General features: G+C 39.9%; 9 protein-coding genes and 2 pseudogenes across 10 annotated transcripts; 3 read left to right on the forward strand and 8 right to left on the reverse strand.

Annotated features, from left to right (window-relative positions):
- The first annotated feature begins 24613 nt into the window (after positions 1 to 24613).
- Positions 24614 to 28348, forward strand: LOC115674220 (protein MODIFIER OF SNC1 11-like). Its single transcript, XM_056316462.1, has 5 exons — positions 24614 to 25127; positions 26343 to 26423; positions 26509 to 26637; positions 26794 to 26924; positions 27050 to 28348. Exons 1-4 carry the CDS (start codon positions 24787 to 24789, stop codon positions 26873 to 26875), a joined length of 633 nt encoding a protein of 210 aa, XP_056172437.1. The 5' UTR covers positions 24614 to 24786; the 3' UTR covers positions 26876 to 26924; positions 27050 to 28348.
- LOC115674121 (probable protein phosphatase 2C 38) lies at positions 27680 to 32540 on the reverse strand. Its single transcript, XM_030596454.2, has 5 exons — positions 31687 to 32540; positions 30961 to 31328; positions 30516 to 30752; positions 29359 to 30337; positions 27680 to 28533 (listed from the first exon to the last, which is right to left on the reverse strand). The coding sequence occupies exons 1-4, from the start codon at positions 31985 to 31987 to the stop codon at positions 30104 to 30106; spliced, it is 1140 nt and encodes a 379-aa protein (XP_030452314.1). The 5' UTR covers positions 31988 to 32540; the 3' UTR covers positions 27680 to 28533; positions 29359 to 30103.
- Positions 32541 to 37839: 5299 nt separating this feature from the next.
- LOC115674120 (uncharacterized) lies at positions 37840 to 39474 on the reverse strand. The gene is made up of 4 exons (XM_030596453.2): positions 39229 to 39474; positions 39021 to 39144; positions 38495 to 38880; positions 37840 to 38349 (listed from the first exon to the last, which is right to left on the reverse strand). Exons 1-4 carry the CDS (start codon positions 39264 to 39266, stop codon positions 38070 to 38072), a joined length of 828 nt encoding a protein of 275 aa, XP_030452313.1. The 5' UTR covers positions 39267 to 39474; the 3' UTR covers positions 37840 to 38069.
- A 5970-nt stretch (positions 39475 to 45444) lies between these two features.
- On the reverse strand, positions 45445 to 49427 carry LOC115674186 (probable alpha,alpha-trehalose-phosphate synthase [UDP-forming] 11). The gene is made up of 3 exons (XM_030596528.2): positions 47141 to 49427; positions 46775 to 47048; positions 45445 to 45934 (listed from the first exon to the last, which is right to left on the reverse strand). Exons 1-3 carry the CDS (start codon positions 49120 to 49122, stop codon positions 45608 to 45610), a joined length of 2583 nt encoding a protein of 860 aa, XP_030452388.1. The 5' UTR covers positions 49123 to 49427; the 3' UTR covers positions 45445 to 45607.
- A 10455-nt stretch (positions 49428 to 59882) lies between these two features.
- On the reverse strand, positions 59883 to 65201 carry LOC115674130 (disease resistance protein L6-like; annotated as a pseudogene).
- A 3670-nt stretch (positions 65202 to 68871) lies between these two features.
- LOC115674115 (E3 ubiquitin-protein ligase SGR9, amyloplastic) lies at positions 68872 to 70409 on the reverse strand. Its single transcript, XM_030596447.2, has one exon. It carries the CDS (start codon positions 70311 to 70313, stop codon positions 69417 to 69419), a length of 897 nt encoding a protein of 298 aa, XP_030452307.1. The 5' UTR covers positions 70314 to 70409; the 3' UTR covers positions 68872 to 69416.
- A 5178-nt stretch (positions 70410 to 75587) lies between these two features.
- On the reverse strand, positions 75588 to 78597 carry LOC115674119 (pentatricopeptide repeat-containing protein At2g37310). The gene has a single exon (XM_030596451.2). The coding sequence runs from the start codon at positions 78372 to 78374 to the stop codon at positions 76368 to 76370; it is 2007 nt and encodes a 668-aa protein (XP_030452311.1). The 5' UTR covers positions 78375 to 78597; the 3' UTR covers positions 75588 to 76367.
- A 5759-nt stretch (positions 78598 to 84356) lies between these two features.
- Positions 84357 to 85604, reverse strand: LOC115666470 (uncharacterized). The gene has a single exon (XM_030588188.1). It carries the CDS (start codon positions 85602 to 85604, stop codon positions 84357 to 84359), a length of 1248 nt encoding a protein of 415 aa, XP_030444048.1.
- Positions 85605 to 106182: 20578 nt separating this feature from the next.
- Positions 106183 to 107583, forward strand: LOC115674185 (xyloglucan endotransglucosylase protein 7-like). Its single transcript, XM_030596527.2, has 3 exons — positions 106183 to 106562; positions 106669 to 106862; positions 106958 to 107583. The coding sequence occupies exons 1-3, from the start codon at positions 106293 to 106295 to the stop codon at positions 107352 to 107354; spliced, it is 861 nt and encodes a 286-aa protein (XP_030452387.1). The 5' UTR covers positions 106183 to 106292; the 3' UTR covers positions 107355 to 107583.
- Positions 107584 to 109527: 1944 nt separating this feature from the next.
- LOC115674211 (uncharacterized) lies at positions 109528 to 113620 on the reverse strand. Of its 2 annotated transcripts, none has more exons than XM_030596558.2 (5): positions 113404 to 113620; positions 113145 to 113223; positions 112534 to 112606; positions 110897 to 110962; positions 109528 to 110101 (listed from the first exon to the last, which is right to left on the reverse strand). In XM_030596558.2, exons 2-5 carry the CDS (start codon positions 113174 to 113176, stop codon positions 110009 to 110011), a joined length of 264 nt encoding a protein of 87 aa, XP_030452418.2. In that variant the 5' UTR covers positions 113177 to 113223; positions 113404 to 113620; the 3' UTR covers positions 109528 to 110008. The 2 variants fall into 2 exon arrangements, with proteins under 2 accessions (XP_030452418.2, XP_056172788.1); XM_056316813.1 differs by having other exon boundaries at positions 113419 to 113617.
- Positions 113621 to 117653: 4033 nt separating this feature from the next.
- On the forward strand, positions 117654 to 119271 carry LOC115674168 (UPF0014 membrane protein STAR2-like; annotated as a pseudogene).
- The last annotated feature ends 21010 nt before the right edge of the window (positions 119272 to 140281 follow it).

Raw genomic sequence — 140281 nt, forward strand, 5'->3', positions numbered from 1 at the left:
CAAAGGAATCCCAAGATATCTCCTATTTTATCAATAATTGGTACTCTTAGCTCCCTCGCCATATTCTCTTACAAGTTTTAAGGGTAGTCTCTACTAAAGAGAGTCCCAGATTTTTTCAAATTGATGGCTTGTCTAGAGGCTACGCAATATTGGTTCAGAATTGATGCTAAATTTTGACATTCCATAAGTTTTGCCATTGAGAAAAATATGGAGTCATCTGTGAAAAGTAAATGAGAAAAGTTATGGCACCACTTGTTTAGTTTTATTCCCCTAATGTTACCATTATCAATTGCCGTCCGCATGAGTGAGGATAAAACGTTGGCTACCAAAATGAATAGGTAGGGGTATAGAGGGTCCCATTGCCTAATTCCTCGGGAAGGCTTAAAATATTTGAGAGGCTCTCCATTAAATTTAACACTAAACAACGGTAGTGACACAATGCATTATCCAACCTACCCATTTTTCATCAAAGCCACTTTTAATCAAACATGCCTCCAAGAAGTCCCAATCTACATGATCGTATGTTTTCTTCATATCTAACTTCAAGAGTAGTTGAGACTTCTTTCTTCTTTTTCTAATTCTAATTTGATGTAACACCTCCCAAACAACAAAGATGTTATCCTGAATTTGCTTTCCTCCAACAAACGCACTTTGTTCCGTAGCTATAAGCTCTGGCAACAAAGGTTTGAATCTGTTTGCCAAAACTTTACAAATGATTTTATAGTCAAAACTGCACAAATTAATAGGGCGATATTAATCTAACCTCACAGCGTTTGGGACCTTTGGGATTAGAGAAATAAGGGTTTTGTTTAATTCTGGCTGCAAAGACCCAGCTCTGAAAAATTCATTCACCTCCTTTAAAACATCTATGTTAACCTCTTCCTAATTCTATTGATAGAAAGGCCCACTAAGGCCTTGGTGTTTTTGAAATGCCAAGATGGAAGGCTGCATTGTTCACTTCATCCAAAGTCACATGCATTGTTCACTTCATCCAAAGTCACATCAATCAGCAATAAAAGATTCATGTCACATCAATCAACAATAAAAGATTCATCACCATTATTACCCTAGGACATTATTGAATAGGGAAAGCACTTAGGAACCAATAGAATGGTACAACTCTCGAAAAAAATTATACTGTGGTTTCTTTAAGCTGGCTTCGTTCTTCAATTCAAACATCTTCTGAAACTTTCAACATAGAAATTATATTCCTTTGCCTTTGCTGAATAATCGTCACATGAAAGAATTTTGTATTTTTATCACCCCATTCCAGCCAGTTTATCCTCGATGGTAACCTCTAATACAATTCTCCCTACCTTCACATTGCTTCAATCTCCCCTCGTAGATTTTTTACCGTCTCTTTGTCAAAAGGTCCCATAGAAATATTCATGTACTGTTGAAGTTCTTATTTCAACATGTAAATCCTCTTGTGCCCATTCTCAAAAGTTTTCTCACTCCATTTGGACAAAGCGATAGACATAGCGTATAGTTTCCCAACTAAGTTCTTTTCAACCTGAATGGAAGATCCCCACACTTCCTTAGTAATGTTTTTACATTCATCATTCTTGAGCTAAAATGCTTTGAACATAATCTTTTTTTCCCTTTACCTAGTCTCCTTCAAAAGACAAAAGGATAGGGCTATGATGAAACCATACGAAATGGCCATTCCCAAAAGTTTTCTCACTTTCATCCTCTTGCCACTAGTCATTTCTTCACATTTTACATTCACATAAACCTCGAATTGCATATCAATTTTGAGGCCATCTTAACTTCCCACAAAATGGCCAAACCTTCAACAGTTCCCATAGGATTAACAATTATATAATTTTGAAACTGTAGAATCACCTCTTGATTTTTAGTCTCGATTAAGAAAATCACAGTGGCCACATAACGAGCCATTAAGGCTTAAGGGTGTGTCCAACCATAGACAGTTCCAATATTGAAATTTCATTTTTCATTTGGTGGCTTATTAGGGTTAGTCACCAATACCCATCCAATAAATTCTTCAGTTATACGGACCACTGTTTCAAGAAATTTAGTCTCATTCAACCAAGCGGGAGCCGAGGAATTGGATTTGTAAGGACTGTACCTCCTTTATTTTTTAGTAAGGGGGTTTTGGTTTCCTTGCAACCCTTAATTTTGTTTCCCTTCAGAGCTCAGCACGGCAGGCTGATCATGGATGCACTATCCTTGGGTAGGTCCCGCAAGCTATTGGGGCTAACAATAAAACCTAGAATGGGGGTTGAATAGGTTGTGTAGTGATATAATAAAACTTTCGCGGAATATCGAAAAATCACCCCTCATGATAAGCACAAATATGAGATAGCATGTGTGATATTAATAAGTAAATGAGTGAATTACGAGGATTACACAACGAATTATAGTGGTTTAGCTTTATACCCAAGCCAACGTCCACTCTCAAACTAGCAGCCTTAACAGCAGCTAGATTCCACTAGTAATTAGTAGTGCGAGTCACAACTGGCTAGTGATGTTCCTTTCACTCAATAGATTACACTATTAGGACACACTCACTACACTTACACTTATATACTTGATTATCACCTATGACAGTGCTAAACCAATATACATAGAAACACAAAACAAGATCAGATACGTTTTCTAACTTAGGTCGGACGGGCAATATTTGATGTGTCTAACCCTCTATGCAGCTTCGTTGCTCCTTATATACAGAAGTCTTCAATATATTCGTTGGAGACCTTCAAGGACACTTAGCTGGCTATTTGAGAGTTGATGGAGACCTTTTAATAGCATTGGAACTACTTCTACAATCTCTTCCTCTGACTGTCGCAGGTTTTTCCTCAAATGAAGTCTGCTGCACTATCCTTAGTAGAAAAACTGTCGGCTACTTTTCTGATTACTTTCTCGATTTTTCAGCGATGAAGTCTAGTCTTGTAACGGCTATTTTGTGTACAATCAACAGTCTCATTTCAATGCATATCTCACCATCATCAAAGTTATTGTATCACTACCATAATCCAATGCACACCATCACCGGTGCTGATTATGAGTGATCTTGCTGACGATCTTTAGTAACAACATCGCCATTTGACCGTGACGACAGGATCAATGATCTTCCTATCTTCATCAGTACCAAGAATCTCCAAGAACACTAGCTCGACTGGTGCTTCCAAGTTATCATGAGATTCCACTCACGTGGTACTTGTTCTCCTAAATGTCAGAGCCTAATTTCTCATTCTGGTTGACATAAGAGGAACATTGATAACACTTTCCCAAACTAAACCATCTGCATATGTCATAGTAAACATTAGTACCAAAGATAGTTTTGGAATCATCAATATTCCATATGGATGTTTCCCAACAATTTCCCTTTTATTATGACGACAAAACTCTCCTGCAGATGTGAGATACATAGATAATGATAAGTCTTAGTAAAAGTGAAGGATTTATGTTTGATAGTATATTAATCAATTTCAGCATAACATGCGAGTCTCTAGTATTTTCATTGAGCATAGTGAGACTAAGGAGATGAGAATTCTTTTGATGTTAGACAAGCATTGAGAGATAATATATCATCAAAGAATTTTAATTATATATGAGCGAATTAGAGTGAGAGTTGTAATCGCGCAAGTAAAAATAACCCATTAGTGTAGTGCATATTTCATATCTATCACTCAGTCTATCTTCTCTCAAGATTGTCATCAAATAAAACTCACAATCATCACACTGCATAATATCATATCTCATAATTCTCCCAATTTTTGTCATAATCAAAATGAAAAAATAGAAAGATATAACAAAGAGCATGAAATTCATTCATTACAGCAGTTGAGAGTCCGAGACATCCAAAAAACAAAATGAAATGAGCATTAAGGATGTCAATTCCTATAAGGTCTAGGAACGACACAATCTTTTCTTGGTTGAGGGAGGAGTTCTTGCACTAGCTGAGTATTCTAAAAATGAGCGAACAAGATTATAGCATTGAAGGCTGAGAATAGAATGCTCCTAACAAACAAGGTATTTGCTAAGCAAGTTGACTTTGTTATGAACACTTGTGATAGCCTCAAGGAACTCAAAGTTGGATGGCTCATCCTTCTGGGTTGGTGTAGATATAGGCTCCCCCTGAGATGAAGATCTCTTTGGTTGAGGGCGAGGAGCTGAAGGTCTTGATGGTGCCATTGGTGCTATAGCTTTTCCGCGTATTGCACTTTCCACACCTTTTTTTAATTCTTTCTTTTAAGACTTCAGTGACCTTCTCATTATCGCCATGGCCGATATGATCTATCTTATTTCTTGAGCTTACCCATCCTTCAGGTGTCAAACACAGCATCATCTTTTTCAAAGTTTCTTTGCCAATTTCCACATTAACCAGCATGTTAGCTTTGAAATCATCTTTGATATGGATGCCTCGAGAACGTAGAATGAGAGAGATGAGAGCTCAATAGGGTAACTTGCTTGACTTTCTCTTGGTGGATTGCTCTATGTGCAGTATGATTAGATGAGTGAGGGAGAAGTTGAAGCCATTCATTATAGCCCACAAGAGTCGTGATTCATAGCGAGAGACATCATTGGTCAATTGGACTTGGGATGGAGGCACAGAATGATGATCTTGTAGATCAGATTTACATTAAGAGGGAGCACACTCAGTGAGATCTTATCGCGATAGATAGGCTCAGTGCTCTCCATTATGAATGAGTAAGTTTCGTGGAGCTAACGGGAATGCGTTTAAACTGGGTGACAAGATGATGTAGGAGCTCAGCAAGAGATTCAGCAGTGGCAGTGAAATCATGTTTCTCATAGGTAAAAGTGAAACTGTCTTGAGTAAGGGCGCGTTTGGCAACTAGTCAAACAGCAACTATTTCTATTCTTTTGTTCCCATAATCAGTTTTGGAACAGAAATCCGTTTGGTAAATTTTTTGTTCCCGAGTACAGATTTGCAAAAATTTATTCTTAAAATCAGTTTTGGAATGGAATCAACAAACAAGGGAACAAGAATCAGAAATGGAAAAGAAAATTTTTTTTCCTTCTTTTTCTTCTTCCAGGCCTGTGGCTGGGTGCCGGTGCCGGCGGTTGGCCACAAGCCAGGGCTAGCGAGGGCGATGGCGAGGGCAGCTCATGGCCTGGACGAGGACCACCCTTGCCTAGGCCGCCTAAGGCGGCCTTCGCCCAGGGCACTAGCCGCCCTCGCCAGATCCAGTGAGGGCGGCACTCGCCCAAACCGCGAGCCGCCCTCGTCGACCTTGGCATGTGATCGGTCGCCGGCGCTAGCGACCTGGCCATGGCCAAGGAAGGGAAAGAAGAAGAAAAAGAAAAGAAAAAAAAGAAAGAAATATTAAAAAAATCAAAATATTATTAATAAAAAGAAATTTTGTGCAGTTACCAAACACATTTTTGTTCTTTTTCTACTCCAAGAATAGAAATTTTGGGCAGTTACCAAACACCTTCAAATGCTTATAAATTATTTCCGAGCACGAAATCAAAAAGAATCATTTCCGAATATAAATTGTTTCCGGGAACATAATACTTGCCAAACGCACCTTAGGAAAGTAAAGGTTGGAGTAGAAATTTGCAACAACATACGAATAAACTTCTTCTTGAAGGGTGCAGAAGAAATTTATGGATAGATGAGCTTTTCCATAAAATTGAAATCAACACAACGATTGGCAATTTATTCAGGAGAGAGAATAGACGGAAAATGATTCGAGTGAGCATCAAAGAGAAATATCATCAAAATTCAAAAGGATGTTTTCCCATAAAGGCACGGTAGCTTTTTTTTTTTTTTTTGGTCGAGAGGCACGGTAGCTTGCATCTGTTGAAATTTGGCCGGAATCCTTGTCGACGACGGCTTTGCAAGATCTGTCCCGTCATCCTCAGCTACACAAACGGAGTTCAAAGCTTTTATTCAACTTAGGTTCCTTCTTTCGAGAAAGTACGAAGTATTGTTTTAGAGTCAGATAGTTTAGTTCAACTTAAAGCTTTAGAGTGCTCAAATCACTTAGCATTGGAAGCACGCGCTCTTATCTCAGATGGTCTTGAGCTATTGTCTCAGTTCTCTTCCTTGCGCATAGCCCATTGTTAATGTGAGGCAAATTACGTAGCTGACTAGGTAGCAAGCCCGGTAATAAAAGACCCTCTCACGACTAGGTCTTTTCCCCTTCCCAAGCACTTATGGACTTACTTTGTAATGAAGCACTTTTAATGGTCCCCGACGTATCTCTTAAAAATAAATAAACTCAGTTTTTGACCCCCAAAAAAATCAAAGCAATGCAAAAGCATCAAATTCCATTAGAGACATAATCGAACTTAGCTTTTACAACAAAGTTAGTCATCTTAGAACAAAACTCGTGTCCATCAATCTCAAGGGATTTTGGTCGAATGGTAAAATAACTTGGGACTTTCCATCTTGAGATGCATGAGTTCAGATTCAATTTCTACTCGATGAGACTACTTGAGGCCATTGTCGTTAAGAAGTAATTCGCTGTTAGATCTTTAATCCCGACATTAAAGGTTTGCCTTTAATCGGACCGAAGAGGTGGATGTAGTCTAGTATGCGAAAACTTACCAAGGAAATCGCCGAACCACTATACCACAAAAAAGAAAAGTCACTTCCTTCACTCGACATTGTGTTGGAAAATATGTTAGAGATATAAAGATTAATTCATATGTGGTTTACTACTTGTATTAGATGCTTGCATTTGCCTTTTTCTTTTTCTTTTTTTCACCCACACTATGTTTGTCAGGAAGGTTAAGGAAGAAAGAGAAAGAATACTAAAAACACGCTCATATTTGGATGGAGAGAAAGAGACGGAGAGAAATGATCACATTTAATTAGGAGAAATTATAATAGATAGTTCTATTCGATTTTATGTACATTCAATATCTCCAAATATTCTGATCAACAAAAAGAAATATCTCCAAATAAGGAGGACTTTAGAGAGATTTGAGGGGGTAAGTACAGCGCAAGTGCCATAACTTTTGTACGGAGGACACTTAAGCACAATAACTTTTTTTTGGCTCATTGAGTGCCATAACTTCCAAAAAAAAGATCACTTAAGTGCCACTTACAAGCTGGTCGTGAGGGCCTAAAACCGCGGCTTTTCCGGCCGAACGGTGACCTTCTCGGCGAGGCGAGCACCACCAGCTTGAAGAGGGGGTGTCGGTGAATCATTCCATAGCTTCCGTTCGTCTCGAAATTTCAGTTTTAGCCTCCGTTGACGAAGGTAAAAATGCTTCGTAGTCACACATTTATCGAGCCGATTTGTGCGACTACGAAGCATTTTTACCTTCGTCAACGGAGGCTAAAACGGAAATTTCGAGACGAACGAAGGCCATGGAATGATTCACCGACACCCCCTCTTCAAGCTGGTGGTGCTCGCCTCGCCGGGAAGATCACCGTTCGGCCAGAAAAGCCGCGGTTTCAGGCCCTCACGACTAGCTTGTCAGAGGGGTTGGTCGTGAGGGCCCGAAATTGCGGCTTTTCCAACCAAACAGTGACCTTCCCGGTGAGGCGAGTACTACCAACTTGAAGAGGGGGTGTCGGTGAATCATTCCATGGCCTCCGTTCGTCTCGAAATTTCCGTTTTAGCCTTCGTTGACGAAGGTAAAAATGCTTCATAGTCACACAAATCGGCTCGATAAATGTGTGACTACGAAGCATTTTTACCTTCGTCAACGGAGGCTAAAACGGAAATTTCGAGATAAACGGAGGCTATGGAATGATTCACCAACACCCCATCTTCAAGCTGGTGGTGCTCGCCTCGCCGGGAAGGTCACCGTTCGGCCAGAAAAGCCGCGGTTTCAGGCCCTCACGACTAGCTTGTCGAGTGGGGTTGGTCGTGAGGGCCCGAAACCGCGGGTTTTCCAGCCAAACGGTGACCTTCCCGGCGAGGCGAGCACTACCAACTTGAAGAGGGGGTGTCGGTGAATCATTCCATGGCCTCCGTTCATCTCGAAATTTCCGTTTTAGCCTCCGTTGACGAAGGTAAAAATGCTTCATAGTCACACAAATCGGCTCGATAAATGTGTGACTACGAAGCATTTTTACCTTCGTCAACGGAGGCTAAAACGGAAATTTCGAGACGAACGGAGGCCATGCAATGATTCACCGACACCCCCTCTTCAAGCTGGTGGTGCTCGCCTCACCGGGAAGGTCATTGTTCTGCCGAAAAAGCCGCGGTTTCGGGCCCTCACGACCAGCTCATAAGTGGCACTTAAGTGATCTTTTTTTTGAAAGTTATGGTATTCAAGTGAGCCAAAAAAAAGTTATTGCACTTAAGTGCCCTCCGTACAAAAGTTATGACACTTGCGTTGTACTTACCCAGAGATTTGAGTATTATCTTTCTTGCTTAAACCCTTATTTATAGGGGTTAATATCACGAAAAATCATAAACTGGTACACATATGAAAAACTTTCCAAAAACTAATTTTTTGACCGCTAAAAACTTTAGACTGGTACACTTGTGACAAATTTACCCTAAAATAATTTTTTGACCATAAAACACCTCAAATTGATATATTTGTGATAAATTTACTCTCCGTTAGTTTCCGTTAAATTAGATAAATACCATAAAAAATCACAAACCGGTACACATGTGACAAACAGAGGTAAAACCCCAAACTGGTACATCCGTCAACTATTACGTGTCATCTAACTCGGTAATTTGACGATAAAATTTAATGAAAACCAACGATGATAAATTTATCACAAGTGTACTAGTTTAGGATTTTTGGGTAAATTTATCACGGATATACTAGTTTGGAGTTTCTCGTGATATTAACTCTATTTATAAATAGATAAAAAGGTATTCATATAATAAAATATTTTTTTCCTTTCTTTACTCTCGCTAGTATCCAAACAAAATTAAAAATCAATTCTCCTTTCTCTTTTTCTTATCATTATTGTCTATGTCTATTTTTTTTTAATCACTCTATGCAAACTTAGTGTTAAAGATAATTATCATATTTGGTCGACCAATCATATAAATCAGTCTATGAACGTTTATCTTTCCCTTTGATTTCCTAATCGGTTTTGTTCTCCTTTTTTCTTTTGCATACTATCACATCCACACATCACATCTTCTCTCAGATCAAGATACACCTAATCTAGGCCATTTTGTCATCTTCTGCTTCCAAAATCTTTGCCTAGTCAAGGTTTCTGAGTCCATCCATACATTAGGCCAATAATGGCTTGCCCCTTTGCACAGGACATTTCCTTCAATAGGAAAACTTGAAAAAAAAAATGCAATGTTAAGGTGATAAATGATGAAATGAAACCACTCCATAAAGGTTTTAGAAAAATCATAATATGATTAGTCGCTTGTGGCTTCAATTGTCCTAATAGCCTGACATTGTCAAACTTTTTGGCTCCATTATCAATGGTCGTGGGTTTGATTTTTACCCTCAAAATTTAGATATAAGTAAGAGTTCACAATGGTGGGTTATCATAACAAATTTCATGTTATAATTTCCCTAAAATGGGTTTAAAGTTTAAACAAGGGATAATTAGTGAAGGGGAACTTTATTTGATGTTAGCTCTAAGGTGTGCAAATCTTTTTCTAAAAGCTTGCTCTCAAGATACAACGAGTACTTTAAAAAGTTCTCAAAGGAAAATATTTTTCTCAAGGAACCTTGCTAAACACTCTTAGACATATTAGTGATCCAATCATACTTGGACCGACAATTTATGTATATGTATTGTAATCAAGTCATGTCAAATTAAGTATAACTTGGATATGGAGCATTTAGTAATCTTGTCGTAATTTTGAAACCAAAGCACAGACTTATTTCTTGTAAGTTACCCAATTTGACAAACTTAGCACGTCTAAGAAAAGAACTCCAGCGTATAAATGCGTTAAACTATTTGTGTGTGTGTGTGTTTTTTTTTTTTAAAGAAAGATGCAATTCATATATTAGAATAATGCTCGAAAGGTACATAGAAAGCTTTCAAATCTAACAAATCCCAAATAACTGCAGAACAAAGTAAAAGTCAAAAAGCAAATATCAAATCATAGTTTGCAGCTAGAAGCACACTCTCATCCCTCAAGAACAGATTTATCATCGTAAACAATCGGCGGTCGATCACTGGGTTCAGTGATGAGCACACGTCGAAATCTCTCACTCCATTTGTAGTGGCTTGGGTGCACATCTAGGTCCAATGTCCTCATCACCATCACCATACAGAGACACCGACATCAAAATATATCATCAAAGAATTTTAACTATATATGAGCGAATCAAAGTGAGAGTTGTAACCGCGCAAGTAAAAATAACCCATTAGTGTAGCGTATATTTCATATCTATCACTCAGTCTATCTTCTCTCAAGATTGTCATTAAATAAAACTCACAATCATCACACTGCATAATATCATATCTCATAATTCTCCCGATTTTTGTCATAATCAAAATGAAAAAACAGTAAGATATAACAAAGAGCATGAAATTCATTCATTATAGCAGTTGAGAGTCCGAGACATCCAAAAAACAAAATGAAATGAGCATTGAGGATGTCAATTCCTATAGGGTCTAGGAACGACACGATCTTTTCTTGGTTGAGGGAGGAGTTCTTGCAGTAGGAGCTGAGTATTCTAAAAATGAGCAAACAAGATTATAGCATTGAAGGCTGAGAATAGAATGCTCCCAACAAATGAGGTATTTGCTAAGCAAGTTGACTTTGTTATGAACACTTGTGATAGTCTCGAGGAACTCGAAGTTGGATGGCTCATCCTTCTGGGTTGGTATAGATATAGGCACCCCCGGGGATGAAGATCTCTTTGGTCGAGGGCGAGGAGCTTAAGGTCGATTGGCAATTGATTCGTGAGAGAGAATAGACGGGAAATGATTCGAGTGAGCATCAGAGAGAAATATCATCAAAATTCAAAATGATGTTTTCCCAAAAACGTGCGGTAGCTTTTTTTTTTTTTGGGTCGAAAGGCACGGTAGCTTGCATCTTTTGAAATTTAGCTGGAATCCTTGGCGACGACGGCTTTGCAAGATCTATCCCGTCATACTCAGCTAAACAAACGGAGTTCAAAGCTTTTACTAAACTTAGGTTCCTTCTTTCGAGAAAGTACGAAGTATTTGTCTAAGAGTCAGATAGTTTAGTTCAACTTAAAGCTTTAGAGTGCTCAAATCACTTAGGATCGGAAGCACGCGCTCTTATCTCAGATGGTCTTGAGCTATTGTCTCAGTTCTCTTCCATGCGCGTAGCCCGTTGTTAATGTGAAGAAAATTATGTAGCTGACTAGACAGCAAACCCATCAATAAAAGACCCTCTCTTACAACAAGGTCTTTTCCCCTTCCCAAGCGCTTGTGGACTTACTTTGTAATGAAGCACTTTCAATGGTCCCCGACGTATCTCTTAGAAATAAATAAATTCAGTTTTTGACCCCCAAAAATATGCAAAGCGATGCAAAAGTATCAAATTCCATTAGAGACATAATCGAACTCAGCTTTTGCAACAAAGTTAGCCATCTCAAAACAGAACTCGCGTCCAACAATCTCAAGTGATTTTGGTTGAATGGTAAAATATATAATTTGGGACTTTCCATCTCGAGATGTATGAGTTCAGATTCAATTTCTACTCGACGAGACTACTTGAGGCCATTGTCGTTAAGAAGTAATTTGCTGTTAGATCTTTAATCCCGACATTAAAGGTTTGCCTTTAATCAGACCGAAGAGGTGGATGTAGTCTAGTATGTGAAAATTTACCAAGGAAATCGCCGAACCACTATACCACAAAAAAGAAAAGTCACTTCCTTCAGTCGACATTGTGTTGGAAAATATGTTAGAGATATAAAGATTAATTCATATGTGGTTTACTACTTGTATTAGATGCTTGCATTTGTCTTTTTCTTTTACTTTTTTTCACCCACACTATGTTTGTCAGGAAGGTTAAGGAAGAAAGAGAAAGAATACTAAAAACACGCCCATATTTGGATGGAGAGAAATGATCACATTTAGTTAGGAGAAATTATAATAGATAGTTCTATTCAATTATTTGTACATTCAATATCTAAAAATATTCTGACCAACAGAAAGAATATCTCCAAATAAGGAGGACTTTAGAGAGATTTGAGGATTATCTTTCTTGCTTAAACCCTTATTTATAGGGGTTAATACCACGAAAAATCATAAACTGGTACACATATGACAAACTTTCCAAAAACTAATTTTTTGACCGCTAAAAACTTTAAACTGGTACACTTGTGACAAATTTACCCTAAAATAATTTTTTGACCATAAAAAACCTCAAATTGATATATTTGTGACAAATTTACTCTCCGTTAGTTTCTATTAAATTAGATAAATACCATGAAAAATCACAAACCGGTACACATGTGACAAACAGAGGTAAAACCCCAAACTGGTACATCCGTCAACTATCACGTGTCATCTAACTCAGTAATTTGACAATAAAATTTAATGAAAACCAATGAATGGTAAATTTATCACAAGTGTACTAGTTTAGGATTTTTGGGTAAATTTGTCACGGATATACTAGTTTGGAGTTTCTCGTGATATTAACTCTATTTATAAATAGATAAAAGGGTATTCATATAATAAAATATTTTTTTCCTTTCTTTACTCTTGCTAGTATCCAAACAAAATTAAAAATCAATTCTCCTTTCTCTTTTTCTTATCATTATTGTCTATGTCTGTTTTTTTTTAATCACTCTATGCAAACTTAGTGTTAAAGATAATTATCATATTTGGTCGACCAATCATATAAATCAGTCTATGAACGTTTATCTTTCCCCTTGATTTCCTAATCGGTTTTGTTCTCCTTTTTTTCTTTGCATACTATCACATCCACACATCACATCTTCTCTCAGGTCAAGATACACATAATCTAGGCCATTTTGTCATCTTCTGCTTCCAAAATCTTTGCCTAGTCAAGGTTTTGAGTCCATCCATACACAAGTGACAAACTTTCCAAAAACCAATTTTTTGACCGCTAAAAACTTTAAACTGGTACACTTGTGACAAATTTACCCTAAAATAATTTTTTGACCATAAAAAACCTCAAATTGATATATTTGTGATAAATTTACTCTCCGTTAGTTTCCGTTAAATTAGATAAATACCATGAAAAATCACAAACCGGTACACATGTGACAAACAGAGGTAAAACCCCAAACTGGTACATCCGTCAACTATCACGTATTATCTAACTCAGTAATTTGACAATAAAATTTAATGAAAATCAACGAATGGTAAATTTATCACAAGTGTACTAGTTTATGATTTTTAGATAAATTTGTCATGGATATACTAGTTTGGAGTTTCTCGTGATATTAACTCTATTTATAAATAGATAAAAGGGTGTTCATATAATAAAATATTTTTTTCCTTTCTTTACTCTCGCTAGTATCCAAACAAAATTAAAAATCAATTCTCCTTTCTCTTTTTCTTATCATTATTGTCTATGTCTGTTTTTTTTTAATCACTCTATGCAAACTTAGTGTTAAAGATAATTATCATATTTGGTCGACCAATCATATAAATCAGTCTATGAACGTTTATCTTTCCCTTTGATTTCCTAATCGGTTTTGTTCTCCTTTTTTCTTTTGCATACTATCACATCCACACATCACATCTTCTCTCAGATCAAGATACACCTAATCTAGGCCATTTTGTCATCTTCTGCTTCCAAAATCTTTGCCTAGTCAAGGTTTCTGAGTCCATCCATACATTAGGCCAATAATGGCTTGCCCCTTTGCACAGGACATTTCCTTCAATAGGAAAACTTGAAAAAAAAAATGCAATGTTAAGGTGATAAATGATGAAATGAAACCACTCCATAAAGGTTTTAGAAAAATCATAATATGATTAGTCGCTTGTGGCTTCAATTGTCCTAATAGCCTGACATTGTCAAACTTTTTGGCTCCATTATCAATGGTCGTGGGTTTGATTTTTACCCTCAAAATTTAGATATAAGTAAGAGTTCACAATGGTGGGTTATCATAACAAATTTCATGTTATAATTTCCCTAAAATGGGTTTAAAGTTTAAACAAGGGATAATTAGTGAAGGGGAACTTTATTTGATGTTAGCTCTAAGGTGTGCAATTCTTTTTCTAAAAGCTTGCTCTCAAGATACAACGAGTGCCTTACAAAGTTCTCAAAGGAAAATATTTTTCTCAAGGAAACTTGCTAAACACTCTTAGACATATTAATGATCCAATCATACTTGGACCGACAATTTATGTATATGTAGTAATCAAGTCATGTCAAATTAAGTCTAACTTGGATAGGGAGCATTTAGTAATCTTGTCGTAATTTTGAAACCAAAGCACAGACTTATTTCCTATAAGTTACCCAATTTGACATACTTAGCACGTCTAAGAAAAGAACTCCAACGTATAAATGCGTTAAAAGTGTATTTTTTTTGGGTCAAAAGAAAGATGCAATTCATATATTAGAATAATGCTCGAGAGGTACATAAAAAGCTTTCACGTCTAACAAATCCCAAATAACTGCGGAAAAAAGTAAAAGTCAGAAAGTAAATAACAAATCATAGTTTGCAACTAGAAGCAGACTCTCATCCCTCAAAAACAGATCTATCATCGTAAACAATCGGCGATCGATCACCAAATTCAGTGATGAGCATACGTCGAGATTTCTCACTCCATTTGTAGTGGCTTGGGTGTGCGTCTAGGTTCAATGTCCTCATCATTATCACCATGCAAAGACATCGACATCAAAATGTTGAAAGAACATGGATCAAATACCTACAAGGAGCTCCCAAATCTATATATAGATCTAGTTCGAAAGAGTAAAACCCCCCAAAACTTGACATAAATCTAAATTGGGATAATAGAGCGGCCTAATCTCAGAGAGGTTATGGAGTCATGTTATGACATCCTCTTTGGTGGTTATCGACTGGACGAATGGTTGAACTGGTATTCACGCTCACCCAAGATCAGCTGCATAAATGTATTCACACATACAAACCTCCAGAATAGATCCAGATAAAAGAAAGACAGAGAGCTTCAAAAGAGAGAAGATGGAGAGAGAGAGAGAGAGAGAGAGAGAGAGAGAGAGAGAGAGAGAGAGAGGTCCTTCTCTCCCCCTAAGGGACGGCACTGCAGAGAGGCGGCGGCTTCAAGGGAAAGGAGAGAAAACCCCAACCTAGGGAAAGAAAGGAGATGCGTTACAGCGTGTTTAAAAAAACTGAACCTTAATCTCTTCACCATATTTAACTGGTCGGCGGAATCGCAATGTGAAGATAGTGAGGGAATTTCCGGAAATTCGAAAGTTTAACGAGGCAGAGTTGAAAAAATAATCGAATCAACATTTCGGAAATGGTCAAAACTCAAAAACTGGGTAGGATTTGTATTGGGCTATGCAATCGCATCTCCGCAGGGTAGACATCACTTGCATTTTGTGTAATATTCGGGTATTTGAAAAAAAAAAAAATTCAAAAAGTCAAAATGTCAAAAGTTGCTACAGTAACACTCTGATTTTCTCATTTAAGCCGAGAGCTGGCTCGGCCGAGACAGAGAGAAAGGAGAAGAAAGAAAAAGAGAGAAAGGGAAAGGAAAGGAAGAAGAAGAAAAAGGAAAGGCTCACGTCATCGGAGCCTCGCCAGCTCGAATCAACTTCGTATTTCAACGTTCGGTAAGCACTCGCGCCCCTCGTTCGTTTGATCGGAGAAGTTTTCCGATTTAGGGTTTAAATTCGGAATTTTGGGAAATTCAAGCGGCGAAGTCTGATTTTTGAGTCGTTCAGCTGCGTATTTTTATAGAATTGGTAGTTTACAGTATTGCGGAGCCGTGGGATTTTACGGAACCTGATTTGGACTTACGGTTTGCTGGATATGAATTTTTGAAGTTGAGTGCGCGCAGTGAACAGTGCGCGAACAGTGGTTTTTAGGCCGATTTTCGTCGGTTTTCGGCTCGATTTTTGGGCTGCCAAGTTGGGGTTCCTGTAGTGCTCTGAATAAGCTTTCTCTTGACTATAAGTTCGCTTAGAACGGAGTTTAGTGGAGAAAGTTATGGCGCAATTAAGTTTCACGCTCAAATTCCGCATCGTGGACGAATTTGGATAATCGCTTTGGACGAATGATTTGGGGGCATCTTTTAGTCGTTATATTAGCGTCTAAGCTTAGTTGAGCCGAATCGTAGTTGAAGTATCATTTTACTCGGTTTTGATACCGTTTTTCGGCTTATTGTTAGGTATTCGAGTGCGTCGACTCGAGAAACCGCTGTAGGTTAGTTTTCAGCTTTTCAAGGTGAGTGGTACTATCTCTTCTTTGGTTTTATAAAAATCATATCTCAAAAGAATTATGATTCGATATAAATATATATGTTGAACTTAAAAGAACATTTCGCTGCATAAATTGGGATAGAGCATTTACTACTTTTTAGTATTTGAGAATGATTTGGGAATCGTTTTTGGAAATGTATTATGAAAGGATACATCTGTATATTGTGTTATGAACTAGTTTATGAAATGAGTTCGGAAATTATTCAAGAAATGCTCTACGAAATGTATTTCTGGCGGATGAGCCGTATTGTGAGAAAGTTATTTGTTTGATTTGTGAAATGTATTATGGATTGGAATTCTGATATTGGATGATGATTGTTTAATGCTCAATATGACTGTGAACCCATTGAAGGGTTTTGGGGTATGCATACCGGGTTTAGGATATCCTTCTGGGCCGAGCCACCGGCTTTGTAGGTGGAGACCTTGCCAATGGGGGAATCTTGGTAGTCTTGTCACAAGGCTTTGTGTCGTGACCATAGTTAGATATTGAGCAATAGATTGGTCGATGGAATAGACCATCGACGTTTGATATAATATGAGATTCATCAATGGAATAGACCATTGATGTGTGATTTGAGATTAGTCAATGGAATGGACCATTGACGTGGTTTGTATAGAGATTGATCAATGGACTTGACCATTGATAGTTTGAATTGTGATGGTGGATTTAAATGTGTATTTGTGACTTGTACAAAGTTTTGATGAAATGAAATAACTCTTATGTGATTCTATATGTATTTTAAACCTTGGGTTTGACTTCTAAAGTTCTGGTATTGCTTTGTACACATGCATAGTGATTGCTCGATCTATTTAGAAGAGATGTACTATTCACTGAGCTGTGGTTGCTCATCCCTCTCTTTCCCAATCTTTTCAGGTTCCTCGGCTAGCGGCCGTTAGTACGAGAGCGCTATCGCGGGGACGTTTGGGAGTTAGATTTTTGGGTATGATTTTTGGAGTTGTTTGTAAGGTTGTTGATAGTTCGTCGGGTTGGCTGAGTTCTTGATGTACATGTTCTTTTGGTGGATTATAGAAACTCTGATGATGTAACCAACCCGTTGGTTTATCTGATATATATGTGGTTTGAGATATATATGTTGATAACAGGTTGTTGGTTATTGTCGTGGCTGCGTCCTTCGTGTGGAAGGATGGCCGTGTCATCCCCCTTTTCTAGTTGTTTTTGGGGTGTGACATCTTTTGATATCAGAGCTTAAGTTGTGATCTATTTGGGTGTAGATTTTTTTTTGGGACGTTGTGAGATTGTGTGATAGTTTTAGCGTGTTATCTTCTAGGTGCTAAGGTTTTGTTACGCTTTGGATTCAGGTTATCATGCGTTCCGACTCAGAGACACTTGCCTCGCTTCGTAAGAACAGTAAAGGCAAGCGAGTCGCTACCCCCTATACCAGAGATATGCCTCAAGGTTCTCGAGGCCCGGCTTCAAAAAGGAGATTAGAGGATCGATTTGAAAGAAGCCCCGACTCACAATATGCAAGTGATGATCTTCCTGAGCCTACCATCCAAGGCAATTTATCTGAGGCTTGTCAAGTAGTGCTTAACTTTCATCGTCAATTGAAAGATATAGGTGGGAGTGGAACCGCTATGACTGAAGGTAAGAGAGAATATACAGTTGCCCAGTTCAGAAAAGCCAAACCACCTACTTATGATGGGACATCGGATCCTCTATTGGCCGAACGTTGGATTAGAAGAATGGAGGGGATCTTTAGAACCGATAGAGTTCCCAATGATCGGAAGGTTGACTTTGCCACCCAATGTTTGGAGGGCGAAGCAGAGTATTGGTGGGAAGGGACTAGACTCGCCCTGGGAGGCGAAGATACGACAATTTCTTGGGAAGATTTTACAAAAGCCTTCAATACTCAATTCTTCCCGAGGTCATTCCAAGCGAAGATGAGGGATGACTTCATACACATATCTCAGGGTGACTCTACAGTGATGGACTATGCAGGCCGCTTCAACCAGTTAAGTAGGTTTGCGAAACATTATGTGGATGATGAAGCTGAACATTTCCAAAGAGGCCTTCGGCTTAATATACGTTCTAAGCTTGCACCTCTTGAACTGACCACATACAAGGATGTCTTGGAACGAGCGATCAAGGTGGAACGGTACAAATTAGAGCGTGACACACAGGGTGTTCATCAACAAAAGAGGCCCAAGTTTACTGAGTTTCAAGGAAGTCGTGTAAGTGGCAGTATTAATCGAAGAAGCAATAACCTACCAGGGAAGTTTAGAGCCCAGAATACTCGCAGCCCGTGTACTACATGTGGAGGGTATCATGGCGGTGAGTGTCGCTGGAAAATAGGAGTGTGCTTCTTATGCGGGAAAGCGGGACACATACGGCGTGATTGTCCTACACAGAGGAATTCTACACCTGATAATAGAACATGTCATCTATGTGGACAACGAGGACACCTAGCACATCGTTGTTTCATGCGAAGGAATGCTCCTTCAGTTGATAAGCCCCAAGAGAACCCGCAAAGACAGAGGACAAATGGGAAAGTTTTTGCGATGACAAAGGAGGATGCGGCGGCATCTAACGCAGTTGTTGCAGGTAATATTTCTATTGCCTCGCAATGTGCTTATGCGTTGTTTGATTCCGGTGCTACGCATTCCTTTGTTTCTACTGAATTTGCAAAGAAGCTTGATGTGTTGCCTGAGCCTCTTGAATATGAATTGCGTGTCGATACTCCTACTGGTGATTTCTTGGTTGCTGATCATGTGTTCAAGGGATGTGCGCTCCAAATTAATAATGTTGAAATGCCTGTGGATCTAGTGGAGTTAAATGTTCGAGATTTCGATATTATTATAGGGATGGATTGGTTATCCACATACCGTGCTACTGTTGATTGTTTTTCAAAGAAAGTGATCTTTAGACTTCCGTGTCAACCCGAATTCTCTTTTTCGGGAAGTTGTAAAGACAATTTTCCAAGGTTGATATCGGCTTTGCAAGCAAAGAAACTTTTGAGAAAGGGTTGTAGTGGTTATTTGGCTTGTGTAAAAGACACAAGCAAGGTTGGAGCGAAGTTGGAAGATGTTCCAGTTGTCAGAGAATTTCCCAATGTATTTCCCGAGGATTTACCAGGTTTGCCTCTTGATAGAGAAATTGAGTTCTGTATTGAATTGATGCCCGGTACGGCACCTATCTCTAAGGCACCATATCGAATGGCACCTACCGAGTTGAAAGAATTGAAAACGCAATTGCAAGAGCTTTTGGATAAAGGTTTCATCAGACCTAGTGTCTCACCTTGGGGAGCTCCAGTTTTATTTGTGAAAAAGAAGGATGGTAGTATGAGGCTTTGTATAGACTACCGAGAACTTAATAAGGTGACGATCAAAAACAAATATCCTTTACCCCGGATTGATGATTTATTTGATCAACTTCGGGAGCTCAAGTCTTTTCTAAGATCGATCTTCGTTCGGGTATCATCGATTGAAGATAAAAGTGGATGATGTGCCTAAAGCGCTTTGGAACAAGGTATGGCCATTATGAATTTCTCGTCATGCCTTTTGGTCTAACAAATGCGCTTGCTGCTTTCATGGACTTGATGAACAGGGTGTTCAGAGAGTATCTAGATAAATTTATTGTGGTGTTCATCGATGACATTCTAGTGTTTTCGAAGAGTTTGGAGGATCATGAACAACACTTGAGGTTTGTCTTACAGACTTTGCATGAGAAGAAGTTGTATGCTAAATTTAGTAAGTGCGACTTTTGGCTTGATCATATAGAATTCTTGGGTCATGTAATCTCGAAAGATGGCATATTAGTAGATCCAAAGAAAGTTGAAGCAGTTGTTCAGTGGAATCGCCCTACTAATGTTACAGAAGTGAGAAGTTTTCTTGGGCTAGCTGGCTATTACAGGCGATTTGTAGAGGGATTCTCAAAGATCGCTGGTCCACTTACTCGCCTAACTCAGAAGAGAGTTAAATTTGTATGGTCGGATCAATGTGAGAGCAGTTTTCAAGAGTTAAAGAGGCGGCTAGTGTCAGCCCCTATATTGACTTTACCTTCAGGAACTACTGGCTTCATAATTTACTGTGATGCGTCTAAAGAAGGTTTGGGTTGTGTTCTTATGCAAGATGATAAAGTTGTTGCCTATGCTTCTAGACAATTGAAACCACATGAGAAGAACTACCCCACTCATGATATCGAATTAGCAGCGGTTGTGTTTGCCTTAAAAATATGGCGGCATTATTTGTATGGTGAAAGATGTGAAGTTTTTACCGATCACAAGAGTCTGAAGTATATTTTTACCCAGAAAGAGCTAAACATGAGGCAGAGAAGATGGCTAGAACTTTTAAAGGATTATGACTTGTCTATTAATTATCATCCAGGAAAGGCTAACGTGGTAGCGGATGCCTTGAGTCGTAAGTCCTTTGGAAATATGGCAACTTTACTTACTTCTCAAAAGCCTATTCTTGAAGACATGAGGAAGTTGGACTTGGAGGTATTAGTACATCAGCTTGGTGCTCGTTTAGCTAATCTTCAAGTGCAACCAACATTGATTGATAGAATTAAGACCAAACAGAATGAAGATCCTCAGTTGCAGAAATTCAAAGAAGGCGTGGAAGCTGGAGGACAAGCAGACTTCAGTATACACGTAGATGGGTCCTTGAAGTTTCGTGGTCGTCTATGTGTTCCTGATGATTTAGAATTGAAAAAGGAGATATTGCAGGAAGCTCACAGCACTAGATTCTCAATTCATCCTGGAAGCACTAAAATGTATAGGAACTTGAGAGAGAACTTCTGGTGGGTCAATATGAAGAAGGATGTTGTAAAATTCGTCGACCAATGCCTAGTTTGCCAGCAAGTGAAAATTGAGCACCAGAAACCAGGTGGACAGTTACGCCCTCTAGAGATACCTAAATGGAAGTGGGAGCGTATCACCATGGACTTTATAGTTGGTCTACTGAGAACGCCAAATGGTAAGAATGCTATATGGGTGATTGTTGACCGATTGACTAAGTCCGCACACTTTTTGTCATACCGATTCGGCCTTTCAATGGAAGACATGGCAAAACGATATGTTAATGAGATAGTGAAGCTGCATGGAGTTCCAGTAAGCATTGTTTCCGACAGGGATCCCAGATTTGTATCTAACTTTTGGAGGAGTGTACAAGGAGCATTGGGTACTAAACTCAACTTGAGTACAGCTTTTCACCCGCAAACAGATGGGCAGTCAGAGAGAACGATCCAGACATTAGAGGATATGTTGAGATCTTGCATCATTGACTTTGAAGGTTCTTGGGATGAACATCTACACTTAGCAGAATTTTCTTATAACAACAGCTATCATTCCAGCATTAAGATGGCACCTTTTGAAGCTTTGTATGGCCGAAAATGCAGAAGCCCTATTTGTTGGGATGATGTTGGTGAGAAAAGACTAACTGGTCCCGAGTTCATTCAGCAGTCAGAAGAGAAAGTTAGGTTGGTTCGGGAACGTCTCAAAACGGCTCAAAGTCGTCAGAAAAGTTATGCAGATCTTAAAAGGCGCAAGGTGGAGTTTAGTGTGGGGGATCATGTATTCCTAAAAGTTTCTCCTACGAAGGGTGTTATGAGATTTGACACGCGCGGGAAGTTGAGTCCAAGATACGTGGGACCATTCTTGATCTTAGAGAAGATTGGTGAAGTCGCTTATAAACTTGCTTTGCCACCGGCACTGTCAGGTGTTCATAACGTGTTCCACGTCTCTTTTGTTACGTAAATATGTGCCAAATCCTGAGCATGTATTGGACTTTACACCATTGAGGTTAAGGGAGAACTTGACGTATGAAGAGCAGCCTATTCGCATCGTCGATAGGAAGGATCAGGTGTTGCGACGGCGGACCATTCCTTATGTAAAAATACAATGGCTGAACCACACTGAGAGAGAAGCCACTTGGGAACTTGAGGAGGAGGCAAAATGCAAGTACCCTCACTTGTTTGAAAGTTGAGGTAAGTACAAATTTCGAGGACGAAATTTCTTTTAAGGAGGGATGGATGTAATATTCGGGTATTTGAAAAAAAAAAAATTTTCAAAAAGTCAAAAAGTCAAAAGTTGCTACAGTAACACTCTGATTTTCTCATTTAAGCCGAGAGCTGCCTCGGCCGAGACAGAGAGAAAGGAGAAGAAAGAAAAAGAGAGAAAGGGAAAGGAAAGGAAGAAGAAGAAAAAGGAAAGGCTCACGTCATCGGAGCCTCGCCAGCTCGAATCAACTTCGTATTTCAACGTTCGGTAAGCACTCGCGCCCCTCGTTCGTTTGATCGGAGAAGTTTTCCGATTTAGGGTTTAAATTCGGAATTTTGGGAAATTCAAGCGGCGAAGTTTGATTTTTGAGTCGTTCAGCTGCGTATTTTTATAGAATTGGTAGTTTACAGTATTGCGGAGCCGTGGGATTTTACGGAACCTGATTTGGACTTACGGTTTGCTGGATATGAATTTTTGAAGTTGAGTGCGCGCAGTGAACAGTGCGCGAACAGTGGTTTTTAGGCCGATTTTCGTCGGTTTTCGGCTCGATTTTTGGGCTGCCAAGTTGGGGTTCCTGTAGTGCTCTGAATAAGCTTTCTCTTGACTATAAGTTCGCTTAGAACGGAGTTTAGTGGAGAAAGTTATGGCGCAATTAAGTTTCACGCTCAAATTCCGCATCGTGGACGAATTTGGATAATCGCTTTGGACGAATGATTTGGGGGCATCTTTTAGTCGTTATATTAGCGTCTAAGCTTAGTTGAGCCGAATCGTAGTTGAAGTATCATTTTACTCGATTTTGATACCGTTTTTCGGCTTATTGTTAGGTATTCGAGTGCGTCAGCTCGAGAAACCGCTGTAGGTTAGTTTTCAGCTTTTCAAGGTGAGTGGTACTATCTCTTATTTGGTTTTATAAAAATCATATCTCGAAAGAATTATGATTCGATATAAATATATATGTTGAATTTAAAAGAACATTTTGCTGCATAAATTGGGATCGAGCATTTACTACTTTTTAGTATTTGAGAATGATTTGGGAATCGTTTTTGGAAATGTATTATGAAAGGATACATCTGTATATTGTGTTATGAACTAGTTTATAAAATGAGTTCGGAAATTATTCAAGAAATGCTCTACGAAATGTATTTCTGGCGGATGAGCCGTATTATGAGAAAGTTATTTGTTTGATTTGTGAAATGTATTATGGATTGGAATTCTGATATTGGATGATGATTGTTTAATGCTCAATATGACTGTGAACCCATTGAAGGGTTTTGGGGTATGCATACCGGGTTTAGGATATCCTTCTGGACCGAGCCACCGGCTTTGTAGGTGGAGACCTTGCCAATGGGGGAATCTTGGTAGCCTTGTCACAAGGCTTTGTGTCGTGACCATAGTTAGATATTGAGCAATAGATTGGTCGATGGAATAGACCATCGACATTTGATATAATATGAGATTCATCAATGGAATAGACCATTGATGTGTGATTTGAGATTAGTCAATGGAATGGACCATTGACGTGGTTTGTATAGAGATTGATCAATGGACTTGACCATTGATAGTTTGAATTGTGATGGTGGATTTAAATGTGTATTTGTGACTTGTACAAAGTTTTGATGAAATGAAATAACTCTTATGTGATTCTATATGTATTTTAAACCTTGGGTTTGACTTCTAAAGTTCTGGTATTGCTTTGTACACATGCATAGTGATTGCTCGATCTACTTAGAAGAGATGTACTATTCATCTGTGGTTGCTCATCCCTCTCTTTCCCAATCTTTTCAGTTCCTCGGCTAGCGGCCGTTAGTACGAGAGCGCTATCGCGGGGACGTTTGGGAGTTAGATTTTTGGGTATGATTTTTGGAGTTGTTTGTAAGGTTGTTGATAGTTCGTCGGGTTGGCTGAGTTCTTGATGTACATGTTCTTTTGGTGGATTATAGAAACTCTGATGATATAACCAACCCGTTGGTTTATCTGATATATATGTGGTTTGAGATGTATATATTGATAACAGGTTGTTGGTTATTGTCGTGGCTGCGTCCTTCGTGTGGAAGGATGACCGTGTCATCCCCCTTTTCTAGTTGTTTTTGGGGTGTGACATTTTGTCCGAGAGTCTGTTTAGAGCCCCCGAAGCCCATATGCAAATTGTTTCCAAACCACCAGAAAAAGAAAGAAGAAAAAAAAGTTAGCAAAAAAACGAGTAAACCAGACAAGTTAATCGGATCATATCTCAATGGGCTTCGCATCGATCCTTTTTGTACATCGGGGGGGCCCATGGGCCAGGCCCATTGACCGAAGAAGCCCTCGGTCCTCCCCCAAATTACGCTTTCGCCACGCAACGTCCCCCCGAAACCCCCGAGAAAATATCTCCATATCAACAGCACCAATACCAAAAAAAAAGAAAAAGAAAAAAAAAAGTGGAAAAATCGCACCGCCTTCTTCAACCTCCCGAAGCTTTGCCCTCGCCTTCTCTCTCCATCTCCGTCTCGCGGCGCAAAGCACCAGACGCTCCCTTCTCTCTCTCTCTCTCTCTCTCTCTCTCTCTCTCTCTCTCTGCTTCCTTCGTCCCCACGCTCTTCGCGGCAATGGCGAGCAAGGCGGTCATCAACCTGAACGAGAAGATCCCACAGGAAGAGGAGACCGACAACCCCGTCGAAACCCTAGATCCCGCCGACCCCTCGCCCGCCGACGGTTCCGATCCCGGCCCCGGCGCCGCCGCGGACGGGCCCGCCAAGGAGGAGGAGGGCGAGCTGAAAGAGGAGGCCGCGGAGGCCGCCGCCGATGCCGATCCCGCGGACGCGCGGGCGGGGAAGGGCGGCGAGGAGCCGGCGGCCGACGACGTCCAGAAGAAGATCCGGCGGGCGGAGAGGTTCGGTGTGCCGGTGCAGCTCTCCGAGAAGGAGAAGCGCAACTCTCGCGCTGAAAGGTTTGCGAGTTCGATCGCGTGTTGACGTTCTCTTTTTTGCTTGGTTGTATGCGGTACGAAGCTTTTAGGGATTGTTAGGGTTTTTTTTTTTTTTTTTTTTTTTTTTTGTAAATATATGTGCATGTCGTTGTTGTTGCTGTGATATTGGTGGACAGCAGGAGTAGAAAAAGCTTAACCTCGAAGCATTGGGCTGTTAGTTTTAGAGAACTCTCTTCAGCAATCCCTTTTCGTTTGGCATTGTAGTCTACTTGAGCTCTCTGGGTTATGGTGCTTGGCTGGTGGGATATGGTCGATGGTTCCAAAATCTGGGCATCTCTGACTCTTTTAATCGGGTGTTTCTAGCGCGTCGATTGCACATTTTATGGATGTTTTTCTTTTAATCTACTCATTGAGCTAATGCTAATAACTGCTGGAGTGTGACTTGTTGGCGTCCTCATGCATTAATTGAATTTGTTGCCAGAACCTCATGTTTGGCACTGAGTAACATAATTGTGGAGTTCTTTGGGTTCGGGGGGGTGGCCTTTGGAAAATTCTGGGCCAATCTGTGGACTTTCTTGGAAGGTGTTGCAATAATAAGGTGCAGGAACCATTGCATATGCCACATCTCCATTAAGCACTTCTCAGACAAACTTTGTTTGGGAAATCCTAGTGAAGGACCAACAATCGTCTTACCTATACTGGAAAACTGTTTTCTGCTGAACATCATGATGGCATTTGAGATTGTCTTACATCTGCCTCTCCTTCCCTTTATCCCCCCTTACTCCCCTCCGTCTCTGAGGTAAACTTATGGTTTGCTATTAGGTGGTGTATCTGGTTTAATGTAGTAGTAGTTGATCTAATCAATGTTGTTTGTTTTATATTTTTGCCGAGCCAAGGAGGGAAAGCTTTGGGGCATTAGATGAACCTATAGGTGCTTGATTTTTTAGTAATGTGACCAAATGTATTTCAACTTTCAGAGTCTATGATAGTTGAAAAATTTAGTCTCTATTGAATCCCATGCCCATGCCCATTATACATTATGGTACTGGCATAGTGGACTTGATTTGTGAGGCCAATGGAAAGGGAAAAGCAACACGGTTAGAATTATTTACATTATTTTATCGATGCTGCTGACTTTGTTTTCAATAGAACTTTTAACGGGCTTGCAATTTCTTCCCCTTTTCTGCCCTTTATCATTATTTGATTGTTGCAATGGCTGGATTCTCTTTATTGTAGGTTTGGCACTATATCTGGTCCAAACAAATCTGAAGAACTGACTAAGTCGGAGGAGTTGAAGAGAAAGGCTAGGGCAGAGAGGTATGTTATTAGGTTTTCGTTAACCGGTTACTCTTCACCTCAAAAATTTTATATCTTGTGCTCATTTTTTTTCGTTGTTTCTCAGGTTTGGTGTCCTTGCAGCACCTGCTGATGCTGATGAGGTGGCAAAAAAGAAAGCTCGGCTTGCCAGGTTCACATCGGGCAAGAAAGTTGATCCCGAGGAGGAAGAAAAGAGGAAAGCAAGGGCAATCAGGTTCTTATCCATGCTAGTTTTCTCCCATGTTCATCCTTATCTTTGTTCTTCTTCAATTTGTGCCCCATAAGAGCATTTTAGCCCAAAAGCTAGGTCAATGGAAAGTTGTTTATTATACTTTCAATGTTATAATCTGACAGGTATTTGTCTTGCCAGGTTTTCAAATCCTCCGTTGGGGTCCCTGTCACAGGTGAATGGCAAGGAAGCAATCGCTGGCAAGGCCGGCGAGGGGTCTTGAGGAGCACACTTCTATACATTTTCTTTCTTTTTATTTTTTCCTTTGCATAGTAAGTTCTGTGTTTTAATTTGCTGTAGTTGTTGTTACTTTTTCTGCTAGCGCCTCCTAAATCATTGGTTTGCCCATTGATTAATCGATGTAATGATACTTATACTTGGTTTTTTTATTTTGCAGGTAGAATGGTCTAACTTAGTTTTATCTACCAGCAATCTATGAAGCCGTGCTTGTTGTTGATGCATGAATATTCAGATCCAAATTGATGCTTAGTTGAGTAGCTGCAACAGGACATTGAACAGGATTTTAGAGCAGGAGAATCTTCGTCTGCATTGGTCTTAAATTCACCTTGTGGGGCCTCGATGATGAAACCTCCCTCCACGTGTTAACCAATCTTAGTCTTATCAAAATTATCAGAAATTCCTATACAGCCTCAGTAATCAGCATTCTGTGTTGGGATGTGTGTTTGGTGTGGACATGATTTATTTTCTTTTGATTAAATTGAATGATTTTCATCATAGATATTTTGGATAGAGTATTCCTTAGTGGGGTATCTCGTGGCATCTGTTGACGTGGTAGATTGATATGTTATTTGCTGATGAAGTAGATTGACAGACTAGAAGAAACCTGTGCTCAGAAATGCCATCACTTTTTTATTATTAGTCTTGCGGTGAAGGGGTTGATGGCAATGGCTTTTAGCTGTCAATGTGTGCTTCATTGCTTGTTGCCACATTTTTATTTCTCCTTGACTTGGCTGTTAAAGTATCTGGAAATGCTGTAGTTATTAAGATGTGACATGTGTGCATTGTATTTGAAATTTGTAATTTTGAAACAAACTCTCAGTCTAGTCCGGACTAAAATTCCCCGCATGAGGTAGAGCATGTTTTTGAGTGGGTTTTGAGTTCTGTATTCCATGTTAGTACGTTATGGGGGTGTTTTGCTGCTTCATATCATGCAGTTCATGAAATGAATGGTCATGAGATCTGATAGATTTTACCAGTGGCAAATAATCTAGGCTGCATCATGAAAAGGTATAAAGCATTTCTTGTTTGTTGAGAGTCATCATCAGTCTCTCTTGATAGTGAGACGTATTGCAGATTGTGTTGGAATGAATTGAAGGTACATTTTTTTTTTTGGCAAAACTCAAGTAGGGACATCTCAAATATGGAAAGTTCGGCTTCTATGATACAAAGAAATGAAATCTGTCAATCATGGCTGTGAAATTGGAATTTCTGATATACTTATCCGTTTCTTCGAGAAAAGCTAGCACGTGGAGGAGGTTTCTTGATTTCTGCGGGTCTTCACTTGGTGGATTGCAGTCAGTGAGGTAGGATTGTCCATTTGACTGGGGATAGTTTGGCATGTAATGATGTTTTGAGTTATGAAACTTCTCTTAAGTAGTGAACTAAGGTTATAGTTATTGTAATTTTACTGTGATATTCGTTTTGTATTGGAGTAAATTGTTGGATATTGTTTTCATCGTCTCTTCCATATGGTTGCTATCCTAGCTGTCTCCTCTTATGACAGGCATTGCGCCCTGAGACATCATAGACCCCATTCTGTAGACACCTGTAGACACATGTAGACGACAGTCATCTGTATTGGCTGTTGAATTGAAACGACAGCTGATGACTGCCTTGTGTGTTGTTTATAAGGGGTCTGAACTGAGAAAATATTGGGTACTCAAGTGATACCAGGTCAGCAAAATACAAGTTCATTTTTCGTGCGCCACGTGTCCATCGCGGGCCCACCTGCCAAAAAAAAACTCTCTTTCTTCTGCACTTGCTCTTTCTCCTCGCCTCTCTCCTCTCTTCTCTCTCTTCACTGCGGTTTCTTCTCGGCTATGGCCGTTAGCTCAAGTTCGACCTCTCGTCCATGGCCGTTGCAAGTTTTCAAATCAAGTGTCCGTGGCCACGAGACTCTGGGTCTAACTCCCATAGCTGCAAGCTCGAAGCTCCATCTACACGGCTTCTGTGAGCTTGAGCATCCATGGCCGCGAGTCGTCGCAACTCGGGCTGCCATGGCCGCTAGCTCAACAGATGGCAGCCATGGTTGAACGGTTGTGCTCGAGCTCGTGCTCTAGGCTCGAACTCAAGTTCTGCGGCTATGGTGACGGCGAGACTCCGGATTAAGTATCCTTGGCCATAAGTCTCTAGATCTAGCGGCTATCAACGGGATTCAGAACTCGAGTGACCATGACCAGCCATGGCCGCGAGCTTGAAGCTCGAACATGCTTGCAACCGTGAGCTCGAGCTATGTGGCAATGGAGGCCGAGATGTTGGGCTCAAGCTCAAGCTCCATGGCCATGGTGGCGGCAAAAAAGAGATGAAAAAGCAAGTGCAGAATAGAGAAGCGAGGAGAAAGAGAAAGTGCAGAAGAGAGTTTTTTCTGGCAGGTGGGCCCGCGAGGGACACGTGGCGCACGAAGAATGAACTTGTTTTTTGCTGACCTGGTATTACTTGGGGTACCTAATATTTTCTCGTCTGAACTCGGAATTCTGTTTCGGGCAGTCCTTGTGGTCCAACTTCTAACAGTTGATTTGCTGATTTAGAAACCATTTGGAAAGCTCTGGAAACGAAAGTAGGTATCTTTAGCTGAATGAAAATAAAAAGAACAAATCGTCCTCGAAAGTATGTTTTGAAAGTTCCATCCCTCATGACCGGTGAATTTTCTTTTTCCTCTGAAGTGATCTTCCAGCATCGACCGAATGCTGGGCAAGAGAGTCCTAGTAGTCTCGAGGTAAGCTTCTAGGTAATGACATTGCTTTAACATAGGGCTGAAGAGGCTAGTGAACCGAAAAGCTATATGCATTAGTTTATGGCCTCCTTGGCATTGCCCTTTTTTTTTTTTTTTGTATGAAATCAACTTGAAGTTAACTTTTGCATCAAATCAAGTGATGGAGCTAATCTTCAAATTTCAATCTTGGAGCTTAATTTATCAAGTAATCAGAACTTACTGAGGAAAGCGGAGACGACCTTTATTTACATTTGCCAATAGATCCCTACGAACTTTCAATTAACAGATCTAGAGTCGTTTGTCAACAATCGTCCGGGGAATTTCTTTCCAATTATACTGATTTGCATAACAAGTTCTTAGCTCTGGGAATTGGTCCCTGAGGGCTCCTCTTAATGATCCTCAAGGAATTCCGATGCAGCTTCTACAAGAACCCGTCATTAAGTAAGTTGAATGGTGAGACTGGTTGGCGAGGGATAGACCCTGGCCGTTTGCCTATACCTAGGAGTCAGCAGCAGGAGCAGAGGCCATTCCTGCTCCTTTTATCGACACAGATCGTTGTAATGAGCTCTTACTACTGGCTAACCGCGGATCAAGAAACAGAACGACGACGCTTATGTCGTCGTGGAAGTGCCTCCTCACTCCGCACTTGATCCTTTTCATGTCCGAGTACCTCATTTCCCTCTTCTTCGCTGCTTCTTTCAGCGCCGCTTTGATCAGCCTCCTTGCAATTCCCTGATTCAACCAATAAAACATGTAAACTGAGTCCCAACGTGCTGTGGAATAAAGAATAGTCCTACAATGAGCAAGCAAAATTACTAACACATTTGTGCTTCAAATAGATGCCCTTGCGAAAACATACTTCTGGATTCAATGAAGTTCTAAGAATAGGATGGGAGCGCATGGATCGCACCTTGCGAGGGTAGTTCTTGACAATGTCAACAGCATCTTGATTGCTCAAATGCTCCCAAAGACCATCAGATGCGAAAATGAGGAAGTGGTCTTCACGCTGGAGTTGGTGTATCGATACTGATGGCTCTGAACTCAAGATTGGCTTGATAAATGGCTCAGGCAGTCTGAACTTGTGAGGCAAAGGCTCTCTATTGAACTCTGTCCTTTTCAGGTATGCATCTCCAATAGATCTTGAGACCTGAAGAGCAAAAGCAGATCATAACCATCCCATTTTATGTGGAAAAATTCTTCCCTAGAACTAGAATTCATTGGGCAGGGTTAAAAAACATCAGATGTACTACCAAATACCAACTAGGGATACACGTAGTATGCATCTTTGGTCAAGTTAAGCGCACTTGTTCATTTGAAAGAACAGGTAAAGAATGAAGTAAATCAAAGAGTATTACCTGTATGAGTCCCTTAACACGCCAAACTTTATGTTTGAGCATCACGATCTGTTGATCGTGGGGATGTAGGGACCGGACTTCCTCTCTCACAGATTCGAAATTCACATTGTGCTCTTCTGATAATTGGATGGGTGTTATTCTTTTGGAGTTCTTCACTGCTCTCCCTAGTACCGCCCGGGAATCCCCAGCATTTCCGACAATTAGAGTCCCGTTGCTTATGACGCCAACCAGACAACACGATCCGGCGGACGCAATCTGTGGTTTGTTATGCCAATGTTTCTTTACCATAGAGAGAAAATCCTCTTCGGTTGCTGAGAAAGCCTTCTTAATGACATTTGCACTGACCTCTTTATGCTCGGACACCAATTCTGCATTGGAAATTAGCTTTTTCTATCAGTAGTAGCCGTGATAAGGACCAAAAAATTAGATATGCGTGACAAGAACTTGATTCAAGCACACGATTAAAATGCAATGATGAACACCGCCTACAAGCAAGCAACAATTTTAGCTCTGATTTCAAGCGATCACAAAAGAAGTGAACATTTCTTGCCCAAACCAGTGTGCATAAGTTCTAAACAACTATTCTATTTGTGGTGATATGTGTATCGTCTTATGAAGTAGGACCGAAGTCTAATTGTCCAGTCGAGATTGTGCATGATTTTAGACCAGGAAATTCGTTAGTGAATCTACAAGGGTCAGAAAGTTCTCAAGCAAGGTGAGACATACTCTTGATGTTGCAGAACAGATTGTTGCGGACAAACCGTGAAGCCTCAGACCCACCATGGCCATCATAGATGCCAACAAGCGCCCCGAAGGGCCCGGAATCAGTGAAACTCAGCTGTCCCGATTCGAGCTGGCTTTGGTCCTCCAACAAATTGTTGGCCTGAATAACCGCCATGGAGAATTCTCCGTAAGCATGATTCCCTAAGCTTTTGCTCCACATCAACCCATCGGATCTCCCTCCAACTTCGTCGTGCTTGCGGCTTTCTTGTCCTTCGAAAGACGGTCTCCAACACGAGCTGACCATTTCCTTGGATAAAACTGTTCAATACAAGTTAATAATAGCGTATGTGATTCGTTATTCACAAGCAAGTTTCAATTCTGTTCTGATGCTTCAAGCCATGAAACACCGGGTGACTCCCGAACTTATATAGCCCATCAACCTGATACCTGCTTATACGAGCAGGATTTCGAGTAAGACCAAAAGGGTATGGGTTAAACAAACTGAAGAATTGTCTCCCTCAGACAAGAAGGCAATAGTTTTTATTTTGGTTCAGAGCAGAAGTATGTTGCTGGTGCTCTGTACCTTGAATCTGGGTTGGGTTTGTTTCAGCCTCTGTATTTTGCCATCTTTCAAGAAGACACTTATCTGTCCAAGCACATAAGATCAAGAAGTTGGCAGAGTTTGCTGGTCCAGGGTCAGAGATCAAAACAAAATGGAGCACTTGGATACGGGGTTTTTCCATTTCTTGGTCTGGTGCTCCTCGGCAGAAAATCTTTCAGATCACTGTCAGGCGAGAGATCTGATAAAGTTCTATAATCTGATATAGAAAAATTATATCTTAAGGATTATATTACAAAGTCTGACATTGTTGTTCTCTCTTGTTTTATGCATTTTAGTGTGTCCTTTTGATGTAAATGGTGGTGCCCAAGGCGCTTGGAATACCTTTAACAGGAGGGACTGAGATTTTGAGTTTCATGTCTTTGAAAAGCAAATAAAACCCAAACATCATGGGCAATTCTTGGTTATTTGATCTCTCTCTCTCTCTCTCTCTCTCTCTCTCTCTCTCTCTCTCTTTTAATGAGACAGAGATGTTGTCAATCCAAAGGAAATGGGAAGACTATCTTTTTCGCACACACAAGACTCGTACACAAAATTCTTCTTCTTGCCCTTTTTTTTTTCCTAAACAGTTATTTTCCAATTGAACTTCCTCATTGCCAAATGACTCTTTTGTTTATCTCCATTTCAGAGAATAGACCTGTTTTAGAAATTAACAACTTTCTTATTTATTGAGTCTCATAAGTGGTGGTCGAGACGACGTGGTAGCATCTCCCTCACACTTCATCTGAGATCAATGGTCTATAATTTGCCCGCCAATCACTACTTTATTTTCTCTACTTTCAGTTTGCAGTTTCTTCAATGCTCTCTCTGAGTCTGAGAGTGTTCTTTAGATGAAGGTAGGTGATAGGAAGTTATATTAGGTGTTGGAGAGGGTTCCTAAGAAATTGAATAATGCTCTCATAATGTGATCTGTAATTAATACAAATTGGTTGAATGGGATGACCATGTAATAAATTTTTAGCCTAATTCTATCAGCAACATTTATACAAATCTGTGAAGAACAGAGACTCCAATGCTCCTTTTGAATTCAAAATATGTCTATAAACATTCTATATAGGCCAGATTTCCCCTTTGTACAGACAAACTTCTTGTTTCAATTTAGAGAAACTCTTGCTTCACGTTGGCTCTCTCTGGCATTGAACCGGAGATTCATTCACATCAGCCACAACAAGAGACAACCGAAACAAGAAGTTCTAAATCAACGAGAATATTCCGTTTTTCAGAAACACTTCAGCCATAAACTGCTCAGACTTCAGCACATTTCCCATTCCTGAACGGCCGAATATGATTCTCCCATTATCTAGACAGTCTCTTTTGCTAATCAAATTTTAACAAATTAAGCTTCCATAAACACAAGATTGATTAGACTCTCCGAATAATTTTGCCTAACCGCTAGTGAACTTGTTTATCATAAACTCATCTGACTGTGATCCTGTCATTTAGTTCTCGGACTGTCAAAACAAAAGTGCAGGTCCATCTAACAAGGCGGATTTTCCCGCTAAAGGGTGCAAAGTGTATAATTTATGAAGGTTTACTTATCAAAAGGTTTCTCAATGTGGACTCTTAACATCAGATCCTTCTAGAACTATTAAGCTCAGACTTGTCAATTAATTCATCAGATAATAAAAAAGCAATCATGAACTGATTTCTTGGTTTTTGATGCTCTGAAAGTAGTGCTGTGTTTATCCTATCTTGCAAGGAAACATGGGATGGGCTGCATTTAACTCCTTCTAGACAGACAGATATAACAACACAGAGTCTTTGGGAATATGCCATTGATTCATCACATTATTTGTCATTGATGAAGAGACTAGTGAAGTCGTGTCTGTAAGAGGAGGTCTGCATCAAGACTTAGCTGATGCAGGTGGATAAGGACTGCTGTGAGAACTTTTATGCAGAAGCAGTTTACCAGACAAACTTGTAATGTGACGACTGTTCTTATAGACATACTGAGAAGAGATTACTTCGGAATAGAAAGCTAGACCTATCTTGGTCATGGATGAAAATTGAAATGATGATTATGTTTGTAAAATTTTTTGAGAGTTGCATGTACAATAAATCAAACTAAGTGCGATCAAGGTGATTCCTTCCACGAAGGTAAATTTTACCTTCACATATCATTTTAGTTTCCTTATAGGATATTCAACAAATTGCTTTCAAGTGGTTCATCGCGATGCTAGAAAGATCCATACCTAGATTTTTTTAAGTATAGGTGAACATGAAAATTGAGTACCTAAAGTGAAATTAAGAGCATTGAGCACGGGATCCATGCACATCCATCATCATTTGATAAAGTATTATATTCTACTCAAAAAAAAAATTTTGGTTTAATATTCAGGTGGTGTCTAGACCAGCTTTCACACACCTCGACCAGTGCACTTCTTCGACATTGGTCAAGTGCATTTTGGATTTTACTCAGATTTGAACCAAGACCATAAGGAGAGGAGCAATCTTCTTTGTCATCTAAACCAATATGTAATTGGTTATTCTATTCGACTTAAACTTGCCAGCAACAAACAGGATGAGGAGAAACTATCTTTCACTTTCAATACTAATATACTTTGAGACTATGTACCAAGAAAGAAAAAATTTAAAACACGAGATTAAGCAACAGCATGTTTGATCCATGCAACAGAGCGTCAAATGGTGAGATTGAGAGAACAAGAAGCCAGTTCATGGAAATCACTCGAACAAAATAAGCACTCTTAATCCGATTGCTGTGCTTTATTCAGCTAAACAGAAAAGTCACGATGCAGTGTTCGATCAAAATCAGGGACAATCATGGGTACTAGGCTGAGAGCAAAAGTGCATGTGTCCAAGCCCTTGGGCCCTGGTCGTAGTACCAAAAAGAAACTCCCAACCCCACTTCACATGCTCTCTGCCATCATTTGCTCCACATTCAACTGACATTGGTTGTGGGTTACCATTTCGAGCCAGATGAAAACTTACCATGAATTGAGGCTCTAGATTTGGTAAGTTGAACATGGAAAGCCCTACTAAATGCATACTGTTTTCGTCTCCCCCTCTGTCTGTTTGGTATGACTATTGTCATGAATTCTTGCCGGGATTATCGTGAAAAACAGAAAATGGGTTCGTGAAAGGTCCGGGCAATTGAGGGTTCAGTTCGAACCTCGTGCGGTGTTGTTAAGAAGTTGGAGGCCCTGGCCGGCGGGCGCCCTGGCTACCGACCACTGGCCTGGAATGGCCAGGCTATTGGCCATGTGCCGAGCGCCCAGATCATTAGGCGCAGGAAACCGCGTGAACTGATTTCAATTGCTATTGAGCCTATTTTTCTGCAATTTCATCAGAAGGTACACTTCCTGGCCATCAAAGCCAATATGTAGGTTTTCTCGAGTTGTGTTCTTAGTGAGAGACTGTGAGGAATGCACCGAGGGACATCGAAGTTTAATTGAGACTGGGAAACGTCTGAGTTTTCGTGAGAATCTGAGTGTGATTTTAGTATTGGTTATCTTGCTTAATATATAATGAAATCTCTTACTGTTTCCTCGGTGGACATAGTTTCAACCAACCAAACCGTGCCAATTTAGTATGTGATTTTTTTGTCCTTTGGTGTTTATTTATTATCCCTAACATGCCTCGGCAAAACGCCATACAATGCTAAAAAAGAAAAAGCATACGATGATTGACATTAAATATGACAGAACATCGTGCTTTCTGGTAAAATGTCGCATAATACTAAATAGTGTCATACTCGATTTTGGCATAGAATACGAGCAAGCCGTCCTAGGATCATAATAAATAGAAGTCTCATTTTGTGAGGGAACGATGTCATGTCTTACGCCTTTATCAAATGTGACTTAAATTACGATTGCATGATGAAGAGTTATACCGCCCTACTACCAAAAAACTCATTTTACTTTGATGCGCTCGAAACTTTTCGTTAACTAATCCTATATGGCATTTCAATCGTTTTTCCAATCCTCCATAACTCTTATAAGCATTTTTTTAATGCTTGAACATGAAATCACGTCGTTATGTGATGTCATATCAGAAAAGTTTATGAAAGTAATAATCAGAAAATTGAAAATGCAATTTTTGAAAAGAATTGAGGGAAAAAAGAAGAAGAAGAAGAAAGGATCGGTGGGAGAGGCCACAATGAAAGTGCTGCCACCCGCCGGGAATGGTGGACAAGACAACCCTTGCAGAGATCACATCATGGGCGACCGTCCCTCGCTTGGCCACCAGTCCTCCCCACGAGCAAGTGAGGGTCTACTTGCCCTTGCCTATGTGGTATTGGCGCTAGGGTTGCCACCATCGAGCAAGGACGAATAGACACTAGCAGTCGTTTGTATTAAGTTACACATGTGAATTGTCTTAAAAAGTTTCACATCGAAAAATTAGTATTATGAAAAGCGATTAATATATTCTAATTGGATCATAACTTATTAATTTAAACTTTCGAATGTAGATAGGTCCAACTATATATATTGACAATTTCGGATTTGGCTTCCCCTTAGCGATCTCCTCAAATTAAGGTATCGAATTTTTATTGCGCCCTCTCAACAACTCAGTGGTGGCAACCCATGCTTGCCAAGCAAACCCTTAGCAGAGAGGGGTGGCACCATCCTCAGCTGTAGGGGTGATCGGTTCCAAGGTAGGTTGGGTCCAGACCTGGAATCTGAAATCAATCATGTTATAATCAATTCTTAATTTTTGGAACTTGAAACCTACCATGTTTTCCCTGGACTCTGTTTTGGAACCGACCCTGTTTTTTCGGTCCAGTTTCAGGGTCTACCCGAGAACCTGTTTTTTTTTTTTTCCTTTTTCTAATTTCATTTTTTTCTAGTAAAATAATATAGATAGTAATGAAATGATTCAAAGTAAAAGATCTACCGGATCGGCAAGCCAAAAAGGCAAAACAAACACACGAACGGTACGGACACCGAGATGACCAAACCCTAGTCCTCTACAACGCGCAGGTAGGCGACGAGCTAGGTTGCGTTCTTACAGAGACTGAGGAAGCGCTTGCAAAGAGAGAAACCGTGAGAGACAGAGGAGGTCGCGAAGAGAGAAGAGAGAAACCCCGAGAGACAGGCTGGGTAGCCAGATAGGGTAACGTGATCTAAGGTTTTTACTTGTTTTTACATTATCTCAAAACCGGTTCTAAAATAGGTCCGGGTCGATTTTTACTTGAAACCGGAAACCGGACCGGTTATAACCGGTTCCCAAAAAATGGAACCGGTTCACGGGCCGGTTCTTTGTTAGAACCGGTTCTCGGACTTATTTTTCAAGTGGGCCGATCCGATTTCCGGATAAACCTGGTCCGATTGCACATCCCTACTCAGCTGCCCTGTTTCCCCCTCCAACATAATCGTAAGTTCAAACTCTTCATAACTTTCGACCAAAAAAGAAACTTTATAACTCTTTTTTTGGTGAATTATTTCAAGATAAACGGTTCACATTGCACAAGGAAATATCAACGGGCGAAGATTCGTGTGGCTGGTGATCGATTGAAGCAGTTTGTGTTTTTGATCTTCCTTAATCCGCAGAGGCGATTTGTGGTTAGACAAGCCCCAAAGAAAACAGAGACTGTCACTGAGAACATCTGGAAAAACCACAGCATGGATCATCACTGCTCCTGCCTACATGTCCCCATTCTCCCACACGCATCGTCTAAAAAGCAGTGAAAATCACTTCACTGACATTTCCTCCCACCTCAAGAAAGCACCAAAAGGAAAGGAAAAACAGAGGCTGTCGCTGTCACTGTCAGTGAGGGTCTTTCACCATCCAAACAATCATGAAATCCTTAGCAGAGCTGGGCAGCTTGAGGAGGTGGGCCGACTCCAATCATGCAGTTTCGCTTCTCCATTGATCTCTGGATGCTTTCTCTGGCATGCCTCAGCGCATCGAGCACTTCGCTGACGCTCGCACTCATTACCATCATCTTCGCGTTCAGGGCTTTGCTCTCTGGTTCTGCTTCGGGCAAAGTGACTGGAACTAGTGCTAATGAATCATTCACCTGATCATCCTCATCATGATCAAAACTGTTCTCGTTCTCTGTCACCGAATTCCTCGCGCCTGTACAACTGAAGTAGAAAGATGTGGGAGAAAAAGGAGTCAAATTTGATCGAGATAAGCAAGACCCAGATTGAAAAAAAATAAATGAATGCACTAAACTGAAAAGAAAAAAACAAAAGAGTTGGCCGCTTGAATCGAATCGAATGGTTTTACCTATGGCCATCAGTCTTGAATTCGTTGTATGCGGGGCCGGATTTCTCAGAGGATAAATCTCCGGCGTTGGAATCACGCTTATCTCCGGCAAGAGCTTTTTCAGGAGCATTAAGCTCCAGATGGTGGGGTGATGCGTCTTTGTTCTCAAAACGAGACTCGGATTCTACTTCTGCTTCTACGGTAATTTGGGCTTCGGAGGCGATTGTGACTGTGGAAGACGAATCGGAGGAGACGATGCCGGTTTCGCAGACGCTGGATTGCTCCGGTTCGTGCAATGCGGGCGAGATTAGCAGGGTCTCGAGCTTCTTCTTTAGGAACTTGAGCTTCTTCTCCGTTTTCGCCCTCAACTTGGTCTCTTCTCTCAGCTGGTTCTCTAGTTCCACCAACTGCAACAGTAGAAGGAAAACTTGAAAATTAAGGGGACAGAGAACAAACCCAACAAATCTTGAGCAGTATACTTTAAACTCGGTAAAAAAAGGAACAAGAAAGGGTAAAACAAAATATAAAGAAAGAATGTGGAAGAGACCCTGTTGGCCATGAGCTGAGCTTGTTCTCCAGCAAATCTGGAAGCCTGTCTCTCTGCAAGGAGTCTTCCCCTCAGGCACTCCATTGTTCTCAAACCCTCCTCCTTTTCTCCAATTTCTTTGACACTGTAGAGCAGCAATTCATCACCCAAATTGAATGTGTCTGTGTGTATGGGAGAGGGTGAAAGAGACACAGAGATGGGAACCAACCTCAATGAGCTTTCTTCTTTGTTGAAGGGTATCACCATCTTCTCCAAGAAATCTGAAACGCCGGGTCAGAGAAACTCAGGAGGAGAAGCGGGAGCAGCACCTTCTCTTCTCTTCTCTTCTCTTCTCTTCTCTTCAAGAGCACTGATGCCAAAACAGAGTCACTTCAGTGGACGACCTGGGCGTCTGCAGACGCATGTCCCTGTGGAATCCACTTGGGCCTTGTCTTCGACCTCTGATCTCACGTAAGAGATCATCTCATGAAGTTAACCAGCACGCTGGCGAATGTGATCATTGGTTTGTCATTGATTAGGAAGAGCTGTTCTGTGCTATATAACGTGTTCTGGGGTAGTCCCATGTACTTTGTTTTGCTTTGCAGGACAAGCAATCCCATAAAGAATTCCGTGAATGCTAAATAATCCAGACTGGTATAAAATAACAGTTTTCTAAATGAGGTGGTGGACCGTTATTGGATACTGAATTTTAGCTCCGCTCGTTTTGAATATCCATTTACAGCTTGCCACGCCATTTAATAGATTAAATTTGTGAATCGGTTGTTGCTAAATTTATCATTTTTCAAAGATTTATTCCGTGTTTGACTTGATATAGTTGATAAAGAGATCCGTCGTAGTAAAAGGAAAACGATGAGATTCGCATTATAAAAATGAGATTGACTTGGGTGAATTAAATAACTTCGGGGGAAAAGTTTACTACTCTTGATAACCTCCGTTTGTTTCGAAAAAAAATCAAAGATTTGAAAAATACTTTCTTAAAAATAACCTCTTGTATCATCTTGCAATAATTAATCGATGAGAAAATATTTTTGTTTCCAACAACAAGTCATGTCCGAACATTTCGTAAATGATAAATATATCTTTTGTCTATTATTTTTTAAAGCGATGCAAATGACCATTTATAAAAAATGTATATTTTTTATATCATTTATTTTTTTTCAAAATAAATAAAACCGTTCATCTTCGTCGATTTGGAACAATTTTATCTTTTTCTTAATTTATTGTCATTTAACAAGTATTGCTCCATCATTTCTGCAAAGAGACAGCCCTGGTTCCTGCACGGATTCAAATTTTGAAAATACAGGGAAATATTTTCCATTTTAATTTTTTTTAAAATAAATAAGTTTGAATTTTGGCTGCTGCTGTCACAGTGTCACGTGATGCAGCTCACCTTGCTCGTGCCTACTTCGAAAAGGACTTAAATTATCTGACTAGATAGGGGGGGACCAAATGCCAAACACTGCAGCGCCAGCCCAAAATAATGTTCAAAATGTACCACCATTATTTCATTTTGGCAATCGAAAATTATTTCGACCGAAAGCAACCATACTTCGTATTGATGATTATTACCTCTTTTGGACAATATAAATGCAGAATTCTTAGTTTATATTTAGTTTATATTGAACAATAATCTATAGCATAGAGACTCGATTACAATTTTATTTTTGGTCTGTTCTACTTTAACTCTCAACTCACTTTCAAATTTTAGCCATGCCTCTTTACAGAGCAAGGGAGTTGAGACCCACATAAACGTCCCCACCCGTAGCCTCCCTAAGAAGGTGAGGAATCGAACTCTCTATCTCTTCCTTTCGAAGTAAGAAGGGTGGCCACTGAGGTAAACCCCAATGACTCTATTACAATTAGAAAGTTCTTACTGCGGTTTTTATATTATAGAATATTCTTACATGTGATCAAAAACGTTTTGTCCTATTGAAAGAAAATGGCAAGGATCTTGTTCTAATGAAATCCTTAATAGGAAGAGTTATAGATAGTGTTTAAAAAATTTCAATACTTGCTGATTTGCAACATTAAAACTCATCACATCTAATAATATTTTTGTTGACGAAATTCATGGTATAAAATGAGGTATGCACCAATCCTAGTTGGAAGGGTGATTATCTCTTAAATTGGGACCAAAAAAACTACTCCAATTGATTAGGTGGCATCTAATAAGTGGTAGTCCACTCGATGAAAAATGCAGCAAAAACGATTACTACAGTAAAAGAAGGCATCTCCAGTTATTTAGGGTGCAAATGATAATCATTTTGTTTATGGAATAAATATCTGGCAGATTTTCTATTTTTATTTCCTGGATGAGTTTCTGAACAGAAATATGCATTTGATAACGATACAAAATTTCTCCCTCTTATGCTTTTTTTCATTCATTGACTGTTGGCACCTGGAAGGAAGGGGAGGGGGGGGGGGGGTGGGCGGTCCACGGTTAGCTGACGAGGGTCGATGGTCGTGTGCAGCAGGCGAGCGATGAATAGAGTTTTTTATTTCTCTTTTTGTTCCAGAAACATAAATGTATAAAATTGTTCACTTCTCATTTCTGTTTCAAACCTATTTCTGGACTAAAAATTTGTTTCGGAAATAGAAAAATGAAATTGCGTTATTAAACAGATTTCTATTCAAAACCTGTAGAAAAACAGAGAAATAGAATAGTTATAATGCGCACCCTTAAAGTACTAGTTGTCAACTTTTTTAGACGACTCCTTAAGAAAGAGTTTTTATCGTTTTGCAAGTGGATTTAAATTGCATCATATCAACGTGTAAATGATTGAGAATATTAAGTAGTATTAGCAAATGATCGAGAGTTGTCTTGACTTGCACTTGACGATTTCACTACTTTCTTCTTCTTTTTCCTCCTAATTTTTTTTTTTTGTTGGAAGTTTCGTTCTTTTATTGTGCCCTTAAAGTTTGAGCCATCATCAATACATGTCCACCTACAAAAAGCTTATCACAAGGCCATACCGGGGGCATTAATGGAGAAGCAAGATATCTAAGAATGCTCAGGAGCTTCAACAGTAAGTAAATTACTATTTCAATGGACCACCTCATCTCTTTTTTTTGCGTAATTAGCAAGAGAGGGACCAATAAATCAGCCTCTAACAAGCGACTAAACACTCATATTAATCATGTAGTAATCGTAGAATCAAACATTATGCGATTCGAGCCTGGGGTTTCAATCGGAACTAGCTTAAACGATCCTTGCGTTGCACGGGTTTGTTTGGAGAATCTCATGTTGAGAGACTATTACGAAATAGCAATAGAGGTAGAAATATTTCTTTCATAGATACGTTACATTAACCATAACAGAAGATATTCAAATGAAAACTCAAAATTATTTATTTTCTTAGAAACATCATGCTGATGAGCAAGAGTACATGCTATTAAAAGAGAGTTTCAAAGTAGGACATGATATTACATAGTGAGGGGTTGTGTGCATTAAACTTTGCATAGATGTGCACCGTACATACATCTATAGAGTACGCTAACCCTTTTGGAAACATCTTGTACCGTGAAGCAAGAAATTGATAGACATTCTCGTGTACATATTTCGGAGATTTTAACGGAGTGGGTAGGTACGGTCCGGCTTTTAGACATGCTTGACGAATATTATCTTGTTGATGCACCGATAATTCCATATAAGTTGACGTAGTTTGGAGATCACAAACTATAGATGATGCATCATTGTCTACCTTTTCTTCTCTAGGAGTTTTGGTAGGACGAGATTCAATCAAAGAAGACACTCCGCGAGGAGTTGAAGTTTCTGAATGAGAATGGTTCGCATCATGAGTTGAACATTCTCGAGTAAGTGATTCAGCATGATTTCGAGAACCTCTTTTATTGATAAAAGAATCAATTGTTTTGTTCACTACAATGAATTTAGGGAAAAAACCACCAAAAACCCCAAACTTTGCCATTTGTGACACATTTACCCTAAATTTTTTTTGTGACACCAAAAATCCCGAACTTTACTTTTTGTGACACATTTACCCCAATGTATTTAGTCCATGGGCATTTTCGTCTTTTCTGCTTTTTCTTTTTTTTTCCTTTCCGTGAGGGGGGCCTCGCCGGCATCCCTCGCCGGCGTCGAGCGAGGGCGGCCCTCGCAGATCCGGCGAGGGCGGCCCTCGCCGGCGTCGAGCGAGGTTCGCCGCCGGCGTCGGGCGAGGTTCGCCCTCGCTGGGCGAGCGAGGCGGCCCTCACCCGACTCAAGCGAGGTCGACCCTCGCCGGCGTCGGGCGAGGGTCGACCTCGCTCGAGTCGGGCGAGGGCCGCCCTCGCTCGCCTAGGCGAGGGCGACCTCGCCGGCGTTGGGCGAGGTCCGCCTCGCTCGGGCGAGCGAGGGCGGCCCTCGCCCGATCTGGCGAGGTCGACCTCGCCGGCGTCGAGCGAGGGCGGCCTCGCCGAGATCGAGCGAGGGCGACCCTCGCTCGACGCCGGCGAGGGTCGCCTCGCCCGATCCGGCGAGGCCGCCCTCGCCGGCGTCGGGCGAGGGCCGCCCCGCTCGCCCGGCGAGGGCGACCCTCGCCCGACGCCGGCGAGGGTCGACCTCGCCAGACGGGCGAGGCCGCCCTCGCTCGCCCGGGCGAGGCGGACTCGCCGACGCCGGCGAGGGTCGCCTCGCTCGGGCGAGCGAGGGCGGCCCTCGCCGACTCAGCGAGGTCGACCCTCGCCCGACTCGGGCGAGGTCGACCCTCGCCCGACGCCGGCAAGGGTCGACCTCGCCTGAGTCGGGCGAGGGCCGCCTCGCTCGCCCAGCGAGGCGAACCTCGCCCGACGCCGGCGAGGGCCGCTCCGCTGGATCCGCGAGGGCCGCCCTCGCTCGACGCCGGCGAGGGCCCCTCGCGGATCCGGCGAGGCCCCCTCGCCGGAAGGAAAAAAAAGAAAAAGCGAAAAGACGAAAATGCCCATGGACTAAATACATTGGGGTAAATGTGTCACAAAAAGCAAAGTTCGGGGTTTTTGGTGTCACAAAAAAAAGTTCGGGGTAAATGTGTCACAGATGGCAAAGTTTGGGGTTTTTGGTGGTTTTTTCCCATGAATTTATTTCACAAGAAACCTGAAATATTAATTTTAATGGAAGTTGAGAGCAAGACTTAATCAAAGAGAGTTTGATTAACTCCTAATCAAAGAGAGATCTAATTAGCTCCTAATTTGTGAGCAAGACTGAAACAAACAAATGCATATGAAGAGACAATCACTTTAATAATTTAAGATACTCATAGGAATATTGGTTTCTCCTCTTGAACGCTCTCGCACCACCTGTTTCAATTTCCTTCTTTAGCACTTGAATGCATACTTTCCTTAAAAAAAGTACACATAAATGGTGGAGGTATGGGCATCACTTTAAAAATTGTCATTGAGTAAGCCTTTTTTCTCAGTGCAAATTGAATCTGAGACAACTTTTTTCCATTTATGTGCATGAAACTTCAGTAGTTCTATAGTCAAGGTTCAAGAGACATCCCTTGCTAATTCATTTTTCTGCCATATTCTTGATTCTTTTGACTTCATATTTCCATTAGCCATTGAAACAGAGCTCTCACCGTTAAGCTATAATGAATTAACTCTAGATTGCGTTAGAGAACGATCGACGACTTCGATCAATAGAACCCTAGCCATCAAAATCACCCCGTGAAACAAGGACAGTGCGGTCAAAACGAAAGTATGATAAATTCTAAATAAACAAAGCATAGTACAATACCTTAACTTAGGTGGTGTGGCCCAAAGCCAATGTAGCGTAGATGGTTAAATGGTAGAGAACGGTCTTGTGCATTTGAGGGCACTCTTCTTTGTTAGGTTAAACAACATTTAATGGGCCGTGGGCTGTAATTAGGATGAACAAAAACAAGATGGACCGGACCTAAAGCAGGCCTCAGGATTGTTGACTGGATGGCCATGGAACGGCCCAAGAATTGGCCACCCTTACGATGACTCTTCTCTCAACTTGGCCGTGGAATTGTAAAACCAGGAATCTTTTTAATACGTTTCACTTTTGAACCTTCATATGAACTTCTCAAGTGGCTGAGCACATCTTGTGCGAGAATTGAAGGATCATTCTTTCTGAAATATCACTGAAGCCATTTCTCTCTTGTCTGTTGAAGCTAAACATCTGTTTCAAAGTAGTCCAACTTCCCTCAGTACCTTAATTAAACCAGAATCTGTACCAGTTTCCACTCCACAACCCGAAGTCACAGTTTTTCGAGTCGCGGCATAAACCGGATACAACTTGCTTGAACGATGGACCGAGGTGTGTCTATAAACTTCTCTTACTTTCTGTTTGATTTCATGTTTGCATTTAACTTGGAAATCATGTGGCTTTCTCCATTTCCACAATGAATTCTACAAATTCTGGTGAGAGAGAACTGATGATAGAATACGAATCACTTATAAATATTTGTAAAACTTGTGTGTGGTTATAACAGATGAAACTGTGAGACTGTGTACCTTTCTTGTACAAGGGGAACTTTTCTTTTCCTACTATTTCTAAACAAATGCTCACCCTCCCCTAAAAGAATTTAATCACAGCAACTACACTTTACCCTGTACCATTATTTCCTGCTCAATCTTTCATTTCATCCTCAAGTTGAAGAAGTATCTTCTGATGAAAATTGAAAACATCCATGTTTTGGTTGTGATGTGGGGGCGGCTGTGAGGCCCTGAAGCAACTTGATTACTTTGGAAGTGCCATCGAGATAGTACTTGGCCATGCTTGGCTTCTGCCCGATGGTACATGTGAAAACTTCCGCTGTAGATGGTAAGGAGGGCTTTGAAACTGAGCGCGCTATAGTCTCAAACATATCCTCGTCTGAGAGGTCATCTCCGATGCACAGCAAGAAGTCAGGCGACTTCCCTCTGCTCCGCATGGTTGATATCAGATTTTCAACCACTGTGCCTTTGTTTACGCCCTGCAATTGACCAAGTAATTAAGCAAGTCTTTCTACTAGAAGCCATCATCTGAACTACAGATGAACCATGCATAGTTGGACTGATGTTGCTAAGAGTGAGCGGTTCTAGGTTCCATACATGTTCCACTTGGAACTTGGAACCTACCCGTTAGAACATATTCCTCATTTTTTGGAACCTGGAACCTACTTTGCATATCTTGAAACTTGGAACCTACCCTATCATAGGCTCTAGGGTTAGTTCCAAGGTCTACTCAGGTTTTAACTATATTATTAATTGAACGATTACAGTGAATCATCATCTTTAATGACCATCTCTTGCTGCTACAATTCACTGACTACAACTTATATTTAGACACACGAATAATATGAAACATTAATAAAGTAAAAGACTCGGTCATAAATCGGAAGCTCAGATTAGTGATTTTAGATTATACACTTATCATCGGATGCCGTGAAATATTTTATGATCGCGCGAAGACATAGACAAAAAAAAAAAACACAAAAATTGTTTCAGGTTTACATCTATCTAGAACCTGGAACTTACTCGTCGAAATAGGTTTCCCAATTTTTGGAACCTAGAACCTATCTTGCATACCTTGAAACCTGGAATCGGATAGGTTCTCACCCGTCCGGTTCTCTATTTTCGAATTTTACCCTTAAACCATGCTCACCCCTAGATGTTAATTGCTACACCAAGAAGTTTTACTATTCACAATAGATGTTGCTATTCCAGATAATGAACCAGTTTTCTTTTGGTAGGATATCAGCCTCCTTTCTGCCAAAAAAGACGCAGGAAAGTTCCAATTCTCTTTGAACAACAGAAGCTAGCCCAGATCATACCTGTGGTTTCACTTCAACAATGTGCTGACCTCTTTTGACGACCACCGGCTTGTTTGTGAGCACACTCTCCAGGTGATCAAGAAGCTCCTTCGCCTGGAATGACCCGAAGTGGGGATCGGCGTTTTGATGGTGCCAAACCAATGCGCTCTCCTTAGCCTCTATGAAAGAGCCATCTGTTGCCTCCACGTAGTGCTCCATTACTGGTTCAGCTATCTTTTTCCATTCGAAATGCATTGTCAATCCGCATGTTTCCCAACTGGAATCTCCAGTCCACCTACAAAGGAACCGCAACAATATAAACACTCGCCAACAAAATCAATCACCTCCAATCTTAACCAATAGTTAAGCATATATTAAAAGCATTACCTTTTAAAATAACCATGCTCTGCTGCAATACCCAACCTTTCACAGGGTGAAAACCACTCTCCTAGAGAATCCTTACCTCTTCCACTCACAATGAAAACAACGTTTTCCGGATCTCTGCATAGGGAATTCAACATCGAAATCACCTCACTGCTAGGCCTTTTGTCTACGGAAGCTTTTGGCAACAGTGTCCCATCATAGTCCAATAAAATTAACCGGTTGTTTGTGTTACGATAAGCAGAGGTGATGTGATCCACCGAGAGCTTCCTGAAGTTGGGGCCTAAAGCGACGACCCTAAAGCCCAAACCAAACCCCACACCCCAACACGTTTTCTGATAAAGCTCCCTACAAGCCCTCTCAAGGTCCCGGTCAAAACTCCGAGCCCAGTATTCGACGTCATGTGAGCTTATGTACTTGTAATGCTTGTCATGGCGCAGATGCTTTTCCAAGTCGCAGATTGTGATTGCCGAGTTCATGGCATCCGCGACAGAATCTATGTTCCACGGATTGACGCGGATGGCCCCACTCAATGACCATGAGCATCCTACAAACTCCGACACGATTATCATGCTCTTTCTCGGAGTGGAGCTCTCGTCAATCCCCAATGCCTTGTCCAAAGCACGGCTACCCTGTCTGCATACAGTGTACTTATAAGGCACATCATTCATCCCGTCTCTAAAAGCATTCACCACAATGCATTCAGCAATCGAATAATACGCAGCCTTTTCTTGCATCGTGACCGGCCCTTTGATGTAAACAATTGGCTCATACCCAGGTTTGCTGTACTTTCTGTTGATCTCGTTGGCAACAAGATCAGTCTCATTCTGAACCTCTTGCACATCTTCTCCGCTACTCCTAGCTGGATTAGTGATCTGAACCAAAACCACCTTGCCCCTCAATTCAGGTTGTACCTCCAGGAGTTTCCCCATCGCTGAGAATTTCAAGCTAATACCTTTGAAAATGTCCAAATCGTCCACGCCCAATATTATAATTTTACCCTCATACTGCTCCTTCAATTCTTTAACCCTCTTAGCTGTTGATTCCATGGACAAATCAGATTGAAACTGACTCATGTGAATCCCTCCTGGCAAAATCTTGACACTCACGGTTCTACCATGGTAGTCCAACTTAATGTACCCTCTTTTCGACTCGTAATCGAGCCCCAACATCCTACTACAGCACGACAAGAAATGCCGTGCGTAATCGAATGTGTAGAACCCGATCAAATCGCAGTTCAACAAGGCCTTCAAGATCTTGTCACGCACCGGGATCGTCCTATAAATCTCCGAAGATGGAAAGGGGCTATGCAAGGAAAACCCAATCTTGATTCTATGGAATTTCTTCCTCAGAAAAGTAGGCAATACCATGAGGTGATAGTCATGTATCCAGACATAATCCTCTTCTGGATTGATCACTTCCATGATCTTGTCGGCGAAAACCTTGTTTGCAGACACATAAGCCTGCCATTGCAGGCGGCTGAACTGAGCCCCTTGGCTCGACATGGGCAGCATGTAGTGAAACAGAGGCCAGAGATAGTGCTTGCAAAAGCCATGGTAGAACTTGTTCTGCATATCTGGAGGCAAGAATGTCGGTATGCACCGGAATTTCTCGAACAGCAAGTGTGAGACCTCTTCTTGATCGGCAAGGTCAATGTCAGGCTTCAGAGACCCTACGTACACGACCTCGACATCGGGTCTCAGCCCATCCTTTAGCTGAAACACCAGGCAGTCTCTGTCCCACTGGAAGCTCCATTTCCCGGTCTGCTTGTCCTGAAGAGCTTGCAATGGAAGGTGGTTTGCGACTACAATTCGTCGCTCCGGGGGGGCCAACCGAATGGCGTCTTCCGACTCTGATATTGGTGATCGATGGCTCTTGAAATCGGAAATCACTCCCGAGGTTGTCATGACTCTAGGAATACGGCCCATGACCCGAAAATCATCTACCGAAAGCAAATTCAAAAGGTCCACGCAAGACTTCGATACCATAACTTCTTCGGACGTAAGAAAAAAGGGATCGATCAGGGGCCGTCTCAAGATTTAAGAACGGGAACTGGAACACCCACCTGAGAAAGAACGAAAGCAAAATGGTCTGCGCTTTTCGACTTCTCTTGGTGTGATGATTCTGGGATTTTTGTTTACAAGCGTGTGCGAAATGAGGAAGGTATGGGAATGCAAGATGGTGAAACAGTTGCCATATCTGATGACTCTCTCTATCTAGCTTTGTCTCTCTCCAATTTGCAAGGAAAGAAAACGGAAATGCACGGTGAAGGACGATGGAGAGGATGAGAACGAAGACGGAGCGGGAAAAGAAAAAGACTGACGGGCCGAATTTATATGGGTTTTTCTGTTACCTTTAATTGGTCTACGGAAACTAGTTCTAAATACACCGTTTACAGGCCTTGGATGATTGAAACTCATATGATTCTCCTTTACACCATGATAGAAATTGTCGTGAGAATTTCAACGATTTTAAGTAAAAGAGAGATTATTTTGCATAAAAAATGTCATTAACTCGATGTGCAATGACATTCTTGAATTTTTAATTTATGTAATATGATCCATGAATTTTTGATACATGTTGAATCTAGTTTATCAACTATATGAAATTATGAGATGTTATCCTTACAATAATTCAAGTTGACGGAATTTGCCGATTTAGCTTCCCATGTAAGTTTGAATGGTAGACCAAAAAATGACATTATACGTGGATTATCCAGGTAAGTTATTCAACTCAAATCCGAATATAATAATCCACATCATCAATTAACATGGATAATCATATTTTCAAATCGAATAAATTAAACAAATTAAAAGTATTATTATATGCTAATTTGAGTTGAATATCTTGCGTGTATAATCCACGTGTATTGTTTTTTTTTGTTCACCATTCAAACGTACCGGATTGGAAGTTAAATCAACAAATTCCATTAACTTGAATTAATGGAATGATAGCATCGGACATTTTCTTAAAAAGTGTCACAGTCAGTCGAGGAACGTTTTAGGCTTTTAATGATGGATAGCTCTCAGATAAAAATGTCGTTCTTATTTACTCCATAATATGCCAATACACAATGGGAATTGAAACACCAACAGTGGAACAGACGGGATTTACGCGCATATGCATGTGGAAGACATGGAAGTTTCACCTCCATTTAAAAAATGCAACATCAGTTGGATGTTCACCAACGTTTTGCCTTCATATTTTCAAAGAAATTTCCGACAGAGAAATTCGTGAGCCGATGGACAGCAGGTGAATATTCTTGTACTACCCCTTATTGGTCCCCAGAAACGGAGGAGGTTAGGTTTAGTCAACAGGATCCGGTGATTAATTAAGAATAAGGGACTAAAGTTTGAGTGTGGGTTCAAAATTGGCAGATCTTTCCACGCCGAAGCCACCAGGAAATCACAGGGTAGACCAAACCGCACCAACATGCCAAACTTCGCTTAGAATTTTTGACTTTGCCACGAATGTTATAGACCAGGAAAATTTAAAAAAAATAAACAAATATTTAGTCACGTATTTTCCTCGGGTGAAAAGGTCCAATGAAGCTGTGTTTTTTTTTTCCTTGTTTAACGACAGAAATAATCAAATTAAAGAATTAGGGGTAGGTCCATGCACTCCCATTCTTGATCTATCGCCCTTCTCGAAACGGTTTTATACCAAAGAATATGACCACTAATCTTTGGTCTTTCTCTCTAGCTGTTTTTTTTTATTATTGTTATAATTTCACTTTTAAGATAAATTATAGGGTTAATATCATGAAAAACCTCAAACTGGTACACCAGTGATAAATTTACCCTCCGTTAGTTTCTGTTAACTTTTACCGTCACGTTGCTAAGTTGGATGACACGTGGCAGTTCATGGGTGTACCGGTTTGGGGTTTTATCCCTCCGTTTGTCATAGATATACCAATTTGTGATTTTTTGCGGTATTAATCTAATTTAAAGGTACCCCTCCATTTGTCACGGGTTTACCAATTTGTGATTTTTCGTGGTATTGATCTACTTTAAATGAGGGTAAATTTGTTACATGTATACCATGTTGTGGTTTTTTGTGGTTAAAAAATTAGTTTGAGATAAATTCGTCACAAGTGTACTAGTTTGGGGATTTTTTTGATCAAAAAATTAGTTTGGGGTAAATTTATCACAAATATACCGGTTTGAGGTTTTTGGTGGTGTTAATCCTAAATTATATGCCATAAAGATGATCTTATGCTAAAGGGCAGCCCACAAATATTTTGATTAGCTGGTTTTACTAGAAAATGACAACCCTGGTGGTTGCCAAAAGTCACACATGTATAATATATTAGCCCAATAAAGTAATCTCGTCTTTGGGGCATTTCCTTCTTGGAAAGTGATTAACATTAAATTAAATCCCAGAAGATGATCATTCATCTCCAAATTTGGAGCATTAAAACCCGATAAGCTTTGACAAGATTGATGACTAGGGTAACGCGCACACGTCAAAAGCCAGCAGCAATGAGTAATTTAGATGATGTGCAATAAGAAACAATTAATCGGTCAAATTCAGACACAGCGGGTCGTCCGTTGAGTTAATATGGATTATAAATGGGACTAAAAGACAGACAGTCGTCGTTAGCTCTTCGGATGCATATGGCCCGAATCAAAAGAAACAACGTGGGTAATAAGCAAGAATACGACTGTACTTATTTAAAAAGACTTGAGGAGACAAATCTAATTGTAGAATATATCAAATGATAATGTTGGTTCGTCGATGATAAGAGTGCAGTGGTCCATAGCAATTTGCCACGAAATTGACAGAGCATCCCTTCCGTGAGGGCGTGTGCGTGCGTGTGTACACTTGGAAAGGCTCCTATATGATGCATGTCTGAAACTAAAAACAGCGTGTCTATATATTTTATATTGTTAAAGATGATCAAATCCAAATGGAACATAGTTGTTAGAAACAAGGGTCACGGTCTAGAGATATGGATCGCTCTCAAGGTTTTCTGAAGGATGGACCGTGACCGATTCATGAACGAGAAGGCGGACCTCGAGAATACTAAGTCTTAGAGTCTTTTTGATGTGTTCTAGAATACTCCTGGGAGCGAGCATTATTGTAATTGTACCTTATTCTTGTAATTCTATTGGCTGATAGAGGGGTGGCCTTTGATTGGGGGATAGAGAGGTGCAATCTCTACTGTTATATCGAGGAGAGATCTATAGATACGGTCAGTCCCAAACTTGTATATAAAGGGGTCTCCTCCCTCATTAATACATTTCATTCTCATGTGAAATACAATCCAGAATTTCTTTCTCTAAGATTCTTGTGAGTGAGTATGAGAAGGCTCACTTGGGAAGAAATTCCTAAGGCCGCATGGGTAAGGGAACGCTAGATCGATATCGATCGACCTGTGACACAAGGATGATAGTTTTTGGAGTAGAATTCTCGGGATTAAGTACATGTTGGAAAATCAGTAGAAGAAGAAATCGATGGTGAACTCTATTCCATTATTTTGAATTTCTTCTTGTTCTTGTACTTTGTGGAAAATCACGATACAGATTAGGGTGTGTTTGTTTCGCGAATATTAAAATATTTAAATATTAAACCATACATTCCTCTAATCGCTTAAGCTTTTAGAACAGTTAGCTCACAGAGTCTCGCATAGTATCAGAGTAGGATGCCTTACAAAACTGAACGAATAAAAAGTATTTGCATAGTCAGAGAAGATGCTAGACATAAATTGTTATTGATAATGAAAATATTTTTAATTGATTAACTATTTCAAGCGATACAAATGATCATTTTTAGGAAATTTTTTTTCAAATCATTCATTTTCCGCAAAATGAACACGGTCTTAGTTGTGAAATGGTTTCGAAAGATATTGGGTGGGTTAGAGATGGATTTGGACTCCATATATGAATTACATGTTGCGACTTTTGGTTGGTCCTCATTTTTAGTTGTTGTCCCTATAGAATGAATTAATACATGTAATTAACAAAGATAAGAATGGACTTAAGAAGGTTTTTTTTTGCCTCTCATTAAAAGTAGAAATCCATTTTCTTTTCTTTAATAGTGTAAGTACCAGAGGCAAAATCGAGAATGAATGAAGCCTAGATTAAGAAAGAACGACATGTTTAGGCAAAAATATTGACAGGTAAGAAAAAAAAAAGAACGACGTAATACCTAAAACAAATCGCTGAAATCAGTCGCAGTCTAGTTAGCTAGCAGATCTATCTTATTTTTAAGTTGACTTGAAGTGCCCCTTAGAAATTGGATCTCCAACATTAAAGTGTATAAAAAAATATAAAGTATTCGTTAAATCTTTATTAGCAGAGAATAGATGTGGGGTATCATATAATCTCGAGTTAATACCATGAAAAACCCCAAAAGTGGTACACATGTGGTAAATTTAACCCAAACTCATTTTTTTTTATCACAAAAAACACCAAACCGGTACATCCGTGACAAATTTATCCCAAATTAATTTTTGACTACCAAAAACCCCAAATTAATATACTTGTGACAAATTTACCCTCCGTTAAATTGGATTAATACCATGAAAACCATAAATTGGTAAATTTGTGACAAACAGGGAGGTAAAACCCTAAACTGGTATACCGGTTAACTGCAACGTGCCATCCAACTTGGCAATTTAACTAAAAAATTTAACGGAAACTAATGGAGCGTAAATTTGTCACAAGTGTACCAGTTTGGAGTTTTACTTTGGGGTAAATTTATTACAAGTATACCAATTTGGAGTTTTTTTATGGTATTAATCCTATAATCTCCAATATGAGTGTCATTACTTAGCAATCTAAAGATGACTCGCTCTATTAGAATGATGAAATTACTTTACAATAAAACTATCTATGATTAAATAACTGAGGATTATACGAAGTGTCAAATCCTTTGAGAGAACAAGGCAAAATCTTACATCGAAAGGGGGAATATCAAACTAACATTGATAAGATCAGGGGCCGAACCTGTTCCAATGATTTTGCCATGATCAAATGTGATTATTGGCGGGACCAAGAAACGGCATGACAGAGGTTTGGCATCACCGATTCCCTTTTGTTTCTCTCTCTTCAGTTCTTTTTCTATTTTCCATACATTCATGCAGCTTGCAAGCCATGCTAATAATTTAAAGGATGTAAGGAAATTGAAAGAAAAAACTTAGTTTTCTACATTGTTTATGAGAACTTGAGATGGAGTTCAAAGTTTTACATTGTGATTCTGGTTCAATAATTGAGTTGAATCGAGTGTAATCTTGAGCATACAGACTATATTGAGTACGGAATATATGAGAAACCGAATTTTTCATCATATTCACAATTTAATATCAAACCATCAATTTCGAATCAAATTGTGCATCAATAAATTACTTCAAATAAATTTATAGCTTGGTCGCATCTATATAGCTGTTTTTCTTTTGATGAAAAACCTTATTTCAGATTCTTTAGTACATTGAACCCACTGAAATAATAAGCTAGTTCGGTCCTTGCATACTAACAAGCATAATGCGAGCTGTCTTCTAAACTTCACAAGCCTCCAAAACATGTACAAATCCAATCACAGCATGATTCCTGAAAAATAAAATCACAATCAATCTCGTGAGAAATTTTCAAAAAAGGAATAACATGATTAGAATTACACAGTCAAATCAACGAGTAATACATATCAATTAATGTTTACTATGTTTAATCTCTTTGTCACATAAAAGAAAATAGATGGAAGCTGTTTAGATTCCTCGAAATATACTAATGAAAGTCAAATTTACAAGTTTTAACTGCATTTGTTGAGATTGAAATATGAGAAAGGATCTACATATGAGAGGAACCAATATCATAAAAAATATGGTAAATCATGCAGGATTCAAGTAGTGATTAAGAAATGGATTTGTGTGCGCGGATTACGCACCTCACATGAGTTCGATTTCCCACATCACCAAATGCAAACAACTCCACATTGAAGCCACATCCACTCTATCTTCGACTCATACCCTACCTTGTCCATGAGATCAAAAAGATATTTATCTGCCTGAGGGCTTATCTGCTTAGGTATAAGCTTCTAATAGAGATAAACAATATGTTACTACCAGAAAAAAACCATGGATCGTTATAAATTAAGTAGGCAAAGCCTTCCCTCATCCTTTTTTTCCCCTTGTGTAGCGTAGTTATGGAAGCAGGTTAATGAAATTTCATCCACCAATTAGATTTTTTTGAAGTGGCTTTTAATCAAATTGTAAAAAAAAAAACAGGGAAGGATGTAGAAATACATCATCCACCAATTAGATTTTCATTATTTTTTTAATGAAAAATCTTAAATAATGATTAAGGAACGGACAAATGTGTGCGGGTTATATGCACGACATGAGTTTAGTTTAGCACACTACCCAGTGCAAACCATTCATCTTTGCGCTAAAAAGCCAATCAACCAAGTTTTGGCTCAAATTTTACTTGGTTCGTAAGGTTAATACGATATTTCATGGATTGAGATCCACTTGAGATATAAGCTTCACCCCCATACATAAAAAAGGTAAGAGGAAAGAGAGAAACAACGTCATTTTATCAGGAAATTACCGGGCCTAGACAATGCTAAACTAAATAACCACACCACCAATCAAACACTAGGCTGGATATAGCAGGAAAAATAAAGCAATCAAAGGGCAACACCGTGCTCTGCAGAAGGTATTTTTTTTAAGGGTTACTACCATGAAAAATCTCAAATTGGTGCATTTGTGACAAATTACCCAAAATTAATTTTTTGACCACCAAAAACCCCAATTTGGTATATCCATGATAAATTTATCCTCAATTAGTTTCCATTAAATTTTACCATTAAATTTTTGAATATGATGACATGTGACAGTTGACGGGTATACCAGTTTGTTTTACCCTCCATTTGTCACAAAAAGTAACAGTTTGTGATTTTTTTTGATATTAATCCAATTTAATGGATGGTGAATTTATCACAAATGTATCAGTTTGGGGTTTTCGGTGGTCAAAAAATTAGTTTGGGGTAAATTTATCACAAATGTACCAGTTTGGGGTTTTTGATAGTCAAAAAATTAGTTTGTGGTAAATTTGTAATAGGTGTACCAATTTAGGATTTTTAGTGGTATTAACCATTTTTTTAATGAATTACTCATGAACAGACATTTTAGGTTTTTTCTACTGTAACTTTGTTGCCCAATTTTCTTTCCATTTACTCCAGTTTCACAAAGCCTCATTGTCGAAAGTGTTCGTTTATAATGTAAACACTCATCGTATTAACTTCAATTCATCCAACTAAAAGTTCTCTTACTCAAATCAAATAGACCAAGCCATCCCTCCTCCTCTTTTCCTCTTTCTTTGCTGTTTATCGACCTGCTGTTCCTCCTCTATCTGAAATTGTACCTGCATACATTCGTTTATCTGGTCAATTTCTATAGATCACAAGGTACTTATCGATTCAATTAGTAAGTTATCGTGTACATCATCATGCATGATTGAGTCAAATCTTGTTGGATTAAAAAACAAAGAGCCATCCTACGTATCTAAAAGTTGAATGAGTAGAAGCAAAAACTCCGGTCCACCGAAGTTAAATTGGTGGACCACGCGAGTTATGTTCTAAGTGTGCGTCCTCTACATACAATGATCAATTTGTCTACGACACGTGAAACGAGTATATGATTCTTTTAGCTTTCTATCTTAACTACAAAAATTGCAAAGGATCCATAATAAATAGTACGAGTAAGAATCAATATTGTTTTAAGTAAAAACAAAACTTATATAAACAGTTCACTCCTTTGAAAAGACGTATACAAAAAAAAGCACCATTTTATACAAAAAGAAACTAAAACGATGACATTTCTTCTGGATTAAAAAAGTTATTCCACTTATTTTAATACCAATTGACCTTCTCCCCTAGCTTACCTAAAATTTTGAAACTTTCTCAGGGACGGAAAGGAAAGAAAAAGGGAAAAAAAGGAGTAGAAAACGAGAAAAGGAAAATAAAAAAAAAACATAATTGGGAAAATAAAACTTGCAGGAGTGCCAAAATTCAGATTGATGTCAGAACTAGTTGAGATCGATTTAATTGTTGTTAAATATGTCTTGAATTTTATGTATTCGGTCCGGTTCATCACCCGACTCGACATATTTTTTGTGCGACCCAAAAGTGGAGAAAAAATTGAGATTTAGTTCGTGACGTGGAGGGTTGGGCTGATAGGCCCAACTCGGAGCAAGCGAACAAATCTCTATGACGGTTCGCCCAAGCTGGAGCAAGTGAACAAATGTCTTGGGGGGTTCGGGGGCTATGCCCCCGAGGAAATTTTTTGGGGAGCCCTATTTATACTGCGGCTAGGTTTTTTCATTGATTAAGAGAGATTTTCGTTTTGGAAGAGATTTGTGAGCCGTGAGGTTTTGTTAAGTCGTTTTTTCGACTTCTGAAAACTGTACTCTCTTTGATTATAGTGAAATCTTGTTTTGCCTCGCCCGTAAACGTAGATCACCTTGTGATCGAATCACGTAAATCCTTGTGTTCTGTATTTGTTTTTCCGCATTTGTTTCGAACAATTGTATCTTTATTTGTAGATGACATCTTTATTGATCCGATAACAATAAGTCAATTGGAAGACCAAATCTCTCTTTTCAATTAATGAAATGTTAACTACGAGAGAGAGAGAGAGAGAGAGAGAGAGAGAGAGAGGGTTCAGTTAGACTTATCTTGTAGTGCTTGTAAGACTCGAGGGAGCCGTGAAAGTCTTTCTCGCAACGGGAGATACCTATTAGGCAATCATTTGGCAATTTGGTGGTTGATACATCAATCAACCTTTCCAAAGATATGCATTTCCAAACTCTTAAATTATCCAAAAACCCTAGCTCGTCGAGACCCTTGACAACCCGTAGCCCATCATTGTGAGTGAGGCATAACAGCTTGAGGTTCTTTAAGTTGGATAAACTATCAAGACTTTGCAGATAAGGACAAAATCCAACTTGGAACCATTCCCATGATTCCGACGTACCGACAACTTGAATCTCAAGTATCTTATTGCTACCCATCAGCCTGAAGTGTTGCAACTTTTCTAAGGCTCTCGATAGAAGGATTAGTCTCCTTTCATAATTAATCAACTCATTAGCAGACTCATTATTGTTATCCCTTGCTTCCCCCGCATAAAACAGCCTTTCGAAAGAATTGCACCCTTCACAGTTAATCAACTCATTAGCAGACTCATTGTTATCATCCCCCGCTTCCCCCACAAAAACTAGCCTTTCGAAAGAATTGCACTGTTCAATAGACAAATTCTCCAGTGATTTGAACACTGAAGAAAATTGGATCTCAACTAGATTTGCACAATAACTCACCTGGACATCTTTCGGTTTCCTCATGCTTGACAACCTAAATCTCTGGAGTGATACACAGCTTCGTACAAGCAACTCCGTCAAATGTGGAAGTTGAATCGCATCGAGTCGAAATTTTTGCATTGGAGAAGGAGAGAACTCTAAACATGACAGATTTGTCAAGTTTAGAGAGAGTGAAACCGCTAAATTGAAATTATCAATACCTAGCTTTTGCAGAGACAAGGAAAGTTGTGGAAAGGTTTGCAGGTCCAATCCAAACTAATTAAGATGGTTTAGCAGAGGAAGAGAAGCTAGCTCAGCAGGAGCGGGGATATTGCGAAGTCCCAAGCGCAATTTAGTCAGTTTGGAAAACCTCCCAATCCATCATAACTTGCCGGTACAAAGTTTATCTCCTTCTCCTCCATCATCTAGTTCTAACTCAACCAAATTAGTTAAGTTCGAGAGATCCGGGATTACCCACAATGATGCAGATAGCACTTGTAGATGAGTTAAACTTGTTGGGAGTGCCGGCAACTCTTGAATCTCGTCACATTGGTACAACTTCAATCTTTGCAGGCGAGGGAGCATGTTAACGGTCTTTGGAACTCCACTAACATGAGTATCATCTAACTCCAGGATTCTTAGAAATGGCAAACTCCCAATTTCAGAAGGAAGTTGTGTTATGCCCCGGACCCCACCGAGCTTGCGGCACCCCTCCACGGTCGTATTTCGAATGCGACGTCCTAGGACTCGTCGCTGACTCACACGGACATCAAAACATAAAGTGCAAGCGAAAATGATTAAAAGCACCCGGACAAGATTAAAGACCAAGTGTAGTAGAGAAAACACTTGAACATTCAGCAACGTACTTCATACAATAACACATTTACAACATTCAACTTTACACACGTTAGGCCACTGGGGTTAAACTCCATCTTCATCAAAAAGGGACTGGTGGTTGAGTAGGCTATCCTAGCTATATAAAAAGGGTCCACTAAAAAGGGTTTCTAGATCTAACACTAAGGCTCCGTTCGTTTGGCGGAAAATATTCTCCTTTTGGAAAATATTTTTCCGGAAGTCATTTTCCTGGAAAATGTTTTTCCGGAACATAATTTTCTGGTGTTCGGCGACTAATATGAAAAATTTTCGGAAAATATTTTTCGCCGGCGACCGGCGGCGGGCGACCGGCGGCGGCGGCGTCGGCTGGCGACCGGCGGCGGCGGCGGCCGGCGACCTTAGTGAAGAAGAAGAAAAAGAAGCTCCGGAAAATGATTTCCGCTTTTGAAGAAGCGGAAGTCATTTTCCGTAGACTTAGGCTATTTTGTAAGGGGGGAAGGAAAATATTTTCCCACGGAAAACGTTTTCCGCCCCCCGAACACTGGAAAACCCGAAAAATATTTTCCGAAAGAATATTTTCCGCCAAACGAACGGAGCCTAAAGCACCGCTATGGCTCCCAATCCTAGTCAGAACTCGCAGATTCATGCTCCGACTCCATGGGTTCCTCTTCGGGCTCCTCCTCCATTAGCTCTTCTTCGGGATCGGACTTCATTAGCTCTGGGATGGCCTCCTCGGGTTCCTCCTCCGGCTCTGACTCCATGGACTCCTCGTCGAAGTTGGACTCCACTATCACCGGCCGGGGGTCGGAATCTTCAGGGGCGGCATCCGGGCTTGTGACCACACCGTCGGGAGCGAGAGCCGCTGAGGGGTCCCATTCACCTACCCCATTAAACGGAACATCGCAGTTCCGAAGTGGACCATAGGTGCCGTACAAATCTCTATAACAGTAAGCCCAATATGTATTAGGCTACAGCGTCTGTCTACCCACGTCTACCCACACCACAGTAATATGCTTAATATAGGCCTCCTCGTCTCTTACGGGGTATTCCATCACCGAGTGCTCAGTATGCCTCGGGATCCCAAAACGCTCTAGTGGATTGCTCATGGTCGGGGTCGAGGGTCTGAAATGGTTATATAATAACCATGAGACCGAGTCTCAATAAGCAACACCCTAAACCCTACCTAGGCTAACATATACCTCCAGACAAATAGAATAACACCAAATACATTCAATCAACATGCAATAACATTCAAAGGCACTCTCTAGCCTTACCTCGATGCATATATAACCCTGCACGTTAGTTGGATCGTAATAACATATCAGACCACATATGGTCCATACACTTCAGAATACCACAAATTCCTAACATATGCAATTATAAAGTCAATCCAACAACTCCTCATTCATTACTGATCCGCGTAACATGCCTCAGGTCCACCACTTCACATGACTCGCGTAATACGCATCAAGTCCACGGCACAACTCGCGTAGAGACGCATCAAGTCGGCTATCATCCGGTATCACTGGGCATTGTCTCGCGTAACACGCCTCAAGACACACTCAATTCCTCGCGTAAATACGCATCAAGGACTAAAGGATCATATGTACTTCCTCGCTCAATTTCACATGTTCTTAGGTCCACATACATTTCCCTAGGTAGCCATTCCCTAAAGATTAGTATCCTGAGAATGATCAGTTCCGGACGAGATTTAACTACAAATGCATTGAAGAATATATACAATTCATTTATCCCAAAAGTGGGTCGGAATTGAGAATGTTACAAGTTGACCCTTACCACTAGTGACTTGAAGCACTTCCAGATTCTGAAGCATTCCAATAGCACTAGGTAACTCCCATGAATTTGCTAAATCGAATCCAAAAAAGAGATGGCAAAACCTCACCTCACATAGTGATTTCAACTACCATATGGAATCTGGTAGTTTCTTTACTTCACACCATTCTACTACGAAGTGCTTCAAATTCACTAAGTCCCCAATTTCTTCAGGCAAATTTTCAAATTTGCATTGAAAAATATTCAGGTAAACCGAACACTTCAACTTCCCAATAGAGCCGTCAATTTCCTCAAATTGAAACAATTTTCGAAAGTAAGCCTCTCTAAATTCGGGCAACTAGAGAAATCTGGTGCTTTGGTGATGTAGTGACAATCTTTAAGATAAAGAACTTTCAATTTTCTTGCCATCTGTCAAAATAAATGCAATATTAAATGGATGAATGATTAAATATTACGTCAAAGAAAATAAAATAGAAATAAGCATATTGCACACCTTAATGAGGCTCTGTATTTACGAATCATCTATGAAGTCATTGCTTAAAAGTTCAAGAACGACCTCATTCTTTAAGTGCATATTGGCTGGCTTAGACATTAGACGAGGATGACTCCAAAAAATCCATCTTAATTCAGTAAGACGGTTTGCTAAGTTACCGACAAAGCTTCCCCATTTTAATTTGAGGTATCTTAGATGTTCAAACCTTCCAATCTCCTCACTTCTAATGACGTTAGGACAACTTTTGTGTAGATATAGATCCAATGCTTGAACGTTCGTCTTCATCTGCAAAATAAAAGCAATTAAACAAGTGAAATTCAGTATTCTATCTTACAGGATAAACATTAAAATGGAAAAAAGAAGAAAGAAAAAAGAGCATGCTAGTGATTTGCTAGTAGAGAAACAATTGGTTTCCTCTTGAGGTACTTTACCTCCTTTGTGGTTATAATATCAAGGATTTTCTCGTTAATCCATAACCTACTACGCTTTCCAGGATTCATTGGATTTTCTCGACGAACAATTTCTCTTCCAAGATCTCTGAGTTGATCGTGCATCCAAAACTTATCGTCCTTTATGATTTTTTATCAAAGACATGCTATTGAGGACACCAACCCCATTATCTAGAAAAGTCCACAATCTTTCCAAATATAAATTGCATTTGTTTTATCCTCGCCAATGAAAAAGCATGGCCTAATTCTCTAAAAAACCCCCAACTTTAGGTTAAGTCCCAAATCTATCTCGAACTTTTTTTTGTCTCAGAAAAAACTCCAAACTTTAGGTCCAGTCCTAAATATGCCCCGAACTTTTATTTATCTAAAAAAAAAACCTAAACTTTAAGTCCAGTCCTAAATATGCCCCAAATTTTGTTTTGCCTAAAAAAAATCACCAAAATTCAATTTATTTTAAAAAATATACCCCCATGATCCAGCCCCAACTTGACGTGGCACTTCCACATCGATAACAAATTCACATTAACAAAGTAATGTGGCTTTTTTTTAGACAAAGAAAAGTTTGGGGAAATTTTGGATTGAACCTAAAAATTGGGTTTTTTTTTTAAATTAAAAGAAAATTTTGGGGTGGATTTGTTATCGTCCCTAACTTTCATATCCTAGAACGGTTTTATTTTGGAGAATTTCAACAATTTTTATTGGGTTTGATTTGTTATTGAAGTGGAAATGCGACGTCGGTCAGTACCTATCGCCCCATTACTTTGTTGATGTGGAGTTGTTATCAATATGGATGTGTCACGTCAAGTTGGGACTGGATCACGAGGATATTTTTTGAAAATAAATTGAAATTTACTGATTTTTTTACACAAAACAAAATTTGGGGTAAATTTGAGACTGCACTTAAAGTTTGGGGTTTCTTTTTAGACAAAAAAAATTTGAGACAGATTTGATATTAGACCTAAAGTTTGGGGTTTTTTCTAAGATAAAAAAAAGTTCAGAACAAATTTGGGACTTGACCTAAAGTTGGGGGTTTCTTAGGAAATTCACCTGAAAAAGCATGCAATATCGAGGAAAATTTGTTGTTGCTCTAAAGTTAAGCCATCATAGTTGATCTTCAACTTTCCAAAGACATCCTCGTTAGGTGCTTTTCTTAACTCAGCCAATGTCTCTTTCCATAGTTCTTGCCTTTTATGGTAGAGGAACGAACCAATTACTTCAAGAGCCGATGGAAGTCTCTAGTAGCATGTACGATTTCCCTTGAAAGATCATTATAATCATCTAAAGGAGAGTCTCTGGTAAACGCATGCCTACTGAAAAGCTCCAGCGCATGATCAATACTCATCACCTCCATTTCGTAATTTAAAATTTGATACTTTAGTCTATTGATGCAAAGCATCTTTATTTCTTGTTGTAATCAATATTCTTGATCCTACAAATAAAGTACTCTTTCCAACTAATTTTTCCACTTGTTCTCTATTATCAACATCGTCAAGTACAATGAGGACTTGCTTATTACAAAGTGCTCCTCCAATCCTCTTCTGTCCATAATCAAGTTCGTCAATGCACCTTGTTCCTACATGAATGCCGCTTTCGGATAGTAACTTTTTCTGCAACTCAAGTAAGCCATCGGTTCTTGATGATTTCGCTCGAACATCTTCAAGGAAACAACAATATTTTCCAAAATGGGAAGAGAGTTTGTTGAAGACGACCATGGCGAGAGTCGTTTTACCGATACCCCTCATGCCATGAATTTGAATGAGCCGCACACCGCTAGAGTCAATGTCTGACAATTCGCTTACTGCTATAACTCGATCATCAATTCCAACTAATGTTCAGTCACCAACCTATATTTTGTCTTCAACTTTTCCACAACAACCTCAACTACTAATTTGATCAGTTCACCGTAGCTGCCACAATGATTTTATTGGGGAAAAATGTGAAATCATGATTAGCCAGCTAGAAGAGATGTTGTTCAAGCACCGGATAAACTGCAAAGTAACTTGATAAATAATAAGACCTTAACAATCTAGAAATGATCTTCTAAGACTCCATATTGGACATTAACATCACTCCAAACATACTTTTTATGCACTTGGCAACACGTGCGTCGTGTCCTGACCCGAAAGTGGACTTGATTCAACATGAGATTAGCGATATTGGGATTAAGTTACCAACCTTAGCGCATAATAGATGTAAATATTTATGCATTTGAAATTGATATTATATGATTCATGTTTGAGCAACGACTGTAGAAGTTGAAAATCCAGCATTCAAGAGGAGAAATGTTTAACGTATTGAAAAATTAAATGATTAGATAGGAATGTGCATGGCATTTGATTATCCCATTCTTTTTCCTCCCACTGTGCACAATCAAGTGTTAATGTAGCTACCTAGCTATTAATGTCATTAGTCGTCCATTATAAAAGATGACTTTGTTAAGCAGTTTCGCATTTTTTTTGACAAACGTAGCATAAGTTCATCATTTAGTATTAGTATAATAAAAGCCCCACCGCAATCATGCTGGAATTTTACATCTATTTTTCAGTGTCAAGGAAAATTGTGGAAACAAGCGTATTGAAAGCAGCTAGCTTAGCCTTTGTACTTCTTCACTTCCCATCCCTTTTATCACATCAACCTACATGAGAGCCTCTCTCCACGCACCTACTTGCTCATTGATCAACTTCTTCTCACGCTCCAAATTTAGTAAGGCGGCGCGATATGGCGGACTTTTGAGTTTAATGTCGTCACGTTCCACATAAAAGAAAATAGGTAGGATCTCTTTATTAGCTTCCGGTTTCAAGCTGTTTGCAATGATCTACGCAAGCTCCTGAAGACACCATTTACTCGAAGCATAGGTCCGAGAGAAAATAGATATGTAGATCCTAGAGTTATCGATCGCTCATAGAAGGGACTCATCGATTCTGTCACCAACACGGAGCTCTTCGTCGTCTCGGAAGACACATATTCCAGCATCGATCAAGTTATGGAAGAGGACATCAGTAAATCCAGCACGTGTGTCAGGTCCTCTCAAAGTTAGAAACACTTGGTACTCGCTTCCCGGTGACGTTCCTGCGTCTGAACTTGCCATAGCAGTAGGTTTTAGCTTAGTAGATCTCTCTCTCTCTGACCCGATGTACTACTTAACAGAGAATGAGGCAGCGTCAACACATCATGAGAAAATAATGGAGTGGTTATGGGAAAACCAATCGTATGCTATGGGTCCATAGAAAGTGCTTGAAATAGAACGTAGTAATTTTATACGACGAAGAGCATAAAATCAAATGCAATTGATCGATGAGAAAGCAAACTAAAGATGCGGCCCAATAAATGGCCGACGGAACAAAAGTTAGCAAAAGACCAAAATTGCCCAGCTTTCGGCACGGTTGTAGGGTCCACTCATAAAACTTTGTATTCATCATCAATTCCTTGTTAAAAAACACGAAGGAGATAGAGAAACGGAATCTTCCATGTCAGGTGCCACACACTAGCTTGGAAACTACCAGCGTTCGTCTCACGTTCATATTCTATTGTTATGAAAGCTACAAACCGTAAAATGATTTTAAGAGCATTAAGCACACGCCAAACCAATAGATAAAAAGTATTAACTGTTAATTTGACTGCCCAAGAACCTGTTAGTAAGATATCATGAATTGATACCAATCTAGTCTATGTCCTTATCATTTTGGTTTTTCATTTACTGATGATCTCTAAACATGGTATGAACAGAGATGCCTTTAGTTGTCATCGAAACACCATAAAATCAATTGGACCATGGGTTGATACCAAATTACTAACTCTCCTTATCATTTTCATTTTTCATACCATAAGATCTCCTTATCATGTCTGAGTAATGAAATGAAGTAGATTCTGCTATCAACTCGAATCGGATGGTTGAAAGAGAAGAGAGAAATAGCAATGCTTGATCAGGAGTAGCTAATTAGTGTTTTTCATATACTTAAAAGAAATTTAAACAGCTTTCAAGGAAATTGATTTAGATTTATAATTTACATCAAAGCACTTCGAATGTATCCTATAACACCTAGAATTTTGCAAGTCACCAGTTAGTAGTGCCTCAGCTCCTAGGATCTCCCAAATTCTAGGTTCGAGTTATCTACGAGATGCAAAATGATCAAAAACTTAAAAATCAGACTAGAGTTATCACCACTTTGTACGGAAAAACTTAGGTTGGTTAGACACCTAAAATCCCAAGTAAGGTTCAGGGAGTCAAGCTACCTAAGTACACGTGTGAAGGAACTAGTCAAGCAAAACTAGAGATCTTAGGTTCGAGGATTCGATTATGCATAAGACAGATCAGTAGGGAAAAGTGCCAAAAAAGTCCTAAACCTTTTTTTTGGTGCCAATTAAGTCCTAAACCTTTTAAATTGGTGCCAATTCAGTCATAAACCTTTTGTTTTGGTGCCAATTTAGTCCTTCCGGCTAATTTTGACCGGAATTTGCCAACGTGGACGCCGGCCGGCGGCCGGTCACCGGCGCCGATGTGGACAATTTTAATAATATTTTAATATTTTTTTGAATTTTTATTTTTTTCCTTTTTTTCTTTTTTTTTTCCACTTTTTTTTTTGGTCTCTCCCCCTTCCTCTGGCCGGCGAGCTCGACCTCGCCGGCCACTGTCGAGGGCGTCCTCGCCCGGCGAGGGCTCGAGCCTCGCCCAGCGACCTCTCCAGATCCGGCGAGGTCGGGCCTCGCCCGACCATGGCGAGGCTTGCTCTCGCCGCGGCCTCCGGCAAGGCCTCGAGCCTCACCTTGGTCGGGCGAGGCTTGAGCCCTTGCCGGAGGCTGCGGCGAGAGCGAGCCTCGCTCGACCAAGGCGAGGCTCGCCCTCACCGGGCGAGGCCGCCCTCGCCAGTGGCCGGCGAGGTCAAGCTCGCCGACCTCTGGCCTCTGGCCGGTCGCCAGACCGGCGACCGGCCAGAGGAAGGAGGGAAAGACCAAAAAAAAAAAATGGAAAAAAAAGAAAAAAAAAGGAAAAAAAATAAAAATTCAAAAAAATATTAAAATATTATTAAAATTGTCCACGTCGGCGCCGGTGACTGGCCGGCTGGCGTCCATGTCGGCAAATTCCGATCAACATTGGCCGGAAGGACCAAATTGGCACCAATTTAAAAGGTTTAAGACTTAATTGGCACCAAAAAAAGGTTTAGGACTAAATTGACACAAATGCAAAAGGTTTAGGACTGAATTATCACCAAAAAACGGTTTAGGACTAAATTGGCACTAATGCAAAAGATTTAGGATTTTTTTGACACTTTTCCCCAGATCAGTACATCATCTATTCACTACCACAACCCCATTTTTGTTTAAGTCCTAAATCGCCTATCATGTAATTTCCTAAGAATGTCGCTATAACATTTATTTAATGTAATTATCAATTAACAACACTTTGTCTCATGTAGTGCCGTGACTCTATATGCGTGAAAGTGTAAATGAAATGTCAATTTATATGACATTTGAAAGACAAGAAAATGAAATGACATGACAATATTCACACCCAACATGACATGTGCAGGTGACAAGAAAAGTACATGGCCTAGCAATAACATGGCAAATTCAAGATCAAAATGACATGACATAACAATCACATGCAACATGATATAACAAATTCAAATTTGAACATGACAGGATAATTACATGATGTGACAACAATGACATTCAGCTAAGTTCTTATACACATGATGTCCATAACTTCAAACTTGTAACTCACTTATCAGATATAACTGTTTTGTAATTAGTTTTCCTCTTAGCCTCGGAGTTGTAGGTTCCGGCAGACCCTCCTTTCTGCTCTATGTATCACTATTAAGCCTCCTAATAGTTGTCCGTTCATTTCCATTGTGGATAGGTAAGCTGTGATTAAGTTGATCATGCGTTTTTGCATATATCCATTGGAAAGCAGACAATCCTTGTCATTAAAAACAACATCAGAGACCTACAAAGAAAAACAAAACAGTGTGTGTTTTGTGTGTGTGTGTGTGTGTGTGTGTGTGAGAGAGAGAGAGAGAGAGAGAGAGAGAGAGAGAGAGAGAGAGAAGGTGTATATGTAGGACGGCGGGCTAAAGCTTAAAGCCTTGTTGAGACTGGCCTGGATGATGAACATGCGTACTGTTCCTTCTGACAAACTTATGGGCTGAGTTGGCCCCTTGAGCCGCGAAATAGGAAAGACCAAAGAGATTAAGTGGTCCATTTGGTTGGGCTCAAAGCCATTCTAAACAGCCACACCAGGACAATAGGAACAGTTATATAGTTCACACCACATGCACTGGGCTCTTTAGCGACCGTCTTTTGTTTGTTGGATCATGGAATGCGGTCCCTCGTGGAGAAAATTGTTGCCCGTCCATGTCCAAAGTCAATCGGTTCCTTTGGTGAATTCGTGGGAAACATTGTCTTTGTTTCTTTAGGTTAAGTAGTGGGAGAATTCATTAGATTGTCAAATTGCGTAAAAGGGATTTTCTATGGTTTTGAGCATTCAGTTATTTCGATCAATCATTGGATCAAATCTGATCTAATGATAGAACAACCACTTAATGATTACGTGAACGATAGCATACATTCTTTGGGCAGTTTTCATCTATAACCAAGTAGTTATGCTCAACATTTGATCATGTGAACCTCACGTAGTGTTGGAATGATTTAATATACACAAGGAGTATGCAAGTATCACTCATTTCTCTCGATATTGAGTACATGTGAGCAACACATGTTCCTATCATAAGGGAAATATAAATTTTGTTACAAGAAAGCAAGGGTCATTAGAACTATAAGCAAATATATCATCACATAGTACAGGGATTGAGATAGTCAAAAGGAGGAGAGATTTTAGGTGAGTATGGACTTGTACTAAAATAAGTTCGAACCGTAAAATCCTATGAAACCCACCATATTCAATGGTCAAGATACATTTTATTGTGCGCACCAGACAGACAAGATAATTTCACCAAAGCAATGCTAAGTCGAAAGAAATCAAGCATGAGATGCTACAAACACCATTCCAACATAATACCACTTACATCATCTCCATTGCAAAAAAAAAAAAAAGTAGCATTTCATGCGCCGACTGCGCCATGTTACCTTCGGACTCATGGCCTGCATCAATAACCCCTATTCAAGTCGTCCTTTTTGACAATCCGTCGAAACATATCAACCCCAAGTCGCTACGGCCCTCGCCGTCCAATGTCGGTCGGTGCCGCGGTGGGCTGGGGTTATTTAGTTCCTCCTTGGCCAAAAACAAAAAATTTGTAGACCTCTCTCCCTTATGAAAGATCTATTCCTCCTATTATTGACTTAGTTGGACCTTATTCCAGTATCTATGGTCATCAAATTTTCGTTGTACCATGTACAAACCTTAGCCACAGGCTAACATCTCCTATCTACCACAAATTGATCAGATGAGAAAACCCAACCTCACCTCACCCACATGCATTGCGACACTCGTCGCGCGACCACGTGGACCTCGCGTCGTGGGACCCACTCCCGATCTTCGTCAGGACGTCCCAGAGCCGTCGGATCTCCCCGAACACGTCGTCCGTCGGGAGCTCGAACCGGCAGCAGGGACACGTGTTCGTCTTCCTCACCCACGGCAGTATGCACATCCAGTGGAACGAGTGCCGGCACGGCAGCTCGCACACGTCCCGGCCCCCCTCCATCTCCTCCCTGCACACCGCGCACTCCCCTCCCCCCGCCGCCTCCACCGACGGCAGCGCCACCACCGCCGCCGGCGACGCCGCCACCCGCCGCCTCCCCTCCCCGGCGTCCAGGCAGCGCTCGACCGCTTCCACGAAGTTTCGGCACCGGACCACCATCTCCACGTAGGGGGCTAGGATCCCGCCGCTGAAGGCGCCGATCCCGGCGATCGAGAGGAGGTCCTTGGAGCAGTGCTGCCGGAGGACGGACCGCCATTCGGAGGGGGCGGCGTCCTCGAGGGCGCGGGGGTCGCGGTGGCGGAGCTCGCAGAGGAGGAGGAGCAGGGTCGCCGCGTCGCGGTCGCGGCGGCGCTCGGGCGGCGCGTGGGAGGGGAGACCGGGGAGGAGGGGGAGGTGGCGGGAGAGGAGGCGGAGGGAGGAGAGGAGGTGGCGGGCGATGAGGAGGGACTTGAGGGGGAGCGGGAGGGAGAGGAGGTGGCGGAGGGCGAGGGAGAAGAGGGAAGGGGAGGAGAGGAGGGCGGAGACGCGGCGGTGGTGGTGGTGGAGGTCGGCGAGGACGGAGTCGGTGAGGGCGGAGAGCTGGGGCGGAGAGAGGGTGGCGAGGGCGGCCATGACGGCGGAGGAGGGCGTGGCTTGACGATCTTCGTCGGCTGCGGCTTCCATCGTCAAGTGTATCGGATCGTGCGCTTTTGCTGCGGTGGTAAGCGTGGACTGGGAAGAAGGATTGAGAATGTGGGTAAGACTAAGAGAGAGTGAAATGTATGTCCCCTTTTATATATTTTTGGTTGTATGTGATTTGTTTGTACGACTATTTTGTCCCAAACATACTCCTTTGCATTAAAAGATTATATTATTTCAGAGAAATATTGACACACTGTCTTGTGGGATTGGTAGAAGATTAGATAATAGTAGAAAAATTGTACTTTTATATGAAGATTAAGACATGAGTAACCAAATTTCCCTTAAAAAGAACTGGATCTTTTAATTATAGGGAGTTACTCCAGTGACCACCATTTTTCACTTGGGAAGGTAAAGGTGGGTATTTCAATTCCTCACCTTCTCCGGGAGAGAGCTTGGAGTGTAGGAATGTGTGAAGAGAGAGTAGGGTTTCGATACTTGCGCATAACACTACATACAAGGGCTTGTAAAAGGGAAATAGAATAGCATCAAACCCAAAAAAAAATCGGGTCAATTTGAGACCTCTCGAAGTATTTTTGTAGGAAAAATTTGCACGAGTATAACAAAGATCTATGATCATATACTTCAGGTGGATATAAGTTTTTCCGACTAGATATGATATGGTATTTGATCTTGTAGATTTTAAAAGTTATGGACAAAATTTCGATATTATTTAAGCGACTGTAAAGAAAATAAATTAAAAAGATTTTTCATGGCATGTTATCAATAGATGCTTGGCATGAAGCAAAATAACTTTTTTGGGATAAAAAGTAGATGAAACCGAGCATGACCATTATTTCGAACTTGAAACCCTAATCCCTTTTGCAAGTTCAATTAAGTTGAAAAGCTCAAGGAGGAGGAGGTTTCTAGCTAATAGCATTTTGGTGGTGTGATAACGGGTTTCACAAGTTCGGATCTTTAGGTCACATGTGGTGCGGAATATAAATAATAGAAACCTAACATTTTGTTGCAGTAGAAACCTTGATAATGTTCGTATGGGGTTGTTAGATCTGGTCACCCCTCCTCACCGTTTCAATTGTAAAAAATAAAAATCGAAAAAGTCAAGATCATTGATATCATCTAAAACTAAATTTTCTTTTAAGATACTATATGAGGATGAGAATTAAAACATTTATAAGAGAGGTTATTTTGTAGCTGGACGACAGCACTAACACTACTCTCCGGAGAGTGAGGAGAAATAGACTACGTGGGTCTTTTGTGGTTTTTCCCCCCAATTTGGTTGAGAGTTTGTTTGTTTTAATTGTTCATTTTTGTGTTAAATTCACACATGGGTAACAAGAAAAACTCATAAAAAGGTTGACAAGTGTTCGGACAGCAGCGTTGATGCTTCTACTGGCTGCAGTATAAGCTCTCCGAACTTTTATTAGTGGATGGGGTGGAGTGGGCAAGTAACATTGGCAACCTCTCGAGCGTTATCGTAAGAGTTATAAAAACACGGTTGGAATGTTTGACTTATGCCATAACTACTGCTCATCTTGAGCAAAGTCTGCTACCGTCGTACCGTCAGATGCTAAACTCGGGGCAAAAGGACACTATAAGTGTTATAACTTGTGTACGGCGCTCACTTTGGTGCCATAACTTTTTTTCGGATCACTTTGGTGCCAAGTCGGAGGAAAAACGATCACTTAAGTGTCGTAACTTTTTTTTGGATCACTTCAGTGCTAAAATTTTTGAAAAACGATCACTTAAGTGCTAAAATTTTTGAAAAACGATCACTTAAGTGCCAATCTCCGGCGAGACTCCGGCGAGCCACGTCAGCTTCAGAAATTAATAAAAAAAATGCCACGTCATATTTCCGGCGAAAAATTATGTACGGCACCGGAGTTGGCACTAAAGTGATCGTTTTTCAAAATTTTTAGCACTAAAGTGATCCAAAAAAAAGTTATGGCACTAAAGTGAGCGCCGTACACAAGTTATGGCACTTGTAGTGTTCTTTTGCCCTAAACTCGGAGTAATCCCTACAACTGATAAGTTGAACCTATGTTATGGATGAACTTTGTTAATCCAAATATGATGATTATATTTACTAGGCATAATGACTACTTACTAATTAGATTAAGCTAATATAAGATCAGACCATCACTGTGGTTGGCATAGTGCTATAGGGCTTATTCCAAGTTGCACGGGGCTTAGTGAAGTAACCATAACTTTGGAGAAAATTATCAAATTAGTCATAAACCTATTGTATGAATGTCAACTCATTTATAAAAAAAAATTTCATTTTTGCCAATTGAGTCATAAATCTTTGCGTGAAATTCCAATATAGTACTTCTGACCAATTTTTATTGGAAATTGCTAACGTGACGGTGTGCCACGTAAGACGGCCGGTGATGACTGGATAGGCACGTCAGCGATTCCCGATAGAAATTGATCAGAAGGACAACATTGGAATTTCGCACAAAAAATTTATGGCTCAATTAGCAAAATTGGAAAGTTTAAGATCAAATTGACATCCGTACAATAGGTTTTTGACCGATAAAGCAATTTTCCCCCTAACTTTGATTTTTTCTAAGCTCAAACTATCAAGACGAAGTCTCTATCGGGGCATTCAATATTCTGTCACCTCTCCACTTCATCACTTCATTCATTTCCTTTTTTCATGGTTGTCATAGTGGTCCTCATCCGTAACAGGTCCAATATTTTTTTTTAATGCAGAAGCCTACCTTAAATCATTCAACTTCATTACTTTAACTAGTCTCAGACCATGAGATGGAAACATTGCATAAAACCAATATGGATACAAACCCTGGCTCTTGAATCCATCTAAACCGTTACATTTAATGAGCCTATAACTCCTATGATAGAATTAGGTCATCTATATACCGGTGTACACTCCCAAATTCATGCACTTGCATATGCACAGATTTTTTGTGGGGGAGGGAGGGTTGTGTTACGAATAGGTGATATTTCAATTCGAATTTTGCAAATTAGATTAAGTTCACCTATCAAACTTTTATTAGAAGCGATCCCTTTTGATTGGTATCTTCATCGAAATTTCTATTTTCCCATTCATTGGGTGAGATCCACCCTCAATACATATACATCTTCAATGAACCAAAATGATGAGATGAACTATATAGCTCGGATCAAGAAGTTTATCATTTGGTATGGGGATAAGTGCATTGAAAGTCCTAAAACTTGTCATAAAAGTGCAATCGAGTTCTACAAAAAGTATAATCAAGTCCTAAAACTTGTCATGAAAGTGCAATAGAGTTCTACAACTTTCAAAAAGTGCAATCGAGTCCTAAAACTCGTCATGAAAGTGCAATCGAGTCCTAAAACTTGTCATGAAAGTACAATAGAGTCCTACAACTTTCAAAAAGTGCAATCGAGTCCTAAAACTCGTCATGAAAGTGCAATCGAGTCCTAAAACTTGTCATGAAAGTGCAATAGAGTCCTACAACTTTCAAAAAGTGCAATCAAGTCCTAAAACTCGTTATGAAAGTGCAATTGAGTCCTAAAACTCGTCATAAAAGTGCAATAGAGTCCTACAACTTTCAAAAATTGCAATCAGGTCCTAAAATTTGTCATGAAAGTGCAATCGAGTCTGAAAACTTTCAAAAAGTGTAATTAACGGAAGGACTTGATTAGGTCAATTTAACAAGTTTTCGGACAAGTAGAACTTTTTTAGAGTTTTATGACTCAATTGCACTTTCATGATAAGTTTTAGGACTTGATTACACTTTTTAAAAGTTTGAGAACTCGATTACACTTTTAATAGACTTCCAATAGACTTATTTCTTTGGTATTATTTATGCACATCGGTACAATTACTAATGGAGAAAGCAAAAGTGCACTATCTTCCATGCAGAAAATCCCACGGCATCTCTGGCCATATGTAAAAGCTTTCGAGAAAAGGAGGTGGGATTATGGAGTAGAATATGATATTTGATGTCATAGTTTTTTTTTTGTCCCAAAGCATGTGTCCAATTCAAGCAAATTTTCTTCTTTTCTTTAATGACTCCGGCACTTTTCCTTTTTGCTTTTTCACCGTAACCTAAATACACCGTCAGGACCTGACTACTTGAAAACTCACGAGAAATCCTACAAACTTTATTAATTAGTTAAGTCCAGATCTACCTCTAGCTCCAAAACTGAAAATCCCTCGACGCATCAACCAACTTCGCCAACCTCGAAAAATTGACTCGTGTACTTTTTTTCATTACTATGCATAAAGGTATTTCCATGATGAGAAAGATGAATGGGAACAAGAAGAAAAAGAAGAGAAGAGAATAGACAAGAGTTTCTTTTCTCATCCGTGGCTTCTTCTTCTTTGTCCCCTAACATAACAACCGCAATAATGCAAGGTTTGGTTGGACTTGGCGATTCCACTACTCTTTCACATGTCATGGCCTTGTTATCATCACCTTCTTCGCGGTCACATGCTCCCTACTGTCTCTTGTTTCAAGCTTTTTTTAGTCTTCCAACCTGCATTGGATCCACAAAATCACCACTTTCTAGAACCCAACATTCTTATCTTTCCTCACCAAAGGACATTCAAAGATAGCGCTTTTGCTCCCAAATCAAAGCTCAAATCCTCATCTTCTTTTTGTTGAAGCCGTATTCGGAAATTGCATCTTAGAAATCGTTACCGGAAGTATGAACAACGTTACAAGATTGCCACAGAATTGACATATTGAATGACGACTATTATCACGAATGTGTCTCTTGTGCAGTGCATCAAACTTCCTAGTTGCTAGTTTCTAACTTTGTGGCTCCAAGTTCTAAGGAATTTATTTCACCAAATGTCACTTGTGCATTGAATCTATCCTTGATAGAAGATTTTTTTTATAACTAAATTGGGATAATTACAAGACAAGTAGCAACACTTGACAATTTGCGCACTTAAATCTTAAAACTTTTGCTTCATTAATTTAACTAATAAAAAATTTGCAACTTCACATGCACTTTAAGTCATTTCATCCATTGATGAGAGTACTCAATCGGACCAAGAGTTACAAGTTTTACAACTTAAATGCATGAAATTGACAAATTTTAGGGCTTACCTAATAACTATATCCTATTAAATTTGATGCCGACGGCCTTGGGATATCACATGTTTCTAGAGAAGGCCAAATTGCCGCCAGAGCTCACGAATAACAGTTTCCGGGAGATTGAAAATAAAAAAGTGTACACTTTCAATAATCTCTACACGTCCATTCTGATTTCGCTATTTGCCTACCGAGAAGAGGACATAGACAGAGCATAAGTGTAGATTCAAGGAATCATCAACCACACAGGAAATGATCAGCTTTAGTGCCGACCACAGTTCAAAGGTAAGAACAAACATCAAAAAGGCCACATCATGTTTTAGCTCATCAATTAGAGTATTTGGATGCTTCATGTGCAAGTTCCACCTTTTCAGACTAAAGCAGATGGAAAAAAGCAAAACCAAAACCGATAGCGTCTGAACTGAAGTAAACAACCACAGCAATAGAGGATACATTCATCATGCTCGCTATTGATGATGAGGGCCAGCTTCATTTATAAAAAGGGAGTAAATCAGCTAAGTTGCCATTTTCTACTAAATTAATCATTCTAACTTTGTACACAAAAATTCTTAATCCAAGGTTTCCTCTTTTTCCAGAACATTATCCATGTCAGTCAACCAACTTAAGCATCCTGTTCTTCAGCAATCAGAGATCCTTATATTGTAGGTGTTAAAGAAGACAGTGGTTGCCGCATTGTTAGCAGCATGAAGGAGAGCAGCATACAAATCCAAGCATCACCCAGGCCTAAGAAATTTCATTATGGATCTTAATTCCAAAAGCCACTCAATCATTATGGAGCTTTGAGCCTCCATAGTTTCCTTCACATGGAACTGCTCAGAGTGAATTCGATCCATGTCTTATGCTGATTGATCCCATATATAAAACTTCACATGCTTGGAACCCAGTAACTTTTAATTAATAGCATAACATCAATGGAAGCAAATGAAGTCACAATGCATTTCTCACCATTAATTTTGTCCCCATTCGCTGTTGAATTTGCAAGTAGCTTTAATTTTCTCCCAAAGCTTCATGTGTAAAGAGACTCCTCATCCATCTCTTCCTTGTAAATATACCCTTCTTCTCTCAATGACCCAAGCAGTCCCTCCAAAACTTCGTAAATCTCTTCATGTTTATCACTTGATGCATCTCTTGCAATGAAACTCTTTAACCCTCTGTCCATTTCTATCCAGCTATTGCCTGCAATCTTCTTCAACCCTATGTTCTTCATCTTCCCCCTAACTCTATCTGCTTCTTCCCATCTCCCGGCTTGTGAATATAAATTTGCCATGATAACAAAATTCCCGGTGTTCTCGGGCTCAATTTCAAATAAGTGATCACAAGCAAACTTGCCAAACTCAACATCACCAGATACGGAAGCTCCATTAAGTAATGCACCCCAAACCTTGGCACTTGGTTGAATTGGCATCGTGCGAATAAATTCTGCTGCTTCAGATAGCCTTTTTGCTCGGCTTAGAACACCAACCATGCAAGCATAGTGCTCAACCAAGGGCTCAATGCCATAGTTTGGAAACATTTCGTTGAAAATTTTCCATGCTACATCTACAAGTCCATTGTGGGAACAAGCCGATAAAACTGCCGTAATTGTTACTGGATCTGGTTGGATCCCATGAATCTGCATGTTATCGAACAAGCTGAGAGCCATTGTAGCATCTCCATGAGCTGCATAGGCCGATATTATAGCTGTCCACACAATCAAGCTCCTACCTTTTAGACGATCAAACACCCGTTGTGACCCAACAAGGAACCCCAACTTTGCATAGGTGTCAATAATGGCAGTACTAACATAAGTGTTCTGATCATAACTTCTCTTAACCGAATAAGCATGTACTTCTTTTGCTCCTTTCAAGTATGAAAAAAACGAACAAGTAGGAAGGATGCTTGAAAGTGTCACGGTGTTGGGTCTAGTACCGGAGTCCAGCATTTCTCGAAACAAATCCAAAACCTCCTCGTGATGGTTGTTCTGAACTAAACCTGAAATAACGGCATTCCATGTGCTCAAACCAGGGCATTTCATCCCTTGGAAAATTCCCATTGCTTTGTCAACAAACCCATGAATCATGTATCCTGAAACAATCGCCCCGTACGTAACTTCATCCTTCTCATCCATCTCCTCAAACAACTCCCTTGCATAATCTAGGCTTCCACATTTTGCATAGCACCCGATTAGTGCATTGTAAAGAGAAATATCAACCTCAACTTGGCGGTCTATCACAAGCTTATGCACGTCCATGCCAGTAATCAGATCCCGAGACTGGCCACAGGCCTGCAATACACTAACAACTGTTACTCCATTGGGTCTCAATCCCAATTCCAGCATCTCCCTGTACAGTTCTTTACACTCTTTATAGTACCCACACTGAGAATACCCGGCAATCATGGAGTTCCACGACACGATATCTCTCTCAGGCATCCTATCAAACATAATTCTCGCCAAGCCCACCTCATCACACCTCGTGTAAAATGTAACCAATGCATTCGCCACGAAGATATCCGAGTCAAACCCATTTCTCAGAACAAAGCAGTGCACTTCCCTGGCCAACTTGGGATCACAAAACGACGATGACAACGCCTTCAAAATGCACGATATGGTGTAGAAATCGGGCCTGGCATCCCCCGAGCAAGAGAACACCAGTGACGAAAATAGCCTCAGGGCGTCAACGAATCTGCTCTGGAGCGTGTACCCGATGAGCAAAGCGTTCCAAGAGAAGATGTTCTTGTGGGGAATTTCGTCGAACACCTTGCGGGCTTCGCGGAGGCGGTTCGACTTGGCGTAGAAGGTGATGAGTTTCGAGGCGAGGAAGTTGTCGGGCGCGACGGAAGACGAGACGATGCGAGCGTGGAGCTGCTTGGCTTGGCGGGGCAGTCGTTGGTCGGTGCAGTACTGAAGCAGGCGGCCGAAAGCGCCGCCGTCGAGCCCCCGTGCTCCGACAGGCTGGAGGTTTCGCAGGGCCTGTCGAATGTGGCCGTCGACGGTGTTTGACGCGATGCTGTTCAGTGTCTTCGTGATCTTCATTCACTGGGTTTTCTTTCCTCGTTCGATTTCCCAACGGTCAGTTGTTCAACTGTTCATCATCGTGCATTGCGTTTCGTCTCCGAAGCAAAATTTGTTAACCAATCAACACGCCTATTGCCTTCGCTACACACACGAACAACGTGTAAATATGGTCACGATTGAATCCGACTATGCGTTCGTAATAGCAAATTATTTCCCCGAAGAATAAATAACTTGCGAATCCACTTCGATGCGATTTTAGTGTAGCTCGTCAACACGGCCCAACCGTTGGAAAATTCTCTTGTGAACCGGAAAGTCTTTTATCACAATGTGTGACATCAACATCAACTTTGTGGCCAATGATATTTCATATACACTTGCAAGTTGCAACAATGGCAATCTCATTGCTTTTGATACGGCGGGAGTCGATGGTTCAAATCGAATAATAGGTAGAAACTTATTAGATATTTACTAGGCTTTAATCGCAAATCAATTCGACAAGACCGATCTTTAGGATTTTTCTCTCCATCATCGTGAAGATTATTCTCAGATGGTGTTTCATCTGTCAACAATCAGAATTTTCTAACATTTTGAATGGAAATTTGAAAATTGCAGTGATTGAACATGCTGACTAACCGCCAGATCTGTCAAAATAGGTCATAAGTCCACTTCTTAGGCTGAGTTATATTCAATAAATGCGTCGGTTATATTCAATAAAATGGGAGCATAAATGAATTTAGAATGGTAAAGCTTAAAATAATATGGATGTTAAATAGGTTAACAATTTACTCATACTCAATACACCTCTATGACTCTCTCTTGCTCTCACTCTATATCTCGCTCGCTCACTCCACGATTTTACCTCAGTTTGGGTTTGAGTTATCCTATATTAGGTTAAATAATGAAGTATTTTTGCAATATGGATTGAATCGGATATGTATTAGGTATGAGTTGGGCTAGGTATGAGTTATTAGATTTGTATTGCATAGAAATGGATAAAAATGAGTTAAACGAATCAATTTGGATCGGACCATTTTCAACCTGACCCAAACCTGACTTGACCTACCCGTTTAACGGATCTCCTAGAGGCTTAAAGGCAAGCTTGGAAATTGAAATTTTGGAAGCGTCAATTAATCTTCGATTGTTATTGAAAAAACATAAAGTGATTATTGTTGGAGATATAATTGTCCATTTAAGATATATTGAATCAATCTAGGATTTGGATTGATTAACTGAATCAATTAGTGATTCAAATTGATTCTATATCTTTGTATTATTTACTTTTATTGTCTGTACATTGCAATATAAATACATGTAAAGAATGCATATCAAATCAATAGAGTGAATACAAATAAATTTCTCAAATTCTCTTCTTTCTCACTTTTTTTTTTGGTCGGAAAATTAAAGGCAAAAGAACACTACAAGTGCCATAACTTGTGTACGGCGCTCACTTTAGTGCCATAACTTTTTTTTGGATCACTTTAGTGCTAAAATTTTTGAAAAACGATCACTTAAGTGCTAAAATTTTTGAAAAACGATCACTTAAGTGCCAACTTCGGTGCCGTACACAATTTTTCGCCGGAAATCTGACGTGGCATTTTTTTATATAAATTTCTGAAGCTGACGTGGCTCGCCGGAGATTGGCACTTAAGTGATCGTTTTTCAAAAATTTTAGCACTTAAATGTTCATTTTTCAAAAATTTTAGCACTTAAGTGATCGTTTTTCAAAAATTTTAGCACTAAAGTGATCCAAAAAAAAGTTATAACATTTAAATGATCGTTTTTCCTCCGACTTGGCACCAAAGTGATCCGAAAAAAAATTATGGCACCAAAGTGAGCGCCGTACACAAGTTATGACACTTATAGTGTCCTTTTGCCGAAAATTAAATATATCATTCACTAAGAAAGGATAGTAGGACCCGATAAATGGGCATCAGTACATAAGAGCTCCCAAAGTGCTTGGGGAGGGGAGAAGACCCAATTCAAAGGTAGGTAGTTTTTTTTTGTAGGCTTTCGTAACCCAGTCCGCTACAAAGTTGGCCTCTCTATAACAATGAATAACCCGGATACTAGAGAAGGATCGTAGCAGGTCTTTGCATTTCAAGATAAGCGCGTGAACTTCCCAACTAAGTTGATCTGGACTCTCTAAGGCATTGACTAAGTCCAAACTGTCAGACTCAAGTACAAGGACTTCGTATCGTTTGGGAAAGAAGTGAGTTAGGGCTTCTAACAAAGCGAGAGACTCAGCCATCGGCGGGGACGACGTTGCCACCGTACGAGCTGCTCCGTCCAACAACCTTCCGACGAAATCACGGCAAACGCAGGCGATCGAACCTTCCAAAGCTCCAGGTTCGTACGCTCCATCGATGTTTATCTTATAAGTTCCATACAGCCGTGGATTCCAAGTCCCTAAAAAATCGTCGGCTTTGTTCCCAGATCTGCTTGATTTGGGGTTCCATCTGTTAAAGCTCTTCAACCCAGCTAGAACAGAGTCGATGAGGTTGATTGTATCGGGTTTTCTGTTCTTGAAGATGGCTTGGTTGCGCGCCTTCCATATATTCCATAGTGTTGCAGCAGATTAGGTGAGTTGCTTGACTTTCCTTTCAAATTCCCGAACCAATCTTCAATTCGAGTAAGACCCTGACTTGATATATGAACATTCAGCATAGGGTTCGACCAAATTTCCTTCGTCCAAGGACACAATAAAAACAGGTGCTCCACAGTTTCCACGCCTCGATTGCATAAAGAGCATGTGGGATCAGGTATAACTTTTCTTCGAAATAAATTCTCTTTAGTTGGGAGAGCATTCTGGCATAAATTCCACATGAAAATTCTAACCTTGGGTGGAGAGTGCAATTTCCATATATTTGTCCAGAGGATGGGAGGAGGTTGAAAAGAAGTTGAGGCTTGATTTTCATTCTGTTTATTTGCTTTCTCTCAAATGTAGTTGTATCCACTTTTAACTGTGTACTTGCCTGCTTGAGTTCTAGTCCATACGAGCCGGTCTTTCTCTGTTTGGGGTTTAATCGGGATAGCAAGGATTTCTCTCACTAATTGATCCTCAAAATGTTCAGTTAAAACTGTTTCATCCCATATGCCTTCCTCACTAATAATGAGTTCAGAGACAAAACGTGGTTCATCTCTATTAGCAGGACCTCCTATGATTCCCCTCTTCAGCCATTTATCCTCCCTGATTCTTATCTGTGAACCATCCCCTACTGCCCACAGCACTTGGGGTGAGATGGAGTCTCTTCCTAGGATCAGACTTTGCCAACCCCATGAGGGGCGTTGTCCCTTTTTCGCATGCCAGAAATCTCTATGAGGAAAATAAAGGCCCTTAACTAGAATGCTCCAGAGAGAGTTTGGACTGTTACTCAGACGCCAAGCTTGCTTTCCTAACATTGCTTTATTGAAGGAGAGCAGATCTCCAAATCCCAAGCCACCCTTATCCTTTCTTGTCTTCAGAATATCCCATCTCTTCCAGTGAATTCCGGCTTTGGTCTCACTGGTTTTCCACCAGAATGAAGCAATTTTCTGTTCAATAGCCTTACAAATAGAAATCGGGATCTTAAAAACAGACATGGCATATTGTGGTAATGCTTGAACCACCGCTTTAAGCAAAACTTCTTTACCAGCTTTTGACATTAGTTTTTCCTTCCACCCTTCTAGTTTGGAATTGACTTGTCCTAAAATCCAAGCAAACATTTGTTTTTTCGATACTCCCCAATCCGAAGGAATTCCAAGATATTTGCCAGTTTTGTCAATAATAGGAACTCTCAATTCCCTTGCCATATTGTCTTTCAGAGTTTGGGGGCAATCACTACCAAAGAAAATCCCCGATTTGTTTAAGTTTATAGCTTGTCCAGATGCTAGGCAATATTGATTCAGGATAGATGCCAAATTCTGACACTCTAGAATTGTACCATTCAAGAAGAATGTTGAGTCATCCACAAAGAGTAAATGAGAAAGGGTGGGACACCACCTGTTCAGTTTAATCCCTGTGATACTTCCATTGTCCACAGCTGTCTTCATTAATGAGGACAGTACATTTGCCACCAGAATGAAAAGGTAAGGAGATAGGGGGTCCCATTGCCTAATCCCTCGAGAAGGTTTGAAGTAATGGAGAGGTTCTCCATTAAATTTAACGCTGAATGAAACTGTTGTGACACATTTCATAATTCATCCCACCCATTTCTCATCAAAGCCAATCTTGATTAGGCATGCCTCCAAGAAATCCCATTCCACTCGATCGTAGGCTTTCTTCATGTCTAACTTGAGAACCGCTTGAAATTTCTTTCTTCTCTTTCGAATTCTAATTTGATGCAACACCTCCTGGACAATAAAGATGTTATCTTGAATTTGCCTCCCGCCGACGAAAGCACTTTGTTCCATTGCAACAAGTTCTGGTAGAAGTGGTTTGAGTCTATTGGCCAGCACTTTTGAGATAATCTTGTAGCCAAAATTACATAAACTAATTGGGCGGTATTGATCTAGTCTCTATGGGTTCGGGACTTTTGGGATAAGGGAGATTTGTGTTTTATTTAAATCTGGTGGCAGGGATCCACTGTTGAAGAAATTCCTCACCTCCTTTAGAATATCCCATTTAATCTCTTCCCAATTCTGCTGATAAAACAAACCACTAAGGCCATCAGGCGCCGGTGCTTTTGCTGCGCCGAGCTGGAAAGTTGCATTCGTTACTTCTTCCAAGGTTGCTTCAGCCAACAAGAGGTGATTCATCTCTTCTGTTACCACCCGAGATACCTAATCCAGAACTGGGGAGAAATTTCGAGGGCCGATAGATTGATATAGATCTCGGAAAAAAAAGTATAGTATGTTCTTTCAACTGGCACTGCTCAAATAGCCATGTATTCTCTAAATTCTGAAGCATAGAGATCCTATTCCTCTGTCGCCTCTGAATGGTAGTTGCATGAAAAAAATTTGTGTTTCTATCTCCCCATTTCAATCAATTAATTCTCGATCGCAGCCCCCAATACATCTCTTCCCGCCTCCATAAATAATCAATATCTTCTTGCAGGTTTTTGATTCTCACTTTGTCAAAGGACCCCATGGTATTGTTTGTCAGCCACTGCAGTTCCTGTTTCAGCAAGCTGATTTCCCTATGTCCATTCGCGAATTTCTTCTTACTCCATTTGGAAAGAGCAAAAGTTACGGCCTGCAACTTCCCGACTAAATCCTTTTCAAAGTGAGTGGGAGAGCTCCAAGTTTCTTTCACCACCTTTCTACATTCATCACTCTCAAGCCAGAAGGCTTCAAACTTGAATTCCTTTTTTCGTTTTACAGGGTTAGCCCAAAGAGATAGAAGTATAGGACTGTGATCTGATCCTATTGCTAGGAGAGCATAAGCTTCCGCGTCAGGGAACATCAACCTCCATTCAATTGTACATACCACCCTGTCAAGTCGTTCTTTAATGTACTCATCCCCTTCTCTATTATTGGCCCAAGTGAACGCACACCCTTTACTGTCAATGTCTATCAATGAATAGGCATATAGACAATCCCGAAAAGCATTCATTCTATAGTTTTCAGCCAAGCGCTTTCCAACTTTTTCCCAGTATAACCGCACCTCGTTAAAGTCACCCAAACACACCCAAGGCAGTACATTCATGGAACTTATATTTCGCAATTCCTCCCAAAGTTGTAGCCTTTTTTGGTACAAATAAGAAGTATGAACAAATGTAACTCTCATTTCCTTTCCACTAACCACCTCTTTACACCTCAAATTCACAAATTCCTCAGACATTGAGTCTTTTTCTAGTGAAATTCTTTCATCCCACAGAATAGCCAAGCCTCCCGCCGTGCCCACAGGATTAACTACAAAACAACTCTGAAACTGGAGTCTTCTCTTTATTCTCTGAATAACTTCATCCTGATTTTTTGTTTCCATCAGAAAAACCACAGTGGGCCTAAAACGAGCCACTAAAGCTCTTAATTCTCGGACTGTCAAGGGTGTGCCCAACCCTTGACAGTTCCAGCATAGTATATTCATGGTTCACTTGGTGGCTTATTAGGGCTAGCCACCAAAGCCCATGCAGCGACTTCTTCCGTTGTACGAACAGGTGTTTCAAGAAGTTGAGTTTCATCCAGCCAAGTTGGGGTTTTAGGTAGTGAATTGTAAGGACTGAACCTCTTTTGTTTTTTGGTTGAGAGAGTTTTTGGTTCCTTACGGCTCTTCTTTCTGTTGCCTTCTGAACTTGTTTGGGCAGGCTGAGAATTCAAGCCTTTCTCATGAGTAGGGCCTGTAAGCAGAAGTGCTCTTTTACCAGAATTATGCATTGTTATCTCCTGCGTGTAGTAGGGATCTGTCCTCATTTGATCTCTCTGTTGTATGTTGGAATTAATACTGGGAGAGATGGGCTGAACATCTTCCATAACCGCATTTTGCCTTTGGTGCTCAGGAGTTTCAGGGATACTCTCTTCAATTTCTTCTACCATAGATTCCTTCTTGTAGAAAACTTTCCAAAAGGGACTGTGCCCTGGAGTTTCAGCTTTCAGCCAGCTTCCAAAACAACTTCCCAACTCTATCGTAAATTTTTCTGCATCATAGGGAATGTCTTTGCAGTAATTAGCATAGTGTCCAATCTTCCCACACGAGTAACAAAAGAAAGGCAGCCTTTCGTATTTAAAATCAAGCCAGACCTTCCTATTTTGGTGTCGCATCAATTGTCCAACTCTCAGTTCAGTATCCATGTCCATTTCTACTCTCGCTTTCCCAATTCTTTGAGCTGCAGGGCCTCGAGCATCTATTTTCACTTCTAGTACCTTCCCCATCGAGCTAGCAATTTTCTTTACCATACCTTCAGAATTCCATTTAAGAGGGAGTCCAAAAATTCTAACCCAAAAGGCACAGGTCTTGAACTCATAACAATGGAGAGGAGTATCCGGTTCCCAGGGTTTCAAGAGCAGTAAATGATTAGAAAAAGACCAAGGACCTCCTTCCAGCACTCGATTCTTTTCTCCTTCATTACGAAATGCAAAACTGAACTTGCCATTTTCGAGGGGTTTGACCTCTACATACTCATTCCTCCAAGCCTTCTTCATAGCTGTTTGGAGTGCTTGGAAATTTACGCTAGGGTTTTGGAAAAGTTGCCCAATAAGAGAGACCCGACATTCCATGATTTTTTCCTCTGAAAGTTCCTCATCTAGAATATTCATATCATTTTCGTACATTAACTTACCCAGTTTATTGCAGAGATGTGCCAAACGCTCAGCAGCACCTTCTTCCTCATCCATCATCAACGTTCTTTAGTAGCTCGAAACCCTATTAAAAATGGGACACAACACTTGGAAGCATTCACCGGTAGTAGAGGTCAAAAGGCCCAGAAAGCCAAAAAATCGCAGAAGGAGCCAAGAAATTTGTGGAGGGCAACATGGGTGCGAGACAAAGCTGTGATAATGGGAATGGATTTGTGGGCAGGTTTCAAAGGTGGGTGACAAGGCTGAGAACCCAAGAGCCAAAGACACGCATATGCTTCAATGGTTGTGGGATAGGGAAGAAGCTGTAGAAGAGAACAAAGAGTTGAACCACAGATGCAAAGTGAACACTGGGAAACTTATCGAAGAGAGTAGAGAAAGCAGGAAATCGGGTTAAATCATGGTGGAAGGTTGGGGCTTTTGGTAGGGTTTGGGTTAGGGTTTAAGGTATAGGAAGCCATAGCTACACAAAGCGGTAGGGAGGAGCTACACAAAGCGGTAGAGAGGAGGACGGCAATTAGCTTGCGACCAACATCTTCTTTCTCACTTCATGTCGTGGTATATGAGCTCATGTTCCTAGTTTAGCTTTCGCAAATTTTCTTCCTTAATTGCCTTCCATTTTTCTTTTCTATCCTTGTTGTTGCGAAAAACACTAATTTGCAAAACAAAGTTAGCACTCCGGCATAGGAATCAGTTTCTTTTTAGCGATTCTGTAAAAAAAAATAATACTCTCTCACTAATTCAATGGCAAATTTTTTTTCAAGATCTGAAGACCAAATTCCAGAAGAAAACCTGGAGGGTATACTTCATTTGGATCCACCTATGAAACCAACACTGACATATCCCACCGGAGTCACACCAAGTTAGGAGTCCATCGTACAAATCTAGCCCATCTAGCAAGATCCTATTCAGGCCCAGCAAAACCAGGGGCAACCCAATTTGGGGTAGCCCATTAGATGTCTGCCTGTCCAAGGCCCATTCAAGCCATCCTGGTATGAGCCGAGCCATTCGAATCCAAGGTACAGCTTTCAAGAGCCAACGAATCAGGCCCAAAATCCCCAAGGCCTAGTTAATCAAGGCCACGAAGAGCACAACCAGACTCGAGGGAGCCTGTCGGCCAATATTGGGGTAAGCCCAACCCCTAGGCCTAGAATGTATTATCCGCGTCAAGTATCCGAATCTAGTATATCAGGTCAGGGAACGAATCCCTACCTGGTTATTCAACCTAGATTGATGTTGTTCTCAATTCCTGCTGCCAATGGTTGCCTGGAGCCCGATGACCCACTGTACACTTCCACCACCGACTGACCGGAGTTGCAACTCATCAACGAACAATTGTCCGATCTCAAGAATTATTCCAGGTGGTCCCAAGAATTTCGGCGAGCTCTAGTAACAAAGGATAAAGATGGTTTTCTTGACGGAGTCGTCCCAATTCCCTCCTACGAGAATCTGGCACGACACAGGAGGAAATGCAACCTCGTCCGAACATGGATCAGCAATTGCATTTCACCAAAAGTGGTGGCCGGACTTCTTCTGACGGAGGACTCAAGGTACATGTGGGAGAATATCAAAGAGATGTATGGTAAGCTAGATCGGGCGAGGGAAGAACAGCATTGGTGCCAAAACTTGTGTACGGAGGCCACTTTGGTGCCAAAACTTTCAATCGGATCACTTAAGTGCTAAAAGTTGTGAAAAACGATTACTTAAGTGCCACTTCGCCGGAAATCCGACGTGGCATTTTTTTATTAATTTCTCAAGCTGATGGACTCGCCGGAGGCTGATGTGGCATTTCTTTTCTTTTTTTTTTCCTTTTCTTTCTTTTCTTTTTTTTTCCTTTTCTTTCTTTTTTCGTTTCTTTTCTTTTTTTTTTCTTTTCTTTCTTCTTATTTCCGATGGCCGGCGTCCGGCCACCGGCCATGGCCGGCCTCGCCGGGCCTTGCCTTCCTCCGGGCGAGGCTGCCGTGGCCTCAGCGAGGGCTGGCCTCGCCGGATACGGGTGAGGCGAGCCTCGCCGTGGCTCGCCCCGCCCAAGCGAGGGTCGAGGTCCCAGGCGGGCGAGCCCCGACGAGGGCTCGCTCGCCAGATCCGGCGAGGCCGGCCCTCGCCGAGCCACGGCGCCTCGCCGGATCTGGCGAGGCGAACCTCGCCGGGGCTCACCCCGCCCGGGCGACCTCGACCCTCGCCGGGCGGGGCGAGCCTCGGCGAGGGCTCGCCTCGCAGATCCGGCGAGGCCACTGGCGCCTCACCGGGCCTCGCCCGGAGGAAGGCGAGGCCCAGCGAGGCAGCCGTGGCCTCGGCGAGGGCCGGCCTCGCCGGGCCTCGCCCGAAGGAAGGCGATGTCAGGCGAGGCCGGCCATGGCCGGTGGCCGGACGCTGGCCATCGGAAATAAGAAGAAAGAAAAGAAAAAAAAAGAAAAGAAAGAAGAAAATCAGAAAAAAAAATATTTAAAAAATTTGAATTATACACATGGAAATGCCACGTGTCATTAAAATTTAAATATAAAAGCCACGTATTAAATTTGATCGGAATTTCTCGCCGTTGGCACTTAGGTGATCGTTTTTTTTCCGATTTGGCACTTAAGTGATCGCCGGCGTAAACTTTTGGCATTTAAGTGATCCAAATGAAAGTTTTGGCACCAAAGTGGCCTTCGTACACAAGTTTTGGCACCAATGCTGTTCTTCCCCCAGATCGGGCCAAATTTTTTTCTTTTACGCAAGCACTCAGCGAATTAAAGCAAGGGAACATGACGGTCATAGCTTGCTTCAACAAGCTTTTAGCACTTGGGAACCAACTAAAAGCAGCCGAAGAAAAACTCGAGGGACCAGACTTGATGTTGCAACAGTACAAATCTATAAGGGAAAGGGAGAAAGTGACTCGTTTTCTTTTAATTTTGAACGAGACTTACTTACCTTTTCACTTTCGGATTCTGGCAATGGAACCAGTGTCGTCCTTGGCCAGATTTACCAACTCGCTGTCCAAGAGGAAAGCCAACGACTGGCTTCATCGAAATACGCAAAAGTCGGGGAATTTGTACTCTTTTCGGCTCAAGCAAGAACTCAACAGAGAGGAGTCACCAGAAAATCGAGGGCGGAAGGGTGGAGACATGTTGTGGCATCAACACTAGGGTTTGCTAAAGAAGAAAAAAGCTTTCCATGCAGAATGGACGGTCTAGATTTAAATTAAAGATTGGACGGCTCACGTGCGAAGCATCTAGTGTCTGGATCGGACATCTCCTATGAGGCCACGTTAGCACCGATATTCAAATCCGGTGGTCCATCTCCTGCCACGTCTTAGAAGGGAAATGGACAAGATTTATAAGGAAAATTTTAAAAAAAATTTGTGATTATTGCAAATGTCCACATCACACAATAGATACTTGCTGGAAATTGCATGGAAAGCCCAGAGAAAAAGGGAAGAAAGAAAGGGAATTCTTAGCTGATCAGGTCATGGGGCAAAGCATTGTCAAAGGAAGTCAACCAATTACTCATGATCAATATCAATAACTCGTGAAGGCCTTGAAACAATTGGAAATTTATGATAAATGGCAAGTTTTTCGGGTACTTCCTACTGCTTAATGAATTTCATTTCAAATGATGCATAGATAATTGATTCAGGTGTTAGTGACCACATTATTTGCTACAAAAGATTCATTACTCATGTTCATGCAAATATGAATTCACCTATATCAATTCGTCTTCCCAATGGGCATATTACTTATGTCACAGAAATTGGCATGGTCAACCTTACCTCCTCCATTACCCTTCGATATGTCATCTATGTTCCTCAATTCCAATTTAATCTCATTTCTGTTTCCGAAGTTTGCAAAGACAATTCCTGTCATGTCTTCTTCAATTATGATAATTGCTTCTTTCAAGCCCTTTCGACTGGCAAAATGATGGGCTTGGGTAGTATTTCACAAGGGCTATATTTCTAGACCAGCTTTTGACAAAATTTTAATTTATTGTGTATTTCCTTGAATAAACAATTTTTGTGTAATACCGCTACCAATGATTAAGTTTTCTTTTCTCATCAACGATTGGGTCATAGTGCTTCCTTTTCACCTCCTCACTGCAAAATTTGTCCTTTAGCAACGCAATTACGTACGCAAGTTCCTACTAGCAAATCACGTGCCATCAACATTTTTTCACTTATTCACGTTCATGTTTGGGGTCCTTATCACACTCCACATCGTGATGGATCTCATTTCTTTCGTACTATTGTGGATGATTATTCTCAGGCCACATGGGTTTTCCTTATTCAATCAAAGAGTAAGTCTCTCTTTGTCTTAAAATAGAATAAGGAATGCAGGAGTGCCATAACTTTCGTACAACGCTCACTTGAGTGCCACAACTTTTTTCTCACTCACTTAAGCGCCACATCGGAGTAAAATCGATCATTTGAGTGTCATTTCCGAAAAATCACCATACATAGATTTTTTTTATTAATTTTCCATTACGACATGGATTTTTTAAATTTTTTTTATTAATTGTGAACGTCGGCACTGTCGATGCCACGTAAGACGACCGGCGTCCATGTCTAATTTTCCGGTGAGGCAAATCGCCGATAGTACTTAAGTGATCAATTTTTCAAATTTATAACCCTCAAGTGAGAGTCGTAAGAAAATTATCTAGTATACTTATCCCAAAAATGCTTATACATGTGCCTGTTAAAGGAGTGATTATTTAAATATTTATGAAAATTATCAATTTAGTCCTAAACCTTGTATGGATGTCAATTCAGTTTTGACTTTCCAATTTTGTCAATATAGTCTTACACATTTGCGCAATTTTTAAATGCAGTCTTTCCTGCCAATTGTTGTTGCAATACGACATGGAAATCAACAAATTGCCCACACCAACATGCCACTTAGGACAGCCCGCAATGACTACATGTTAGAAATTATTTGTGGCAATTGGTGAGAAAGATTACATTGAAATATCGCCAAAAGGTTTAGGACTACATTGACAAAACTGAAAAGTAGGGCTGATTAAATGGAATAATTAGTTGTTAACAAGAAAATTATGACAATTGTAATTGCATTATAAGACAATCCAATCAAAGAATTGACATACATATTTTTTGTCAATTCTAAATGCATCAGAATTTCCAAAGAAAGAGAAGAAAAAAAGGTAATAAATAATCTTAAATCTTTGTGATCAATTTAAGGTAAGAGGGGCGTTGGAAGTCAAAAAATGGATGGAAAAAGCGTGAGCCTTTATGTGTCTATATTTTTCACATAATTGCTCATTTAAATGTTAGATCTAACCTACTTATTTATATTTGAGTTGATTCAAGTAAAATAAGGAGAGAGTATGATGGGTTTCTAGAGTCAAGGATCGTACGGTGGTTGGAAAAAAGGAGAGGCGAAGGAGGTAATTTATAATTGATAAAACTTATGTGTTAGTGCATAATAATTGATTTAATGATATTTTAATTTTGATCTTTGTTGAAAATTAAATTTAAAATATTTTGGATTTTAGATACAATGGCCCTCATTCATGAGAAGTACCTAGTTTTATATATATGGTACTTGCTTCTAATAATATGCCTTATAAAGAATCATTTAATGCAATGCATTTGTCTTCACGGGACCCTTATGGTAAAGATCACAAGGATAACTACACTAATTGGCCCTTTCCCAACCTTTTCACTTATAAAAAAAAAATTAGGATAAGGATAACAAGAGTATCATGACTTTCGTACAGTGCTAACTTGAGTGTCACATCAGAGTAAAATCAATCATTTGAGTGTTATTACCAGTAAATCGTCTTATGTGGATTTTTTTTAATTAATTTTTCATTCTGACGTGGATTTTTTTGAATTTTTTATTAATTGCCCATGTCAGCGCTGGTGATACCACGTAGGACGACTGGCATCACGTTGAATTTTTTAGCGAGGCAAATCGCCGATGGTACTTAGGTGATCATTTTTTCAAATTTGTGGCACTAAAGTAAGCAAAAACAAAGTTATTGCATTCCAGTTAGCGCCATACGAAAGTTATCGCACTCCTAGTGTACTTATCCGGTCTTAAAACCTTCTTCTCCATGGTAAAAAATCAATTTGGGACATTCAAACTGAATGGAAGCAAATTTCTTGACAATGAATGTGCAACCCTTTTCTCTTCACATGGAATCCTTCGTGAACGTTCGTGCACTTACACTCTACAACTAAATAGGGTTGTCGAATGTACACACCGTCACCTCTTGAAAGTTGCACATGCTCTTAAGTTCCAGGCTTCCATTCCAGAAATTTTTGGAAAAATTGTGTGTTCACGGCAACTTATCTAATCAATTGAATGCCATTTCGGATTCTCGATAGACGAACTCCTTTTGAGTTACTTTTTGGCGAAAGATTGAGATTCATCATTTAAGAGTTTTTAGTTGCTTATGCTATGCTACTGCTGTGGGTCCTCGGGGCATAATGGCTCCCTGCGCCCGTCGATGTATTTTCATGGATTATCCGACTCTCCAGAAAGGTTATCATGTTTTCGAACCATCCACCGGGAATTTCTTTGTGAGCAGAGATATTATCTTCAAAGAAAATATATTTCCCTTCCAGGATGAAGAAAAGTCAAATGAATATTCTGGATCCACTGATAATCATCGCACACTTTTATCCGAAGAGGATTTGTCTCCATATTAGCAATTATTAATCATTACACCTCCGATAAATCTGATATCCTCTCTAGCAATAGAGAGTGGTGAGGGTCCTTCATTTCCTCCGGATTATCCAACTAAGAATTCCATCCAATCAATTGAAGAAAACTCCATACTTCCTTTAACACATCTCTTATGGAAGATATTGTTGATACATCGATTCCTCCTATACCTAAGGAAGGCACAACTAAGCAACCTCGACGTTCAGGGTGTATTGCTCGTCCACCCATATAGACCAAGGATAATGTATGTGCCACATTGAATTTTTCAAGTACTTACTATCCTGTTTCCTCATATGTTTCATTTAATCAACTATCATCGAAACATATGTGTTGCATCAGTCGTATCTCCGAGGAATGAGAATTGTCATCCTACAATGAGGCAGTCATTGATCCACGTTGGTAGAAAGCCATGGAGGCTGAATTGCATGCCTTAATGAAAAATCAGACTTGAGATATTGTACCCTTACCTACTCATTGTAAACTAATTGGCTGCAAATAGGTGTACAAGATCAAAGGTCTATTGAAAGATAGATCTATTGAAAGATACAAGGCGCATCTAGTGGCCAAAGGTCTCATGTAACGAGAATGTTTTGATTACCATGAAACTTTCTCTAGCAAAAGAAGTCACAGTTCGTTCCTTCCTATCCATTGCTACATGTTGCGACTAGCAACTACGTCAAATGGATATTCACAATGCTTTTCTCCATGGTGATATGGATGAGGAAATTTACATGGATTTTCCGCAGGGTTTACGGAGATAGGGGAGTAAAGAGTATGTCGCCTTTGTAAATCTCTTTATGGCCTTAAGTAAGCTTCCTGCCAGTGGTACGCGAAATTTACTACTGCACTCACAACTACTCATTCTAGGCAGTCCAAACATGATTATGCACTATTCACATGGACAAAAGGTGCATCATCTATCTACTTGATGATATACGTTAGATGACATACTCATTATGTGATTTGACGAATCTACTATCGAGAATCTTAAGAAATATCCGCATGCTATTTTTCACATTAAAGATCTGGTCCTCCTAAATATTTCCTTGGAATTAAGATTGCCCGATCGAACCTAAGGATCTCACTTAGCCAATGGAAATTTGTCCTGGAAATTATATCAAAATAAGGTCTATCAAGGCGTAAGCCAGCCATTATTCCTATCGAGCAGAATATCAAGTTAACCATGTTTGATTATGATACGAGAATATTGTCCAATAGTGATGATCCACTACTTAGGAACCCATCAAGCTATCTGAGGCTTGTAGGAAAGCTTATCTACCTCACTATGACAAGACTTGACATATGTTATGCAGTACAAACACCGAGCTAGTTTATGCATAACCCAAAGCAATCTCATATGAATGCAGCTGTGAAAGTTGTGAAATATTTGAAAAAATGTCCAGGACTTGGAATACTTCTTTCTCAAGAGTGCAACACTAGAAATGACCACTTATTGTGATACAGACAATTCTACCTGTCTTATGACCTGAAAATCTATCAATGGGTTCTGCATTATGTTTGGAAAATCCTTATTTTAGTGGAAAACAAAGAAGCAATCAGCCGTGTCATTGTCATCAGCTAAGGCCAAGTATCGAGCTATGGCTAAGACTGTCTATGAGATAGTATGGAAGCGAGGCCTACTTCTAGACCTTGGCGTGCAAGTTAAGGGGCCAACTACGTTGTTTTGTGATAATAATGTAGCACTCAAGTTTGCAGATAATCCCATAGTTCAAGAGAAGACAAAGCATATAAAGGCTGACTGTCACTTCACTCGAGACAAGATCCAAGAAGGGATAATTAGAACCAAAGGAGTCGCGACTTCAAAATAGTCTACGGATATTTTCATCAAACCCTTGTGTCAAAGACAACTAGACGTGTTAAATGGGTCTTAAAACTCATATATGACCTATTTAAAAAATAAATTGGTCAATATAACTTTGAAGAGCCCATCTTAAATGGGTCTTAAAGTTTTAAGCCTATCATAAATGGGTCTTAATGAGTTGAGTGTGGAACCCATTTCCAACCCACTCATTAAGCCCACCCCTTTTTTATAAAAATATTTTTTTAAAACATCGAATTTTTTTTTCTTTTTTCTTTTATTTTCTTTCTTTTTTCTTTTCTTTTTCTTTTGTTTTTTTCTCTTTCTCTTTTTGGCTGGTGGTCGGCCATTGTGACGGCCGGCGACCAGCCATCGGCCACAGGAGAGGAACGACCTCATCACAAGTCGATCTCGCCCGAGGGGAGCGAGGCTTGGCTCGCCGGAATCGGGCAAGCTCGAGGCTTGCCTGAGGCCGGCAAGGCCTCGGCCTCGTCAGATTGGCGACCTCAAGCTTCATCAGGCTCCGGCGACCTCGAGCTTCGTCGGCCTCCGACGAGCTCATCCTCGCCTGTGGCCGGTGGTCGGACGCCGGCCGTCGTTGTGGCCGGCCACCGGCCAAAAATAAAGGAAAAATTAAAAATTAAAAATTGGATTTAAAAAATTTAAAATTAATAAAATTAAAAATTATATTGTATGAAAATGTTTTAGTAGTATAATTTTAAAAAAAGTCATAAGAAACAAGTTTTCCTATATTAAGTTAAATATAGAAGTGTTTTAGCAATATGGGTCGGGTATGGATTGAGTATGAGTCGAGACAGGTATGGGTTGGGATATTTATATTACAAATAAATGGGTCATAAATGGGTTAATGGGTTAATTTGGGTTGGACCATTTATGACCCGACTCAAACCCGACCCGACCCACCCGTTTAACAAGTCTAAAGACAATACACATATATGCTAAGCAAGTTGGGCATCTTGAACATATATAAGCCACCGGCTTGAGGGAGAGTGTTGGAAATGTGATTTGTACATTGAAGATATATTTCAATTTAGGATTTGGATTGATTAACTTAATCAATTAGTGATTCAAATTGATTATATATCTTTGTATTATTTCCTTTTGATGGATTATGGGTTTAATAGATGTGGGCCGCCCATGTTGGGCTAACCCTGCCCATGACCTAAATGGCGATTTCTTAAGAATTCAAAATAAAAGATAAAAGATTATCTAATTAAAAAGGAGAGGAGATAGCGGTTACCAAGAATACAACAAAAAGGAAGATTATGTTCGTTCCCTCTACTACTCTTCTCTCAAGCAACGAGAAACCGTGACTCCCAAGGAAGATCTCTCTCTAAAGATTGTTGCAAAGAGGGCACTTAATCTTTGGACATCAATGTACGTTTGTAATTGTAATGTACCAGTTTTTTATCAGTAATAGAACATCTTTCTTGGGCATGTATTCAATGATAGAATGTCGTTTCTTGGGCACGTACTGCACGTGGAATATGTTTCTCATGTTTAGAATTTGGAATTCATTTTCTGAGAGATTTACAACATTGGTATCATAGCCGTGGTTTATGTATTGTTAATTGAATTGTTTTACAAACGCGAATTTGCCGAAAAATGAGAACCGGCTCCGACGCCCGCTCGGGTACGAAAACGACACCCAATCGTACTGTTCGGGACCGCTTCTTGGAATTTCGTCCATCAAAAGTTGATTTTGATTACATGGGATGCTAGATCTCGTTAAGACGAGAAAAACGAGTGGTCACACATCCCCAGGGGAGGCCGCACGTGTCCCCATGCACTGCCGCAAGGAGCGGCCTCACGCGCTGGCGTGTGCGCGGCACATGCACGGCAACCGTAGGCGCATGCTGGGCACCCGCCTGCTGCCCTCTCCGGGAAATTACGTTTTTGCCCTCATCGCGGAATTACATTTCTGCCCTCATTGCGAAATTACGATTCTACCCCTCTGGCCAGTTGACTAACCCGATCCGGTTGACCGTTGACCAACCGTTGACCATTGATCGAACCAAAAAAAAAACGTGGGAGTTCTAATTGGAGCATTCTTGGTACCGATGTGTTCATAATGGAATGCTCTACATTATGGTATATTCATAATACATGTTTGATGCTTGTATGGATGTATAAATGCACAATGAACCCTATAATATGTGTATTTGTTGGGTATTTGTGGTATTTTTTCTCTTGTATTTCCTTATGGTTATGGAAAATACAATTGTTTGTTCACGTGTATATGAATAAGCATTCCCTATTTTTACAGTACAATGGATTATGAGTAATTCTTTTATTCTGCATTTGTTGCAGAAACAATGGTAACTACCATTCGCGGTCCCAGAATACCAAGGACGTGGGAACAAAGAATGAATATTCTAAGACTAAGAGAAGAATTGGACAACTATTGATGGGATGGCAACATTGACATGTTAGAGCATGTTATATGGGTCAATGGAATGATTCAAAATATAATTTGGGAGGGTTTTCTTATGAGAGATTGCAAAAGGATCATTGCCTTGAAAAAAACCCTTCCCAAAGTGTGGCAGGCCATTGTTAATGAACTTTGGAATCCTGACCCGCATCAAGAGTATAAGATTCTTGTGGAAGCTTTTATGAGAAGTATATAAAGATTGAGACAACAAAGACGTCGACTCGTGGATTGAATGCATCTTGGTGTAGAATGAATGCACCTTGGCGGAAATCTAACGGATTTCCGATGGTCTTTCCTTGGCTACCAAATAAGACCATAGAATTTTCTAAGGAATTTTCTGTGTCTTTCTTGGTTTTTATGAAGATTGTGAGGCGTTGAAGTTATGTCTTTAGAATTAGTTATCGCTTATGGATATTTTCTTCACGTTGATATTTATCATTTGTTTAGGACTAGTTGATATATCTTTTTCTTATAAGACTTTTATGTCATTTATGGAATATTTAGTTTTGAATTTTCATTGGCTTTGTTCTTATATTAATATTGCCTTATGTATGTTATATGTTAGTGGAAAGTTCTGGAAAGTTTTAGTAGCTTAAAAGATCTTAATTTTACATAAATAATTATATTAATGATAATTTCAAATTAGGATTCTTAGATGATGATTGGGAATGTAGTGACCTTTCGAATCAAAAACCTTATGAGAAATTATTCATTAATGTAATAGGTTTGTGTAAAATAGATGCATAAATGTTAGCTCGTGCATATATGTCTAAAATGTTAAGATAAAATGGCTTAGCATTTAAGAATATAGTGGCTGAACTGAACAAGGGAGAGAAATTGACCGGCGATAATTATGAGATCTCGAATATGAAAATCCAATATGTGCTAGAAGAGCAAGAAGCACTCGAAGCTTTAAACCATGTTATGGAAGAACCTGAAAATGAAAATATTGCTCAACACAAAAGGGATAAAGATGCATTTACTGCGTGGAAGAAAAAGAACTCTATTGCTCGCATTACGTTACTGAGTAATAGGGAAAATGATATCATGCGAGAGTTTAAGCGTTTTGAAAATACCAAAGATTTGGTTAAACATCTGTGACCAAATTGAGACAACTCATAATAAGGTTTGATTCATACAAAAAGCCTCATGAATAGACCATGAAACAACACTTACGGAGCATGTCAAACATGATAAGTGAGCTGAAGGATGCTGGCCACATATTGACTGATAAGTAGAAAGTGCAAGCAGTGATTCGTTCTTTGTCTCATAGATGGGAGCATATGAAAGTCCATCTGACCCACAATGAAAATATTAAAACTTTTGAAGATGATATGCGCCATCTTGAGCTAGAAGAGGACCGCTTTCTGGCAGCTAAACTAGAATCTGACATTTATTTTGCTAGTTCTAGCTTACATAGGGCTTCGGGCTCTAAGTGCAAGCACCTGAGTGGTTTCAAAAGGCGGAAGGGCAAGGGAGTGAATTCTTTAGGCAAGAAACTAAAGCTTAACTAACATGAGAAAGGAAAGCGTCCTTTCAAGAAGAACATTTCAAGGGTAAAGTGTTTCAACTGTGGCAAGAACAGTCATTTTGCTCGTGATTGTGGCAAGCCAAAGAAGGTAGAAACCCTTAGTACACTTAAGAGTGTTACTTATGAATCAAGTTATGTTTTTCTAACTGAATCTTATCCTTTGTGGACTGTAAACTCAGGGGCCACAGACCATGTAGCGAAAGACAGAGATACCTTCATGGAGTTCCAACAAGTTCCACAATGAGCAATGTGGATATATGTGGGGAACAATTCCAGAGTGGAAGTCAAAGGGATTGGCACCTACCAGTTGAATATGCGTGGTGGACGCACTTTATTCCTACGTGATGTATTATATACTCCAGAAATTCGTCGGAATTTAGTTTATGTGTTGGTTTTAATCAAGCTTGGTTTTAATTTAAACTTTCATAACGATGGTGTTGACTTGTATTTAGGAACAAGTTTATATGGTTCTGGATATTTTTTGGATGGTTTTTATTATGTTGGATGTTAACTACAGTAATGTTAATGTTTGTTATTCCTTATTCACATCTCTTAACTCTTATGTAGTGATGTGAATGTATGGCATGCTAAACTTGGTCATATAGGCCAACAACGAATGAATAGATTAACCAAAGAGGGCTTATTGGGCAACATTGAAAAAGTTGATTTGCCTATTTGCGAGCATTGCCTAGCAGGAAAAATAACACGAAAACTATTTGGAAAAGGAACAAGAGCTGAGTTTCCTTTGCAATTAATCTATTCGGACATCTGTGATCCAATGAATGTAAGAGTAAGGCATGCGGCTATATACTTCATCACATTTATAGATGATTATTACACTCGATTCGGATATGTCTATTTGATTTCTCATAAATCTAAGGCATTAAGCTGCTTTAAGAAATATATGAGCTTAGTAGAAAATCAATTGGACTAAAAAATAAAAGTATTAAGATCCGATCGAGGTCGAGAATATTTATCTGATGAGTTTAGAAATTTATGTGACGAAAAAGGAATAGAAAGACATTTGTTTATTCCTTATACTTCTCAATAAAATGGTGTTGTAGAGAGGAGAAACAAAACTCTACTGGAAATGGTTAAGTCTATGATGTCACAAGCTAATTTACCAATCACCTTTTGAGGTGATGCTTTGTTAACTGCTGCCTATATTCTTAACAGTGTGTCTTCTAAATTGGTTACTTCTACTCCATATGAGTTATGAACAGGTGGATAACCCGATTTAAGTTTTCTTAAACCTTGGGGTTGTGCTACCTATATTAACGAACCCTCTCACAAATATGGAAAATTGGGTCCAAGAGGCAAAAAGAGTATTTTCATAAGATACTCGGAGCACTCAAAAGGACATGTGTTCATAGGTGAGCAAGAAAGTGGAAGTGTAATTGATATTGAATCACGAGATGTCACATTTTTAAAGAATAAATTTTCTAAGAAGGGTGAAATAGGTGAGGACTACTCTCTATTTGAAACCTTGGATCGTGATAATGAAATTAATGGAGTTCATTCAAGTGAGAGCAAAGTGAGAGGTGGTGAATTAAATTCAAACCAGTCTCAATTATAACCTAAGTGGGAGCGTAATGGAGCATCATGTACCAAGTGTATAATCTCCCATACGCCGAACAAGTCGCAAAAGCATTCCCCATCGATGTTTTGACATTGAAGGGGAGCAAGTGGGTGCTCTAAATAAAGCGTAAAGCTGATGGATCAATTCATGGTCGCCCCACAAGAAGAGGATGAGATGAGGAATGCAAATGAGGCCCTCACATGCCCTGATAAGGAAAAATGGATGCAAGCAATGGAAGAAGAAGTTGAGTCAATGAAAACAAACCAAGTTTGGGAATTGGTTGATCTTCCAAGAGGGCACAAAGCCATTGAGAACAAGTGGGTTCTCAAAATAAAGCATAAAACTGATAGCTTAATTGAAAGATATAAGACTCGCCTTGTGGCAAAAGTGTATAATCAAAAGGAAGGAATTATGAAGAAACATTTTCCCCTATGGTGAGATTTAACTTAATTCGCCTTATTCTAGCAATAGTGGCAAGTATGGATCTAGAATTACATCAAATGGATGTAAAGACTGCTTTTCTCAATGCAGAATTAGAAGAATAAATTTATATGGAACAACTCGTTGGTTTCATAACAAAAGGCCAAGAACAAAAGGTATGTCAACTTTTAAGATTGATATATGGCCTTAAGCAGGCTTTGAGACGATGGTATGTACGTTTTCATAATGCCATAATGGCATATGATTTTGATATGATCGATGAAGATCATTATGTATATATCAAAAGATCCAAAGATCAATTTGTGATCTTATTATTATACATGGATGATATACTAATTGCCGGTAGTAATATAGAGTTTGTTAATACCATTAAAAATTGGTTATCTTCCAATTTTGAAATGAAAGATATGAATGAAGCTGCATATATTCTTGGAATTAAAATTTCAAGAGATCGTTCAAAAAGATCGTTATCTCTTTCTCAAGAGACGTATATAAATAAAATCCATGAAAGATTTCGTATGCAAGACTGTAAACTTATAGATACTCCTATTGCATGAGGTGAAGGATTGAGCCATAGGCTATGTACTAAGACTCCATAAGAACAGCAACAAATTAAATGTGTTCCTTATGCTAGTACTATTGGAAGCTTAATATACGCTATGATGTGTACAAGACCTAATATATGTTTTGCAGTTGGAATGGTAAGTGGAAGTCAATCCAATATAGATCAAGCACATTGGACAGTCGTCAAAAGAATCTTGAGGTATCTAAATGGTACTGCTGATTATTCGCTGAGTTATCAAGAAAAGATCTGTAGCTTGAAGGCTATTCAGATGCTGATAGGGGAGGAGATTTAGATGAAAGGAAATCTACTTCTGGATTTGTGTTCTTACTAAATATTGGCACCATATCTTGGAGCAGCAAGAAACAAACATGTCTAACCTTATCCACGATGGAAGTTGAATTTGTGGCACTATTAGCAACTATGCAAGAGAGTGTTTGGCTTAAGAAATTTTTGGATCACTTAGGTGTTGTTGAAAATTCTGCAAACTCATTTTTGGTTAATTGTGATAGCCAAGCAGCGATAGCTTACACCAAGGATCCCAAATTTCATTGCAAGACCAAACATATAGATACAAAGTATAATTTTGTCAAGAATATGATTGCACGAAGAGATATGAACGTTCAGTACATATATACGCAAAGAATGATAGCAGTTCCTATGATGAAACCAATCCCTAGAGATGTTTTCCTTGGTCATGTAAAATCTCTGGGACTGCGTAAAGGTTGATGTATTAGACATTTGTATTTCCCTAGAAGTTCACATTCAATGATATTTTTCTATCATTATTAATGCCTATGATTTTTATTTGATATTTATGCATATTCTTAGTGCATTATATTAAGAAAGTATGTCGAACAGATGAAAGATGAGCCCACTCACACGGGTAATCGCGTCTATTTACTGTGTGATAAATAGAGATGCGACAATTTTAAACTTATTATCTAGGTGATAGTTGAGAGCTCAAGCTTAAAATATAGATGTCGCCTCAACAGAATGTTAAGATGAGGTCATAATATTTATTATGTCCGAAAGTAAAATAACCCACATACTTACTTTATCTGTTTTTTATGCTAGATGTGAGTTCTGATGGATTAAAGATAGTAGATTTGTGAACTCAAGTTAGACATTGAGAATGTCTGAATTATCATCTATACGGTATTAAGTATAAAGATATACGCTTCATGGGAAAGGAGAATATACTGGATATGTATTTCATATTACGTATGCATGAATTGACCAATAAGAGATGGCAAAAGTTTTGATCTCAACTTTTAAGCAGTGTGAGACTCTTGAGGATAAGTGTTCCTCAATTAGGTGCCCTCATGACTCTTACTTGTTTTCAAAACAAATTTGTTCAGTGTTTGCTATCTTAGAATGTCGCCAATGATCATGGGTGATTCAATCTAACAGGACATTACTAGAAAAGCAAATTGAATAGAGATTGAGAGATTTAAGAAAAGAGGAAGATCAATTTGTTATTAATGTCACATTCTATTTTTTGTATTCACAGGTTGATCAATTATGATTATTTATGTTTAATCGTAATTATGAATACAATATAGATAACACACTTAAAGAGATCAAGAGAGATAAAAATGTGATTGATTGATCTAGCGTACTGCATACTACATCTACTCTGACTGATAATGTCCAATATGAGTTGCTATATACTTCTAATAGTTGTATGGCAATGAGCTCTCGATGTATACTAGTCGCACAGATTATTTGTTAATATGAACTTTGCAGAAGAGAGAGATACACTTAGCCTATTATGGGCGACTGGGAGATGATGGATTATGGGTTTAATAGATGTGGGCCGCCCATGTTGGGCTAACCCAACTCATGACCTAAATGGCGATTTCCTAAGAATTTAAAATAAAAGATAAAAGATTATCTAATTAAAAAGGAGAGGGGATAACGGTTACCAATAACACAATAAAAAGGAAGATTACGTTCGTTCCTTCTACTACTTTTCTCTCAAGCAATGAGAAACCGTAACTCCCAAGGAAGATCTCTCTCTAAAGAATGCTGCAAAGAGGGCACTTAATATGTGGACATCAAAGTACGTTCGTAATTGTAATGTACCAGTTTTTTATCAGTGATAGAACATCTTTCTTGGGCATGTATTCGATGATAGAACGTCGTTTCTTGGGCATGTATATTGCATGTGGAATTCGGTTCTCGTGTTTAGAATTCGGAATTCGTTTTCTGAGAGATTTACAACACCTTTTATTGTCAATACATTCTAATATAAATACATGAAAGAATGCATATCAATTCAGTGGAGTGGATACAAAGAAATTCCTCAAATTCTCTTCTTTTTCACTTCGTGTCAATTATTTTATGTGCTTGGTTTTAGCCTGGGACTCACTTCGGATCATGAAGAAGGTAATTACTCAGAAACTCCAAGGAAAAAAACCACCGTTTTAACATCTTTTGCATCGTTGACCAAAGCATCCGTGCTTTGTCACCTACCAATCGCTCTAGTCTTCTATAATTTCTCCCACCATGATAAAATTCCACTCCACCCTTCAACTCATGCTTCACTACTTTTAGTTTTTTACACTTAGAAATATCTGAATAATAGAAAATTTGATCCTAACCAATACAAAATAGCACGAAGAATCTGCAGGGATAATGTCAAAAATGGACGTTGTGCTCCTATTTGATACTAAATTTGGTCCTTGAATTTCAATTTGAATAATTTAATCCTTGTGCTCTTCCAATAGAATATAGGAAAAGTTCTAAAAAAAGTCTTGAAATGTCCTCATTTTCTTAAATAAATGTCTAAAGTGGATCTTGTTTAAAAAAAGGGGCCTAAAGTGGCCATAACAGTTTTAAATAAGGGCCTGACTTCGCCAGTCGGTCAAGGGAATTTTCATCCAAAAATAATTTTAACATAAATTTTAGTTAAATTAGATTAAAAAATAAGACAGCTAAAAGTTTTTAAAATAGGATAAAAATACAAGCCCTCTCGCCTATGGTTGCCACCCCATTGCCGGTGGGGTGTCGATGATGGGTGATGGGGTCGTCAGCCCTCGTTGACCTTTCCCTCGCTAGAATCAGGCGGGGGCGGCGACCCTCACTTGCCTTGGCCTGGACGAGGGCCGGCCTCGCTAGATCTTGCGATGGGATCCCTCGTTGGGGCTCGCCCTTGCCTGGCCAGGGCTCCCCCTCGCTTAGCCAGGCCTCGCCTAGCTAATCAACGGCAACCCTTGCCCAGGTGAGGCTAGCCTGCTCGGCCTTGGGTAGTGGCTAATCATCGGCAAAGGGAGGAAGAAAGAAAAAAATATAAAATATTCATAAAATATATTAAAATATTATTAAAAATTATTCACGTCAGCATCGGTGGCGCCATGTAGGCTGGCTGACGTCCACATCATCAATATTTGGTCAAAATTAGTCATAATGACTAAATTGGCACAAAGACAAACGGTTTAGGACTAAATTGATACCAAAAAAAGGTTTATGACTAAATTGGCACCAATGCAATAAATTTAGGATATTTTTTACACTTTTCCCCAAGATCACCAATAACGTTCACCAAGTCCGAGTTTTCATAATTTTTTTCTCTAAATTGTGATTAATTTTCTTGTCACATTATATAATTGATTTATATGATAGTCCTTCTTGTACCAAAGTCACATCTCAGAGAAATATGCGTGGATGACAAATATTGAAAATCACAAAACTAACGGTGAATGTGGAATTGTTACGCTGAAATGATGAGGTATAATTGTAACTAATTCGTCGTGACATATACATTGTCCTTTTTATTGAATTTTTATTCATAAATCATTAGAAATTTTCTCTTTTGAGATTTCTTCATTAAGCCACTAACAATTGTACCAATACGTTGGGAATGACTTTTCTTTTTAAACTCTTGACTCTTATCAAATTTCCTGTTAGAGTTTAAGATTTTGATTTTTTTATTTCTTTTTTTTAGTTTTTATCAAATTTCTTTTTGAACATTCGAATTTTATCAAATTTAACTTCTATCAAATTTTCTTTTCAACATTTAAAATCCTGATAGCATCTTGATGGATCCTTTTAGATTTTAAAAGTTATGAGAAAGTTTATAAGAATAATCCTAAACAGGCTAATAGTCTCATTTGACTGTGTAGTGGTTATTTTATCTAATAATATGCGAGTGAACATCACCTCCTTGAATGTTTTTTCCTTAAAAAAAAAAGGAAAAAAAGAAGAAGCTGCCACCCTCCTTAATTGAATTGAGGTAAAGCTAAAGAAACTAGGCGTGTGTAAAACAGATCGCCCGAACAGGGAACCGCCCGGATCGGACCGGCCGATTTGATCCGGTTCCCAAGCGTGTCAGTTTGATTCCCGATTCCTAAAAGTGGAACCGGTGTCCGAGCTGTCCGATTCCCAGTTTCAAGGGAGAACCGGACCGGACCGACTATATATATTTTATTTTTTTTAAAAAAAATTAGTAAAACATGAACTAAATCCTAAGTGAACTTCATCGACATAAATTCATTGACAAAAATTAGTAAAATGTGAACTAAATCCTAATAAACTTCATTCACATAAATTCAATGACAAAAATTAGTAAAATGTGAACTAAACCCTAAGTGTTTGATAAAAAAAAACTAAATCCTAAATGACCGGTCCCCGGTTCCTAATTTTGGGAACCGGTTCTCCAAGTCCGGTTCTCAATTTCACCTTAGAACCGAATCGGATCGGGAACTGATCACCCTTAAGAGAAACAGCAAAGCATTTCAATAATTTTCACGGGCACTGTCACAATCACTGTCCCTCCATTACTCAGATGTATCATAGAAATAAATTAATAAATGCTATAGACCCATGGTCTTCAAATCGATTTGATCGGGCGATAAATCAAGTAAAAATTATACAAACAGTCTCTAAACTTTGGCCCAAAGTACAATTTGATCCATAAACTTTTAATTTATTTAATATAATCCCTAAACTTTAGTCTAATATTCAATATGGTCCATGAACTTTTAATTTATTTAATTTGGTCCTTGAACTTTGACTACATTGAATATTTTCATATAGTTCAGGGACTAAATTGAATATGTACCAAAAGTCCAGGGAGTTCAAGGACCCCATTGAACATTAACAAATTAAAAGTTTCGAGACTAAATTGCACATTATAATTTGAAAACTATTTGTGTGATTATCCCATAAATCAAAAATATTTTTATATTCACGTTTGGTGAGACCTCCCCCTAATGTGTTTCGTCTGTCTTGTTGCTGTTTATGGCTGCCGGCTGCTGATAATTACCTGCCCGCCGGGCCCTATTTTGACTATGACACTGAGAATTTCATTACTATTTTCTTGAAATTATCAAAGCAATAACGCGTTGTGCAATGGACCAGAGATATTATTACAAGCACTGTGTCTTAGTTAAAAGGTGCACCTTGACAGCTAAGGGTACGTGATATTAAAAAATGCACCTTTTGCATGCAACAACTGTGTACAGCTGAGCTAACCTCGACCTTCCGATGACCTTCCTTTGGCTTCGAACAAGTAATCAATGAACCTTCATTTGCTTGACCCTTCCCAGTATAAATAGCCATTGCTTCGAAATGCTTCTCATCACAAACACCCATCATCCCATTCAATTGGATTCATCCTCTCTTTTTCATTCATCTCCTTCGACCTCAGTTCAGTGGTTATTGAGAACTAGCTAGTTGTCATGGCTTCTTCTATCTTTGCAATTCTCCTCACTTCCATTCTGCTCGAAAGTTTGATGGTTGCATTTGCCGGCAACTTCCACCAAGAGTTTGACATAACCTGGGGGGATGGCAGAGCTCAGATACTCAACAATGGAGATCTCCTCACTCTCTCTCTTGACAAGGCTTCGGGCTCCGGCTTCCAATCCAAGAATGAATATATTTTCGGTAAAATCGACACGCAACTTAAGCTAGTCCCTGGAAACTCTGCTGGCACTGTTACTGCATACTATGTAAGTATCCAGTACCACCCCACAAAAAACAAAAGCTCAAGCTTTGCCTCTATATATAAATAGCCGTTTGTAATCTTTTGCTGATATATGTGTATATGCATTGCAGCTATCTTCAAAAGGGTCAACGTGGGACGAGATAGACTTTGAGTTCTTGGGAAACCTGAGTGGCGATCCATACATTCTTCACACCAATGTGTTCAGCCAAGGCAAGGGAAACAGGGAACAGCAATTCTATCTCTGGTTCAATCCGACCGCTGATTTCCACACCTACTCCATCCTCTGGAACCCGCAACGCATCATGTAAGAATGGGGACAATCCCGAAAGGCAATCTCACTGGCATGTACACATTCTCTGCGGTATTTATTCACACACCTTTTGTGTGCGTGCTTTACAGATTCTCAGTGGATGGCACTCCGATCAGAGAATTCAAGAACGCGGAATCGAGCGGCGTTCCATTCCCCAAGAGCCAACCCATGAGGATTTACTCGAGCCTCTGGAATGCGGACGACTGGGCAACGAGAGGCGGGCTGGTGAAGACAGACTGGTCACAAGCTCCATTCACGGCTTCATACAGGAACTTCAATGCCGATGCCTGCGTTTGGTCCTCTGGGTCGTCGTCTTGCGGGTCCAACACCGCCTCAAGCGATGACAATTCTTGGCTCACGCAAGAGCTGGACACGACCAGCCAAGAGAAGCTGAAATGGGTGCAGCAGAATTACATGATCTACAACTACTGCTCTGACTCCAAGAGGTTCCCTCAAGGCTTCCCTCCAGAATGTAACCTCTCTTAAAATAGAGGAGGGTGAGCGAAAGAGAGTGAATGCTAGGCTTTGAACATGGGACAATTCTTTCATTGAATTCTCATATTCTGTAATATGTTTTACAATACCTTATTCATTATGTAATATTCATCTTGGTTGATTATTTTGCCTCCTTTGGCAGTTTAGAACAATAGAAAGCGAAATTTGGTCATGTAAAGAGTGTATCGGCTTTTCATATAAGAAATTATGTTTTTATTAATTCATTTTTTCCTTTGACTTAAGCACATATCTTGCCACTTTGGTGTTTGTTTGTTTTTTTTTTTGGTCCGACTTTTGTTTATACAATTGGGTGAAAAAAAATTTTGGAGAAAATTCCAAATAAGTGTATGAAGTGGTTATAACAATTTCAAATAAAGGCTTAACCTCGTTGGCTAGCTAAACATTACAGCTGGTCAAGAATATTTTCATCCAAAGATAATTTGAACATAAATTTTAGTTAAATTAGATTAAAAATGAAGAAAGCTAAAAGTTTTTAAAAAAGAATAAATTACAAGCGGTAGGGCTGGTGCCACCGCTCCATTGCCAATGGGGCGTTAGCAATGGCCGGTGAGGTCATCGACGCCTCGATGAGGGCCCGTTAGCCTTTGCTAGAACGGGAGAGGGCCGCCATCTGGCAAAGGCCAATAGGCCCTCGCCAAGCGTCGACAACCCTATCGGCCATTGCCGACACTCCACCGGCGATGCGACTGCCACAAGTGAGGTTTTTTCTTTTGTTTTATGTGTTTGTGTGTGTGTCTATGTTTTTTTTTATTTTTAAGTTTTAGCCTTTTTTTTGTTTTGGATATTTTAACCTAATTTAATTAATATTTTGTATAAAAACTAGGATTCGGATCAAAACAATGTCGTTTTAGTACTCTAGTTAACCTTAATGCCACGTAGGACGCCACGTGAAAGAGATAAAATGTTTTAAAAAATCACGTTAGCATTTTTCATTAGTCAAATTAGACAAAGTTAGTGGAAGGACTTGATTTTTACACAAAATTAGAGTCCTAGGCGAGGGTCACCTCACCCAAGTCCTCTCTGGCTGCTGGGCGAGGCGACCCTCTGGATGAGGACGGCCCTCACCTGTGGCTTTTAAGGGCGGCCTTGCCCAGCCGTCTTTATGTATCATCGATGGCTGGCAATTGCCTAAGACTAGCCACCGGCGAAAAGGAAAGTAAAAAACAGATAAAGAAAAAAAAATAAAAAGTAAAGGATAAGAATGCCCTTAAGCCCTTCTTTAAGTCTGACATGACCACTTTAGGCCATTTTTTTTTAAAGAAAGTTCACTTCATGCTCTTATTTGAAACAATATCCATTTCAAACTTTTATTTGCGCAAAAGATGGCACTATAAATCCTTATTTGAAATTTTTCCTAGAACATATTTAGTCCTTGAAGTCAATTTGATTCATTTGGCATCCGACGGAGCAATCCAACTCAACTATATAACCCAAATTGGCGATGTTGTCAGGATAATATTATAAAGAAAGAAAAAAGACAAAAATGTTGGGGGGGAGGAGGGGGAGGAGAAGCCCGGATTCGAGTGCATTAAAAATAACACATTAAACAGATATATTACTTAGTTAGAGAAATAAGAAAGCTTTAATAAATTATAACTATTCTTTGACACAATTTATTACATTCCCTTCTTAATTAAACGGAATCAATAATTATTGTTCCTGTAATACTATGAAAATATAAATATTTATCTAAATTATCGATAAAATCTTCCAGTCAATAAAAAAAAAATTGCAACTTCTTTAAAACGTAGAGCATTCACATTTTATTTTATTTTCTAATTTTGGAATAGACTTATTTCACATATTGCTTCCGTGACAGCATGCTAATGATTAAAAAATATGATTTAAGCCAAAAAAAATGTTCAAAAATATGCAGGCAGAAATAACCTTGCGAAGGACGGGCCAAGTAACTAATTATATTGAAAGCCAAACTAAAATTGTTCAAATGAGCAGAGAGGTTCCATTTCCTCGTAAAATCTATGAAAACAGAGCGATAAATCTAGGGATACGTCAAAGCCCTCCAAACAGTTCATCTTCATCTGATCTGAGATGGAAGCATCTTGTAGGATCGGATTCTGTTCTTTCTCCATTGGGATCAAGGTTTTTATGGAACAGATACATAGCACCAGCGAAAAGTCCAAGGTACCAAATGCTCTCTTCTTTAGAACAAACCTCAGAGAACATATATATTAGTTTTGCCTTTACTTTGTGCTGAGTAACCAATATATAAGACAAAGTAAGCAACAATTCAACTTGATCTCGAAGATGCTGAGATAATGCCTAGCTAGTTTGGTCTGTCACAAGAGTAAAAGTAAAAGGAGGATCTTGGTCTTGGATTCAAGCTTTTTCAAGTGAGAGAACATTTATGCAACGAGGCGGAGAAAAGTGTGCCTGAACAAGACGCGAGGCCCAGTCAACGATTCCCCTATACGACAATATTTTTTACATAACACCCGCTGCAGAGTTTACGTTCACCTTCTTGATGCGTCACGTTCTAACCTTCCATAAAGAATGACAAGGGCAAAATTTGGTTGAAATCTTAGAGCGAACAAGATAACTGGTCACATAATCTCTACTTAATGAAGTATTTCATTCTCGGTGTCCGACATCAAAACTTGGACAAGTCATCCTGACTGCTGTTCATCTCCATCTTTAATGACTAGTGCCATTGAGTCTCCAGTTCTGTTATCACCTGAAGCATCTTTTCCAACTCCATCCTGCAAGCAAGCTTAATATTTGAGACTGCAAGAAAACGAATACACAACCTAGATGGGAACATCCATGAAAATACATCGGAATGAAACAAAGATGAGAAGGGCTGATACTTTATGGAGTGAAGAAACGAATCCAAGGAAGCCATAAGCACATTTGCTTGACTGAAGCAAGATTTGTGCACAGCTTGGTGATCTTAAACTGCTAAAGCAAACATCAATCTCTCGTCATATCCTAAACTCATAACACTAGGCCAAAGTTCGTTTATGATGTATGCTAGATATCTCCAAAGGTAACATCAAGAATAAAGACATTCTAGATAGCTTATTAAAAGAATAATGAAACTCAATTGTGGTGCCACCATCAGGAAACATTTTCTTATAAAAATTGTCTCGTTACATAATGTTCTTAGTAAGTTTTCAGCATTGCAATCCTCATCGAAGCAGGACCCAGAAATGTTTTTTTTTTTTGGTAACCCAGGGAACCCCCGCACGGCCGACAGCCGGGGAGTAAACCCTGGGGGCGACACGTGCTAGCCACCACACACGTGCCACCGGTTAAGTCACCCTGCGGCGCCCGGGATTCGAACATTCAACCTTTTGCGAGAGGAAGAGTGCGCGCTCCAGCAGCGCCACCCAGGCGGGTGGTAGGACCCAGAAATGTTTATATCAATGTAAACCTAGAATTAGGATGCAAATGAAATAAAGCTGTAAAAAGCATCCCAAGCAAACCCCATCAAGAATAGGACAAAGTAATGGCCTGGATATCTCTAAGAGTAAATACTTTGCAAATAAGCAAACCTTTTTAGTGAAGCCCTGCGCTGACATGAGTTCATAAAACTTGCGCATGAGCATTTCTTCCTCAACCTACAAGACAGATCAAGAAATTTTAATACCTACTTGAGAATCCATGGAATTCAAAATTTACAAACATCCCAGCACAAAGTCAACGTCGTGCATAACCCCTTCAGACAAAAAGGAATCGATTGTTTATTAAATTATGCATTCAGCAGGACTAATATATAAACTCCACACCAAAAAACTTTACTCGTTCAATAACAATGCCCTAAATCTGCCAACTAATAATACTAAAGACCAACAGCCTATGGCACACTAACTCACTAGATCATCATGGTAACATTCAAGTGAGCTACAGATACAAGATAACATGAGAAGTGGTGATGAAAGATGTCTACCTAATTTCAGCAAAAGCATGCAATATCAAGATGATTCTCATTTAGACTTCAGGCGATATATTAAATGACCTTCATCTGAAGATAACATGTCTTTTGCAGTACAGAGATTCATCATAGCCACAATCATCTCCAAAAGAGTTACTCATTAAAAGTATCTGTAATTAGAGATAGATGTCTCCATCTATCAAGATAAAAAGGATAATAGATATCTCACGACTACACTTTACTCTGGGGGGCCAATGGTCAGCATTCTGATGATAAAATAATAACAGCAGCTACAGTAATTCCCAAGCTCATTCCAAACAATCTCTGAGCTTTTCTAACCAAAAATCTCAATGGGAAACCCTAAAATATTCCTTCCCAATGTACAACCGTATATGCACCAGTAAATTTGGGCTCCATGGCAGTTTTATGATTATCTTATATGAAATTCGTAGTTGAACGTCTTCTGCACTGATTGAGGTTGACGGTGCCAAGGTAGCCATACCATAGCTGGTGGCAATGGATCGAGGGTGCCGCTATTAATTCTCAAACTAGAGCTTTCTAGCTTTCTACAGATCAGTGTTTTATTTTTGTCCTACAATGACCAGTCAAGTGACAAAGTGACCAAGGGAACCATCAATCAATTTATGGGGCAAAGAGAACTTTCTTTTTTACTAGAGAGTTGGCAAAGCATAGTAAATATTAGTCATGTGGTTCCATTACCTATCCAAGTGATTGAAAGCTCTAGTATAGATCAATCCAAGCAATAATGAAAGTGGTTGCTATAGTTTCAATTAGTAGTATGAGTGATGTCCAATTCACATATTCCATCCTGACAGTTAACTATTTTAATAATTCGTAAGACCTCCTCCACAAATTGCATTAAACTATGCACCTGGGCTGATTTGCAGGCCAGTTTCCAGGTTTTTAACCTACACTTCACCAGGAGGATGTAAATCGAAACTGGAGTGATCATAATTGTAATAAGTAACTTGGATTCAACATATCATTACTCTTTGGGGTCTATCAAAAAGTTGAACATCTTGTCATGGAAAAATCCTGGGAGTAATTGAGTTACTCCAAGTCTAATGATTTAACTATCTTCCTTAAGCATATATCCATCAGAAATAAAACAATGCTTACGGCAATAGCCCAACATTCACTACATTTTCAAGAAGAAATATCCTAAATCAGTGAACTAACATAATTTGCAGCAATAACTGAAAAATATATCAATGGGACTTCAATTAAGTAAAATACCTGCAGCTTGTGTAGTTCATGTGACATTGATCTGTAGGCATCCATCAGCAACTCATTTTGCTTCTCCAAATGCCTGCTCAACAAAAATTTAACCAAGTTCATTGAGAACGTTCAAAAGCCCTCAACACCAAACAGCCCACATACCCATCCACCCAAACAAACCAAACCCTATAAAGTTAGATTGATTAAAAAATTCCAAGGGAAGTGGCGCCCAAAAGCTTCCAATGGAACTAACTACTGGAGACTGTTTGAAATTGATACAGTCCACATCAAGTTTGAAGCTATGTTGTTCTAGCTCAGTATCAAATAACCTTTTCTTTAATGCGAAAAAGTAGCCATGGGTTAAGAATACATATTGGCCTCCACGCGTTAAAAATTGAATATTAGAACATTTATCGTCAAAAGTCCAATGTTGGAACAGCTATTGAGACACTAGATAGTTCTCTCTTTTATATATATGCTTATCAAATGAGAAGCACACCCAACAACAGAAGTTTGTAGATAATTCCTCCAGATCCCAAAAACAACCAAGTACACAGAACTGGAATCAAATCCCTCCTTTCACAATCACAAGAAAGGAATGCCGAAAGAGTCCGGTGCGAGAGAATTACTTCAACATCTCTCCCGAATACTTGGCATCCATTCTGTCGCCCGGAGTCTGGAACGCTACGGAGACCCAGTCGCCAATACCTGCAATGCAAAATTTGATTCAGAAAAGGGGGCGATTCTGAAAAGGGTTATCCCTAGTTCAACAAATATGATCAATTCAACACATAGCACGCCAAATAGACTACGTTAATTGCACAGCGAGAAAAACAAGAACTGCATGTGCGGCTTTATCATGCTGAAAAGCATCAATTCACTACTCACGGGCGCATGTGGTACCTGCAGCTAGGGCTCGCTCTCCACCTACGCCGCCTCGGCCGCGCCCAGGCCTAATCGCCGGTCGCCGCTGCCGTCGTCGATGGCCGTACAGATCGCGCAAGGAAGCTGCGCACGGTGAACAGAGTAGAGTGTCGGGGGACGCTCGCCGAAGAGAGGAGGAGGAAAAGAAAGATCAAATTGCCTGGGGAGGGAGAGGGAGGCGCAACGCAAAAGTCTTGTAGAGGCAAATAAATTCTTAATAAAACCAAATAAAATAAAATAAGAGGTTTAGATTTATTTTCAAACCCATTTTAAAAAATATCTAACTGAATTAAAATAAAACTTGACTACAGTTGATTTCTTCACTGGAAGTCTTAAAACTTGAAAATTTTAGGATTCAATTGTATTTTTGTGATAAATTTTAGAATTTTAATACACTTATCCATTTTTTAAAAAATCATTTTACTCCTGTTCTGGCAACATCTTTCTGTCCGATCCACGAAAATTCAAAAAACATGCCCCGCATGAATAACATGAAAAGTAATTCGGTCCAATTCGCTCAAAATTCAGAAAATATCCGAAAGATTTGAGATTCAAATTACAAAAATTGCGTTTATCAGGAAAATCGATTCTCAAAAGCGATTCAAGAAATGTTTTTAAATTAGTTCCAATTAAATTCGGAAAAAAGACTTTTCTTCAGCATTTTCTTGATAGCGGAAACCTTCTAAACTGGTGTGATCACAACTAAACTGACGAAATGCTATCCATTTCGTTTATACAAATACTACATGTGACATTTGAATTACCGAGTTAAGTGTGCGTTTGTTTGAGGGAAAGTATTTTCCAAAAATCCGTTTTCCTGACTTTCACCCATTTTGTTCGTCGAAAATGGTAAGTCAACTGAAAACACTATCCGGTCAAGAAAAATATTCATGTATAAAATTAGGAAAGGAAATTCCCTAATCTAAAAAGGTGAAAACACTTTCCGGATTTGCTCATCTTGAATTTGTTAATATTTTTTATTTTCTTTTCTTTTCTATCTAAGAAGGAAAACAATCATGTATTTTCTTTTCTTAATAAGAATAATTTTAAAATAACAAATAATTTTAAAAAAATATAAATTTTTTTGATAATTTTCACCATGAGATTTTCCTCATCAAACAACTGAAAGTACTTTCCAAGTCTTTCTTGGGTTTTAGCCAAACACCGAAAAATGAACTCATTTTTCTAGAAAATGATTTCCTGGAAAGTATTTTTCAGAAATAGTTCATTTTCTGCGAAACAAACGTACCCTTGGACCTTGTTAAGAATCACCGTTCCACACTAGAATCTTCATTAAAAAGAATCAGATTCATCGAAAAAAATGAAGAAAAAGAAGCATGACATCGTTAATATTTTTCCATGCAATTATCGTTGAGATGAGGAGCGACGGTTCATATATTATGGAAAGAAAAAAAGAAAAAAAAAGGAAAAAAAGGAAAAAAATTAAAAGACAAAAATGGCCTTGACCCTAGTGATGTCTAATCCTTTTTCTGAGACCGATATGATCACTGCAGATCCTTATTTGACACAAGATTTACTTTAGGTCCTTGTTGGAGAAAATGAGGGCATTTCATGTCCTTATTTGAAATAAAGTCTGCTTCAAATCCTTATTTGACAAAATGATAGCACTTCATGTTCTTATTTGGAATTTTCGCCAATTTGAACCCTCTACAAAAATGATTATGAGATATTTTTCAAAATTAATCCAACTAGCCCACATCGGGGCAAGGAGCTATAAGGTGTCTGTAAAATGCGAGAAAATTGTTTAATTAAACAAGTGTTTCTGGAATGACAAGTGGCACGATAGAGAATCAAAACGTGGGTAAACCCTTTGCTCGGCCACTTTGACCTTTCCATTTTGTTTAAGGGTTAACATCACGAAAAACTCCAAACCGATATACTTATGACAAATTTATCTCAAACTAATTTTTTGATCACCAAAAACCTCAAATTGGTACATTTGTAACAATTTTACCCTACTCCGTTAGTTTCCATTAAATTTTACCGTCAAATTTCTGAGTTGGATGACATGTGGCAGTTGACGGGTGTACTAATTTAGGTTTTACCCTCCGTTTATCACAAGTATATCAGTTTACGATTTTTCGTGGTATTAATTTAATTTAACAAATGGTAAATTTTTCACAAATGTACAAGTCGGGGTTTTTTGAGGTCAAAAAATTAATTTTGGGTACATTTATGTGTACCGGTTTAGAATTTTTAGTGGTCAAAAATTAGTTTTTGGTAAATTTATTACATGTGTACTAATTTGAAGTTTTTCATGGAATTAACCATTTGTTTAACCCAGTCAAGTGACCAACCTCATAATAGGGCAAGACAATAAAGAATGCTAATTGAAAATTCAAAAATGAGGTCCAGAGGGGCAAAGGAAGTCATGTAACAAATATAGGCTACGTTTGGTCGTCCGAATTTGGATTGGATTGAGACAGGATAAGGTGAGATTATAAATCTTCCAAATATCTTCCGGATTGTAGAAAATTTCATCAGATGTTTGGTGCAATTCAAGATAAGATTAGAAATCTTTGAAAATCTCACTTGCCCAGCATAATCTTCCGCGATATCCAGATCGTAGCGCTTGAGCTCCCTCACCTCGTCTCCTTCACTGCTAGTTTCACCAGATCCACTGCCATCACCACCTCTAGATTGCAGTCCTTGCTTAGCTTCACCATTGATTTGGACATTGGCAAAGATGAGCCTCGGGTTGCCAAGGGCATCGCCGAGCAACCGGGGACGTAGCGGCCACGACGATCTCTTAGACAAGGCCGCAATGGCTGATATAAGGCTGTGACAGGGTGGTGAATGCCGCGCACAAAGCTTAAGTGCCACTTGACTTTGAAGTTGACGATCTGGGGGTAGTGAAGGGCAGAGAGGAAGTGGACGACACTAGAGCAGCGAGTAACGAGGGCATATACGCCTTTGTTGTGGACTATGACTTCGAAGGATCAGGCGCACTCATGAAATGATTCAAGCTTTTCGATGGTGATGGCCATGTGACTTATAACTTTTAATTTTCATCCTCAATTGCCAGACCATAATCAATTGGACGACGATGGCAATAGGTGGTGGCTGGAGGCGATGATGAGGTGGTAGGATGTGATGATAATCGGCTGTTGTGGAGGTGGTCCTTACTAGACCAAATGCGTCACTCCATCGTTGGAAGAAAATTGTTAAGTATTTTTCAAAAACAATTTATCTAATCCAGCTTTATCCCACCCAAGGTCCTGATTTAATTTCTGGCATTTTATCCATGTATATGTGGGTTTATCCAGTCCAGAATATGTCACCAAATGTCGGATAAAATATTTTGTTATCCTATCCGGACTCAAATTCGGACTATTAAGAGAGAGTCAGAAAGAGAGACAAAGACATTGCACACTTTGGAGATTGAAAAATTGACATGTTACAAGAAAATCACCTACGTCAAATCCGAAATTTTGCATTTTTCAAAGTTTATTTGATGAGTCATAATAAATGATCTGAGTGCACTATTTGAATACTTTAAAAAATGTATGAGGAATGAGATAACGAAAAAAAAAAGAGCCTCCTTCACTCTATACTAATCGGTGTGAACGTTGGGACACCTGCACCATTCAGTATAGTCATCGGCTAATCCAGATATGGCAGAATCTCCTATTAACAAGATTTGTCCTTTCCTCTCCTCCAAGTGGGCTCTATTCTTCCCATTGAGTTGAGCCGAATACTCACATATTGAAACCATTGAATTGCTTGGTCTAATGATAGAGGGGAGCCATCTTCTATGACATTATGAATTCAATTCGCATCGTAAAGGAGCCTATTAACTGCATGTGCCGCTTTGCCTAGCTATACATCACATCTCGTGCAAAGAAACTTCCTGTCAACTTCCTGATTTTCATCTCGCGGAGAAACTTCCCGCCTGTACCAACTTCCCGACCTTCTGATTTTTGGCATCTTAATGATGTTGCAGTGAAGGAGCTTGCTAATTCAGGATTTTCGATTCATGGGTGATGTGGAGTGAGAATCGCCCGGTATATATTGAGTAGCGGGACCCTAAAAAAAGGCTCAAATAAGGAAATCATGGACTAAACTTGTTCCACTACATCAAATTCTGTACAAAGGAACGGTGAGATATAATGTCCGATGTCTATGTTTAGCTGATACCATAAAAGATGGTCTTTCCTCTTTGGGAGCTTCTTCTTTGCAACCGTCGTCCTCGACCATTTCCCCAAGAAAAGACACAAAGCCCCATCAAACTCCACAAACCAAACCGTCGTGCGTTAACTTCACAATCACTCGCTCTTTTCTCTGGGAGCACGTCCAGATTGGCCTATCTTTCTTTTCTGACTGAGCAATGATGATGGCTGCTGAGTATCACTTCGCGAAGGGCATGATTAAGCCGTTGGCCGCGCTCGCCATGGTGGCGATGGCGGTGGGGCTGTCGTACTTGCAGAAGCTGTGCTTGGAGAGGGAGACGGCTTATTCCCTCTTCAGAGCATTTGTTCAGCTCACCGTGATCGGTTTCCTTCTGCAGTTCATTTTCAGCCGCCAAAGCGTTGTGTGGATCCTCTTGGTTTACATTTTCATGGTTTCAAATCTCTTCCTCCTCTGATCAGCTCCTTTTTCTTTCGATTTCGCAAACGATTGGTCCGTTGGTTAGTTATGTGGGAGGTTTTAAAACGTTCGACACTCCAGAGCAAGACTTTTCTCTTCCCCCAGTTATAGAAACTTCTTCTCTCTGTGTCTGAGATTCATGCCTCCATGTCGTCCTACGCTTAGCAAAAAGTAATCGGAAAATTCTATCTTTGAGTGCCGATCCAGCCGAATTCTATGCTGTCTCGACAAACTGACGTCGCCCAGGAAATACAACGATATTTGCTTTCGATCAGTAGAATCTGCATGGTACTTCGAACACAGTCGGGGTCGCAGATTTTCCCATTCCTAACGGGTAGAAATTTGAGACAAGAAATCACATTTAACTCGAGCACAAACACGGATAATTCCATTCCATTCATGTACCTGAAGATTTCGAGAGCTGGGGTTGCATCGAACATAGGTGGAAAATGTCATAGTAAACAAAATCACGGAATCACCCTCCTGATTTGCTTTTCGAATCAATGAAAAATCATGTGGAAATTAAGGCCACCAATTGGAGTACACTGTAATGGATATGGTATGATGTGTTCGTAGAGAGGTAATGTAAGCTGCACAGGTACAGTATGGTCAGGTTTCTTTTTCTGAAAAGGTGACAATTGAAGGAGAATTTTAATTGAGCCATACATGTTCATTCTACAATTTGCTTCTTATAAACTTTACATCTGAAGTCATTCAAAGGCACTTAATCGAAAGATTTCAGTGGCAGCTTTTTAATGGCAATGGGATGACTTATATCGATTTATTGATCATCTCCTCGTGCAAGTACAAGCCGGAAGCAGTTTGTGTATGGTGTTTTCCTTGTCGTGTAATTTTTAGGAATTGGTCAGGTGAACCAAGCCCAGGAAGTGAAAACAGGACTTACTGTTGATTTTTTTCTTTCCCTTTTTCATTGATTGCAGGTTTGTATTGCCGGTCATACAGCTGGACAACGAGCTAAGCATGTGCCCAATGGCAATTGGCAAGTACATCGCTGGAGCCTCGATTTTTGCCGGAACTTCGGTGACGATGTTGGCGTTGGTGCTGTTGCGCATATTTCCTTTCACTCCTCGTTATATTATACCAGTTGCTGGGATGATGATTGGTACCTCGCCCAGCCTGGTTTCTTCACCTATGCTCACCAATTACAGGTCTATGTCTTCTCTTCAGATTGAGATTGGATCATTTATGTTGAGAATATGTTAGTTGATGCAAAAATCAAATCGAAGATCGATCAGTCATTTTCTCCCTGAAGTACTTAGAAGATGCTTGAAGTACTTAGAAAATTACTTCTCTTCAGCTTAGTCATTTTCTATGGGTGCGTTTGGTTCAGCATTTTGAAAACTCTTTGAGGCCTGAAAGCCCCTTGAAGAAAATTTGGAGTGTTTGGCAATCATTCCCCAAGGGGCTTTGGGGTGAAAGTTAGCTTTGGGAAAGCTGAAAGCTCAATGCTGGTCCCTACTAGCATTGAGCTTTTAGCATTTTCGGAATGCTGAAACCATGAATTAATGAAATTTTGTCAGTTTTCTATTGGGTGGCGCTATTTCCACCCTATTTTGGCTAAGACACTCATTTTTTCCAATAAACTTACAAAAATAGCCTCCTGTCTCCCTCTCTCCTCAATTTATTGTTTTTTCTTTTATTAGGCTAATCCACAAAACTGCATTTATTTCTCTCATCTCTCATGTCAGTTTCGCAATACAAATGCTCCATTACACCCAACAAAATATCGTTTTACCATGCATCTTGTTATCACTTTGCCTAGACAATATTGTCAATTTTAATATATAGTCTCATATCTTCAATCACAAAATGTTTCTATTTATGATAGCGTATGAACTCACAATTAATTGCCCATTTTTTTTATCAAATAGTATGAGCGAAACTATATTTCAAAGTTGAAAATTAAAATTCAATTTAACTATTTAGCCGATCTTTATCAAAAATGGAATAGAAAATTTGATCAAAATATGAAAAAGGTTAATTTGTTAGAAGCATGATCAAATGTCAAAAATATTTATATGTAGATCATACTAAATATTAACAAAAAAATAGGCACATAAACGGAAAAAAAATGAAACTTCTTGCTCTTCTAATCGTACAATGAAGAAAGTAATTAATATCGATTATAAACTCAATCTCATATCAAATGGATTAAAACTTTCAAATATGCTTAAAACTCTGTTCTGAAAATTCTAATGTGACTTTGAAAGTGAAGAAGGTGTAAATAAATTGTCAACACTCATCTTGCAATTCTTATAAATCATAAAAAGCTCAAAAGAAAGCACAAACCAGCAATATTTAACTTTAAAACCCTACGAACTTATTTCGGAAAAAACACCCACAATGTCAAAATCGACTAGATGATTATATGGAATTTTAATTTCCAACTTTGAAGTAAAGTTCCCTCAAACCATTTGATAAAAAATAGGCAATTAATTGTGTGCTCATAAGCCATCAAAGCTAGAAATTTCTGACATTCTAGGTAACTTTTGTGATTAAAAATATGAAATCATAAAGTAAAAGTAACAACATTCTCTAGGCAAAATGATAATAGGATGTAGGATAAGATAATATCTTGTTGGGTGGAATTTAACATTTATATTGTGAAACTGATAAAATAAGAAAGATGATAGAAATAAAAGGCAATTTTGTTGGTTAGTTTGATAGAAAAAGAAATGGGTTGGCCTGATAAAAGAAGAGCAATAAATTGAAGAGAGAGGGAGAGAGGAGGGTATTTCTGTAATTTTATTGGAAAAAAGGAGTGTCTTAGCTAATATGGTGGTGGAAATAGCGCCGCCCTTTCTATTTTGCCCTAAAAAACTTATTAAAAGTCCAATTATGCCCTTTTTATTTTAATAAAACCCTACGTAAGCGTTCTGTCTCTTTTGCTTCCCTCTCCATCGCTCAACTGCTCCTTCTTGCTTTGCTCTCCCTCTCTCGATTGCTCCGCTCTATGCTCTCCCTTGCTCAATTCTGTGCTCTCCGAGCAGGAGTCCCTCGCCCAGAGCCGCGCCAACCTCACCCGCAGCCCTGTATTCACATGATACTAATCTTGACTATTTTAATTTCGCTTTAATTTGCCAAGATCGGTTATAATCACCTATTTGCCCCCCTTCTAGGTGATAGTGCTAGCTACTTCAAGAACAAGGTGGAATTGAAGTTATCTGGGGTTGAAGAAGGCATGTGACCAGATTCAGATGCTCTCATTGTTTTCCACCCGCTATGGCGCAACTGCCGGGTTACGGCTATTAACCCAACAAGATTGGAGGGATTTTGGAACTTTTTAAGGTGTTCAATGATGCAACGGAGGCCCTGTCCACAAGTGATTATCCATCGAGCATCCAAGCTTTGTCATTCAAGTTCTTTATTTCAATGGAAATAGTTGGCAAAGGAGGGTGCCGATTTTTTTGGTCCAATTGTTAAGACATGAAGTTTAAATTGGCTAAAGTACTACAAGGATATTCCTCCCGCACCTAGGGTGACAGAGTGGGAAGTTTCGGCTTCTTGCATATTGGCCTGTGCTTTGCACAATGTCTATTCAACATTGCAAAGCATAGGCCAACCTGCAGGAAGCCGAAACTTCCCATTCTATCACCTCATGCATAGGAGGTTACTATACTTGTCTATCCGGCGGTAGCCAGCCGAAGCTAACGTGGAATCTACCTTCTCCACTCAGAGGGCCCCGCAGTTCCCTCCCTATCTTTGTCTTCCCAGGAGACAGAATATGGAGAGAACTTATGAGGAGCTTCTTCCACCTTATCGGGGAGTTCCTTCCTTTTATCTCCCCTTAAGTCTTTTAAGGATCTGCTCAAGTCCAAAAGTACTATAAGGATATTCCACTCATTTTTTTCACTCGTTGGATCCAAGATTCAAGATGAACGACTATCTTTGCTTATGCAGCATTATGAATATTCATCCCTAGGCAAATCGATTGATGTACGACAAACTCAGTGATGGTGAGGACCTGACTGCACAATCTATATGGTACATACACAGCTCGACAAGGTTCCAGGAACTCCACCTCATGGACAGAGACGTTGTCCTCATCGCAATATCCACAAGCCTTTGGAACCTCCTTCGGAAAAGAAAAAAACACTTGCGAGGTGGACAAGTACCTTGGAAAGGTTACAGGGTGAATACTGAAAAGGTTGGTGAAGACAACTTCAACGTTTTGTAGTGGTGGAAGGCTAAAGGTTCGCATTTTCCTATTCTTTCCACCATGGCCATGACATGCTCACCCCTCAGCGCAACTGTACTTTTAAAGTGCACCTCTAATACTAGCGGATGGATCATCAGTAGAGACAATAGGAAAAGGTTTGTTGTGATCTCAAATTTTACCCTCATTTTTAGATATAAATTAAGTTTAACCTAGGGTTGACTGGCAAGATATGAGGATACGTTTTAAATATTAAAAAAAGTGGGTTCTACGTGTTGCCACCTCAATCCGGTAATCAGCTTTTGAGCCTTCGTGAGCTAGTCGCCGTTTTTAAATGTCGGAAAGTTTGTGATTTTCAGATTTAGATTGCACGTCCTAAAACCAAGTAGTGCAAAGCATCCTGTCCAACAAAACTCGAATCGGATAGATGTCGAATGAGGAAGTAATTGCCGATCAAATTTCAGTCAAACCACCAATATCCGAAAGGAAGATCCCAAAACCCAAAATTGTACCTAGAGGTCCCGGAATCACTTTCCACCCCTATAAGTTATGGCAAATAATGATTATTGAAATTGATGAGTCACCGAAACGACACTCGCCTCGTAGACTAATCTTTAGGCCTCAGCATGGATCGAAATCTTGCATCCAATATTTTGCGATTTCACTTAGCAATATTAGGCTTGTTTGGAGATATTAGATGCGGGCATTCGAAAGGCGCAAAAATCATGCAGCTTAGACGTCAGACGGAAGAGATATGGGCCTGGAAAGAGCGAGTCTCGGCTCGAGGCATGTCACTTCATCTTAAGGCGGCCCGAAATGCCTATATAAAATCTTGACTACACTGAGTAGGGGGTGAGTATGTTCCCTGGTCTCTTGCTCTTAAGTTTCTCTCAAATTGCACTTTTCACGTTTCTCTTGTTTTGGATGTTTTTTCGTCTGTGTAGATATCGAGGCCCTCGCACTTTCAATATCAGTCTTGGAATCCATCATTTTCAAGTTTGTATAGAAATGCTTGATTGGATGTCGCAATCTCTAAATTGCGTCGTTGTGTTGGCTTTATATTCTCCCTCTACAGCTGGTGTCTTGAATTCTTTCACGCATAGCTTGATATTGATGGATTTGCAACGGGAGAACAACAGCAAAAGTGCCAAAAGTTGTGTATGGCGCTCACTTTAGTGCCAAAAGTTTCCGCCAGCTTACTTAAGTGCCAAATCGGAGGAAAAACGATCACTTAAGTGCCAACGGCACTATTTTCCAGTCAAAATTAATACGAGGCTTTTTTAATTAAATCTTGTAAATGACTTGGCAAATTTTTTAAAAAATAAAGTTCACGTGGACTTCAAAAACGACGTCGCATCGTCTACGTGGCTTGGACGTCCAATGCGACGTTGTTTCCCCCTGGTTAATTAAACGACGTCGCACGATGAAAGATGAAATTATGGCTCGTCTAGTCGTCGTTCAGGCGAAGGAAGTTCCCATTATAGTCGCTCGATCGGTAGCCGTCGTCGCCGTCGTCACTTGCTCCGTCGCCGTCGTCGTTGGCCGCCGCTTGCGTGTCATCTCTTACCCTTTGTCATATTCTCTCCATGGCTCAATTGGATGGAAAATTAGGACTCCAAGGGCACAATTAGGGCTCCAAGGGCACAATTAGGGCTCCGAGGCACAATTAGGGCTCTGAGGCCAAAACTACGACTCAGGGGGAAAGATAAATTAGGCATGATAGTAGTAGAGAACGAATTGCGAAATAGTGATTGTGGGGACCTTAAGTTCTCATTGTGGGGACACCGGTGCTAGCTGTGTTGCTTCGTTTCTACTAAACGACAGCGACTGAAGTTATTTTATTTCGACAATGGCAATTTGTTTAATCATTTAGTTGCGGTTGTGGGATCCTCCATGTGAACTTGTTGGCTTTTGTGCGTTGGGGTCCCAAAAGATAATTATTTTGTTTTCTTTCGGTGCAGCATGGGCATAGGGGATAATGTTGTCGTCATCATTGTTTGCTATAGTGGGGAATTTGTCATTGGCACCAAGGAATGGGAATATGCTGGTGGAAATGAAGGTACCATCTTTTTCGATGTAAGGAGGCCATCATATATTGAATTCATGAGGGACATAGTGCATTATTTACAATGCAAAGCACATAAATTGCATTATTGTGTTCCTGGGAAGAGCTTGAAGGACGGCTTGAGATTCTTCAGTGATGATAATGGTGTTAAGGACATTATTTACCATTATCTTCCTGACGAGGAAGCTAAAGTCTATGTTGAGTATTACAGTGACTGTGAAGATGATGAAGATGATGAAAGCACCGAAATAGGAGAAGTAGGAGAATGTATCAGGTTGGGGACGAAGGGTAACAGCTGAGGCCGGAGACGGAGGCAAGTTATACAGAGAGAGTTGAGCAAATGGGGAGATGTCCCCAAGTTTCTAGTGAAGACATACCTGATGAAGAAATGATCGGATTAAATTGGGAAGTTGCTCAATCTAGTGAATCGGATGATGAAGTTTTGGCAAATGTAAATTTCTTAAGTGATGACGATGACGATGAAGAACTTGCACAGTCAAGGAAAAAGCAAAGAGACTTTGTGAGAAATAAATTTGTATCAATTAGAGAATCGCATGAACCACAACCAGTAAATAGGAACGAAGAAGCTCCAGCTGATGGTAATCAGACTGAATATGAATAGAGTGGCAATGAAGATGAGAGTGGTAGCTCTTAGAACGAGCTTGAAGATGACGAAGTACATGTTCGTAGAAGGAAAAGTAAGTATCCTTCCTATGATCCGACTGCTGCATGTTCTATTTTGTCCGTAGGAATGAAATTTGACAATGCGAAACTCTTTAAAGAAACAATTGTCAAGAACTCCATTGCTGAACAAAGGAGTGTTGAATTTATTAGAAATATGAAAGAATTTGTGAGAGCTAAGTGTTCACAATCAAATTGTTCATGGAAGATCTATGGTGCACTGAACAGGAAAGGCGGGTCATTCCAGATTGGGTCATTGCAGGAGAAACATACTTGTTCCATTATATTTGACAATAAAAGGGTAACAAATGTATGATTGTCGAAGCACTTCTTCAATACTATCAAGGCGATGCCCGAGATTAAGAGTCCTCAGTTGAAGCAGTTGGTGAAGGAGCAGGTAGGGTTAATGTATCGAGGAATTAGTGCAAAAGAGCCAAGCTGAAGATGATGAGTATACTGATGGGTCGGTACAAGGAAGAATATGGCTAGGTTTGGGATTATGCTTGCGAATGTATGCTTCAAAACCCTTCCAGTAGAGTATATGTAGAGATTATTGAGAGGCATTGCTTGACTGTGGACTAAGTTCGATAGGTTTTATGTTTGCTTTGATGCATGCAAACGGGGATTTTTGGTTGGTTGTAGAAAAGTTGTAGGATTGGATGGATGTTTCTTGAAAGGTTTATGCAAGGGAGAGTTGTTGGTTGCCGTTGGGAGAGATGCCAATAACTAAATGTTTCCAATAGCTTGGGCTGTTGTCAAGATATAGAGCAAGGACACTTAGTCCTGGTTTCTAAAAGATAGAATGGCTGACCTTGAGATAACCAATGGGAAGGTTGGGCATTCATGAGTGACCAACAAAAGGCAATGCCATTTAAAACTGTTGGCTTTTTAATATTAATCGCATATTTTTTCTTACAAGTATTTTTTTGTTTAAATTATTGTAGGGACTTGTTCCTGCATTAGCTGAGTTGATATTATATGTTGAATATAGAATGTGTACGAGGCACATATATGCAAATTGGGCAAAGAATTATAAAGGAGATAAGCGGCAGAAGCAATTTTGGCATATAGCAAAGAGCACAAACATGATTAATTTTAGAATAGCCAAATAGGGGTTGTTCCTTACCAAAAAAATTTTCCTTACCAAAAAAAAAAATAGGGGTTGTTTCAGTTGTCAAATGAAGGTTTGGAAGCACTGTTCCAAACGAAACCTAAGCATTGGTGTAGGGCCTTCTTTAGCGAAGAATTCAAGTGCGATATCATTGACAACAACCTCAACGAAGCTTTCAATGGTAGAGTACTAGAGGCTAGGTGCAAACCCATCATTAGCATGCTTGAAGACATATGAGTTATGGTCATGACTAGGCTGTATAAACAAAGAGATGAGGCTACAAAGTGGACTAGACAATGTGGTCCTAGGATTGCAAAGAGATTGGATGAGAACACAGCTGCTAGTAGGTTCTGTCATCCAATTTGGAATTGAGATGATGGATATGAGATCATGAACAATGCTGATAAGTATGTCATCCATCTAGAGAGGCGAAAGTGTTCATGTCGAGCTTGGCAAATAACTGGAATTCCTTGTGCACATGCCATTATGCCATCCAGTTGAAGCAACAAAACCCAGAGGATTACCTAGATGATTGGTACAAGAAAATCACATATCTTGTTTTGTACCAATTCATGATGCAACCTATTAGAAGTAGCAAATTCTGGGAGCCAACAAATCATGAAGCCCCTAAACCTTTGCCACTAAAGAAGCAAATTGGAAGGCCAAAAAAGAGACAAATAATGCAGGAGGGAGAGATCCCAACTCAGAGAATGAGCAGGACTGGTGCAAAGATGGGGTGCTCCTATTGCCAAAAGGAAGGGCACAATAAAAATGGTTGTGCATTGAAGAAACAACATCATCAATAACAATAGCCATATGTAGAGGCTGATGTAGGGCCAGCTCAAGGGCTAGCTGAAGGGCAAACTGAAGGGTCATCGCAAGGGCCAACTACTAAGTCGACTGCTGAACAGACGATGAGAAAATATCTCGTAAGCTGTACAATTGGTGTTTGTGTTAGTTTTTGGACTAAAGTTTAACTTTGATATATTTTTATCATGTGAGAAGAAGACCAACTGCAAAAGTTGTTGAAAGTGAGTCGCCACTTCGAACAAGAGGGGCTCTCAGGAAAAGGCTAAGACAATATGATTAGGGCCTTTCTACAGACGAGTATACTGGAATGACTATTTTGAGTATAGGTTTTGTAGGACTTCTGTATTTAATTTGTTCATGGTATTTCTTTTTATTGACAATATGGTTATGTTGTTGTAGCCTAGGAGAAGTTCGGAAATTCTTATCTCTCAAGGTGGCCCAACTCAAGAGTTAACGGCTGCACTCAAAACAAGAACCCGAGTGGCAAGAAGAAAGACAAGGGGGACAGCGCCAAAGACCATTGCTCCAAAGCAAAAGACATCGGGTGCAGCTCTAAAACAGCCACCAACAAGGAATCTAGCACCAGTTGCATCTCAACCAAATGATCCTAGCACCAATAATGACCTTACTGAGAGCTCTTATCAAATGACACGGCCTACAAAGAAAATGGCAGCTGCTAAAAAGAAGGTCTATAGGACAGGAAGGCCAGTTGAAGAACCTGCATGTTGTCGCGACCTAACCTCCGCAGTGCACCACCTAGGGGTTCGGCTAATGGATTATTAAGTCTAAGCCTAACTCGGGCCCTCCTAAGCCCTACTAATTCGCGACTTAGGATTTAAGTTCTTAACGTGCAAATGTTTTCATACTGGAGTCGCCACTAATCTATTTGCAGTGGGTCGATTAGAAACCAAAATAAAACATAGGGAGATATGTTTTATTCCTACGAATCAGAGATTTTGAATTCGAGAACTTGGTTACGCTAGAGCTTGTCTAACAACCTTTCGGTACATTTTCTTTCAAAAAAAATGTTTAAGTAGGCAGTCTGAATCCATTTTATTACCTAGTTTTTAACATGTGGGGTGACCATGCGGGTACGCAAATCACCAATTTAACGCCCGTAAAGCAATAAATAAATTACTATCTTACGAGAATAATGTACCTTTTAGCAATGTAAGCATCTGCATTGTTAGCTAGAAAATCACACAGATAACCCTACTATGATTTCTAATTAACAAAGCAATCCACTTAATGTGTTCTTTAGGATTTTCTCTTTATTTAAATGAAACTAACCTAAGTGCTATGACGTGCAAAATATGATATGCAATAAATTAAACCTAGCATGTAAACTATATGTCATGTGACGATATGACCTAATTCTAATGACGGGGCAAATGATGTATTTTTGCTATTTTTCAATGACATTCGGAATAGTAAAAAATGCCTAAATTAATATGCAATCTACCCTAAAAGGGAATTTTATTGATTATAAGATAACTTCTTTTTTGTATTTTTTAATTAAAATTCGGAATTAAAAATTACTCAAATTAACATGCAATCTATCCTAAAGAAGATCATTTAATCTATCCTAAAGTGACTCATTTTTTGGGATTTTTATGGAAATTCGAAATCCTAAAACACCCTGAATAATCTATTAGGATTAGAATAACCCCTAATTTAAACTAGGAAGTAAACTATCCTAAATCCCAATTTAAATTAAATAACTATCTTATCTTCTAGATATATTCAGGATTCTCTATGCATGCAAAATTTCTAATTTAAATCCTAACTAATATTTTTGGATTTTTTTTTTGTTTTAAAAGGAAAGCGATCAAACAAAGATAACAACCGCACTCAAACAATCCACGCAATCCATAAGATCTTCCTTATCATATTTCAAATTAGGAAAACAAATTGGGCTATTGATCATATCTGCAAGATCGTGGATATCGATGGAAAGCCGACCGTTCAAAATTGGAAAGTGAATAAGATATATTATCATATCCAATTGGTTATGGATAAGATAACGATCTTTTTGTACCGCCGCGTATCGTACCTCAGGGTTAAGGTCATATAGTCATCCAGGTACGTTGCTAAATTAGGAAAACACCTAATTCGGGGTATCTTAGAATATTGTGGATATTACATGCATTATCTTAAGATATCTAACAGTCCACAGAATATCCACAAAATATTCAAACACCCGAAAAATTAGGAAATTAAATATCCGAAGAATATGGATGGAAATCTTACCTAATTTCGCTGATAACTTTCAAGTTTGAATTCGGCTCGGATCGGGACTTTGGATTGCGGGACTGTCGGCGGTAGGCGGTCGACGGCAGACGCGGTGGCGGTGATGGGACGATGAACGACTCGGCTGGACATCTTGGTGCAATAGGGATGACTCGATGTTGTCCCGGACTCATGGCTCGGCCACATTGTCACAGTGGAGAAAAGGCTAGTCGGATGGTGCTTTGTTGGACCGCCATGGCAAGCGGAGCGATCGAGCAAAGCTCACTGGACATTGGTGAGGTGCAGTGGTGCAAGGAGCTGCTACAACGTCTCCAAGGAAAATCCACCGGGACTTCCACAGTGACTTCCATGGTGACTACTTTGTCGTCGTCGAGGAGTAGATGGCTTCGATGGGCAACAGCAGCGGGAGCTCGAATCAGGGGGAGCAACAGCTCACGTCGAAGCATAGCGGCGAGTGTCACGGGTCAACTCGGCGGTGATCATCGTGGGCTGGCTTAATAGATTAGCGGAGGAAGTAGCACACGGTAGCGATGTTGGGTGACGGCAACAGCGATAGAGAGGGGCTCGGCCACGAGAGGCTCCACCGGTCTCTCTCTCTCTCTCTTTTCTCTCAAGTGATTCACTCATGTGCTCTCTGAACATTCTGATCGCCCCCCTGATTATGAGACATAACGACATATTTATATCGCACACCCAGGTTAATTGGCCGGGCTTTCAAGACCTAATGGGCTTTGGCTTAGGCTTTATCACTTAATTTTATTTTAATCTCAAATGGACTTAATTAATTTGGGATTTTCTCTAATTAAGCTTAATGGGCTGATTTAAGCTCAAATTAAGATAGTTAAAGCCTTTTAGACTTGTGATTTTCGGCTCCTATCCCCTGAGTGGACCGAGTTTCATTCGGTGCTCGAGCTCGGTTTACGCAATGGACTTTCAGCTTACTTGCCACCGCCGGTCCAATGTGAAATGCAATTAACCTGTATGATCCTAAACTATATGCTATTCAATTTTAATATTTTTGTTTAGGGGTTAAAATTTAATCCCTAATTTTCTATACAGTTTAACACTAAATGATCGGTTGAAATTTAGGTGTCAACACACGTCCAGTTAGAAAGAGTGCAAGGATCATGAATCAAGCCAAACATCCATTTAAAGGAAAGGAACTGGGGGGTTGTGCATATTGATTGATGGGAAGGTGTTAAATACGATAGTTTTTATTTTTTGTTGGGGGGTTGTGCATATTGACTCATGGGATTGACATTGTATGACGTTGAGTTAGTTGAATGTTTTTATTTGGTGGGAAGCCATTCCCTGGATGTAGATATTTTAGTTGGTTATTCATATTGATCAAATGTAAAAACTAAGTTTAATGTCAATGAACCGATGTTTATTTTGTCTATACTTTTGAAATTTTCATATTTTGTTATTGATTGTGCTAGTTGTGCTACTGGTGTGCTAGTTCTACTAGATGTTCTAGTTGTGCTAGTTGTGCTTGGCTAGTATAGGTGGTGGTGGTGCTGCAGTGGTGGTGGTGTTGCTTGCCTGGTATAGGTGGTGGTGGTGCTGTGATTGTGCTGGTGCAGTAGTAGTGTTGGTGGTGCACTGGTGGTGCTGCAGTGGTGGTAGTGTGGCTTGGCTAGTGTAGGTGGTGGTGGTGCCATGATTGTGCTGGTGCAGTGGTGGTGCACCGGTGGTGGTGCTGCTGGTGGTGCATTGGTGGTGGTGTTGCTTGGCTGGTGCAGGTGGTGGTGGTGGTGCTGTGGTTGTGCTTGTACAGTGGTGGTGCACTGGTGGTGGTGTTGCCTGGTTGGTGTAGGTGGTGCTGCAGTGGTGGTGGTTTGGCTTGGCTTGGCTAGTGTAGGTGGTGGTGGTGCTGTTGTTGTGCTGGTGCAGTGGTGGTGGTATTGCTTGGTCGGTGTAGGTGGTGCTGCAGTGGTGGTAGTGTGGCTTGGCTGGTGTAGGTGATGGTGGTGTTATGGTTGTGCTGGTGTAATGGTGGTACTGGTGGTGCAGTGGTGGTGGTGGTGTTGCTTGGATGGTGTAGGTGGTGGTGGTGTTGTGGTTGTGCTGGTGTAGTGGTGGTGATGGTGGTGCTTGGCTGGTATAGGGTTTGGTGAAAGTGTTAAGGGTGCTTGGCTAATATAGGGTTTGGTGCTAGTACTGATGGTTGTGCTGGTGCAGGGCTTGGTGGAGGTGTTGCTGGTACTTGGCTGATACAAGGCTTGGTGTTGGTGGTACTTGATGGCTAGTGCAGGGCTTGCACCAGCAGTTATATGTGCTGGTGCAATGTGCAAGCTGCTAGTACACTAGTCCACTAGCTATGTGTCAGTGTAGCACATAGGCATCTTATACTTGCACCAGCTATGTATTGGTGCAAGCACAAGATGCACTCTGTACCAACACATAGCTAGTGCAAGCAAGCACACCAGCTGTGTGCTTGTTACTGGTGCAGTACCAGTAAAACGAATATATCAACAACTAGCACTTAAGTAATCACTTTTTAACAACAACCGGCACTTAAGTGATCACTTTTCACCACGATTGGCACTTAAGTGATCAATTTTAGCAAAACTTGACACTCAAATGATCGATGTTTACAACATATGACACTGAAATAATGACTTGTGAACTTAGTACCACTTCTTCATTTGACAAGCGTTTGCAGCAACAATTGTAGCAAACCAGCATCCCATTACCAGCAAACACTGCAGCAAACAATTACCAACAAACCATTACAGCAATCCAAACATCTCAAGCAAAACTAAGCAAATAAGAATTGAGAATACACAACTAAGCAAGAGAACCTGTAAATGCTCACAACCAATGAATTTCAACCTTTCATTTCCACCATAGATTGCAGCAAACTTTTGTTCCATACAAAAATAGACTAATACAACTATACTTACAAATTACCCAATACAAGTACATATTCCAGTCATCTTCAACTATGACAGACTGAGAAATTTCTTCTCATTACTCGCTTTACATTTGACCATAAAATAGGCTACATAACAAAATAACAACACAATCAATGCTCGATAAGACTTCCTTTCAATTTTCATCCTTGAAATTTCCTTCTTCAAATGATTGGCTAGAGATGCTAAAGCCTTCATTATCAGCTTGCATTGAGTCCACATCCTCCAATTCATCCATTAATGTAGGTGGAGGTTGATGGCGTCCTTCAAGTAGCTCCAAGATCACCTTTGTCGCTCGATCGGAGAATTTCGCATCATCCCATTTGAAATATTTGCACTTCAAGCCTTTTCTATACTTGGCGCAACCATTAAATCTTCTTCCGGGATTCAACTGGCTCCAAGATGTTCTTACTGGACTCGGTAACCCGCAAAAATAGTAACATTCACCCTCTTGTTCGCTTCGTTGAAACGAATTTGAGTCGTTGCCGAAGTTGCTGCTCTCCATTTGCAAGATTGAGCTCGTAACTTTGGGGGTGAATCTAAATGGGGTTTCAATTGGGTGTTCAATAGCTGGTTAGGGTTGCAAATTGGGGGATTCTCTTTCAATTTGAGGATTTAGGGTTCTTATTTGGGGGAAAGAGTACTAAATGGCGTCGTTTTAGGGATTAGATGCTGATTGGACTCTCTGGCGAGCCATGTCGGCTTAAGAAACTAATAAAAAAAAGGCCACGTCAGATTTCCGGCCAAACATATCGGAGTTGACACTGAAATGATCGTTTTTCAAAAAATTTGGCACTGAAGTGATCCAAAAGAAACTTTTGGCACTAAAGTGAGCGCCGTACATAACTTTTGGTACTTCTGCTGTTCTTCTCCCGATTTGCAGCAGTCATCCGGGATCAAGGTGATTGATATTTACTAAAGGTGAGCAAAAGAAACCGCTCGGATCGGGAACTCCTGGCCGATTTTGGGCGAATCTTGGGGGCATTGGTCCAGTTCTTGGAACCAGTGAATTTTGATCTGATTCTCAATTTTAGGTTCGGATTGAACCGATTTTTTTAAATTTTTTATTTCTTAAAAATCTGTAAAAAAAAAAACCCTAATCTATCTCCCATTTCACAAAGGAAGGCCGTTCAAGACTAGAACAACTACATTTATTTATGCATGTGAGTAAGATGTCAAGAACATATTAAAACACAATAGTAGTTGCCATTCCAATTAAATTTTTTCCACAAATTAGAAAAATCTTTGTGAAGATTACAATGTTACACATAACTTTCTTATTGTAAAAACACACTTATTATCAAGAACATCTTCAATTTCATCTTGAACATTAACGACAAATAAAAAAAATTGAATATGCAACCGGTTTCATTGGTCCATTCGAAAACCTGACCGATCGACTCCTTCGCCTCGCACCTCTCCGCCTTGGGCATTCGGAAGGGTGACGTCGTCCTCCTCCTCTCCCCCAACTCCATCTAATTTCCCATCGTCTGCCTCGCCGACATGTCTCTTGGTAACATCATCATTGTTCTCTTAATATAAACATCTTATTCACTACATTTCGTTTCCTTACCATCTGAAACTTCATTTAGGCTCGTTGTTTACTCTCGTCATCAAGAATTTCAGCTACTAATTTTTCCCTCAATCCTCTGTTATGAGTTTAGGGTTTGAAGAAGAGGCTAATTTGTCCCCAACTCACCAATTTTGAGATCAGGGTTTGAAGAGAGTCTATATTTGGGGCAAATATGCATTAAACGATGTCGTTTAGGTTAATATATGCTGACTTACTATATCGGCGAGTCACGTCGGTCAAAAAAATATTAAAATATTATCACGTCGGATTTCTGGTGATCAAAATCAGATATGACACTTAAGTGATCATTTTTTTTTACCCATGGATTCAGCAACAATTCAAAAGGTTGACTTATTCTGTTACGATAAATTGGTGAAACAATAGCTAACCCAATAGCTGCTTTGGCGGCTGCAATAGCTATAACAAATTTATTTATAAAAATGGCACTAAAGTAATGTCTCGAAAATTTTTTGCACTGAAGTGAGTATTATACAAAAGTTATGGCACTTATAGTGTCATTTTCACACAATAAGGCAACATGTTCGACATGAGTGACCTTGCCAAATGTCCCATGGAATTTTGACATAAAAAAAAAGGGTATTGTCATCAATAAACCCAAGGTACTTGGAGGTTTTGACATCTTTTACATAGGTACCATAAGGACGAAATTCAGCAATACGTACAGGTCTAAAAGAGTAATCGACATTGATCCATAAGGAAAGAAGAAACAATTAGTGGAGGAAAACCAAAAACTGATTATGGCACCCAAAAGGCCTAAAATTAGGTCCCAATCGCAACAGCAAAATTGAAGGGCCATGTTGATGCTGGTTTCTTTCCAAACGGAATCCAATATTGAGATTACCTCCTAAAGTACCATTCATAGAAGTCGACATTGAAGGAGGGGAAGCCCCTAAACAGCTGAGATTTGGGTAACCATATATACTTTCCGATGGATGATTTTTTAAAAGGGAGCTTTTCTTCCCAAAAACGAGGGAAACAACCTGTCGCGACCTACCCTCGGGTGTGGCACCACCTAGGGATTTGGCAAATAGATTATTAAGTCTAAACCTAATTTGAGCCCTTCCAAGCCCTACCAATTCGCGACTTAGCGTTTAAGTTCTTAACATATAAATATTTTCATGCTGGAGTCACCACTAATCTATTTTGTAGTGGGTTGATTGGAAACCTAAATAAAACATAAAGAGATATGTTTTATTCCTACAAACCAGAGATTTTGAATTCGAGGACTTGATTACGCTAGAGCTAGTCTAACGCCTTTTCGATACCTTTTCTTTTCAAAAAATATTTGAGCAGACAGTTTGGATCCATTTTATTACCTATTCACTAACATGCGAGGTGACCATTCGGGTGCGCAATCCACCAATTTAATACCCAGAAAGCAATAAATAAATTATTAGTTTAGGGGAACAACGCAAGCATCTACATTATTAGCTAGAAAATCACACAAAGAGTTGATTTCTAATTAACAAGCACTTCAATCAATGTGTTCTTTAGGATTTTTTCTTTATTTAAATGAAAGCTAACTTAAGTGCAATGACGTGCGAAATATGACATGTGAGTAATTAAACTTAGCATGCGAACTATATGTCATGCGATGATATGACATATTTCTAATGATGGGCAAATAATGTATTTTTGATATTTTTCATTAAAATTCGGAATAGTAAAGAGTGCCCAAAATAACATGCAATCTATTCTAGAAAGACACTCTAACTTATCCAAAAATGACCTCTCTTTTTTTGACATTCTTATGAAAATTCAAAATTCTAAAATGCCCTAAATAATCTATTAGGACTAGAATAACCCCTAATTTAAACTAGGAAATAAACTACCCTAAATCCCAACTTAAATTAAGCAATTATCCTATCTTCTAGATATATTCAGGATTTCCTAAACATGCAAATTTTCTAATTTAAACTCTAACTAACATTTTTTTTGGATTTTCTCTTTAAAAGGGAAATAAATTAAACAAAGATAGAAATCACATGTCAATCACCCACACGATCTGCAAAATCCATTTATCATGTTCAAATTAGGAAAACGACTCGGGCTAGCGATCATATCCACAGGGTCGTGGATATCGATGGAAAGCTTACCATTTGAATTTGGAAAGTGAATAAAATCTATTATCATATCCAAGTGGTTATGGATAAGATAATGATTTCCGTACCGCCGCGTATCATATCTTAGAGTCAAGGTTAGATAGTCGTCCAAGTACATTGCTAAATTAGGAAAAATTCCTAATTTGGGGTATTTTAAATATTGCGGATACCGCACACATTATCCCTAAGATATCTAATGATCCACCAAAGATACCTACTAAATATTCAAACATCGAAAAATTAGAAAATCAAATATTCTAAAAATATTGGATGAGAATTTTACCTAATTTCGAGGATAATTTCCGAATTTGAATCGCCTCAGGATTAGAATCGCGGATCGGGACCGGGTGGCAGGCAGTGGGCGCGGCCACAAGGACGGCCGCGGCAGTGAGTCGCCTTGCGCGGGATGGCGCCGGGATAGCGACGGGCGATCTTTAGGCGGGTAGTAGCAGCGAGCATGGCTAGGTCTTGGCCAGGCACAATGAAGGCAGAGGCTTCGATATCGGCTGGACGGCAAAGGGGGTGGTGTGGTCCGTGGCTCACGTCGGGACCAGTAGGGACGGCGGCCGGCTTGGGCGATGGAGCGCCAGCAACTGGCGTCGAGTCACAGCAGTAAGGATGGCGACGAGGTGCTTGGCGCGGCTCACGACCACGGGCTAAGAACGGCGGCAACGAGTGGTAGAGCAACGGGCGGCGATGTCATCTGGGTGGTTCGCAGTGAACGAAGCGGGCTAAGGCGCGGGCTAAGTGTTGTGATCAGCGGCCGGGCTCGTCGAGTACCGGGGTTCAGCAGCACGGCAGCGGGCATGAGCACGGGAGGCAGGCAACAGTAGCGGCGGGCTCAGGCAGCCGTCGGCGGTGTGGTCCAGGGCAGGGGAGCTCAGGGCCACTGGTCTGGCTGTGAGCAAGTGGCGGCTAGTGCGGCAGCGTCGGGTTAGCGGCAGGGACGGCGGCGAGGTGCTCGGCGCGGGCACGGCGGCGAGGCGGCGCGGCCAACTCTCTCTCTCACTCTTTGGCTCTCACTAGTGCACTTGCTATTACTCACATGTGTTCTGAAAATTGTGAACGCTCTCCCTCCTTTGATTAAGGTGTATAACAACATATTTATATCCTAAAACTAGGTTAATTGGCCGGGCTTCTATAGTATAATGGGCTTTAACCTGGGCTTTTCTTCAATTAAATTTTAATGGGTTAATTTAAGCTCAAATTAAGACATCCATGGCCCTTTTGCCCTTGAAATTTTCGGCCCCTATCTCCTTAGCTTGGCCGATCATTGCTCGATGTGCAAGCTCAACTCGCGCGACTGACTTCAAGTTCATTTGTCATTGCCGGCCCAATGTAAAATGTAAATAAACTATATGATCCTAAACTACGTGCTATGCGATTTAATTTCACTATTTTTGTTTAGGGGTTAAAGTTTAATCCCTAATTTTCTATGTAACTAATCACTAAAAGGTTAGCCAAAATTTAGCTGTCAACACAACCTTGAAGAGAGGCGATGAAATACAATACTACCATTGGAGCAAGGGACCCAGGATTACCTAGTCAGGATAGTCATCGTCTAGGTTAAAGAGCTCGAGGAGGCAATTGTTGCAGTTCTCGTCTTCTTTCAATTGGTCGAAGCTAGCAATCTGTGGATGAGTATGTGGGAGTTCTTGGGGCCATCGACGCAACAAGCTGAGGGAAAACAAAGGGCAAAAGGACACTATAAGTGCCATAACTTGTGTACGGCACTCACTTTAGTGCCAAAAATTTTTGCCGACTCACTTAAGTGCCAAATCGGAGGAAAAACGATCACTTAAGTGCCAAAAGTTTTTTTTGGATCACTTCAGTGCTAAAATTTTTGAAAAACGGTCACTTAAGTGCTAAATTTTTTAAAAAATGATCACTTAAGTGCCAATCTCCGGCGAGCCACGTCAGCTTTAGAAATTAATAAAAAAATGCCACGTCGGATTTCCGGCGAAAAATTGTGTACGGCACCGAAGTTGACACTTAAGTGATCGTTTTTCAAAAATTTTAGCACTTAAGTGATCGTTTTAAAAAATTTTTAGCACTAAAGTGATTACAAAAAAACTTATGGCACCAAAGTGAGCGCCGTACACAAGTTATGGCACTTGTTGTGTTCTTTTGCCGAAAACAAAGTTTTGAGGTCGGTAGAAATCAGAAGGGAACAATTTTGACTTGGAGATGAAGGTGCAGTGGAAAAAAAATCAAATCTTGCCAAGCTTTTATACCCCAAAAAGAGGCAACGATTCAAAAATGACAGCCCACCCAGATCGATGGCTCATGATGACAATGGTTCGAAAATCGCATCGAATGAAGCGTTACAAGGTGAAGGGAAAATTTGTCACAACATAAAGCACAAAGCGTAAGACGTATAAGGCACACCCTTTCTACCCAGAAAAGTAGAAATTCGTACTTTCTCAAATGTTAAAAGAATTTAAAATTATTTAATTCTTTTAAAAGGGAGGATATGTTTAGACCAAAAAGTAATTAAGTCATTATAATCAGCATGATATCAATTCGGGCAAACATGCGACTTGAGATCGGGTAAAGTGTGGCTATTGGCAAGATATTGGTCGCATGAGCCCCTGTCGATTGCCATACCGACCACAAGAGTTCTTGTCAATGACCATGATCAGCTATCGATATATAATAGTGGCTGGTTAGCGATTTTCATGGTAAAACCAATTGGCCAAGATACCGATTAAAAGGAATCGATTAACAACCGAATGAGAAATCACTTGAAAACTAAACATTTTGAGAGTAAAGTGGGCACCAAGTCCAAGAATAGTGGCATTCGAATTTGAAACTAATTATGGATAAAGTAGAAGAAATAATGGAGCACAGCATATCGTGATCAAAGTGCGAATTTAAGGAGTAGCTACCTAAGGACAAGGCGGCATGGTGAGATGCAAGTGTCATGAACCGAATTTTGTTGGTCCGAGACACAAGAATGAAGTTGAGTATCATGGAGACGTGAAGACTAAAATAACCGAAGCACGGTTAGAATTGCTAAAGTATTGCATTTGAGTAGTTATGCTGTAAAAACTATAAATACCCCCCACCCCAGCAAACACACAAAACTTGTTTTTTTAATAGTCTTTCAATTCCTATACTATAGCTGTAGTTTTTAGATATCTCGTCGTTGATTAAATTCCGACAAGTATCTTAGCTATAGTAGATATTATTGCCAGTCAATCTATTGGAGAACCAGGGACTCAACTAACATTAATAACCTTTCATACATTTTTTTTAAGACTCAAATATAGATAACGCTATTTTACATTTTACTTACTTAATAGTATAGAAATGCAGCCATGTCCTCTGCATCGACCTGATTTATGATACCATCGAAGTGAAACAAGGGGTCTAAAGAAAGAAGAGAAGAGGCTAGACTATATTAGTGTTTACGCCAAAAAATAGCCAACTTGTCGACATGGTTCGTTTGTGCCAAAGATCATCAAGGGACACATGACGGAGACCTGAGGTAACGTGGAAGCAAATATCATCAAGTTACCAACATAAGGGACACATGTCTCTGACATGTGTCATGTGTATAAATTTACACCCAAAAATGATCAATTTTTGGGTATTATTGACAAGACTGGTCACGACTTCATCAAGGAAATTTCAGTTCTGCGCTAGCTCGGGAAAATGGTCATAACTTCTTCGAGACAGATCGGATTGACCTAATTCCAAAACCAAAAGAACGAAGACTCATGGATCTACAACTTTTATGTTTTGAGTTTTCTCAGAAAATCACTGTAGAAGCCATCAAGGTTAAAGGAAGTCGACGGTCGTGACTTCATCTTGTCGATACTTCGACGAAATTGCTGTTCTGCGCTAGTTCGGGAAAATGGTCATAATTTCTTCGAGACAGATCGGATTGACCTGATTCCAAAGCCAAAAGAACGAAGACTCATGGATCTACAACTTTTATGTTTTGAGTTTTCTCATAAAATCACTGTAGAATCCATCGAGGTTAAAGGAAGTCGACGGTCGTGACTTCATCTTGTCGATACTTCGACGAAATTGCAGTTCTGCGCTAGTTCGGGAAAATGGTCATAACTTCTTCGAGACAGATCGGATTGACCTGATTCCAAAGCCAAAAGAACGAAGACTAATGGATCTACAAATTTTATCTTTTAAGTTTTCTCAGAAAATCACTGTAGAATCCATCAAGGTTAAAAGGAAGTCGACGGTCGTGACTTCATCTTGTCGAGGACTTCGACGAAATTTCAGTTCTGGGCTAGCTCGGGAAAATGGTCATAACTTCTTCGAGACAGATCGGATTGACCTGATTCAAAAGCCAAAAGAACAAAGACTCATGGATCTACAACTTTTATGTTTTGAGTTTACTCAGAAAATCACTGTAGAGTTTTCGACATTAAGAGGAAGTCGACGGTTGTGACTGGTTGGAGATGCAGAAAGAAGAAGTAACCGTCAACATAGTGGAGTCAAAGCAGCCGCCAACGTAGTGGAGTAAAAAGAAAACTGTCAAGGTAGTGGATTCAACGTAACTGTTG

This window comes from Syzygium oleosum, unplaced genomic scaffold, assembly GCF_021117445.2.
Source record: "Syzygium oleosum isolate NSW1041296 unplaced genomic scaffold, Sole_v2.1 Sole_v2.12, whole genome shotgun sequence".
NCBI lineage: Eukaryota > Viridiplantae > Streptophyta > Magnoliopsida > Myrtales > Myrtaceae > Syzygium > Syzygium oleosum.

Bases quoted from the DNA above. Each gene is read 5' to 3' on its own strand.
- LOC115674220 (XM_056316462.1), top strand. From the start codon at position 24,787: ATGGCGAGCAAGGCGGTCATCAACCTGAACGAGAAGATCCCACAGGAA. The intron at 25,128-26,342 runs GTTTGCGAGTTC...TCTTTATTGTAG, and splicing joins CGCAACTCTCGCGCTGAAAG to GTTTGGCACTATATCTGGTC. The intron at 26,424-26,508 runs GTATGTTATTAG...GTTGTTTCTCAG, and splicing joins AGAAAGGCTAGGGCAGAGAG to GTTTGGTGTCCTTGCAGCAC.
- LOC115674121 (XM_030596454.2), bottom strand. From the start codon at position 31,987: ATGGTCAGCTCGTGTTGGAGACCGTCTTTCGAAGGACAAGAAAGCCGC. The intron at 30,753-30,960 runs GTAATACTCTTT...TTTGCTCTTCAG, and splicing joins GTGTTAAGGGACTCATACAG to GTCTCAAGATCTATTGGAGA. The intron at 30,338-30,515 runs GTGCGATCCATG...TGGTTGAATCAG, and splicing joins TCAAGAACTACCCTCGCAAG to GGAATTGCAAGGAGGCTGAT.
- LOC115674120 (XM_030596453.2), bottom strand. From the start codon at position 39,266: ATGGTGATACCCTTCAACAAAGAAGAAAGCTCATTGAG. The intron at 38,881-39,020 runs GTCTCTTCCACA...CTACTGTTGCAG, and splicing joins CTCAGCTCATGGCCAACAGG to TTGGTGGAACTAGAGAACCA. The intron at 38,350-38,494 runs GTAAAACCATTC...TTTCTACTTCAG, and splicing joins TTCAAGACTGATGGCCATAG to TTGTACAGGCGCGAGGAATT.
- LOC115674186 (XM_030596528.2), bottom strand. From the start codon at position 49,122: ATGGTATCGAAGTCTTGCGTGGACCTTTTGAATTTGCTTTCGGTAGAT. The intron at 47,049-47,140 runs GTAATGCTTTTA...GTTCCTTTGTAG, and splicing joins GAGCATGGTTATTTTAAAAG to GTGGACTGGAGATTCCAGTT. The intron at 45,935-46,774 runs GTATGATCTGGG...GGTCAATTGCAG, and splicing joins TTGTTGAAGTGAAACCACAG to GGCGTAAACAAAGGCACAGT.
- LOC115674115 (XM_030596447.2), bottom strand. From the start codon at position 70,313: ATGGAAGCCGCAGCCGACGAAGATCGTCAAGCCACGCCCTCCTCCGCC.
- LOC115674119 (XM_030596451.2), bottom strand. From the start codon at position 78,374: ATGAAGATCACGAAGACACTGAACAGCATCGCGTCAAACACCGTCGAC.
- LOC115666470 (XM_030588188.1), bottom strand. From the start codon at position 85,604: ATGGATGAGGAAGAAGGTGCTGCTGAGCGTTTGGCACATCTCTGCAAT.
- LOC115674185 (XM_030596527.2), top strand. From the start codon at position 106,293: ATGGCTTCTTCTATCTTTGCAATTCTCCTCACTTCCATTCTGCTCGAA. The intron at 106,563-106,668 runs GTAAGTATCCAG...TATGCATTGCAG, and splicing joins GCACTGTTACTGCATACTAT to CTATCTTCAAAAGGGTCAAC. The intron at 106,863-106,957 runs GTAAGAATGGGG...CGTGCTTTACAG, and splicing joins TGGAACCCGCAACGCATCAT to ATTCTCAGTGGATGGCACTC.
- LOC115674211 (XM_030596558.2), bottom strand. From the start codon at position 113,176: ATGGATGCCAAGTATTCGGGAGAGATGTTGAA. The intron at 112,607-113,144 runs GTAATTCTCTCG...TTTGTTGAGCAG, and splicing joins TATTCGGGAGAGATGTTGAA to GCATTTGGAGAAGCAAAATG. The intron at 110,963-112,533 runs GTATTTTACTTA...TCTGTCTTGTAG, and splicing joins ATGAACTACACAAGCTGCAG to GTTGAGGAAGAAATGCTCAT.